General features: G+C 46.5%; 9 protein-coding genes and 2 long non-coding RNA genes across 17 annotated transcripts in view; 5 read left to right on the forward strand and 6 right to left on the reverse strand.

The window, feature by feature from the left end:
* The window catches only part of LOC118504233 (importin-9), a 4,225-nt gene extending 2,967 nt beyond the window's left edge, over positions 1-1,258 (reverse strand). The window contains exons 1-4 of one of the 2 annotated variants that reach the window (XM_036038452.1): positions 961-1,258; positions 634-881; positions 134-566; positions 1-41 (exon numbers count right to left, since the gene is read on the reverse strand). The exon at positions 1-41 is cut by the window's left edge and continues 761 nt beyond it. In XM_036038452.1, the coding sequence (XP_035894345.1) occupies positions 1-41; positions 134-566; positions 634-881; positions 961-1,084 (846 nt within the window). In that variant the 5' untranslated portion in view covers positions 1,085-1,258. The remainder of the gene's footprint in view (positions 42-133; positions 567-633; positions 882-960) is intronic. The other variant, XM_036038453.1, reaches the window with a different exon arrangement.
* Positions 1,259-1,493: 235 nt separating this feature from the next.
* LOC118507146 (RNA/RNP complex-1-interacting phosphatase-like) lies at positions 1,494-7,952 on the forward strand. Its single transcript, XM_036045182.1, has 5 exons — positions 1,494-1,617; positions 1,717-1,789; positions 6,513-6,706; positions 6,786-6,832; positions 6,911-7,952. The coding sequence occupies exons 1-5, from the start codon at positions 1,598-1,600 to the stop codon at positions 7,783-7,785; spliced, it is 1,209 nt and encodes a 402-aa protein (XP_035901075.1). The 5' UTR covers positions 1,494-1,597; the 3' UTR covers positions 7,786-7,952.
* On the forward strand, positions 1,796-4,548 carry LOC118507147. Its single transcript, XR_004905602.1, has 2 exons — positions 1,796-3,168; positions 3,304-4,548. It is a non-coding gene; the product is annotated as an uncharacterized LOC118507147 (long non-coding RNA).
* Positions 7,953-18,041: 10,089 nt separating the features above from the next.
* LOC118504269 lies at positions 18,042-20,559 on the reverse strand. Its single transcript, XR_004905282.1, has 2 exons — positions 19,583-20,559; positions 18,042-19,497 (listed from the first exon to the last, which is right to left on the reverse strand). It is a non-coding gene; the product is annotated as an uncharacterized LOC118504269 (long non-coding RNA).
* Positions 20,560-28,962: 8,403 nt separating this feature from the next.
* On the forward strand, positions 28,963-93,415 carry LOC118504267. 6 transcript variants are annotated; one of them, XM_036038498.1, is made up of 6 exons: positions 28,963-29,230; positions 31,962-32,953; positions 49,151-49,196; positions 51,331-51,457; positions 87,972-88,087; positions 88,150-93,415. In XM_036038498.1, coding segments are annotated over exons 2-6 (1,299 nt in total). In that variant the 5' UTR covers positions 28,963-29,230; positions 31,962-32,951; the 3' UTR covers positions 89,158-93,415. The 6 variants fall into 6 exon arrangements, with proteins under 6 accessions (XP_035894391.1, XP_035894390.1, XP_035894392.1 ...); XM_036038497.1 differs by having other exon boundaries at positions 32,047-32,953; XM_036038499.1 differs by having other exon boundaries at positions 32,053-32,953.
* A 4,941-nt stretch (positions 93,416-98,356) lies between these two features.
* Positions 98,357-103,750, reverse strand: LOC118504266 (1-phosphatidylinositol 4,5-bisphosphate phosphodiesterase gamma-1). Its single transcript, XM_036038495.1, has 10 exons — positions 103,269-103,750; positions 102,973-103,174; positions 102,360-102,901; positions 101,572-102,275; positions 101,109-101,499; positions 100,850-101,031; positions 100,598-100,781; positions 100,210-100,510; positions 99,373-100,140; positions 98,357-99,291 (listed from the first exon to the last, which is right to left on the reverse strand). Exons 1-10 carry the CDS (start codon positions 103,431-103,433, stop codon positions 99,035-99,037), a joined length of 3,696 nt encoding a protein of 1,231 aa, XP_035894388.1. The 5' UTR covers positions 103,434-103,750; the 3' UTR covers positions 98,357-99,034.
* A 725-nt stretch (positions 103,751-104,475) lies between these two features.
* On the forward strand, positions 104,476-105,820 carry LOC118504272 (grpE protein homolog, mitochondrial). The gene is made up of 4 exons (XM_036038506.1): positions 104,476-104,692; positions 104,814-105,033; positions 105,121-105,282; positions 105,398-105,820. The coding sequence occupies exons 1-4, from the start codon at positions 104,610-104,612 to the stop codon at positions 105,659-105,661; spliced, it is 729 nt and encodes a 242-aa protein (XP_035894399.1). The 5' UTR covers positions 104,476-104,609; the 3' UTR covers positions 105,662-105,820.
* Positions 105,821-105,871: 51 nt separating this feature from the next.
* On the reverse strand, positions 105,872-109,421 carry LOC118504270 (putative pre-mRNA-splicing factor ATP-dependent RNA helicase PRP1). Its single transcript, XM_036038502.1, has 7 exons — positions 108,924-109,421; positions 107,482-108,788; positions 107,150-107,413; positions 106,945-107,067; positions 106,615-106,805; positions 106,382-106,544; positions 105,872-106,291 (listed from the first exon to the last, which is right to left on the reverse strand). The coding sequence occupies exons 1-7, from the start codon at positions 108,971-108,973 to the stop codon at positions 106,164-106,166; spliced, it is 2,226 nt and encodes a 741-aa protein (XP_035894395.1). The 5' UTR covers positions 108,974-109,421; the 3' UTR covers positions 105,872-106,163.
* Positions 109,422-109,687: 266 nt separating this feature from the next.
* LOC118504273 (39S ribosomal protein L14, mitochondrial) lies at positions 109,688-110,264 on the forward strand. Its single transcript, XM_036038507.1, has one exon. The coding sequence runs from the start codon at positions 109,779-109,781 to the stop codon at positions 110,232-110,234; it is 456 nt and encodes a 151-aa protein (XP_035894400.1). The 5' UTR covers positions 109,688-109,778; the 3' UTR covers positions 110,235-110,264.
* LOC118504271 (probable ATP-dependent RNA helicase DDX56) lies at positions 110,209-112,468 on the reverse strand. The gene is made up of 5 exons (XM_036038505.1): positions 112,322-112,468; positions 111,495-112,243; positions 110,818-111,258; positions 110,605-110,746; positions 110,209-110,535 (listed from the first exon to the last, which is right to left on the reverse strand). Exons 1-5 carry the CDS (start codon positions 112,382-112,384, stop codon positions 110,278-110,280), a joined length of 1,653 nt encoding a protein of 550 aa, XP_035894398.1. The 5' UTR covers positions 112,385-112,468; the 3' UTR covers positions 110,209-110,277.
* Positions 112,469-113,666: 1,198 nt separating this feature from the next.
* LOC118504229 lies at positions 113,667-117,735 on the reverse strand. Its single transcript, XM_036038446.1, has 4 exons — positions 116,976-117,735; positions 115,108-115,261; positions 114,085-114,221; positions 113,667-114,020 (listed from the first exon to the last, which is right to left on the reverse strand). The coding sequence occupies exons 1-4, from the start codon at positions 116,984-116,986 to the stop codon at positions 113,837-113,839; spliced, it is 486 nt and encodes a 161-aa protein (XP_035894339.1). The 5' UTR covers positions 116,987-117,735; the 3' UTR covers positions 113,667-113,836.
* Between the last annotated feature and the right edge of the window lie 23,655 nt (positions 117,736-141,390).

The following is a 141,390-nucleotide window of genomic DNA, read 5'->3' on the forward strand; positions in this document are numbered from 1 at the left end:
TTGCACAAACTTGGACATGTCGGAAATCATGTACTTTAGAACTGTAATGGACAATCAATGGGCAGATGGGTTTAGAGAAGAGCCGGGGAAGGGATAATCAAGCGCCCCGGTTGCACGATCGGTGCAGGCTTACTTTTAATGATTTGTGTTTTCAGCGGAAAGCTGCTGTGTGGACCGTTCGGTGCGGTTAAACCCTCTATCAGCCGCTGCATAAAGTTGGGTAGCACCGGATTGAGGATGGCCGACTTTTCCTGGCGCGTTTCAATGTTGGTGTTGATGCTGCGCAGCAGCGAGTACAGAATTTCGACCGCATACTTCCGCGCCGTGACGTTGTACTGGTTGGCGGCGGTAAAAATGCGATACACCTCGGACAGGATGAGCGGTGCCACTTCGCCCACCTGGCGATCGAGCTCGAGCGTAAACTCGGCCAGCACCTTCATCGCACCGTCGACCGAGTTTTCCGTGCCGCTTAAACATTTGACAATCACGTCGAACAGCTCCTGCCAGTCGCCGGGCCAATCGTACAGTGCGATGTTGGCTATGCAGTAGGCGACGACCGATCGAATCTGGGGCCGGACGATGCAAAACATTAACAAATACCGCAAACGGTAATGGGCGTGCAAACATGCGTACCTTGCTATTTTCATCGTACAAACCTTCCGGCAGGATCTGTTTTATCCGGCGCTTGGCCTCATCGTTTACGAGCAGTGCCGGTGTGGCACCGGCCCCATCGCCCACAGCCACATCTCCGACCTCATCAACGTCACCTCCATCGGCCCAGCAATCGTTCACGTACTGTTTCAGCATTACCGAGGCCAGCTGCCGTATGCCGATGTGTATCTGCTGTGCGACAGTAAACTCGGCCAAAATCACTCCATACCCTAACGAGGAGTAACGTAGCACCGGCATCAGCAATCGCGCAGCCACCAGTCATCCCCGTCCCCTGTCTCCCATACATACATTCGGTAAACTTTAGCTGCCCCAACCGTGCTTCGGCCGATTTTCGCTGCTCCGAATCCGGGTGCAATACCTTCTGCAGCTCCTCAAACATCGCCTGCTTCACGGCGTCCGAGTTTTGTGCCATCGTAGCACGGCTGGATCCACGCACAAACAGAAAAGCAACAAGCACTATCGGGGACACGCAGGATAAGCCCTCCGGGAAAGCCTCGTGGTCGTTTCGGTTTCGGCTGTGGCAACTTAATCAAAACAAACTTTTCCCGGCTTTTCACTGCTCAAGCAGATGTCAAATGCATTTGATGCGTGCGGCATGCTGGCAAGGAAGGAGTGAAATGTCGAATATTTCAGCATGAAAATAGAAAACCCGTTCCAAAATTGATTACTGATTAAACAGAAAGCAAAACTAAAATTTAGATGTTCCCAAAAAAAAGCCATATTTGTGGAAGAAACGGAAAAAACCCGTGTCGACTCACACACCAGACCATGTATGAACCTTGGCATTGTGATAAAAGTGCCATAAACCTTGAAGTTTTATAGCAAAACAGCATGTTGTGCGATGGTCTGTCATTCGGTGCCAAGGCGCTGTCAGTTCGGTGTACTCCGTTGTTGATTTGCCAGCAGCAAATTTGCTTCCGAAAAAATGAGAACCGTACCGAAAGGGTAATGTTTTTGTTAATTTAGTTCCGGCTTTGCGCCAAAAATCGTGTAGCTTGTTTGCACCGCCACTTAATCGGTGTTTCCGTTCTCACCCCGTTACAGCTGGTACGGCTACACTCGCTATGGAGAGGTGGTGCTAGAGAGATTCATTCCCCTGAAGGTTCCACTGTCCCGGGTAGGTACACTTTGCATACGTACGGTTGGCGAGTTTCTTTCTTGTTGGGAAAAGCGTGCTACCCGCTACCCGGTGACAAATGTAATCGCTGCTATTGCTTCAATTGCCGTTGAGATGAGATAGAGAAGCGATCGCGAAATCTAGTTCCGCGGCACAAGCGGAAGTATATCGATGCGTCAATGTTGTTGTTATCCGGTACTTGAAGGTGCCGTATCACAAAACCGCATCTGTTAAATATGCTCCCAGTAGAGAACTGCTGTACGCACCTTCGTGCGGCTGACAGGCATCGTACAGCGTATGTTGTCTGAAAGAATGAGGTCAACAGTTTGCCTGCCGCTGTACCTCCTGTTGTGCCCCTTTTGCTACCTCCCGACCGGCCACAAACGGTTTGCGACCAGAAAGGATGGGAAAGAAACGCCATCGCTTTCCATATTGCACGGCTGTACGCGCACGCGATGATGCATCACCCGGCAGACTGATGATTGCCGGAGATAGTCCGGTTTCCGATTTGTGCCGGGATGGGTTTTGTGGTTTTTCTCTCCCCATTCAGCATCCGCCACCTCCACACTTCTCCCTACCCCTCGCCAAACACACGTGTCAGCGGTATGGCTGTCCCCTTTTTGGATGGTCTGCTCGCGCGAATCGCACGTTGTACACGCGCATTTGGACGTGCCCCGTGCGCTGGTTAGCGGGTTTATTTATGTGTCTACGGACCATGCGTGACACATCACGCATCTCTGCACTCTGGCGGTCTAGAAAAGGGTACAGAGCAATGCTGCCTGCTGCATTGCACATGATTGCCCCGCATGTGTTAATTCTGTTCGCGCCGGCGGTGATTCATCATTCCTATGCAAAAGACGCCGATCGTAAAATTCGCCGCGACGGGTCTGATGGAGAAGGGAAGCAGGCATTGCAGTGATGATGTCTCCGGGTCTCCTAGCCTTCTGTTTATGCCGGCGGGAAAAAAAAACCAACTTTGTCCGCCCCCTGGCTCGGGTTAACAACGGGGGATCAAATTCAACCGGGACAAACGGCACAACACTGATTGCATTATGATCTTCCTGGATCATCGACACATTTTCTCAAAGATAGAAATAGGCTACAAAATGTCCTTTAATGCTGGTGCTCTTACAAATGTAAGAATCTCACGAAAGAAAGGTACATTCATTCATACAACTTTTGAACTTCGTTGCCAGCGTATTGAGTATGAGGAAAACGAATCGTGACAGGATTCTAGACATCATCTACCCTGCAGCTATTATAAACGAAATTACGATGGTGCAGAAGAAACAGTTGCAAGCTATCACGAAGTCCGTGCGGCATTTATTGCAGCAGATGGCAGAGAAGCAGCTGCGGCATTCTTACATAGAACGCTTCTAGTATGTATAGTCAAGCTGAGCAGGCTTTCTAGAGCCTGCTCGAAGTTGGATGAAGAAGCTCTCCCGATTATTCCGAAATCGGTATCTTCCAGATCCGAGCATATACTCATAACTGATTTAAGGTTTTACGTTTAGGCCAAGACCACACGATGTACACCCGGCAGATAAACGACAGGTTGCAAGTCCCGTGGCAAACCCGTATAGCGTGTGGTAGAACAATCGAAGAGACACACCACAATGAGCGCTTCAGCAGCAGCTGTACGTCGACCTGATTTTCGAACGACTCGTATAAGACTCGTCAGCATCCGGCCACCGGGTGACGGGGGTGCAGAAGGCCAGAACAGGGAATGAAGCTTTTAGCTTCAGCTTTTACTACTAATTTTACGCTGTCCGTGGCTGCCAAATCGTAACTGATTCAACGATCAGTTGCACCCGCTGCAATTCCCATTTTTTTCTCACCCGGCCAGATTCGGTCTCTAATTATCGTTTAATTTTCCACATACGAGCTCATCAAGCTCAGGGCCCGCGATTCGATGAGCGTGAAACGAGATGGAAAGCTCGCCGATAAAAACAAAAAAAAAACCCAAGCTTTGTAGTTAGGTTGATTGTAGTTATTTTGCTGCGTGTAAATTGCACGTCGGACGGACACTTTTGCGTTGCGATATACTCGACCATCTGTGTGTGTGTGTGTGGGCCCTCGCCCGTTCTCGCTTGCTTTCTCCTTCTCTTTCACGCACTTAAACAAACAGCTTCCTTCGGTACCACCATTCCCTTTTTGGCGCAGCAACACCGCGCTGTCTGGTGGCTCCTTCCGTCGTCTCCTTCCTGGCATGTCCTGCTCTGCTTTTCCCACTTGCTTGCTTGGTGGGATTATTACAAAGTTTAACACATCCTTCATCGTACGCCACAGGATGCGTGTGCGGATAAAGCAGAAGAATGTCTTAATTGTGCAATTTATCTTTTTCCGCCTACCGCCCGTACCCGGGCTGGCGGACCCAGAGGAAGGACAGGCGTGGGACAAGTGTGGTGGGGTGGCCCTTTTACGGTAGTAGTAATAACAATAATAATAAAAAAAAAAACCGTGAACCATGATATTGTGATGATATCGGCGACGATCAACGACGATGGTGATCATCATCATCGATCCGGATCGATTCCCCTGTGTGCGCGCACATGTGCGTGTGGTAAGAGTAGCGAGTGGCATTGTCGTCGTTTCTCGCAGGCAATCTGCGCAGCGGCAGTGCGGCCATGGTCATCTCACCGTGGTGGTCGCATCCAAGCCGTTCGGAGGGAGGAACCGATGTAAACGGATCGATAACGGATCCGCGTGCGCTGCCCCGGCGTACATCGTCCTCCACCCGTTTGTAACGAGGGAAAAGCGGCCAGCAACAGAAAGGGACGGGTGTTGTCCATTAGTATTTGCGCACCCGTTTTACCCGTGACCGAGCGCGGAAGGTTCTGCGCGAGTTGGATGCGATTATATTTTGATAGCGCAAGATATGCACTTGTACGCCACACGGGTTGGGGGGGAAGGGGGGGGGGGGGGGGTTGGAAATACCATTTACTCATATTTGTGTGCGCAGACCGAGAGCGAGAGGCAGGGGTCCGCGTGCATGGTAAGGCTATTATTATGTAAAATGTAATATAACAAACATTCTCCGCGCCTTGGTGGACACCGGCACACAGCCCGTTTTCAAGTCGTTCTCTCTGTCTGTGCGGGGCAGTGCCGAGTGTCGTCCACTGGTATGTTTCAATTTGGCTGGTTCGGCAGTCCGAAGCAATCCATGGTGGCGTCGGCGAACGTCGGCTGTGTGCCTTGCCGCGCACGTTTGTATGTTTTGCGCATTCCAGCCGGAGTGATCTGTAACGATTCCCGATCACCATGGGTCTGGATGACAGTGGCCAGAATGTCCCCACATCAACATCATCATCATCATCATCTTCACAGCACATCCAACGTGATCGTGATCAAGCCGAACATCGTGCTCAATGTTCTGCGGGCCTATCGCTATCCAGAACTGACGACATATATCTATATATTCGTTGTCCGGGTCGTTTGCGCGCGTTCGACACGATTGAAGTCGATGTATTAATTAAAAACAGCAGCAGTAAAAAAAAACCTCGGAAAGCAGTACTAAGAGAGAGAGAGAGAGAGAGAGAGAGAGAGAGAGAGAGAGAGACCCGCAAGAGGGTAATACGATCGCACGAGCATGCGTGCGTGCGTGCATGCGCGTGCGTCCCTTACAGTCTCCCAGGCGATGCTTGCGATGGCTGGCTGGCAGGAGCGAATCTTGCTGAGGCGACTACGATCTTGATACGGGGAAACGGTTTAATGTATTATTATTGATAATTAATATTTTTTTGCTGCCTTCTGTGGTGGTGCCTTCGCCTGCCTGCTAGATGGGGCCACTGTTTGGTGTTGGGGTGCTCGTATAATTGAAAGTAGACCACCGGCGACGTTCGATCGCCAAATCGATCGATTCGTCACATTTCCGCCACCCCATCCAACATGTTGGTATGTGTGTGTGTGTGTGTGTGTGTGTGTGTGTGCGTGTGGGAAAACAAGAAGGATGTGTGTTGGGTCGACTGTGCGACACATTCCAGAGATTCTGGACTGTGTGTTTTCTTCCGGAAATTGATTCCACCAGGGGCACTACAGCCGCTTCCGTCCGCGCACAAAGGACATGGTTGGTGGTACAAAACGCGCTTGTAAAAGGAACGATTAGAGCTGATGAGTTTGCTCGAACCAATCATTTCGCTCCCGGGACGCTCCGGGTAAATGAAGTTTTGCACCAGTGATTAGAGCTTGATTAGATTGATCGTGTTCAGCAGAGAGCGGGACAGAATCGGAAGATCGGTGCGTTAATGAAGCACGGAAATTCGTGGTGGCGGTGGTGGTATGCAAGGGACATTCAATTAAAGGTGTATTGCGATATGTTTACTTAAGGCAGGCAATTAAAAGCGGATCAAGTGTAAGGGGGGGCAATCAGGACTGTGCCGGTGCTGTACGGCGCGTAAGCGTTTTTTTTTTACTTCTTCAGACGCGTTTTTAACACAACAGTAGCCTAGTGGCCTGATTCTGATGGTTCTAGGCAGCAGGTGAATGAATGAGAGCTCCCCGTATTCAGCTTTTGCTGGGCGTATGATGCTAGCCATTGCAATCTCAATTACGATGGCAAGACATTCGCTATTCATTTCGCTACATTTGATGCAATTCAAGCAGGTTGCAATCGCAATTGGAAGCTCCAGCCTCCAATCCAGCCTGTTCAATAAATCGTCTTACAATACATCAAATTGGTCGTGAAATGTTGTGCGTTGTTCTTTTCATTTCTTTCTTCCTGCAGGACAAAATCGGTGTAAAGCCAGAGGATCGTTTCACACCGCAGGATGTCATCCGACAGATGAGGCTAGGGTTGGTCATAGATCTAACAAACACGAGACGTTACTATAATCCGAGCGACTTTATCTCGGAAGGCATAGACCATGTGCAGGTGTCGATCCCTGGGAAGGTGGTCCCACAGGAGCATCTAGTACGACGGTAAGACGATGCACGATGGAACCTCGAACTGTAACTAAGTAACGGGCTGCTTTTGGGCATTGCATTCCAATCGGTGCAGGTTTATCGACGTAGTGAATACCTATCTGGACGATCCGACCACCGAGGGTAAGTGTGACCGATGTGATGTGTGCTCTAGCTAGCTGGTCGCCGTTCTGATACGATACCGCTGTTGTGCGTTGATAGGGAAACTGATAGGTGTGCACTGTACCCATGGCTTAAATCGCACCGGCTACCTCATCTGTGCCTATATGATCCAACAGCTGGGATATGAACCGAAGGAGGCGATAGAATTGTTTAACGCAAAGCGTGGCCACGAGATGGAGCGCAATAACTATCTGCAGAGCTTGCAACGTATGATGCCGGCCAAACGACGAGTGATGGCCGACGCACCGAGGATGTATGTTAAACCATCGTCCATCAATGAAATAGCACCCTGCCGGAGTCATGATGGGCCCGGTTGGCAGCAACACGGAGTACCGAGGGCACAAGATGGGGAAGGATGGCGTCAAGAGCGGGCACCGAGGGAACAGGATTCGGAGCGGTGGCGTCAAGAGCGTTCACCGAGGGAACAGGATTCGGAGCGGTGGCGTCAAGAGCGGGCACCGAGGGAACAGGATTCGGAGCGGTGGCGTCAAGAGCGGGCACCGAGGGAACAGGATTCGGAGCGGTGGCGTCAAGAGCGGGCACCGAGGGAACAGGATTCGGAGCGGCGGCGTCAGGAACGGGCACCGAGGGAACAGGATTCGGAGCGGTGGCGTCAAGAGCGGGCACCGAGGGCACAAGATTCGGAAAGATGGCGCTTGCCTACGCACGGCAGGAAACGGCTTTTGGAACCATCTGATAAGTACGACGATGTCGAGGCTAACAATGTGTATGCGCCAGCAAAAGAGTATGGCGATAACTACCACAACCGTTACACGTTGCATACAGCACCGGAACAAAGCCAGATGAGATGGGACCCCACAGTCAGGCGTATCGTACGGGATCACAATTTCAGGCTTCCATCGTACCGGAATGCGTTTGCAAAAGACGCAGGAGTACACACAAGGTTTGACTAGCTGGAGAGTTTCTATCGGGGACACCTACCATAAGTAACAATGTGTAACAATGACTGGAGCGGTAATAGCATTGAAAGTAAAAAGAAGAAGAAAAAAAAAAACAAGCAAATGTACAATTGGAAACAAAACTGCTAAAAAAAGAAAGAAGAAAGCAAAGGACAAAAAAACTAAAGTTGCAATGCTTTAATTATAGCAAAGAACACGCATACAGAAGAAAGAAAGCGAAGAAGGCAAAGAACGAAACGTGTGAACGAACGAACCGAACCGGGCGGATTTGATTTTTCAGCCACAAAACCGTCCAATTTTATTTTATTCTAAAATGGCGTTTGCAGAAGAAGACGCGCATGGCGAAGCTGTGGGGTGTTGTTGCCGATCGGCGGTTCGTGTCGTCGCATAAGCAAGACCGGTGCGCGACTAACGCGGCCCTTTACTTCATTGTATCACGCAAATGCTAATTGGTGAGGAGCAGATAATATTGGATGTTTATAAATCTTAAAAAGCATTTTTTTTTACTTCGAAATATAGGAAAAGCCGCGCATTCCTGACGAACGTTCAGCGTCGTTGCACAGGAGCGATACACGCGCAGTGAGTCTTCAGCCGTGCTCTAGCCGTTTTGATCAAGTTTACTGTCAAGTTGTGTGTGTGGGGGGGGGGGGGGGGTCGGTCACGCCCGGTCACACGGCAGGACCGGGGTTCAAATTCCCATTTGAATTTTCAGCCATTTCTGGCTTTCCGTGACTTGATTTTACCCGTAGTAAAGTAGTCTGCCCGTACGTACGGGGAAGGCGGTCTTGGATGGGATTTGAACCCCGGCCCTGCCGCTGTCACCTCTGCCACCGGACCGCCCCAAACTCTACCTTGCTATGGGTCAAAATCAAGTCACTGAAAGCCAGAAATTCGGCCCGCCATTGTGACCTCTCGTGAGTTGTGTAGTGTCAAGGAGAATTGTGAGATTGTTATCCAGTTTTTATTGAACAGGAAAACAGCGTTTGATCAGCTCTTTTATTGCTAGCTCGTTCCACTAGCACAGCACAGTTGCGTTTGGAAATTGGAAAGAAAGAGCCCGTCTTCGACGATCGTACACAAGACCCCCAAAACGACGAAATGTTAAGTGAACGATGTTCACTAGCGCGGGTAGTGGATCTATTGGTAACGGGGTTGGTGTTGCCGGAACAGGCACATGGGTGTGATTGTAAGCGATAAGAAAGCAATAGGGGGCTAATGAGGGAAGAGGTGACTTTGGAGGTTGGTGCGGTAGGGGGGGGGGGAGGGGGGAAGGGGGTGAAAAGAAAAGAAACAAAACAAACGGCTAGCATCTTTACCGCAACTGACTGACTGACTGTGGCACGCTGGCAAAGACAAAACACATCCAAGCGAGAGTGTGATTATGATATGAGTGGAGGCCGTCCGGGCGGCAAAGACCGATGGAGACGAAGGGAAGTGCGCACGCCCGTCCGCCCGTACATTACAATGAAAGGGCCACCCCGATAAAAAATAGTTTGCATTATTCATGAAACATACACGTCCGTCGCTCACAGGCGCACGGCACACAACAAAGGGGCCAGAAAACCCCTCTAGCCGGCCGAGCAAGACAGACAGACACAGGACAGCAAAGCAAAAGACCCCCGAGCGGCCAAATGGGGAAGAGGAACCGGCGGGGTGGTGGTAAAAGGAGGGGGGGGGGGGGTGGTGGAGCGTGGGGTAAAAGGGGTGTTTTTGGGCGCAAAAGTGAAAAACGTAAAATATACATATATCCGAGCACACACATACTACCCCCCCCCCCCTTTGCGGGAGGGTTTCCTCTACCCGCCATGCCCCACCGGTGGAGCCCTTGGAAGGCAAGCGCAAAGGGAAAAGTGCGTTGACAAAACGTTGATGAAATTGACGAAAGCAATGAGAAAATGCATACACATACATGTGTGTGCGGCAAGGGCCAAGGCAAACATCACTCAATCAGATAACGAGATAAATGGTTAATGAGTGTCGATCGTGGAGAAGCCCCGGTGGAATGGATGATGGAGATATGCTGCCCGGATCCCCGGGTAGCTGGCCAGACACAAGACAGTAGAAAGAAGCCCTTTCGCGACGGGGGCGTCAGACGCGCGTGTGTCTTGGAAATTGAAGTGCCATTTGCCAAGTGACGCCCTTGGCAATTTGGCATTTCACATTACAGCTTTCTTGCCGATGAAGATGCGATGGCGTTGTCCCGGCGAATGGCCGAATGTCCCGATGGAAAAGTGCCATTCGGTTTAAAGCGGTCTCCAGTGTTGCGGCGGGGACGGGCTTTGATTCCTGAACTATTTGCAGTTTGTCTTTCGTAAATTGGGCTCACTCGACTGTGAAGGTTAGGAGGCTGGCAGCTGGCATTAGCTCCCATTGTGCTATCCTTTGCATCTCCGGCCAGCGTATCACTGACAATAGGTAAGGAAATGGAAATGTTGTTTTCCCAGTTTTCTCTGGCTTGGGCGAACAGTAGAGACAACATTGGAACGTTACTCCGTGACAGCACATGGAAGAGATTTTCCCAACTTTGTTTTTTTTTTGGTTCCTTACAATTCGACAGGCCGATGAGATCCTGTCCCAGCTCTTGTTCTGCAGACTTGCCCCCCTTGCTACGGATTTCGTCGGAAGCTACCAAGCTGGGTTTGTTGGAGGCAAATCCACCACCGGCCAAATCTTTACTCTTCGGCAGATCCTCCAGAAGTGCCGAGAGCGCCAGATCCCTACGCACCTCCTCTTTATCGATTTCAAGGCGGCCTACGATACCATAGATAGGAATGGAACCTCTATGGAACATGATGCAGCAGCACCTGGAAAGTTGATCCAGTTGTTAAGGGCCACCATGAACGGGGTGCAGTGCAGAGTGAGAGTATAGAACATGCTGTCGGAGTCGTTCGAAACTCATAGGGGTCTGAGGCAAGGGGACGGACTCTCCTGTCTACTGTTCAATATAGCCTTGGAAGGTGTCATACGAGGCGCGGGGCTAGACAACGACTTCCGTGGCACGATGCTCTCTCGGTCTCTCCAATTTCTTGGCTTCGCGGACATCATAGACATCGTTGGCAAAACGACAGCGCAGGTGTGTGAGGCGTACACCCGACTGAAACGTGAAGCAGCAAGAGCTGGACTGATGATCAATGCGACGAAGACGAAATACCTGCATACAGGAGGCTCTGATCGTGATAGAGCCCGAGTGGGAAGCAGCGTGTTAGTCTATGGCGACATCCTCGAGGTGGTAGAGGAGTTCAGCTATCTTGGGACTGTCGTTACTTCGGATAACGATGTCAGCAGCGAAATCCGGAGACGCATTGTGCTGGGGAATCGTGCCTACTACGGCCTACACCGTCTGCTGAGATGCAGAAGACTTCGAGACCGCACAAAATGTGAGATCTATCGCACACTGATTCACCCGGTGGTCCTATATGGGGCACGAGTCTTGGACCATCCGAGCGGAGGATGCAGGATGAGTGTGGAGGAGAAGGATGAACCACGAGCTTGGTGAGCTATACGGACATCCTGACGGTGGCGTGTTATGAGGATGCTGGACTCATGCCCCGCCAAGAAGGTATTCGTCAGCGACCCTCAGTTCGGCACAGCGAATTCGTTGGCTGGATCAGGTGAAGGGAGACCTGTCGGAGATCGGGAGCCTACACGGATGGGAAGCTGCAGCTAGGGATCGAGCTTCCTGGAAATCTATTGTTCACCGAGCCCGATGTCACGACGACGTGCTCTTTAAAAGAGTAAGCCAACTTAACGATGATGATGATGAACAATTCGACGGGACGCAAGTACTGCCGCAAGCAGCAGTATCTTAGAGGTCGATTAACTTCTAGCATGGGTTATCGGTGGCGTTCACCGATCCTATCAGGAACCATAACCATGTTGAGGAGAAACCCCTAGACCAGCGGGTTAATGAGGACCGCACGTGGTGAAGCCTATCCTGTACAACAATCCGAGCCTGATTCGACGATCACTTGGAAGGAGCGGTTTGGCAAATTGTGGAAACGCGGAGAACCCCATCAAAATCAAGTGCCGTCTGATGATATTGAGCTACTTGTGGTAGTACGTATTGTTTGTTCCTTGCATGCATTACCTGCTTCACTGCTACCACATGCTCCCGTGCTGGTAATCTTTGCCCCATTGTAGTTTGGTGGTCTTTATCTGCTCCCTATTTATAGCGCCTGCCATTCATTCATCTTTGCAAATTCATTCATAAGCCTCCCGGGCTCATTCATCACGCTCGTTAGGCATGCTGGGCTGGGACTGAATTAAATATTTGCGTGTGCGCTTATCACACGCCACGCTGCCCTTCGCAATGCACTAATTGATACTGTGTAGATGTACAGTTGTCGTATGGGGGTTCTTTCCGTGAATGTAAAACATGTTCTTTGCCCCAGACTACTTTTACTCTTCATTGAAGGCGGTTTCGGTTTGGGTATGGTGTAGTGCCTACAAAATACCGCCCGTAGTTAGCGGCGGAGATGTAAGCGGAAAGCTCCAAAACCAAGAAACCGATGGGTACACATACACGCGACGTAAGTGTTTGCGTGCGCACTCATCGCAATAGTGAGCGTCATTTTCCCACAGTACACCCGACTCCCCTCCCGCAATCTTTGTCCCTTCCCCCCCCCCCCCCTGCCCCCGTTCAGCCCGTCCGAAGGGCTTAAGTAACGCGAGGAAAGCAGATGAAGGTTTTTTTTTCGGGTTTTGGGCCGTGGGGGTAAGACCCCTGCGTGTGAGGACCGCCTTGATTTAAGCAGACCAAACAGAGCAAACAAATGTGTGTGTGTGTGTGTGTGTCTCGAGGGGAATGGGAGACCCGTGGTGGCCCATACCACACCCATATGACCACGCGAGAGGACGCGAGGGATGAAGGTGGGTTTATCGAACCAATAGAACTTCCCACCAGTTGGTGGTTGTGGTGCTGGCACATTCGACTGATGAAACACACACACACACACACACACGCGGCCCTTCCAACTCTTCCAAGTGGCGGTGTGGATAAAAGTGTGCGCTGGTGTGCCTGGCGTGTTTAACAAAAAGGGACAAAACAATAATACACGCCATACGCACAATCGCGTCGCAGACCGTAAAACAACGGACCAGACCTACTGTACCCTTAAGTTCGATGACAGTTCGAAGCAGGAACACTCCCGGGGTTCGTACGCTGCGATGGGCCCTAACGTGCCCACACTATTCGAGCCGCTGTTTGACGATTTGATTTTGTAAAGCAAATATTTGCCCCGACGAAGCACCGCTACATAAAGCAGCGCAACGAGCCACATAAGAATTCCTCCCGGCGGGCTTACTCACATGCCACCACCAGCTCGGGGATGTGGCTATCGGTCGTCCAACAGGGTTTGGGGACTCATTCCGTCCTTGTGGTGAAGAATCCATAATGAAGAGTAAGAGAATGCTGTTCTCCAACAGGCCCCGGAGGAGAGGAAGAGATCATAGAAACAGGTTCTAAGGATGCCCATGAACACACTAACTAACGATCGATCAAAATTCTTACCGATCGACCAACATCTCGGCTATAATGAGCTTTATTGCTGCATTGATGGGATGTGATGAGAAGAGCAACTAGGATCGCAAACTATTCCTAGTGACTTCCTCTGCAGCAATCGATCGTGGCGCCAAGGGGTGGACGGATCAATGCATCCACTGCGTTCCACCCATTTGGGTCTAAGAGCTGTTGACCAACGGGAGATGCAGTTTTGACCAATTTCGATGACGTTTCCGTACATCACCTCTGCTGGCTGTACTAGCATCGGTTTTAGTTCTGAGGGCTCCAGAAACCAATAATCTGCCGTCCTGTACGATCTTCGTCAAGTAAAGAAGAAACATGCGAGCACGTGCACCGAGTGTCAGCACATCGGTCAACACAACCTCACTTTTTATCTGTCACCCGATGACAGTGGCGGCCGATTAGTGCATTTTATGGCAAAAAGTGAGCGTCATTTCCTTAACGATCGTACCACTAAACACCAGCGTCTGCTGCTAGTCGTTTGATATTTACCTGTTCGATCGATCGGTTGACATTATGGCTCGTTTGTGGAAATATCATTCCGTGGCCATATATTACAAGCCGTTCTTCGTACTTGTGGGATGTGGAATCGATAATTAGTGTGTGTGTGTGTGTGTGTTTTTTATTGTTCCGTGAGACTGCGGAATGGCAAGAATTGTTTGGTTTGGCAGGCAGGCTAAGTGCGAACAATTCTAAGCGGTTGGTATTCTGGGAAACAGATTGACCGGAATGCGCCATGTGTGCGGATCTGATTATACCGTGTAGGTAGACGAGCCATCAAACATGGTTCCTGGGCGCTAGTACGCTTCACTACTTGATGCTAATCGTGACGGATGCAGAAAACAAGCTATTTCTATTCTGTACGCACTGAACGCACACGGATGTTTGAGATTACACGATCGCGTCTCGATAGCTCGCGCGCTTTATCTCTCGCTCTCTCGCTGACATAATGTGCCAAACTGCCAAAACATAAAAAAAAACGCAATTTAACGATAACCGTTTCGCGCCTTTGCGGAGGGTTTGCTTTTGACTACCATGAACACAATTATCAACGCGCTTGTTAATGCTCACCTAACGACTCCTCTTAACACCCCATTAGTCGCACCTCTCGCACGCCACGTCGTAATGGACACGATTTAATGAAACAACCGATAAAATGTGCCATAAACTTCTAGCCAGCCTTGGTATAGAAATAGCACCAAAAAACAAACCCCCAAAACAGCAGAAGAAGCATAACAAAACACACACACACACTCACACAAACGCAGCCGTTTGGTCAGGTCATGAATGAAAATGTTCCCCCATTTTGAACGTTTATCCTCGTCTTCGTCCCCCCCCCACCCCCCCCGGTAGGCGCTATATTTGGGGGAGACCCTGGCGGAGCTGGTCGTAAAAATCTTATCAAAGATTGGCAATCGTACTGATCAGGAAAAGGTTCTTTTAGGCAGCGCAATCGAATGTTTCTTGTTGTTTGCCACCCCGCTCTCGCCTCACTCCCAATTCCCAATGGAATCCCTTTCGGGAGGTACCTTCACGGACTACAACACAACGCAACATCTTCCCTTATCCCACCAATAGACCAAACGACGTCTTACTTTTCCTGGATACGGTTGCTTCCGCCGGCTAGAAAGAGCCTTGGCCATTGCCCGCCACTTTTGTTTTGTGTTGAACACTAATCTCGGACGCTAAAAGTCTGTGGTGTAAATAGTCCAACTCAGCAGCCCAAGCAGGCCAGTCTGGCCAGACTCACCACCTCTTTTGGTTTGTGATTTTTGTCTCCTTCCTGGTCGGTGTATCGATCCCGTAGCTTAATGCTATCTTCGTCACTTTCTCGCTATTTCTTTGATTTACGATCGGCACTGGAAACCTCCAACCTGCCTCGGTCGGTGCGATATGCTATCTGCGCGTGCTACAGGATGTGAGTTGCTGTGGCGAGAAGCGGCAAGCGCTGGGGCCAAATAAAATGATTGATTAGGGTGATCCCTGGCACATGGCCGGACATAGGGGAAGACAACCGTTTTGGGGAAGAAACCAGCCATACAAAACACTATTGTTTCGCGCATCTTTTACCGCATTCCTGAGATCGGTGCCGGTGCCGCGATAAGGATGTCCGATTGCGAAAGGATGCCAAGAAGGTGGGCATGCAACAGGTGGATCGGATTATCGGACACGATTATCTAGAAGCACACACAAAAATGCGGTTGCGGACATTCCAATGCGCTGACAGGCGTCGATGGACAGATCTCGGATGCGTGTTGTGGATTGATCACTCTCGGTGACTCGCACCGTCCGCGAGTGCCGGTGAAAGATTGGATCCGGATTTAATGGGTGATTTATGGTACTTTTGTTGAGTGAGATACCATTCCACCACAGGCCCAACTGCTGATAACGCCATCTTTTTGAGGACTAGGTGCCAACAGTGGAAGATCATGTTAATCGATTGATATGCATCGAATTGAACTGCTACTCGGAATCGGAAGTCCTCAGTAATGCATTTTTGTAAGAAGTCTATAATTTCGCGTTCTCTTCCTTCTATTCGGACATCAAGACAGCTACCTCGATGATGACGAGAAGCAACATTTGTTTGGATGCCACAAAACACAGTCTCCTCGCCAGACGTTCTAGGACGAAGCGGAACGGGAGACGTACACACACAAAAACCAAACACCGACGATCGCCAGTTCCCAATCCTGAAAGGGGGAACCATGAAATTGAAATTTAATGGGCCACGCCTTTGGTTGCGTGCGCGATTATCTGTACAAGCGCAGTGTTCCTCTGCTTCCCCCCCTTAAAATGCATCACCCCGGTTGCTGATGCCCCAAGGGTATCGCCCAGCGAAGAAGAACCGGGAATGTTCACCACAAATTCGTCCCCGGTTCGGTGTGCAGAGGTGCGAGAAACATGCAAATCAACAGCGCTGCTTTGCAACAGTACAGTAAAGCCTCCGCACCACCGTAACATGGGTGTAGCGGACGTACTGCAAGCTTAATTCAATTATGCGATCATATGTTGATCGTATCCCTGCCGGTTGCATCTACCCTCCCGATGGTTTGTTTTAGCCTCCGGAAGCGTCAACTGATGTTACAGAAGCAAAAAAAAAACGTTGCATTCTGAATAAAAACGCATACGGTGGCTCTAATGAAGGTGCACCGGCGTGTAACAAGATAAAAACCCCTTTTGGCACCTGCTTAGGGGGTAAAAAGTGGGAAGGCAAAAACCAAAGAAAAAAAAAACCCCTGTTGTACATACATTGCTTGTAAGATTGATCGTGTACACGGTGCCGCCACCGTGCTGCTGATGCTGCTCGGTGCCCGTATTGAAATTGGCAACTTGTCGTACCCCTTTGAGCGGTGGCAGATTTGTGAAGCATAAAGTGCCGCAAGCTGTATATACTTTCGGTGCTCTGACGCTTTGCAGTGGAATTTATTGGCTCTCGTTTTTTATGCACGCTGCCTTCGACGTGGCAAGCATGTTTGGACAGCGGTACGGAGTAATAAAATTAAGCCAAGTTAGTTAAAATTAGTTCCATCACGCGTCCTGCGCTATTGGAGCGATCGTGCCTGAAATCTTGGAGCTCAGTGTCATAGGAAGCATGTCTCGCTCTGGGGAAAAATGGATGTTTAAGATTTTTCATTTGGATGTTCTTTGATGAGAATGGTCAAAAGATTGAGAAAAGGATGGGACACACACGTTCCAGCCACTGGTCGTTTAATCGTTTCGAGTTTTGTGACAGCTTCTCACTACTCGAGAATGTGAATCAATTCTAGTAGAGGACAGCTTTAGATCGACTGGTGGACTCAGAACATCCACAAGGGCAAACATCGGTTAAATCGCCCAGAATGAGTGACCGACGATGTTCATGTAGGATACTTTGAAGAAACTTTCAACACGAGCTCAATAGCGTTCCCTTTTATGTTACGGCAGTCGTAGCTAAGGTCCCAGCTAACTGATTTGCGACTGTGTTCACTATGCAGTGAACTAGACGAGCTGGTCATGTCATGAAAATGACACCGGACGACCCAAAGTCCCAACACTGCTAATGCCTATTTAATTAGGTCTTTCCACATGGACAGGGGCGAGTTGTGATGGACCCATGCTGGGCTGAACTGTTAGCATTGATACGTCCTTCTAAGATACCTCGATCGGTTAAAAGCCAAGCTATTTGTGAAGAATTTCAGTGTTCAAAAGAGTTGAGCTAATTGCATCGTGAAATGTCAACCCTTGCAATACTTTATCACCATCTGGTACGCCATGTTGTTTAATCCTACATTCTTACTGATTAACATCGTTGTCAAGAACTTGCAAAAAAAAAAAAAACACACAAAGCCACCTCCCACAGGGGGTCAGTCTTGAAACGAATCTAAATTCATTATTCCAGCTTTGTGACGCGTCTAATCATTATGACTTCGCATAAATTTTGCGATAAGAAACACGTTTTGCGGAAGCTGCAGCAACTGCTCTGCCTTCTTACCAAATGACCGGGATCGCGTTTTTTTGTTGTTGCTTTAGTGCCAATCTCCCGGCAGCAGCATCGGCTAACCATTTATGCCCCCGGGACTAGCGACTGGCAAATTTTGGTTTATTTTCGGTTGAGGACCTGCTGCTTGCACGAGCCAGATTAGCGAAGGCTTTTTAGTTATGCCGCACGGATAATGCTACTGATGCGATGGACAGCGATCGTACTTAATTGTTATTTGAGGAGCTCTGCATTAATCTAATGAAAGCGTTGGTGCGTTTTGTTTTTTTTTTTTTTTGGTTGTGGTTGCAGTTTCCCAGTTCAGCGACAGCGACTGACAGAGAGTAGCTAAGAGTGGTAGCCAGAAAACCGAAGTCCAAGGCATGTCAGTCAACTGTTGATTAAGGGCAGGGGTCGGTATGAGCTCCTTTGATCACTGTTGGCCACGCGTGCATTTATTTAGTTATAATTTTTTATTGCAATCCACACTTTTGCGAAAACGGGCCGGACGAATAAATTGGGATGCAGTAACGCATCCGTTTTGTCACATTAGCGTTCAGACAAATTTGTTCATTTGATAATTTAACAGAGATTTATTTAATGACTTTACGAGTGTGCCTCCATTTTGTTGCTTATTATTTCTGCCGTCGTGTTTCGGACGGACTCATTAGACCGTGCGCTAATCCGGGGCGTGCAGAACGAATGCGTAAGACCCCATTGCTTATTGCTGTGCCGATAAATCCGAGACTAGGGCATATAAATAAAACAAAGGCCAAAAAGATAGATACCACATCCAGACGTTGGAAGGCACGCAATCGTTACGTAGAAAAATGTAATCCTGATGGGGATAGATAAGATAGTGTACCCTCGTGTACGTTAAATCGTGTTCTTGCTGTTGAGCGACCCGGGTTCCGAAGGTAAGAACAGATGACAGGTGTTATGCTGAACACTATAGTTATGTAGGCAACCCCTTTAAAGGAAGTTTTTCACTCGTTGAAGCTGATGTGGAAGAATAAATTCCAGTGTTGTGAGCAGGACATACTGTATATCTTGTCCCATGCTCATCCTGGAGGATATGGGAATCATCTGGAGTCGCCCAGGTGTTCGGAGTTGCAAAAACGCCCCCAAACTGTCCGGAAAATGCTGGGCTCCGTTTTGCTGCAGTTCGTTGCCATGAAGCCTCATAAGTCGTTGATGACCATATAGTTAATTGGTTATCAAGCTGTCACATCGAAGCACTAAGACTTTGTATTAGACCTCTCAATAGACCTCTATGTCATCCAAACTCCCAAATCCTCTTGGACAACTTCAACATATGTAATGTAGCACCCCCGTCAAGGTGTCCACTACGGTCCAAAAAAGGGGGATAGGATTGCTTTATCTTCTGATCTATGAGTAATCTATCGCCTCTCCTAAATGTCACCTGTACTGTAGTGCCGATTGTTTGCTTTGTTTTGTTAAAATTCCATCGCCAAAAAAAAAAAAATGGTTTGTACATAAGTTGACCCAATCAATCTGGTGGATGACAAGAAGAAGCTTACCTGGGGACGCAAGATGGCACAGAACTACAAAACGAACTCCACAGACTGCAGGGATTTGGCTGTGCAAATGTTTACCCACAAGATTCCTTTCGCCTGCCGGTACCGAGAGTGGCCTTCGCCGTACAGTGGGTAACGCGTGTAGTAAGTGATGATATTTTCCGCTCACCCGTCCATGTTGTGCATTTGAGCTAGTAAACAGTGAGTGGTAAGGGTAAAGAAGCATGATCGTGCACAAAATTCTACTCGATGTCTATAAAAAGGTTTGTTACTTACCAGTTTTTACTCTCTTTCCCTGCTGCCATCCACTGTAAACTGAAGCAAGATCTGCAGATCAATCCTGACATTTCATCAGCCTCTTCCTTCAGTTGCCCAGGGTGACAGGCGCAAAGAGTGCTTTGGAAGTGGTTGGGCTTTACCGCCATCCTTCTCCTGGCGGTACCACCGGCGAGCACAGGTTCCTTTGACTGTTTGCTTTCGATGGTTGGACAGATTTGTCAACAGTGTCGCGAGAAAAGGAGCGAAAGCAGAATGGCGACGAAAAAAAAAATAAAACACCACGGTGAACCAACGGCGCAGATCGCGCTGGCCTGATCGGTGAACACTTTATTTTGCCATCCCAACATCGTTCACACCTTCGCCGCGTTGTCACACGTACCGTGTTGGTAAAGAACAATAAACAACACATCCTTCGACCACGAAACCATGCTGGCGCCACGGATATCGCAACTGACCGGTGTACACAGATCTACAGGTGTGTGATGGGGTACCGGCTGGAAAGGTGTTTTGAAGAAGAACAAAATGGCCCCCACCATTGGCGGGCCAGGGTGACGTGAAGAGAGGCAGCGAGTTCACATCGAAGGTTACTGGGTACGATAATGTTTTGACATTTCGTACTGGAAGCGTGTGTCAATGGATGCTTTGATGGGGAGGGAAAACCCACCGAACGAAACCCGTGCTAGCTACTTGCTGCTGGAGAGTTTAGTAGACACGACATGATAGCGCACCGAAAACTTTCACACATGGTTCCACATCCGGTGGCAGTCAATTGTGAAGAGTACCTTAATGCCATCCAAGAGACCCAAGTGAAAGAGAGAGAGAGAGAGAGAGGAGAGCGTGCAGATAATGTTGTTGTGGATAGTTTGCTTGTGCAGCATTAAAGGACACGTAGTAAACGGAGCACGTGGATCGAAACGTCGCCCGTCCGTTGTTGTTTGTTTAGGATTCCTTATCGTACGGCGAATTCTTCCACGGTCCGTTCCCGTGGGCGGACGATCTTCCGAAGCAATAACAAAACCGGAAGCCCCGGGACGGACCATTCTTTACCCGGCGGACGACGGAAACTGGGCAGCGTTTAGAAGCAAAATGGCCGTGGTTGGGTAAGTGTCGTGATGGTGACATTAGTACGTATCGATGGTGTTAGTGAAGCAAAACCTGTCGTCTAATAAGGTGCTTTCTTGTTTTCTCTTTTGCAAACAAAACCACAAACACTCGGGAGTGGCACAAAATGAGGTAAGTCAGTGGATTGTCTAGGACTAGTCTATGAAGTGATTTAAGTTAAGTTAACTCACAAAGGTATTGACTCTTGTTCTTGGATTTACTTCAACCTATTCTGTTGATGCTTGCCATTTCTGGCTTACTACACTTATTGATACCAAGTAGTCGTAGGATAGTCAGTTTTCACTACCGGGGGACGGTGTGGATGGGATTTGAACTCCGGTTCTGCCATGTGAAGACCAGCGCCTCTACCACCGTACCACCCCAGAAATAAGTTGTCTTTGGTGACCTAAATTTTGGGTTACAAGGAACCACAAACCGTATAAGGAGCATATCGCGAAGAAACAATGGTTCCTTGGAAATTCAACCCCAACAAAAATGGATGAAAAAAAAACCACACACACACACACACACCTCCCTCTAATCGCTTTTTCCCGCTAATCGCTGACAAAGACGTTGCACATGATAGGGAAAACCCCCTTTAAAGCGAACTTACAACGATTGCCACCCACCCCACAAACAACCGCCCCCTCCCCCCCCCCCCCTCCCCAATTTCGGCCAGCCAGGAAGACGCACTGACATTTACACTGTTTGGTATCTGAGCCCATGAGGTGGGTGGGCGTTCTATAGGACGCCTTCCCTTTCCTGCGTTTCCTGCGACCTACGGCTGTGGATGGGAGGGAAGGCTTGTACTTTTTTTTTTTTTTTGGCTAGTACGCACATACGCCGTCAAACTACCAAAGTCATCGGGTAGATTGTCGGCTGTGGCGCCGCTCGTATAACGCACCTTCTTGAGGGATTTTTTTTTTGGGAGGGGGAGACAAAGAAATGCCCTCAACCCCTTTGCCGCACTTCTAAGAAACGCTACGTCCTCACAACTTCAAAAGAGCGCACGGTTGTCAACCATTATTCGGTGTCTCCTCGTGCTGGATATCGTGCTGGTGTCGCCGCGCACAGTGTTGGTATCCCCGACACACCAATTATGATATCGGTGTCGGTGGTAAAGCGTACGCTGGGGTTGGAATCGATGGCGGTGCGATGTCGTGGTGTGTAATCAATAAACATTAGTTTCAAAATTTGACACCCACCACCATGCGTACGATTAATGTTTCACTTCCGCGGACTCCCTTCAACACTCTGTCACCGGCACAACAGTTCCCCGCAGCACATGGCGGTGGTGGTGGTGTGGAGAATTGGGTGCGTCCTGGACACAGCTACCCATTACCCCCGCTGCCAACTCCTTTACTTTCCAGTGAAGAATTCTCACCCCACCGGGAGAGTTGGGGTGTGAACGAAAAAAAAAAAACGATCTGACAGAAGGATGTCAGCAATACGCACGCATTTTCTTGGGGATGTCCTCTGCTCGCTAAAGACAGGTTTTCCGTTTTTTTTTTCTTCGGTTGTCCGGTACCGGTTCCATCGAGAAGACATAATCATACACATACACAAAAAACACCCAAAAACCACAATCGAAAGGAAAACGAAAAACAACCAAGATAACCGGGCTGGGACGATTTCGCGGAGCGTCGAGAAATTCGTCTTCACGAAAGGCGCCCACCACCCACCCGCACAGTATTTTTGTTGTTGTTGTTGTTTTTGCTATCGTTGAGTTAAAACCCCATTAACCGAACCGCGAGACCCTGCCTGCTAACTGCTTCTTCCGGGCCGTCCCCCGGACGTGGGGCACCACAAGCGCCATCATCGGTCGGTCGGACAACCGGTCAGCTCCCATCGATGGCGTTGATATAATTTAATCTTATCGGGGTACGCAAGTTGGCGGACCTCAGGGGTGTGGGGAAGCTACTGGGAAGGGGAGCGTGTGAGGGGCGTAAGATAAGGTTACGCGCAGTATGGGGCACACGCACACACACACACACACACAGGCGAAATTGGAATGTTTAAGGCCGAGAGGGCGCCAATAAAAAGGCAAGTTTGTTGTTGATTCGTTCCCTTTTTTTTCTGCTGCTGCTGATCGTTTGTTTGTTTGGTTACAGGTTGTGGCGATTGTGTTGGCGACCGAATAGAGTTGTCAAAAGTGACACTAAACACAGTGCGAAAACGGCGGGGGTTACACAGGATCATCCAGCCAACGTGGGGATGGTGATGATCATGCATGGGAACGTGTGATTGCTCAGAATCTCTGCAGGAGATCTCTCCGGTGAACATCACCTAGACATCAACGTAGAATTTGATGTAAGAGACCTGGCTATATTTAACGTTTTAACATGGACGTCCCCTTTACAGACGTATAGTAATTGTGATTGTGTTTTTTTTTTTTAATAGCCAAGCACTACAAGACTTGCATCATCATGGCTCGATACGAATTATTATTTCTTTGCAATTAATTTCCGCATTCCGCGCTTATCTTTTGCCCTGCATCTTTACTTGTTGCAGTACGCTCGCCCCATACCGCCGCTTCTCGGTTCCCCGGCCCTCGGTTCGCCCCGTCATTCGACAGAGAGCGAGAGAGAGAGAGAGCGCTTCAGACACTCCAGCGAACCACTGGCGCGATATCGATGATCGTCGGTACTCTTACGATGCACCCGATAATGACGGGTGGCGGTGTTGCACTTTTCCATATGAATCATGCCGCAAGCATCTGGCTGGGTTGCCCTCCGGTGACGGTTTACTCCCGAATAATCTATATCCACCCCCGGGAAGCTTTGGGACACCGCACTTCAAGGGTCAGGTGGAAGTTGTTTTATAATACACTGCTGGGCTGCTTTATGGTCGAGGCAATTTTGTCGGACAAATCAAGCAACTCAGGTTTCGGTGCGACCTAAAAGGGGTTTGTGCTGATTATCGCAGCAATTTGTGATCGTTTTGATTCGATTGGCCATTCAATCTAAGCGAGTGTCTCTGGAATCGATGGATTTCGTCGAATTTTGGGCCGGTTGGCAGGCCAGACTGATAGAGGAGGACTATAAAACGGAAGATTGGAGATTTATCTTTTTTGGAGCGAGAGACGGGTCTATATCGATCCACCGAAAAGCAGCTCTAATGCTCAGATTGCTTTCTCCACCGCCGGTACTGTGATTCACTTGCCCAATCTTAGAAACGTTCCCATTCGGTGAGTCCCCTACCGTTTTTGGAACCGATGTTACAGGTGGCAATTGTCACACAAAGATCCGCTGTTCGTGATAAAGCAGAATACATTCCTTGTCGAAAAATCACCTTCACCAACCCCCTTTTGGAGGGTAGAAATCGTAGCCCGGTACCGGTTGTCAGCTGTCAGTGGACAAGTGACATGTGCACTTCCGGGGGCAAACCGTTGTTTCTCTTACTACTCACTCCAATTACGAATCGTGGTATAAAAAGTGTGTCGCGTGTGGTTGGGTGTTGCTTAAGCAAATCACATTATGATAGGACCGTTGTTTTTTTTTGGGGAGATCCTATCCGCCGCGCTTAGTCAGAACGCTGAAGGCTTGTAAATCCTTACCCTTCGGTGGGAAATGTCTCACTTCAGGGCTATGGCCCCCCCACCCTTGGGCCAATTATCACGAAATCTGTTTCAAGAGGCGTATTGTGCCACCACCGCAACCCACCCACCCACCTCTCCCCCCCCCCCCATCCTTCTGGAGCTTCAATAACATTCCACAATGGTTGTTTGTTGTTGACCTCCGTAATGCTGCACAAGCGCTATTTGCACAAGCGCATCGATGCGAATGGATTGTTTTATTGTCTCGGCAGTCGCACTGTAGCAACAGTCTTGGCCGGCCAGCCGTTGGTGGGTGCTTAATGCAATAAATTACATTGTTGCACCGTCCCGCTGTCTCGGAGTGCATTGATTCCCGGGAGCAGATGGGCCGGTCAGCTTTGGAGCAATTTCTCGCTTTCGTTCGGCTTTGGTTGACACACCATCCTGATGTTGTAGGTCGAATTATGATTTATTTTGAGTAAAAGTCTCATTGCCACGGTAGCGAGTGATTTAAAAAAGGGTTTAAATATGCGCAACGAAGATGCGAATATTTATTATCCTTTTGTTTGCGATTTATTGAACGTTTAATGTGGCGAATGGCGTCGGGTGCTATGTTTCGTGCGTGCGACGAAGGACATTTGGCTCTCTGGATATAATGCGAACAGTCCAGAATCACCCGATCACTTGATGGTCGCTTGATCCGCGAGCAATGGACATACCAAGACAGCCAGGCCAAAATCTGTTGACTTGATTCGGTTGGATTCACCGTAAAACGCTTGCGTCCTTACTGAGTGACACCTAGTATTCAGATCTCCGCTAATAGTTGTCTTCCAACACCAGCAGTCCTCGGCAATCTAAACTCTCGAAGCTCCAGATGTCCGTCGCGATTGTGAGTGGTTACTCCAACAGAAGCGAGAATAGAAAACTTGGACTTGGACAGACAAAGCCACCAACTCCTCAGGGTTTTCACTGCATTTGAACTTCATTACTGCATGATTTCACTCATTCGGTGTTGCTCAGGATGCCGACTTTCGTTAGTGTCCATCGTCGTAGTCTAAGGCAACTTGTTGTCCAAGGCACTTCATTATCCAAAGGGGGATCCCTCCGTTTGAAGGGACATCTTCTCGCTCTTAGGACCTCTTTTTCTGTACCAGCCGAAACCATCGCATGAATAATCGAATCAGAAGCATTACAAAACCCTCCCTCCAAGAAGTTGCTTTTAACGGTAACATAAACCGGCTGCTGCATCTTCCCATACGCTCGTCACCTTCAGCTTCCAGGAGCCTCGGGCGGATGCTCGCAGAAAAGCATCCAGCGCACCAGCTCTCTAGTCTGCGAGTGGTGAAGTTCTTAAAGTAAAAAACATATTGACATGCACTTGAGCGTTACCACCCAGCAAACCCCGGATGGGAACGGTGTGCTTGTCCGTATTTGTCTTCCCGCTACATGCTTCAGTTCGTTTTACTCCCCTCCTCGCTCCTCCAGCAACCCCCTCCCCCTTCGGATTCCGCATGCAAGGACAGAAGAAAAACAACCCGAAACAAACCTTCTTCGAAGGGTAAATGGGGAACCAGCAGCAGAACTCACGCTACCGGGCCCTGCTAGCTCCTGGCTAGCAAATGTCGCAACAAAAAAAAAACATCGTCGCTTCAAAACGGGATCACGGAAAGCACGGCAAGCATCCGTTTCCGTGTGCACTGCCGCTTGCCATCGCTTGCTGTTTATTTGTTTATGATACTTGAACGGTTTTGCGGTGCTGCGTGTGGCGACGACAGCCAAACGGCAGAAGAAAAAAGAAAATCGCTCCGGACTCCAAAAAGTGCATTGTGCTCGGCGAGTCCTGGAAACCGGAATCGTTGGCCGGTATGACGCCAAAGTCCAAGTTGCTGCTGGACTGGTGGCAGTGGAGCTGGGGAGTTGAGCAGTTTCCGAGCTGGCTTTCTCCCACAGCTGCTGCCCGCGTGTGTTTTCTACTCCCCCACCAGCGCTTTGCATAATTTGATGGCGCATCATATTTCTTTGGAGCTTGGAGCGGCTCCCATCTTCTCGGTTCTCGTTTGCGAAAATAAACTCGGCAATAGAACTCGCTTTCCAACCCCCTCCTCCCCCTGTAGGCTTCCCCTCCAACCACCCTTCCCCCAACCGTCCAAGAGCAACAAAGTCACATCGACTTCGGTACGCTACCGAGTTGGGACCAAGGCTCCAAGAAGAAGTGGAAAAGTGTAAAAAAAGAAAACACCAAGCCAGACCCGTTTCACCAACAAATATTGGGGAGGTTCTAGTACAAATATATAAAAGTGAAGTGAAATAACAAGCCACCCGCACTATCGCAAACACACACACACACACACACACACACACACACCAGCCAGTGCTTATGATGTATGAGCGGTCTCTAATGCAATTCCATTCAATGAAATTCGCCCAAGAATGTCTCGCAAGGACCAGGCGGACAACGCGCCCGGCGAACGCGTACTTTGCCGTCCAGACTTTCTGGCGGACGCGACAAACCAGCCCGCCCCCTCCCCCCATCGCGCGTGGGACACGCTACGTACGTGGTTTTGTGGCCGAGGTTGAAATTTTATCGAGCATTTGTGCACCCGCGTTCCACCGTAACCGGAGATCCTCCACGACTGGTGCGACCTACTTGCGTGTTCCGCGTAAGGATATCACCACAAACACCCTGGGGCCCCTCCCCAGGAGTGTCAGTGGGGTTGTACATTTGGGAAAATTGAAACACTTCCCTCCCATCCCGGGATTGAACCACCCCACCGCCCCCCTACCCCCAACCGTGTGCAAAAGGGCAATAAACTATCTCGTAGAAGGATACATAAATAAACAAAACGACCGACGGACGACCGATCCTTGCATCGAGCGCGCCTTCGTTGGTGGCATCGAAGCGCTGGCTGGTGTGACGGTTGATGGCAAATAGATTAACTGTAAGTAATTCCACTTGAGTGCCGTCGATGCCGTCATGTCAATAATTTGTGAATGACCTCCCCAGTACGAATTGCGACGTGATTTCATTGATTTCGTGTTTCCGCGGAACGTTTTGCGGTCCGCCGGGGGGGAATGTCTTGCAAATGAGATCACTGCCACTCGCGGCGGCGGCGGCACTCAGGCTACCGTGGCGTGTATAATTATTTGCTGTTTATTGTGACTCATTATTGACCGATTCCATTATTTCTATATGATAATTTGTCCTGCCATGCATGCCGGGCGGCGCTTTGATGATTAGTAGTGCTTTTTTTTTGTCCTCCAGGGTGGTATGTTCGGCAAGTTGCATCATTATCAAAAAAGGCAACCGGTTGGTTTTTGCAATTGCAAATTAAATATTTAACATTTTTGTCAGGGGCGCGTGCAATCGGATCGTGGAAGGATGCTCTTTTTCCTACCAGCTTGTCATTTTGGGTCCTTTATGTTGTGCCCTGATTAGTGGGTTTTTATGCGAGAGCATGTGTTAATGTGTTGCATCGGTTTAATTCAATTTCGTTTCAGTCTGGCGATTTTTGCAACGTTTTTACGTTAAACATGCAATTCCTTTGCTTTTGAGTCGGAGGAAACAAAATAGATGCAATCAAAATGCGGTCAGTGGAAAAAAAAATCAAGACCTGAGCAGATTAGTTGAACTATCTGGAAAAATAATTAAATTACAAATGTGTAATAGCTTATCTGGACCTGTCCCCCTGTGGGCAGGACTTTTCAGATATTAGGGTAATTTAAGTCACGGACACCAGAAATGATAAGATCATCGCCAGGTTATAGCCAAGATTTGAAAGATTTATATCTCAAAATTTTTAGCTAAAGTAGAAATACTTATATTCTGTTTTATTACTATTCTCACGATAAGATTAATGACTAGTAGTGAAATCGAACACCCGTCTAGCTTTTAGTGCATATTTTAAAGCTAAATTCTAATTTCGAAATAGCTTAGTTACAATTGTCCCTTAAATAAGTAAACTTCAACTGTCCGATACTATCCTTCCCTGAGGCATTGCGATATTGCGTCTTTTTTGTACAACACTGTACACAAGGAGGTACGAAGCCGTTTTCGTACTGGCTTCGGTATCCCAGCAGAAAGAGCAGGAAGAGCGAACCGATGCAATATAGAGACGTCTCGCTTGCACTACAGCAGCTTCCAACCAACGGAGTGCGCGTACTCTTCACACCACCAGCAAATTTCGATCTCACACCTATGGGTTCAGGGTTGAGAAACTCTAGCCTAGGAAAAGCTAACGATTTATGCGCAAACAGACAAAAAACACAATTTTATGTGAAAACAATCCGTGAAACATAAGAGAAATTTAAGGAAACTAAATATTTGTGCGGAAACCCGTATTGTTAAAGTGTTTATCGCTCTCGCCTAAACTGCCTTGATCTTATAAAAGGCACAGAAAATATTATTATTTTTAGAGCCTTATCAAAAACTACCACAATTAATTTTAAACCTCGATACGTTTTCGTTTCTAATATTGTTTCTTATTTTCCCTTTGCACGGTGAGCAAAAGTTGCACATCTCTGCAGTCGGGCATCCGACGCTTTCCTTCACCGCTGCTCCGTCTCACTCACTCACTCTCACCATCCCTGTTTCCCTCTCGCATTAGCTCTCTTTCGGTCTCTCTCTCTCTTTCTCGCTCGCTCTCCTTCCATCCCACCACGGTCGCTTTGCGTTCGGGCTTGCGGCGTGCGCGTCCGAAGATGCAACCGAACATCAGACAAATCTCCGGGTGTGTGGCCAGGCCGTGTGTGCCGTGCGTTTTAAATCGCGTTCAAATCTTCCGACCGACGGTTTGCGTGCCAGTTGTTCGCCGCCCGCTTGGCCGTGTGTAGGGTAGCACCAGCAGCACAGTAGTGCAGTGTGTATTCTGTGCTTTTCGCGATCGCGCAATCATTTCGCACAGCAAAGGACGCATTTTCCGCGCAAAAGGCGATAAAGATAAAGGCGCGTGTTGCGTTCGCGACAGTTTTTGTTGTTGTTGTTCGCTGTGTTGTTGGTATCCACAGCGGAGGTTAGTCAATTGGCGGCGACTCGCCCTGCTCCTGGTGGAAAATTGATGTGTTTGTGTGTGTGGTTTTGGTGTGACAAATGTTGTAATTCTCTGTGTAAGAAATCCTTGGTGCTGCTGGTGGACGTTTGACTGATGAAAGCGTACCGTACGCGGAACAAGGAACAATCGAATTGTTTTTGATTGGTATCAAAGTGATAAAAGCAAAGAACCGTCTAGCAGCAGGTGTTGGGGGCACTGATTAGAGACCGGCCTATCGCCAGTGTTGGCCTCCAACGGAAAGGCATAAAGTTGGAAAGAAAATTGTGTTGCTCCAGTGATGCTGTGCGTTTGGAAAGTGTTTTAACAGCAATTCCTTCCCATCAACGCAATCCACCAATTTTGAAACTAGTGGCAACGAAAACGGCCTCCTTGGATAGTGGTGATGATAGGCACACGCGCGGTAGGATAAGTTGGAAGGATAACCCCGCACGCACTATTCTTCAAGAAGTGCCGACGCTCGCGTGAGGACAGACTGTGCCGACCCTTGCCAAAGGGGGAACATCCTTAAAACATGTGCGCGTACCTGTGTACAGTGTGCGTGTGTGTGCGAACTTCCTGAAACTGAATATCTGCTCTCCTTCACCAGGATGTGTGCGCGTAGTTAGAGGCCGCCCCAAACCGCTGATTCGGCAAAATTACCGAAATCAAAGCGAAAAATCCTTTGCCCAGCCATTTAGCGCGAGTGTCAGAGATAGGGAGCAGTGAAGTGATTAGATTGGCCACCCCTGGAGAGAAAGGAGATGTAGGAAAGTATTGAAGACACGAGTAAAACAAACACGCATGTGGTGTCGTACTTGCGTGTGTGTGTGCGTGTTTTGCGCGACTTTTTACCTGGAATTTCGCGGCATCGCGCGGCATCGTCGGTCGTGGTGGCACATATTTTTTTCGGTTATCCTCACTCCGCTAGTTTGTTGCTTTGCTACTTTTCTTATTGTTGGTTTGTTTGTTTAACTCTTCTTCTGCTGCTGCTGCCGTGCACCGTGAATGTTGCAGTTTTCGTGTGGGACACACTGAACGCGGCGAACCCAAAATCGATTTGCGCGAGCTGGTTCCATGCGTCCGGTGTTTTATGATGATTGGGTCTTGGAACGTTCCTCACGGGCGACCTATGGCACTGCACTGCGTTGATTGACCGTTGTTGATGGTGGTATTTAGCTTAATTGATTGGTGTGGATCCTTTTTTTTTGCTGTTTCCTGAGATCAGTGCTGTGTGCCTTCGTGTGATCTGTGGTGCAGTTTTGTGGAACGGAGGGTTTCTTCGTCTGAAGAATGCTCGTCTAAAGAAGGAATATTGCTTTTTTGTGATATAAAAAGCAAATGAGCATGAATGAGTTAATCTGTGAATCATGAATGAAACTGTGACTTGTGATCCTTAGCGCAATAAAACCCAAAGCAATGTGACAAAAACGCTAGACGGGGACAGATTTTACCCACCATGCTCAGAATGTCCTGTTTTCCATCCGTTCTATGACCCCTTTTTTCTCGCATCTCGCCATACAAAACAAGCAACGGATGCTGTGCTGGGAAGGATAACACACGGTTTGACGGGCGATGTTTAGGCGATGACAGTTCACGCACACACACACACAGGTGTGAGACAGAGGACGGTGCGGTCGCGTCGCTTTGCTACATAAGGGGGGGGATGTCCTCCGAGTTTAATGCGCCGTTCGGCTGCTGGGTTCAGCAAACCTGGCTTTAAGGTGGAAAACCAGAGAGTGAGGAAAAAAAAAACGGACAAACACACACACACACACACACACACTCAAACTACACATCCTGTGGAAGGTTCTCCGCGTGGCATGACCCCTTTTTACTGTTCGCGTGTGTGTATGTTAACAAAACCCCCATATGATTAGCCGCCCTTCTGTCTCGCTCTCTCTCTCTCTCGCCCGACCGATGCACCGATTGAGCGATAGGGGAAAATCAAAAGAGCAAAGATGTAAATTAAGGAGCGAGAGCGAGATGTATGCACCGCGTATCCTTGAACGTAGTGCGCGACTTGTTTTTGTACACACAACCAAACACGGCCAGAGCAGAAGGATTAATTGAAGCAAGTAAGAGGTGGCTGTGTGTGCGCGTGCTAGTGTCCTCCGCGATGGTTCTCTCGTTTATATAACCTGGTGTTGTGGAGTAATGTGTGTACTACTCGGCTTCTCCTAAGCAAGGACACGCTGTGTATATGTACGCCCAAAAGCCACGTGTGAAAGCTCCCATGCACACATGGGCATGTGTATGTGCTCTCTTCCCTTTTCGCATGTGTCAGTTTTGACGTACGTGTTTGTTTTGCCTGCCGTGTGCTCTAAATATTGGGAACGAAATTTTTAAACGGATTTTTTTTTGCACGGGTTTTCCGTGTGTCTGGTCCCGTGAAGGGGCAAATTCCAGACAGCGGACGGTTTGCTGCGGCACATCTCCCCTCACTCAACCGTCGCCGCTGCAGCCGCTCAGGTCCAACTGTCAGTTCTTTCCTGCCGCTGTGAACGCTATTATGCCAACACGGATTTTTTTTTTTTGGGGGGGTGAATTATACAACACAAAACAACTGCAATTGATTTATCGATTTGTGGTTTTTTCTATTATTAATTTCGAATTGCTCTATTGAGTTCTCGTCTACCAGATCCGTAGCGTTACGTCACGGTCGGGTTTGCCGGTTCGATAATTTAAAGCACACCTGTTTTTTTTTTTTTTTAAGTTCAACACACTTTTATCGGCCACCCCCGGTTCGAAAGGTGATGTAATTGTGGTTTAAAGTATGTTTTTTGTTTGTTTCTCGTAAGGAAAAGGCAATGCAAAAATTGCAGTGCGTGTATAAGTGAGTGTAACAAAAAAAAAAATTAAATCGTGTATAAACAACAGCCTCACTACAAGAAAATTGAAATAGCAGTAGTAGGCTGCGTGTAGTCTGCTTCGTGAAGTGTAACGACCTGATACAAAGTTTGGTGTTTAAAGCAATTAAAGTAAAACGGTGACAAAATTAGCCGATTTGCAGTGTGTTTTTTTTCGGTATCCTGTGGGATCAGGTGTGTAAGTGGAGAAAATCCTTGTGACCAACGGAATTAAATCGCGAGTGACCAAAACAAAGTGAGCAAGCAGGCAAGGTAGAACGGATCCTGCTTCCCGGGCAGTACGCACGGTACGCCTGTTGCTTGGAAACGAAAAAAGGCAATCGGTGCATTTAAAGCTAACCTGTGTGTTTGTGTGTGTCATTGTTTGCGTTTTGTGAGCATATGGTTTTGTATGCGTGAGTGTGGGTTTAACGAGAGGGGGTTTTCTGTTTGTTGGTGTCCAGTAATCTAGTAAGTTCCGCACGCGACAAACCCCGTCACAGATGCTGCAACATCACGCCACGTGCTAATGTAATCCTGTGAGTGTATTTGTGTGTGTGTGAGCGTGCGAGCGACGGGTTTGCGTATCGCCGCTCCGCGCCCGCCTCTCTCTGTGTGTGTGTGTGCTATCCGTGCAATGTGGTGCGGCAGGTGCACCAGCGCGATTTCCCAGCCGAACGAAGATCGCGGACGCATTCCGGCGTCACCAGTGGCTGCAACGTTGCATTCCTCGCCTGCGGTCCTATGCAACGGCCTGACGGATGCAACCTGCGCGCCCCACCATCCAGTATTGCACTATTGAAGAAACAAACACAAAACCCACAAGAAAAAAAGTACAATGAGGCCAAATAAATACGATGTAAGTATTGTGCAACGGGGCCGGGTGCCACCCATTGCGGTGGTACGGATTTGGATTGTACCGAAGATCCTCGAAATTTTCACTTCCACAGTCAGATAGCAAGACTCTGAAGAGCTTGGCTAACGTTTCCGGTGGTATCAAAATGTCTTCGGCCCTTTCATTCACTTTCTCCCATGCAAATGATGATGTCACTGCAGTGACCAGGTTGTGCCTTTGAAAACCAATGCTAAAAATGAATGCTACTGCTTCAGTTACCTGCTTCAAAATTTGTGAAGAAGTGTCCTTCTAGACCCGAGACCTCACAACATTTGCATTTCGTTTATCCTCCTTCGAAAGCAAATGTCGATCGTCATCGTCACCTTTTTGGTATTTTCCTCCCCACTTATGATATTGTGTAGCCTTGAGGTGGTGAAGGCTACATTTATTCGTCATGTGGTTTATTTCCATCCTGTGGCGTTATTTTTGGTTGCCAGTTTAAGAATAAATCGTTCGCCGGAGACATTTTTATTTCTGCCCGGCAGGGCGACATTTGCAAATTGCAAACCCGCACCGTTCGCCGGCCATTCGAACGAATTTGTGGTGGTGGTGGAGAGTTTCATACCACCCCAAATGGCATCAAATCTGTTTGGGGAGGAGGGACGGCGCTAATAAGTGGACTGGCAAACCTAGAAAGCCCTGATTGTTTTCCTCCCGTTCGGTGAGGCGAAGCTACTAGGCGAGAAAATGTCACCGATTATTATACCAACCAAATGGGGGGGGGGGGGGGGGGGGACCACGCAGACTGTGTAAGGGCCGCTGGGTGGCACAGAGCACACCCGGGGTGGTCTATTTGTCTATGACCACATCCACCTCGGTCTGCTAGTCCCTTTTTGGCATTTGCGTTATTCTTTGCCGATCGGTCCGGTACGGTCGGGTTGACGTGTAGGTTGCCCTTCATATTTATTGCATTCGGATTTTATTGGACAGATGCTTTTATTATTATTTGATGATGATCGTCATCATCACAAGGCTCTGGTTGATTCGATTTGCCTTCTGTTTTGTGTTTCTGCTGTTGTTGTCTTCGCTTGCCACCCAATGCGCGCACCAGATGGAAGGCAATGAGGGTGAAAAGAACATCAAATACAGACAAATTTATGCTTGCGTTGGGGGCTAGCAATCTCGTCGGTCTCCACGCATCCACGTCTCGTCCGCGGCGTGCCATACCGATTCCGCCCTTTTTCGCCGCGTTATTGGCGGCCGTCAGAGAATCACAGCCAACCATCGGCGGCGATTGATTGATTTGATTTATTCGAGACATTATAACCTCTTCCAGCACGATATCCACACTGAGGCTCGACCGTTGGATCGCGACCGCCAATCGATGGTCAAGGAGGTTGCAAAAAAAAAAAAAAATGAAAACGCAAGACTGAAAAAAGAAGCAGAGTCCTCTAACAGAAGGTCCGAAAAAGAAGGGAGTAGACTGTGTTTAACATTATTTACCACTTGATATAGTTCGACCCATGCACAATGTTCTCGATGTGTTTATGTCTGAAGGTTTCCGGTTTAGACGGCAATGGGTGGGGCGGGCAAATGGCCCCAGCTACCGGAAAGCGTAAATGTTTATGTCGTCGTTGAAGGTCTGCATGGGGTCAGCATACATTGGCTTGGTTCTAGGCTGTCATTTGACCTCTTTTTGCAGCGAATTGAGAGCAAGATTCCGTTTCTTTCACGAGCATCGGGAAGCATTCTATTTGTGTTTGAATGTTGAATGAATGTTACCAAGTGCTGTGTATCATGCTCCACTGAGTTCTGTTCCTCGAGCAAAACAAAAACGGCAGCGGAAGTCACTGGAAGGTAAGGAAATGTTGGGTCCATAAATGAGTTTCCGAATGATTTCAAATTATAAAACTCTGGTACATTGCATGTCCCTTGGTGAAGCTTTGCAATCATATAATGGAATCTTCAATTTTACCCACTGACAGCTAAAGAAAGCGTTTATGTCACTTAAAGTGCTAAATTTGCTTTAGCATTTGGTTAGTTTGGAAAGAGAGTAAAGAATTTTATAGAAGGTGCTCCGGTTTATAGATTATTGCGTTTTATCGTTGAATTCATTTCACTAATTCATCTGTAGTTCATTTGAAGTGTTTAGTTCATCTTGCTTGTCAGTTTGGTTTATACGTTAGGATTAGGTTTCTACTAGTTCTGTTAATTCATAACATTAAAGCTCTTCACGGGAAAACGCCAAGGCGCAACAATTCTCTACCACAGCCCACAATAACTTCAGTCGTTTGCCCCGTGTGTGGTTTCGTCTACCGTCGTTCCAAAGTGCGTAAAATGATTGGCACTAATAGATAATTGAACCTATGGCTCTCTTCCTTCTCCAACCATCCCTTCCGGGGCGTCTATTGAGCTGGGGGTGGTTCCGGTTGTAATTTTATTCTTTTACGCCTTTTTTATCGCCCTATCTCGTTCTCTCTCTCGCTCGCTCGCTCGCTCTCTCTATCTCTTGCCACCCGCGCTAGATAAGAAAATCTAAGCGAACAGCGCGAAAGTGCGTGAACCCTTGAAACAGCGGTGCGGCGAAGCGTTGAGTGGGCAGGATAGAGGGACAGGCTGTAAATGCTCGTGGCGCTAGTGTTGTGTCCCCACAAGAGCAGCACTAAAGCAGGGAACACCATCGGTCGAGTGGCGTGCGCTGGTTTTGCTGGATAAGAGCGGCCAGATAAGATCGGTCGTCGCTGTTAATGTGTGCAATGTGTTTTTTCGTTGATGCGACTAAATCGAACCGTTTTCGAGGGTTACCGTGTTTAATCGGATTTACTTCGCACAACACACTAGTTGGAAATTTTGAGATGCGTGCAAAAGTTTTTCTAACGCTTCGCTTGTTCCAGCCTTCGGGTCTCATGTCATTATCTGAAGTATAAGAATCAGAGTCAATATCCGTGTAAGGTTAAATTGTTCAAAGTGCTGGAGGTTCTTTTGGAGTCATTTCACCTCCAAATAGTCTATCATCACCATCGTCATCATCATCATCACCTTCACCCCAAACAACGGCTCCTGTTCAAATTGCACTCAGCCTCGGACAGAGTTTGCCCTTTTGCCCCTTTTTTAGTGTGTCTGCCCGTAAATCAACTTCCTCTTCCGGTGCAACGGCGACGGCTCGACCTCGTCACACAGCATAATGCTCGGCGCACACACACGAACGAGAGTGCAGTGTCCGGTTCGGATAGCTTTCCCCCCCCCCCCCCCCATCTCCCCTCTCCAGTGACTAGGATGAGACAAAACAATTGCAGCATTCTAGTTCTGCACTGTGAGTTGCGGGACAGCTTAGCTGCCTGTCTTTTTTGTTGTTGCTGCTACACTCAATCAGTGCGAGTCCGGGACAGTGCAACTGGCGCAATTGTTCAACCCCCCTGCAGCCTTCCTTTATCCGTCCTACACACCGTTCATTGTTCCTTAACCTTCTCAAAAAACGCACGGCGGCTGAAGCTCACGCGCGGCAAACATATTGATGGCAGCTTCGTTTGAAAGTTCGAACGATGGCCATAAATCAGAGGATGGTGAATTGAAGTCTGTTATGCGTTTGGAAGATGAAGTTACAACAGTTGGATACATTTCTAGACTCAACGCTCACTGCTTCCCATCAAAACCCTGGTCGAAAGACTCGCCAGAAGTTGGCTGTCCAATGCGAAGTCGACAAATGTAGTAATTCACAAGAGGACACAAAAAGGAACTCGGCCACTCCACGCGGAGTAACATGAGTCATCATCGAGTGAGTTTTGTGGCCTCCGGCCAGGAGCGATGCACACTGTTCGCGCGATGCATTGTTTAGATCGGGCCCCGTCCGTCCGTAGGGGAGGTGGCGATCGTGACGAACCGTTTTGCTGATGCAAAAGATCGGCTTGGATCGACAGGGCTCCCCGAAGGTTCCTTTCGCTTCGAACGCACCGGCACACGACGGTCCACGATGCGTAGTAGCTCCGGGACGATGTGGCTTGCTTTTTGCACTACTTCAGAAGCTAGTACCGTTTCGGCAAGTCAACCACAAACTGTGTGTGTGTGTGTGTGACTGTGTCGTGAGCCATTTTGCGGTTTAAGAGCATGATGCATTCATCCCGACACACCAGTCGATTCGCTGCAGTGCGAGGAGGATGTCCACGTCGGTTAATGTTGGTGGTGCTACTGCTGCTGCTGCTGCTGCTGCTGGTGCTGCTTTACTGCGATGGAGTTGCGGTTGTACGTAATACTAACGTCTAATCCTATCGATGGATCGATGGCACATTCGGTGACACGTTCGTCGATTTCTCGCAGGTATGTCATGGATTGGTGGCGCTTTTTGCAAGCTCCATTCATACACCGCCCAATCGTACTCTCCCTTTCACTTGTTGCCTTTTTTTGTCCCCCATCATCCGCGCCCAGGGGACCTCCGCGCCCAGGCGTGCGACCGTATTACGGCCGGAGGACGTGAGCAGAACGTAAACAACTGGGTGGCAACTCTCGGCGCTGACCCTCTTAATGAAGTCTTTTCTCGGCTGCGGTTTATTGGGGGCTTCGGGGAGGGGTGGGACGAGATGAGCGCACGCAATAAAAAAGCGTCGACGACGACAATGTTTTGTGGGACTCCGGAAACATGCAGTCTTGGCCCCAGTGGCTTTGGCCCTCGGTACGCTTTGTCGGCGCATCGATGATCGTGCGATTACACCACCTACAACGGTGCATCTTCCCGCCCAAGCGTTTGGCCCAGGATAATTTCCAGCCTCTCACCATAATAGCATTGGCGCAACATTTCAAAAGGCGCAAGGTCATGAGAAAGGGCACACAACGCGAGTAACGATTTACACAAACAGTCAAATGGCAAGTGAAGAGTTCTGTCGTCCCGGTGCCTGTACTCGGCGTTTTAAAGGCGTCGGTAGATTTCTTCCAACACACACACACGCACGCACGCACGAACGCTTGGAGTTCAAGACAAACCTGGTGCACCGGTTTCAGTGTGTCCCAATTTCGGGGGTCTCCGATAGGGGCCCGGGTGTTTTTATTTTTTATTTTTATCAGCCAAGCAAGCACACACTATATTCTTACGACAGAAAATATATGTGTGGTGTGTGTGTGTTTTTGTTGTGGAGTGTAGGGAGGTATATCTGTGGGGCCCTGATGGTGCAAGCCCGTAGTCCCCAAGAGTTGTCGTCGACTCTTATCGACACACGATTTGTCACAGCGGCGTGCGTGCAGGTGTTGGTGTGGGATTTGAGCGTTGTGTATTGATTGTTTTTACTTCACATCGTACTGCCCTGTCCCTTACAACGCTCAGCCAACCCCCCCCCCCCCCCTTTTTCCTCACCCCCGGGCTGGCGGTGAAGTGTGGCCCCGCCTGGCGATCCCGTCGAGATAAGGCGGGCGGGTGAACTAATTCGTCTCATTAGGGGGTAAGTTTGTAAAGCGAAAGCGGTTGCTCTACGAAAGGGTTCGTGTGTTAGATTCTTGCAACAGCTTAGCTGCGACAAGTCAAACAAAACACGCGTGTGAGCTATCGAGAAAGAAAAAAATATCTGAAACTAAAAATAACTATCAGAGGAGCTTTTCAGCGCGCGCACTCTTGGAGTTGGAGTTTGGGTTGGAGTTCGATAAGCTTGGGTTTTGAGGCTTGGTAAACTCTGTGTGTGTGTGTGCGGTCCGAGTTGTCAACTGGGACATCGAATTGATCTTTTTATGATCACATTCTTATTGGAGTATGGGCGGCAAGTATTGCTGAAATGCGTGCTGTGTGTCTTTTGTTGCCAAGAAGGAGCCGTTTCTTGGGTAAAAACTTCATAAGCTGAATTGCCACAGCGGAGAAGCGGCTTGTAGCTTTTTGTTTTGTACGTTCAAAAGTAGCTAATAATAACTCCCATTTTATTACTAACGGTAGAGAATCTGAGATTCGTTGTTTTAAGTCCTCGCAATCATGTGCTAAAATTATCAACCAGCCCAGCGTTCGTTTGTTGGCGTCGGGTGGCGTGGAATGTTAGGCAATAATAATTTTACTACTTCGAATCTGCCGTTCCGTTCGTTTGTTCTGTTGTGTGGTTCCCGTCTCGTTTCCCTTGTAATGTGCATAATGCAAGTGGCAGTAGCAAAGTGTGCTGGATGATGTCGCCCAACGAACCGGAACAATCGTTTTACGGAGATTCAAATGGTGAGCAACAGTGGGAAGCGTGGAGGGACACGGAACGGAAAAAAAGACGAAACTGATGCACACGCGGACAGTAACTATCCTCAGCTCGAGAGAGGCGCCTTGGTGTTAATTTATTGATATGTGAATAATTTACTAATACATTCCATTGCCTGGGGCGGCGACGGGCGACGGCGACCACGGCGGCGATGCTGCTGCTGCTGCTGCCACTGATGATGATGATGGACACTAAACGTCTCGAGCTCTTAAAAGCCCTGAGATATGTGCCTCCGCACACGGGAACGGGATTTCGTGATCGCTGATGGTTCTAGTAACTGGCGGGTTGACTCAGCGCGCCCAAGTCGGATGTGATTCTTGCATAGCCAGAGCCCGTCATCATGACGTCAGGGTGTTTTGGAAAGGAATGATTTTTTTTTCTTTTCTTTCAAGAATTATGTTGTGATTGATCATACAACACGTAATTCATTGATGAGTTTGAGTTGTCTTGAAGTACAAGAATTTTATTCAGAGCTTTTCTTCGTTTCGCTCGTTTCAGGAGCGTTCATCGCACTTAAATCTCTTGATGAGTTGTTGGAATTGCAACACTTCCTTGTTCCGTATAAAGTTTTGCAAACTGTTTTTTAAAGCAGGACAAACAATTTATATGATTGATTTTATTTTCTCTTTTAAGGTTCTTTATATTTTTTTATCTACATTTTCTAATGACAAGTGATTTTTTCCTGGGGCCGGTCTTCACACGGCAGGACCGGGGGACCTCCCGAGGTTGTAGTGCAAGGGAAGAAGATTTTTTTCCTTTTTAGAATTTAAATTTTAATGTAGAGAATGTTATCGAAACTTGATACAACTTCAAGTGTTTTATTTTTTATTTAAATTTATGTATTTTTTAAAAGAATTCCATTTGCATCAGATTTTCCTTCTACCTTAATAAAACCGTTTAGCTCAGTGTATAACAGTTATTTTTTACTGACCCTTATCCTATAAATACATACTTTCTGACATGAAAATAAGCAAATGTGTGCCTCAAATCAACACTCTCAAGTATCCCTCCACAAAGAGTGGACCGTGTACCGCCTGGCAGACTTTTTACACAGCACGATCAGCTCGACGAACTGAGTCGTTTTGTGGTAGCACAGTTATAACAGAATCTGTACGATAGTGTCCAGCTATACCGTAAAATGACTTTTAATGAATTTTGTAGAAGAAAATGACTAATGTGAAAACGAATTAATCTTTATAAATTAACGTACAACACTAACGAATGAATTTCGAAAATCCCTAACCTTCTCGACGCCAAATAGAACACATGAGGACTCGCCCCCGTAGACTCTTGCTAGCCGGGAACGATCGATTACCTTTAATTAAAGCCGCTCGTCGTGCCATTAAAGTTCCACTTAGATGCTACAAATCAATTGAAACTATTCTCGAATTTCACAACATTGCCATCTACAAGAACGTAAGCTGCCAGCGCCCGTGTTAGCAATCATCTAGCAAAAATAACACACATCATCAAATTTCTCCCTTGCGGGACACCGATCTTCCGCCGAAAGGAACTAGCTTCTCCCTTCCTTACAAAAGGAACACAACTGTCAGCATGTTAAAAGGCTTTCTGGTTACTGAAAAACACAGAAAAAAACAGCCAGTAAAAACGAGTCCTAAAATCATGAATATTCATCCTCGATGTGTGCTTATGAGAAATAATGCGGGCGATGATGATGGTAGGTTTGGTTTTGTTTGGTTGTTGATTGGTTTTTTGCCTGTTTGGTTGGTTTGTTGCTTCCAACTGAATTTTGTTTCATTTTCGCCACGGAGGTCGGCATTAGCAAACGCTGATCCCTAATCATCAGCACAGTTCATCAGGCGCGGATAATCAGTTTGTTTATAGGAGTGTTTTTGTATTCAACTTGACCTCACCCAACGGCTTGGGGCGAGGCCGTTTTTTTGTTGTTGGCTCGGTACAGAAAGGAAGTGATTTCCCACACCCTGTTATCAGATTATACGCTTCCCCTCCCCATCGTCCACCCCATCGGTTCCGAATGAGTGATGTTAATTGGTTTGCGAGGCTTCAGGTACCCGGGGATTAAGATCCAGAACCGGTGGAATATGGGCGTAAGCTTGGGGGAAAATGGAAAAGAGGCAAGCGGCGAATCTGTGTGTGTTGCGAAGAAATACAATCGGCGGAAGAGTTGTTTTACAAACATGCAAACTAGTGTGTTGTGAATGTTTACTGCACCGCGGCGTGTTAGGATGCTTGACACATGGTTTTGATCTTAAGCTAATGTGTTGGGCAATAAAAACGATTTCGATAGGTATTAGGGTACGATTGTCATCGTCGGGGTGCTTCATTAAGATATGGTAGGTTAAGGTCATGTCTTGATCCTAAAGCGACAACAGCAATTTGCAGTCTACACGTGCGTTTTACTGCTCCATTATGAATGGAAACGGATAGAAACGAACAATTTTGCATAATTCTGGGAATGAACTGGCGCTGGGTGGGAGCTGGCTCATACTATATAACACGAAGCCCGTCCCACCAAACGCACAGAGCATGGTCTCGGTATTAGGCTGTCGAGTATGGAGAAGTCTCGAATAATTTCTGGAGTTAGGACAGATATCTTTTAATCCTTCACTGTCAGCTACCATTTGGTACAACATTTTTTTTTCTGCTTACTTCAGTCGAAAGCATCGTTTTCCATTATCAGAGGCTTAATTTTGATAATGCATATGCAAAGCAAAATATAAAATAGATAAACAACGATTTATAGTCCGTTGCAGCTCGATCTCGTTGACAGCTGTAGAAGCTTTTAGTGCGCCGAAGCTTAGTCCTTGGAGCCATCTATCGGGAAACGACGGAAGCAATGCTGTATCCGGGACTATAGCTTCTGCAGTGTGTCCGTGCGGCAAAAAAGGTCTAAAATATTTTTGCACTAATACTGCCTGTTTGTCTTGTCTAAATGCCGTCACATTACACGCTCATTTGCGTACCGGCTAGTCTAAACAAACATATACAAAAATCCACCAAAAACCCCAAAGGGGTCCTGCCAATGATATACGACCGTGCCGCAAATTAGTGAGAAAAAGAAATATTTCCTAACCGCGCTCGCCCCGCGCTAAGCGGATAACAAGCGGTGCTAAGCGGATTGTTAGACTAAATTTATGATACCGAGACACGAGTTTGATTTGCTGACTGAGGTACGATTTATTTTGTTGCCGCCCGTTTGTTTCCGTGGAGTCGGTCACAAACCAATCAAATCGTTAAATAAGTGAGATGAACGCTAATGAGCGTTTAGCGCTATCGGTGTGATCGTGTGCAAATGTATCTGAAGGGAATGCTGAGGAACCGCAGAAGAAGTAGATTAATGATCGAAATTAAACCGAAAATGAAATACGAAAAGGAGAGAATCTGGTTAACCTTCAAGCAAGTGGGCAAGCGGTGGGTAATCTTCTTCAAGACAAAAAAAAGTTCGGTCCTTTGTCGAAGGAGTTCCGTTCTGTAAAAAAATAATTAAGCTTTGTATAAGGGTTGTTTCGTTTCAGGGTGCTACTCGTTCAAGTAGGCTGTGGACTGCTTTTTAATGATCATTTATTTTAGCTTTGTTGGTTAATTATTTTGAATAATAGAACACTAGATAATATTTTAATTGATTCCTCCATAATGAGGCAGCTGTTCGCAAACAGTGCATTAGCATATTTTTACATTAGCCTTAATGGACAATTTTTCTTTGTCATGCAGAGTTAAAAGAGATCCCCGGGGGCTTACATATGTTGCGGTAGCCAAAAAACCAAAACAACCGGGGCAGTAAACCAATCGGAGGGAGACGGAATTTGCCAGCAAAGTCTACTTCCTTCAGTCCGGCATTCGGAGACCAGCGTGTGGCAGATAAAGCACAAAAGACTCTAGCAAACAAACTGTGATTCGTAGAATCAACTTCACATCTGACAAATGTAAGCCCCGTGAACGGCGTCTTTTTTTTTGTTGCTGTTGCTCTCACATGGTGAAATATTTGCATACCACCCGCACGGCGAGAAACGCCACCGGCGTGAAGCTATTGGAATTTGATCATGTTGAGAGCGAAAGCAAAGCAAAGCAAAAAAAAAAGCGACGACGACGAGCCGGCTGGGTCCACGATCGAGTGGTAGCCCGCACCGAAGTGTTGTTAAGATCGACATTGAGACATTAGACCGAGAAGGTGACAGATAATCGCCAGAGGAGGTGGGAGCTTGTTGAGAGTGGGGTGTCCAGTGCTCTTCCGATCGTGCGTCGCGCACTCGCCAGTTGGCCAGCAGTAGTCCTCAGACCACCAACCGTGGCGTTGATTAGTCGGGTGGGTTTTAATGCACCGCAAGGCTTCTTCGACGCCACCCCGGTCCGGGAGTGTGCCGAGTACCGCAACCGAAATGTTTGTTTTGACAGGCTTTATGATTTGCCGAACATTTGCATCCCATGGCGGAAGGGAGCCGAGGTGATGATGGTGGCCTGTGGTGGTTGCCTGCCAGAAGCTGCGTGCTGCCTGTCGTCCAGGATCCCACGGTCCTTCCGAAACGATCGTCGTCGATGGTCAGCTTTTTATTGAAATGGTTTCTTAATGTTATGCCACTGCGTGCGCTGATGGCAGCGAATAGTGGGAGCATCTGTTATATCAGCTTCGGTTGCGTGCTGGGGGGAAGGGGGAGGGGGGGAGGGGTACAGGTATTGATTTCGATGCATGGTCGAGATTGCATAAATACACGGTGTTGTTTCGTTCCCGGTGCAAACTCCAAACTCCGGGAAAACTAATAAATGGTGTAGTCATTGATATTCGATCTGATAAAGTAGGTGGGTTTTTGACAGCATTCGCTGGGTGGCTGGTGTAATCTAAAATACAGTGGTTTACAGATAATTTCGCAACATTAACAATAGTTTAATGTTGGATAACAGCGCAACAGTAGGCTTTGGAATTTTAGATGACGACGGCAGATGGCATCCGTAACGTCAAGGAAGTCTAGACATTTTGTTAGTTTAACTGCCCGTGGTTGTCAAAGGCTGTTTAGGATAGTGTGTCGTTCGCCAGCTATAAAACAGCTATAAAGCTATCTCTTTTATGTCATGATATAAAGATCTTGCAAATATTGTCAGCAACATTGTAATCACGCTCACGAGGAGATGGGGATGTTTTAAGTACACTGTTTGAAGACCTTCTGAGCTAGTTGTTAAAAACTTTCTCACGGGTTTTATGGCATTTTAGATTAGAAGCATCGTTCCCTGTAAATTAACATAAACTTTTAGTGGATATTAGAGGAATCTGAATCTGTTTATCCAACTACGAGTAATACGGTAGTTAAGAAAGCTAGCAATGGCAGGTTTTCGTCTTAGCCTCTAGACGAACTCTTCTACTCTTCTTGGAGATGATATAGAAGATTCATTCCATTGAAGAACTCTCGGCTCTAAATAATACATTAAAGCAATATTGTAAGTGACACATTCCAAACCTATATCCACTTAAAAGCGACTTCACAGATTGTGGAGCCACAGTACCTTACGACGCTCTTTTTCCACCACTCGAGCTTATTTTTAAACTCGAGCTCTAGGATAAGCGGTGCAGCCTGCAGGTGTAGAGAAAAGATAAAACAAGCGCAGGCAATGTTCTACATTAAAGCGTTTAGTAGCGAAACGAAACGATGGAAATAGGATCATAATTCTCAACATTTCCGATACATTGATAAAATAGTGCTGATAAAACGTGTGCCCCCTGTGCCTGCTGTGCGCCAGAAAAAGAGAGACACACAAAATAAAGTCCACGCCAATCGTTCTCCCTCTCTCTCTCTCTGTCTTGTTGAGCGTTAGGTAGGAGGTAGTAGTAGTGTCCAGGGACCAGGCGGCTAGGTACTCCAGGGTCCCATGGTACGAGTTTGCAGGTTAACGCTCAACCACAGAACGCGCTGGTGGTTGCGTGCAAAATCCATTTCGGTCGCAGTACGATGGCTCGTGCGCCCGATGCCTGTGTGTACTTCACCGATAAGAAGGCTGGCTCCTTTGGTGAGGAAACGCATCGCGAATTGCTCGCCGTGGTGTAACGCGTGTGCAGCAGCAACCTTGCCCTAAAGGGGGTGGTGCTAAAGCAATTGCCTATCCACGGGTAAACACCATCAGATATTAATAATTGGAAGTTCCCTGCCCGATAGGTTCCCCGCCGATCAATCCTGACGCCTAGCTAGGGTTGGTGTGTGTGTGTGTGTGTGTGTCCTGGTGAGGGGTTCGAGCGCCACAGCAATTGAGGCACAGTAGTCCGGTAGCTCCATCAGAACCTCAATGATGATGGTGGTGATGATCACGCTGACGGACGAACTGACGATTGGGAGCTGATGCTGTGCGGCGGGGAATCGAAGCGACTTCAATCCGGACCGGCGCGGTACCTTTCCGTCGGAGAAGGTTTTTGCCCGTTGTCGACGGGTGGTCCTGCTCGTTTGGCGGAAATTAACTTGCTGCTTTTGAGCGGTAGCAAGGCACCAGCGAACAAGCAACACGAAATAAGTTGACTACCACAACACACGTACGGGTTCGGACGCGTTACTACTGCTGGGGGCCCGCTGCCGTTCACCTGCCGGGGCCCACATGGTGGCGCACATGGTGTGACTATGTGTGTACAGCGCACCTTCGACCACAACGGACGGTGCATCGGGTTGCCTCTCGACGGGGGTTTAATTAACGGCGGCAGTGCAAACGATAAGTGCACACTACGGGCAGCCCTCGCAGCCCTGTCTCATCGGCCAGCTCGGCCCCGTCTCCCCGGCTGGATGGCGAAAATGGATGGCGTGGACACAACAACACGACATTGTAAACTGACTTTTATCAGTAGTAAATTATTAATTTTCCAGCAAAACGATTGGGCACTCTACTACCACCACCACCACCGATTACACTATTAGTGGTGCGCGCACACTATCGCCTGACGCCGTGCTTAGCTCGCAAACAAACTGTGGTCAGCGCGAACAGTGGCGTAGCAAAAGGAGTAGTTGCCACAGTGCCCTACACCCGTCTGCATGGGTACGGCAGATTAGAAAGTTCTTGCCGTTGGTTATCGATAATGTTTTTTTATTTGTTGCTGTTATGAAATGCCTTCATTTCGTAGAATTGTAGCTTACTGTGTTTGAAAGCACTTGAAATCAATTTTGATGAGTCAATCCGATCGAGTTCTTTCGGAGCTCGGCGCTGGGTAACGCTTAGTAACGCTTCACTGATCGATCGATTTGACAGATCGGTCAAATTTCGAGTGTTAGCAGGTGCTATCATTTAAAACTTGTGGTTGAATACTTACCTCGATGTTATGGTAAAGAGTCGTGACGTTGTCGTTATAGACAGTTGATAATCAGTTTTAAAGATATAAGGTGGCAAGATCGTACTGATGTAAAAATTTCGAACAGATCTCAGTCTATATACGGTTTAAGCTCAGGAGTTGTAATTCTGATTAAGGAAGAAAACTGAAGTAAAATTAGTAAATACGAGCTAGTTGGGCCGCAAATGTTACTCGACCCGAGCCAACCGGTGGAAGTCCCCGTGCAATTGGTAATAGAACTATAAACTATCGCTTGTGCTTCGGTGCAAAAATCGCGTCCAGCACTGTAACCACGCTCCACTTGAACGATTGCGCCTGGTTTGAATCGGTTCGGTTTGGTTTGATTTAGCTGCTAGTGCAAACGGGTGTTCGGCGGTCGGCGGCGACTACCTGTTGTCTCCCTTTACGACGGCGACACACAGCTGCTGGTGGTGCCCCCTCGTAACTATACATACCGGATTGATTGGTCGCAACCGTCAACCGATCAACTTGACTTCCACCTTAAACCTGCACGCCGGTATCAACTTTTCAACTGACACCCGCATTCCCTGGCTTGTGGGGAAGGCAAGAACGAGCAGGAGGTGTTTGGGGGAAGGTCACCCCGACATTCTTGAGTGAGTCCGAGAGCAGGAATCGGGTTTTTGTCGCCGGTATGGCACACGGGTGAGCTCTGCGGTTTTTAACGACACGACGGTTTGGAGATGCGGATTTGTCACGGGATGGGACATTCTTCTGCGGATGCAAGGCACCAGCAGCAGCAGCAGCAGATGGGTCGCTTCTTATCTCTTCTCGGCCATTTGGTGGAGTGTGTGTGTGTGTTCCCCCGGTGCGGCATTAGGCGGTTATATCATCCTGAAAATGGGCATAAACCCATCGAACCGGGGAACTGCTGCCCCTCCTGCGGCTGCTGCTTGTCCGTTATCGCGTGCTAACCTTTTTCTTTTTTAACACTCCCCGGCATTTGCGGAAGGCCACCGGTCGGGCGCACAGTTCCACCAGGCTTTCGAGGCATGCTAATTTAATTAATCTTTTGCGCCGCAAACACATGGCGGCCAAGCTAGAGGGGCCTGGTGGTGCACGCGTTTCCCGGAGATGATGGTCCGGGAGACCCCGGGTCAATTGGCATCCCGCTGGCGTAGTTGCAGAGGTTTTTTTCCACTGTCCTGTGGTCGAAGGATACCCGGACAGTTCGTTTTGCCATTTCGACAGTGACAGTCGTTTGTCCACTACTACTGCTGCCCTTTTTCGGCAGTCAGCCACCACCAGCAGGAACTCGGTACGCCGCGCGTGATCACAATCTGCAATGATGATTGGCCTGCGGAAGAGATCGTATGCTCTCGCGCTCTTTCGCTCACCCGTTGCTCTCTGTGTGCAGCAGTAGGTTTTTTTTACAACTCAATTAATCCGCCTCGAAACCCCCCTGCACACCGCACCAGCTGCATACAGCAACAGCGGGTGAACTGATTTGCGTGTGCCCCGTGTGGTGGTGTTGCTGGCCTGCGAATTGATATTTTCATTTTCATATCTGTTACCGATTTTAATAAATGCAAACACGGCGAGGCGAGGTAATAAAGTGAAATTTTATAGCAGCAATATTGAATTTTATGGTAATTTTTAATTATACTTTTTCTGCTCGGTGCTGCACTCGAGCGTGCGCTCATTCAGCATCGGGACTCGTTCTCGTAGCTTATCGATTTGGCCCATCGCGCCAAAGAGAGGCTTATGGACGACATCCGCACGGTTATGGTAACGCGCAAACCGCATTTTGTACCGGAGATATGTGATATGGGAGAGGACACGCGACGCGATCTGTTGTTTTCAGGCCATGCGAACCCTTTTTGCCGAACCCGAAATGAAGCGACAGGACTGGATTATGAACGCGGTTGGGCGAGGGTGTGCTTGAGACTTCAAATTAATTATATCGTAACCGGTGCAATGTTGGCTTTGCTTTTGGGCAGTTTCTTTAGCATCCATTGGCCATATTCATTGTCTTGCTGGGGATTGTGAATATGACGGGTGGGCGTGACATAAGAAAATGCTAATTAGTTGTTGGTGCATGTTTTAACATTTTTAATCAAGTTCGGGAAACGAAAGCTTAAATTAAATTGTTGCTCGTTTTGTTTTAGACTTTTGGAGGCAGAGACATTCTCCGGGGCATTTTATTGATTTAAAAAAATGGGGTTGGGGGATTTCTGGTGAGTTCTTGAGGGTAATCACATTTATAGCGATGGCAGATCTGCTCGTGAGATATGGGACAAATGTGAAGCTCGCTGTGCTCAATAATTTTCACACGAGATGAGCTCGTCAAAGTCCAGCAAGACCACTGAGTGACTGTTGTCATAAATATTACAGGGTTTTCTAAATCAATTTTTGCTAACGTCGCGAAATCATTTGCAAAACCCCTGCAATTTGCCATTTGCTGAAGGAAAAACAATTTAGAAACTTTAATCAAGACACTTTAATGGTTGGTACAGATTTTTTTTTTGTTTGTTGCTTCTTCTTCGCCCTTGCTTTACCTTGCTCCAACATCGACGCTCTGGACGATGGACGTCGAACAATCATTTTCTCCCTTCACACTACAATGTCCTTCCCAGCAGAGGTGGCAATCGCAGAGGACATCTCATGAAAGGGCGACCTTTTTTTTTTTTAAGTGGTGTGACCGATTATAATGCCGATGGAAAAGTGAGCATCATTATACTAATTTCAGCTCTTGTGTGCCTCTCTCTCTCTACTCCACAGGGTATCACAGCTAACCGTCTATGCCAAGATTTTGTGCCTCCTGATGGTAAGTGTTACTAGCTAGCGTGTGGCGATGGCTCGAGTGGAAAACAGAAAATTAAAATACCTCTCTTCAAGCTGGCTGACGGACTGACTGACTGGCTGACGCCTGCTTGCTCCTTAATCGCTCGCTTATTGTGACACACATTAAGCAACACCGAAACGGACGTCCCCCCCACCTGTTTATGCCACTCCATCGTCCGAGTGAGAAAAGCCTTCCCGTCGACCTTTTCCAACCTTGGTGTGTTTTTTCTTCCTCTTGCTGTGGTTCAAGTGCTGTAAAGCTCCTGCATTAGTCCGCAATGGGGAGGCGGGTAGGGACCCCTGCAAAAAAAGGGCCTGCGCTCTGGAATGTGTATCGGAAACAATCTCACCAATCTGCCATAATAAGGCGTCGTCATCCTGTCGTCCATTTATCGCCCGAGATCCGCTGACAGTTTTGGAGGCCCGCATCACGGACAGCACAATGTGTCCCGGTTGACAGTGTGTTGTCACTCTCGGCCGTGCGACAAGTTTGCGACAGCTTTTTTGCTTCGCTGTAATTTTTTTTGGCGTAATTTGGCTGTGGCTGTGTGCATCTCGCATCTTGCCACACCAACACCACGCACGGGAAGTCAAACAATACACTCCTCCTACGCGTGTCCACCAATGTTGTTTTTTTTTTCTTTTCTCGTGTGTGGTCAATCGCCACTTCTGAACCTTCGCTTCGGCTGACTGATAACAACATTCACAATCAGAGCTTCAAAGCGCGTGCTACATTAGTGTAGCAATGGGTGGATCCGCAGGGGGGGTTGATTGGGGGCGAAAGGGGCGAGCGAGCTCTATCAGCCAACTCTCATCAGTCCCTTCCCTTTCGCCTCTCCCTCCACGCTCCACCGTTATTTACCTCCATATCATCCATCGGGGATTGATTGCTGATGTTGATCGAGCCCGTCTATCTATCGACCTAACCTAGCCTATTTCCTTTCCGGCTCACACTCGACTCAATTTACTGAAATAGATACCTTCGGCTACCAACAGACTCAGCTGCACATCTTACACCGTCGCCGTGGTTTTGTTGTTTGGTTTCCCAATTTTCCCCCAATGTCCTCCCTACTGGCTGAGCAGCGAGCGAGCAGCAGCACGGCATGAAACCAGCCCGAACCGATTATTGGTTGCAAAGTGTGACAGACTGTCAAGCGGGGAGAGAAACGAATGACATTGTGTGTAGTTAGGAGTTCGGTAGTTCGGTAGTTGTTGTGTTGAAGGTTTTGATTGTCGATGTTCCAGCTACCCCACCCCTGCTCTGCGGCTTTCATCATCATCATCATCCCTTCAACTATCGACCGTTTACTTGGGTTTCGATCAAACACTCGTTTCGAGACGCGTGTAGTGGCTCGGGCTCGTCCCATCCATCCCCCTCAATTTCTCCGAACATCGTGTCCCATCCGGACACAGGTGTGGATGACACGCAAGCCGTGACAGATAGTCAATTGTCATTGTACGGTAATTGATCGAAGGGCACACTGGCTGGTGTTATTTTCAATTCTTCTAAACCCGCTTGCCGCTTGTTGACCCTTTTTGATCGTTTCGAGCTCTCGTGTGCGAGTGTTTATTGGCTGTTAGCGTTTTTATCATAAGTAGTTACGCGACCGTGCTCGATATCGGGAGTTTAGAATTCCAGCTAGAGAATCGAGTTGCGGCGATATGGAGATTGGATGTGAGGTATTGCTTTAAGAAACTTCTCCAGCTTGCAACTTGGAACTTAAGGATATCGAGGCTCTGTGGCTTATTGGAATGGATCTCACCACTTAACATAACCTCACAAGACACACAGGTCCAGGAAATCGGTCAACGCCAACCGTCACAGTTAGTTGAAGAACACCTTAATTTGCTAAAGAGCCTAAATGCTGTTCCTCTCTGTCCGTACTACATTGATAAGCCCTGGGGAAAGCAATTAAGAAGTAATGTACCACGTTCAAAAGCTTGATGCAAGTTGACAGCCGTCCAGTCAGCCAATCAGTCAGCCAGCCAGCCATAGTCAGAGACTTCAACCCGGCCCGCCCATGCTGTCATACCTCTAATTATTGACATCTCTGCAGACGGCTACTAACACACATGTGCATTTGTTTTTTTTTTCGATCTACTTTACCCCTCCGCAGACATTATTCAGTGCAGGAGCAGCAACCAGGAACGACTACTCTCTGCAATCAGCGTGCAGTTTAAAGTTTCTACGTGCCAAAAACGGTACCGTGTTTGCCGACGACAACGTGGAGAATGGTCAACCACGTAAGTAGTTTCCTTTTTTTTTTTTGTTTAAATAATCGCTATACCGGAATTAAAATAACCCTCTTAACGCCATTGCGCCAAAGATGTGCCATAAACTGTGAAAAGTATATCACGGCGCGGATGAACTTTAATCGGCTCACAAATCTACGCCGTAAAACCCGTTTCCCTCCGTTGGTGTATTTTATTGGGCTGTAAAACCATGAAAATCGTCACGAATTGATCGCCAATTTAAATCCGACACGTTATTGTTGGACCTCGCCCCAATCAGCCCCCCAGCAGCGGAGAAGGAGCCAACAGTCCACAGCTGATTTCGTAAACCTTCACCAAAGTGCGGAGAGACCTTCGTTAGCTAGAGCGCAGTAGCTCGTAAAACTCGTGGCCGTGGTTCGCCGAGAAATTCCGGGGATTTCCAATTTAGCGTCGTCGCCATTGCCGCCGGTCGTGCTTTAGGAGCTGCTCAGTTCCTTTGAAGTCCTTCGGGGTGAAGTTGTTGCGCGTTGGATGCTTTTAATTATCCCTACGGCTGGCTCACTTCTGGCAGGGCGAAATAAGGGTGAAATGATAATCTCACGCGTCAGGATCATCAGGATCTCTCCGGCGGATCTCTCCCCGGCAAGCAAGCGGCTTGAAAGTGAAAGACACAGAAGCGAGCGGCGAAGAACCATTTAAAAATGTATTGTGGATAACCAGAAATAATACCAGCACGTCTGGGGCTCCTCGCGTGCGTGTATAGAGTAACCCCCCCCCCTTGGACCGTATGTTTGTTTGCCGGTGTGTGTGTGTGTGTCCGATTGCGCATTTTGGGTGGAACAATCAGCTGCAGGGCAGAAGGTTCCGTTCGACGAAAACCGCACGGATCAGGATCAGCTCGGCGAACCCTGGACCACTCGAGCCCGAGAGTGGTGCAGTTTTGTGCTATTATTATCGAAAATTGATTTCTGTTGAGCGTGGCCGGTAGATTATAGGCCTTTTTATTTGTGAGAGTTTTTTTTCTCGCTGTTGTTGCTGCTGTTGCTGCTTTCCTCTGTTATTCATCTCCGGAGGTCCACCAATTGACTACGGATACCGTTCCGAAAGCGGATAATCGATACTCTGGCAACTCCGTTTGCTATGCCACACGCGTTTAGAATCATTCCGCGTGGAATTTGTGTCGTCCAAGCTGGAGAAGAAAATCGTCCAATTTGATCCGTTTTTTTTTGTTGTTACTTGTGGCTTTTTTCCACTCGTGTGCGTGTGGATGCAGCCCAATATTGTCTGTTAGCGAGTGGTGTTGCACTCGGTTTGGGTAGGATCGAAGTAAAGCGATTAACACACCTTCCAATAGCCCGGTCCAGATGGATTCTCATCCTTCCGGAGCTCTGACGTTCGAACAAAAGCAATAGGATTTCCTATTCAAATGGTAATATCTGTGGCATTAGGGAAGGCTTTAAGTGAGCTTTTGTTCCGTTCCGGTGTGTGTTCACTTGATGATGGCACCCTTTTAAAAAAAAAAGGCTTGATGCTGATGATGATGTTGTTGGAAAAGCCTCTATTCCAACCCACACTAATCCACACGTGGCCACACAGGCACACGGGCATGTTGAGTTTGTCGCTAAGCTGTCCTTTATTGCCGTCATTTGGCGATTAGGGGAAGGATTTTTGTATGAGAAGATTAAAACGATTGTTGTGTTGACCACAAAGCGCGTGGGGTGGAAAGAGAGAGAGAGAGAGAGAGAGAGAGAGAGAGAGAGAGAGAGAGAGAGAGACAGGAAAGCATTAAATGCCTATTTGGACATCAGCTGGTGATGGTGAAGCGATTGGAGAAGCACTCACAAAGCGCTGAGATGATTCACAAATTATCCAAAGGTTTTTCTTTCATATTTGTAAATTAGTTAAGGATTGGTTGCTCTATAAATAGAATTTCAAAATTAGTTAAGTAGTTTTTTTTTATTAAAATTTTGTTTGATATGTTTTGGAAATTATAGAAGAACTGAAAACAATTGCTAAATCATAGAAAACATTAACAAAATTATTGAAAATGATACGGTTAAGGTAAAGAAAGGAAAGCAAAGCTTAGAAAAAGTTCCAAACAAATACTCAAGAATGCAAAAACAATACCCAACAGCATAGCGGCAACACATCATAAATACACAGGAAAACGATGCTCGCCCGTTTTAACACTAGCGAACAGTGAGTGTCTGGCGCGCGCGAAGTAATAAAAACAAGCAAAACGCCAAACAACAACAAAACAGAGAGAGAGGTGGAAAAGTTAATAGCAAAAACGGCACGTTCAATCAAAATAAAACCGATCCTGCTCGAGAACCGATGGAGGGGCAAAAGCAAGAAGGAAAGAAAAGCAACCCTCCGAGCAAGGGAATGTGTTAGCAAAACAGCGTGCTCGTGGCTAGAGCGAGAGACCTAAGAAAAAAGAAAACAGAGTCCAGAGAACGGAAAAGATTAAAAGAGCTAAACAGAAAGCAAAACTGAAAACAGACGCAGATAAGACAGGAAAACTAGCACAAAAAAAAAGGAAGAAAAGCCCCGAAGAGAAGCTTTTTACACCAAACAAAAGTGGAAAACATGTGCAAGTGCGCAAACCAAGTGACGAGAACCGCGTGTGTGTGTGTGTGTAAAAACAGCAACAACAAAAAAAGGAAAACACAAAAGAAGTGCAAAAGGAAGGTGCAATCGGGAGGAGAGCAAAAAAAAAGAACAAAAAAAAATGGCCAGGAACGGAAAGACCAACCCAGCCGCCAACTACTACGGTGTTAAAAAGAATTAAGTTATTTTCGGGCCCTCTTTTCCCGGGCCTCTCGGTTTTTTTTTTGCTTTTCTCTGTCTCTCTCTCTCTCTCTCTCTCTCTCTCTCTCTCTCTTTTAAAGTGAGGAAAATAACACCCATAAACATTTAACGATTCTTTTTTCGCCTTACAGAAGGGTCGAAGTTCTTCGGAGCTTTCCCTCCCAAGGAGTGCTGATCGAGGGTGGGATGGAAAAGGGGGGGGGGGGATGTGGAAGCTGAAGAAGCGTTTGCGCGCGGTGCCTTGTCTCGTGGAGTGGTGCATTGTTGCGTCCATTGTGCGGCCCCCTCTTGACATTGCCCGGGAAGGTAGTATCGGTTTGAAGAGGTCCCCTTTTCTGCTGAGCCCGCACCAGCCGAATTATCTGGACGCGCGCGGAGCTGGAACCTCAGGAACATCCCGGCTCGAGGCCGCTCGTTGCCGTGCAAGGATGTGTTGTTGCCCCGCGCTGCACGTGGATAATGGTCGGTGCTCTGGGACCGTTAATGCGTGGTGCGTGTACAAATGAAGGCAGTCCAAGGCGACCACACACACGCACCCGGACTGCACCGTTTTTGGGTGCATTTAATTAAACAACAAAAATCTGTAATGATAATAAACGTTCTTTGTGGTGTAGATTTTGCCACCCAAAAACACGCATGCACGCACGCAATGGCCTGCGCTCGCTGGATCCTTTGCCTTGGTTCCCTGTTTCCGGAAGGGTGGTCCTCGTTTCCCACGCGTGATGTAGGTTATCTTCTGCCTCGCCGTCTCCTCATTGACGCGTTGATTAGTTTTGGGCAATTTAGCAGCAGCAGCAGAAGAACGAAGAACCCACCTTTCTGTTCCCTGGCAGTCCGGTCGGTCTTCTGAAGATTGACGTAGGGGTGGCACAACTTGACGTCGAGCGGATGACTTTATTAGATGCATTCTCTTAAGTGTGCTTCAAACGCTGGATGGGGGTTTGCCTTTTGTGTTCCTGGTGGTGGCCACTTGGCCGGAGGTGCAGTTTACGATGCAATATCTTCCAGGAGGCGCTCGTTGCACCAGTGGGTCATCAAGCCGTTCTGAGGCTCTCGAGCGCCTCGCAGCAATTATAAAGCTTAAAGGAATGAATTAAATTCTTTGCACATTGTTCCTGCTGGATGGAGACTCTGAACAAGTTGTAGTGGTCAAATCTTAACCAAAGGAGAAGGAAAAAAATGCATAAGGGTGGAAGAATCACATATCTCGGCTCACACTTACTACAAGCGGTGCGTGAGAAAGGAGATGTGGTTTTTGTTAACGCTCTAACGCTTCTTGCACTATCCCTTCCGAAAAACTCCTCCAAAGCTTAAAAGGAATTTTCGGTGGTACATTATTGTACGCCCTTTTTGCTGGTTTTTCTGTTTCGAAGAGAGCCGCCGAAATCCCGGACGATTCCAAAAGCTGAGATGTGATCCCGAGTTTACGATCTTCTGGCGCCAAATGAAATACGAAACCCAATCATAAACTGCCGATCGAATATTGGATAACCGATCGATCGAATATTAACCGAAGCGTGGGAGAAAAGGAGATATAGAGAGAGAGAGAGAGAGAGAGAAAGAGAAGCTTTTCGTTTCGAGAATCGGTCAGGAAGGTAGATACATATTTTCGATCGAAGCGCACGATCATCAAGCACACCGGGGCCCTCAGATCGAAATGATATTTTATCACTGATCCATTTATCATGGGCGACCTTTTACATGTAATGCTATTAGTTATTCCACATTATTGTAGCAAATGGCGTTGAGAAGAACGACGAGAAGAAATCTTAAATTCAATTATTCTCGGAGGAGCTGTAGGAACATTTATGTTAACCGCCTCACTTGCCGGGATAGGGTACGATTGGACGTTGTTAACCTTTGTAGAGCTTAAAAGATAAAAAAAAAACTGTCAATGAACTTGTTGAGCTCATAACCGATGAAATCGCTTTTTAAAAGCCAGCAGTGATATTCATAAAAATAAAACCGATAAAAATACACCTACTAACAAGCGTTATCGAGAGGCTAAAAAAGCTAGTAAACAGTGACAGTTTATCTGTCACATCCAGATTTGACAGTTAATCGGTCAGTTTAAACGCTATTTGAAACGGTTAATAGGGATGTTTTATGTATGCTGCTATAACCCGGAACGAGCGCAAAATAAGACTTTGATGTCCTTGTGGTGCTTTAAGCGAATAATGATGATCTGATGATGGTCCTATCCGATTGCCTACCATTACCACACTTCTCGGAGGTACCATTGAAGTGCCTGCGAATTATGGCTCGTATATTAATATCAACTTCATCGAAGAAGCAACAAAAAAAACCAACCGAACCCGATTCAAGGCACGATTATTTGCTCATCGTGTGCTGTCGCTGTCAGACGTATTAAGGACGTATCAGATAACGCGTACGTCTGTCGGCATAATTGTGCGTGCCGGTCGGGGGCAGCAAAACCGTCCCGCGGGACAAGAAGCCGCCAGCATCAATGAATGATTGTGATGTTTCCATTTGTGTGCCAATTAGCTTAAGCTAATACTTACACCCCAACAGCTTCCCTGACACACTTGGGCGATTGCCGCTACTCACAATCTGCTGGACTTTTTTTTTTTTTGGTTGCTTGGTCCTCCTTCCAGTAGCTGCTGGGTCGACAAGCTTTGTCACGATGCCCCTTTGGTCAATGGTCAGGCCATCGGAGGTCTTCTTCCTCGGGGTGGGATGGTACTGTACGGATCGTTTTTGGCATTTGCGTCTGTTCAAATTAATTAATCGTGTCTTCAAGGAAAACGTTTACGAAAACAAAATATAAAAAAAAGTGACAACAACAAGACACAGAAGACACGCATACTTGATTGTCACTTCTTACGGAGCGACTGACGTTTCGGTTGGGACACGGTCGTACGTGCTTTGAATTGTAAATTTCATTTATTTTCGGCACTCTCAGGGTGGGGGCCAGCGTTTGAGGATGGCCGTGCGAAGGGAGGACAGCCCGATGTGTTTCGAGGCACTCGGTTGTCAACTCGTCATCATTTACGTTGTGCGGGTTCGTCACTTTGTGCGCTGGCGTTATTTGTTTCCCCCCCCCCCCCCCCCCCCCCTAAAAAAAGCTGGGATGTTTTCTTTGGCCTCCGGTTAGGAGTTGCATCCTTGCGCCACTCTGCAACTCCCACGTTCCCGGCCTGGTGCGGGATGAAAAATGGCGACGAAACTTGGTGTGTTGCTGTCATGTTAAACACATGTAGATGAGCAAGTCGCTAACACACACACACACGCGCATACAACATCGCGTAACGCGCGGTGGAGGACAGTTGGCTACCGAAAATTAAGAAACTACGAAACACAGCAATGCGAAACCAAAACAAAACCAAACCAAACCTTTACGTCAATTTGCTGGTGCGACTTTCCAGCCCGGCGGAGGGCAGCGGAGGGAAGAGAGCAAAAGCGATAAGTCAATATTTTACCTTGCGACGACTTGCTTTTATACCCGGACAGGCCTCTTTTTTCTTCCAGAGTTCCAAGGGCCCCTTGGGAGCCGGGAAGGAGCACAGGAGCACATGTCGCGGGATGCTTAAGCACACGGATCTTTGCGTTGTGCATTTCGCGGCTGCAAGAAGATAAACTGTTGATGGAGAGGGGGGAATCGAATTCCAGCCGAGACTCCCGGGGCTGGGGGATATCTTCCCGCAAAGTAAATCAAATTCTTGCCAAGGGGTTTCCGAAAAGCGTTGGAGTCACGAACATTTACGCGCTTTGTGATGTCACGGCGGCCTTTTTTTCCTGTCAAGAGAAACCTTTTTTTTTGTTGTTGTTAGACAAGGAATGCTGTGACAAGTGGCCGATCCTGTTGTGGATCGATGGTTTGAAGACGACGGGAGAACCCTGAAGAGGAGTCGCACCATCAAATGACGCGGGCACATCGATACATCAATTCTACAAATTCCGGTAGAACATTCTTGACCCACCGCGCGTTGCCGGGTCTTTGTCGCTTGACTTCATTCGTAAGCCATATGACAGCAGAGACCTGTGTCGCGCCGTCCCTCTCCCGGGCGAGTACTTTGCGATGCGAATCCTTGCCTGTAGCTGCCACAATATTTTCGGTGGATGATAAATAACGATTACAATCGATAGTGAATGCGCGTCAATTATCGTTCGGCTTGGAACGTTGGACATTCTTGGTGTGTTGTGGGTAGGTAGGTTAGGTATGTGGCACGCAACACAATGTTGGGTATTGCGTCAGTGAGAGATACCTCGAATGTGTGTACAAGGGTGGTCTAAGATTGGATGTTAGCCAGCTGGCGGCTCGGTAGATCATCATCATCTGCCTGTGGGCGCAGGAGGAACATTTCGCAAATCAAGCTGCGTTAAACAATACGACCGTTTGGCGTTGATTTACAGCTAGTTTGCCTTTCACAATCGTTACCATAATTTTGCCCTGTGACCTTCTCGCAGTTCTTTCTACTTTCACGCACGTGCGCCTCCCTATTGTATCGCCTGCCTGGGCGATGGTGACTCCAGATGACACTTTCCTTTATTGCTTTCTACACGTTGGGAAAATGTACCGCTGGCTGGGTAGGAACAGAAAGCTTTTTACCTCAGATCAGGGCGGGATGGACATTGATTGCGTCTCACCTGGTGAAGCCGTGCTGGGTCGGAACTTGAAAGCCAGTTAGCTCCGTTTGCCGTTAGGCCGTGGACGATGACGATGACGTCACCCAACAATGTGGAAATCAATCGTATCAGCGTGGCGAGAGCAGAAGAACATAAGCTGCTGAACGCATTCTAGAACAATAACGATCTCTGCTTCTGACAACGCAACCGGCTACCACCGGCAGGGGGTGTACCGTGTGGTTGTTTGTGGAGGGTCGGTCTGTGGAGAGGGGTTTGATGTCCGAGCAGAGCCGGAGAGCATAGACAAAGCACAGTTACGATCGAAGAATAATCGACAGCAAATGCCCACTCAGAACCGATCGGACGCAGGAACCTGACCCAACGATCAGCAGGAGACAATGTTCCATCCAATTCTACCAATTACCGAAGCTGATCGGGGCCTTTCCGGAGGTCCGCGCACACACTGTGCCATTGATCGATCTCACTCACGTGTGTGTGTGTGTCTCTGGACATGGATCGAGCCTGGATGCACATGCATTCCTGGTGTGCTTTCTTCTTTCCTCGGGCCTTTTTTTTTGTTCACTCTCTTCCGCACCTGCCGGCGGTACTCCCCTAGCAAACTCCCGGTACTCCCGGAGCCGGTGATACCGGAACGGATGGGAGAGGTGCGCCGGTTCGGTATGTGCGCCCGGAGAAAGTTGTCAACCGGGGCCCTAAGAAGATCAATGAGCGTGAAGGTGTTTTTTTCGGGGCCTGTGTCTTTTTGTTTTTTTGGTTAAAGCTTTACGAGTCAAACGACCCAAGGAAAAAGGTTCCCAGGTATATAGGTGGTGTGTGAGGTGGAACCGGCAGAGGGCGTTTATCCCAAAAAATCAATGTGTGGGCGAAAGAAGATGCAGATGCAAGGAGTGGGCTGTTTGGTTGGTCGGTCGGTTGGCAGGCAGCAGGGAAAGATGAGTGAAAGGAAAATGAGTAGGTGTGCACATTGTTTCATGCATTAGTGATTGTGTGTGTGTGTGTGAGTGTTTGTGTTTTAGCCAACACATCTCCCGAAGGGCAGTTCACAGATTACAAACGGTCGCAAGCGCAAGTCGCAAAACAGCTCAGAAACGCTGATCCCAAATGCACTCTCCCAAGGGGATTTCCGCACCGAAGCTGCGAGATAAACACCGAGATGTTTAGTGCTAGCGAAGGACACGGCTAGAAAGCTGCAGGCCGCCGACCGGGCCGTCCGAGAACCGCCGCGGCAAATGTCAAAGAAGATGTCAGCGTCATCGTCCGGAGAGCGTGGATAGGATGGGTTTTTGCGGAGATTAATGCCCGATGATAAATTGATGGCAAATTGACTTTCAAAGTCCTCGCGCAACGGGATCGCTACCCTACCTACCAGGTAATCCGACGTGTCGAAGGGCGCCCAGAAGTGTGCGGACTAAGAGAGCCGCGGCCAGCACGGCCAAAAAGGGAGGAAGCGATCCTTGCTGGGCTCTCGGGGAGGTAAATGGATTAAGATGCCGACTGCATGTAACGAGGGCGCTGTCGAGGGCGCGCTATCTTCTGCACAAGTGCCGCTGTCAGGTTTTATGTTGCTGTACAGATCGAGATATCACCGATGCCTGCCGCCGTGTAGGTGCCCATGAGCATGGACTTTAAGATCGTGGATATCGGACCGTTTGCTACCGGTGGCGGGCATGGACGATGTGAAGCTTCAAGTACGTCGCTATGCAGTGAGAGTTGTTTGCGGTGTAGAACTAGTTCTCTGATGAGTGGTTTTGATCGGGTTGAAATAGAATTGACACAATGTTTGCTATAAAACGGACTTCTGACGTACAGCAGATTACAGTAGGAATCTAGCAAATAATATTTAAAAAACGTAAAGAAGTCCTTCTGGACATTTCATACCCATACAAATTGTTGTTTCGCGAGGAACCGCTGAGGTCACCGAGTTGATCTACGTGATTTATGGAGATTGAAGTCTTGCAGAAAAGTGTATGAAAAATGATCGTACTTGAGGTTGACGTGAGTGAGTGGCTCAGGTCCTTCTCTCCGCAAATGTTAAATCTCTTCCCAATATATGCCTCATTCGACAAGTGATCGATCTTTTAGGCTGCCGGTCCACAAAATCCCCACCAGTATAACCTTGATCCTATCGTAACATCGGAGCAAATAGAGCATTATCTCGTCCTCTACCAGCAGGACACACCAACGGCCCTGTGGACATCCCATTAATTCTCCTAATGAGGCTCACCAGTTGGAAGCCAATTTGTTTTTGTACCAACCCATTTGCTTCTGCCGCCATTGATGGGATTCTGGTGTCCCGGGAAAAAAAAAGGGTCCTGGACAGTCGACAATTGTGTGTGTCCCCTCGGGATCTTCGGGATTCGGTGCTTATCGGCAGTGTAAAATTCCTCGAATCGCTGTGGAAAATACACAGCAAGAACAAAAGCATTTTCCTTCATTAGGGCCAAGCCATTAACACACACACATACACACGTATGATCCCTTCACTTTTGTGTTCCCCGTTGGGATATGGTTTTGGTACCTTTCCCTCTTTTTTCTTCCCCTCGTGCTCATCGGCCGGTGTCGTCAACACACTGCACTATCCTCAAGGCGGCACCCGTTGACGGAAGCCGGATTCAAACACGGATTTCACCTTCAACGCAGCTGCCGATGATTCTCTGGCTGTGTGTGTGGCTGTGTGTGGGGGGGAGACGATGACAATTGTACTGCAATTAGTACCAGGCGCACAAGGGGGAATGATGTATTGTTTTATTTATCAGGAAGTTCCACGAAACGCCGGTCTGCATCCATTCACACAATGCCCAAAATCGGCATTTTTCCGCCCGCAGTGTGGATAGGGGTTTGCGCCGGTTGCATCATTTCATTCCACCGTGGGCACCGGGGCGGTGGTAGGGTCAGCTTTTCAGGGCTCGGCAAGAGATTTATTTCCAGCAGTTGGTGTTGTTGATCAGCGATTGCGATACCGGGCGATCGGTGTTCGATTGGTGGCTTATAATTAAGTCAAGGATGTGATTAGGGGAAACATATGTTTGGTCACTAATAAATTAGCCATTGTTTTTTCCCCGAAAATGCTGAGCCAACGATAGGGAGAAGATTATTGAAGATAGTTGTGGAATTTGTGGCGTTGGATCGAAAGTACCAAGTCATCGTGAAGCACACTGACACATACCGAATGAAACGCTCTTGAGTAATGCAAAAGGTAGAGGGAATTCCCTATGATATTAAAGGAGCGCCAGAGGGATTCTATTAGCTAATTAGATATAAATATTAATATTAATTAAAATTTAAGCCCAACTTTTCTTCCCGCTCCAAGAAGGGGAAGAACCCTGTTTAAAGTTTCTTCGTGCAGCGATATCGTACCACGAGGACCATTGTTTAAATTCTAAAAGCAAACAGATGTTTTGCCTAGCTTCTGGCGTTTTTTCCCCCTACTATAAACATCCTTGTACATTGCGCAATTCAAGTGATGGAAATTTGGAAACCATCCCCCCAAAAAAAACCGCCCGATGCTTGTTTATCGCATGCAAATTGGATTTTAAACGTCACCCAAGCAGTTGCAGAACGACTCTCCTGCTCTAACCTCCCTCTAACTCGCCCTTCTCGCTGGTGAACGATTGGAAACATTGATGTCCACGGCTGACGAAAGGCATGTGTGGTGTTCCCATTCCTCAAAACTATTAGAAAACAGACGTGTGAGGCGCACAGAGTTGCTCCCCGCCCTCCGGTGCCGGCGGAAATTACGTTTCCCGTTCCGGGAAATGAGTGAAAATATTTCTCCCATCGCTCGTCTGCGCTCCATTTGCTGTTGTTGTTGTTGTTTGCTCAACGGATTTCGGGGAGGAATGGGGGAGTCTGTAAACAAGGGAATCTAGCGACACCAGCGTGTGCGCTTATCACGATGGTGGGCTTCCTGTGCCGATTTATGGATGGAACGGTCAGCGTCATTTTTCCGGTTTTCCCTTTTTTTGGCTCTCCCGGTGAAGGAAGTTCCGTCGGTCTGCGTGGACGAATGGGGAAAAAAAAAAAACAGGAACGATGGAGACAATTTCTGTATGAGTTAAATTGAAAAATAATCACCCACCGTACAACACTGTACCGCAGTCGATGGCATCTGTAGCTTTAAGCCGAAGCGTTACTGTCGTCCCGCCAAACGCGCCGTGTCAGTGATTTTAATTAACAGCTGCATGATGATGGGGGATGATGGTGGAAGTGAGGGAAAAAAATAAAATAAATAAATTTAATGCAACCTCCGGACAATCTGTGAAGTCGTTGGTATGTTTTTTTTTTTTTTTTTTTGCATTTGCCTGCTGCTGCAGCAAATTGTCCAGAGGAGAAAGTGAAATAAAGTAGCAAAACAGCCCGGTACAGCACCCCGGTGCCAGTGCAAGGGTCCGGAAACAACTGCTTTTGGACCCGCTAGGCGAAGGAAGCTAGTAGCGCCGTGAGTGGGTTAGATCCCGGCGGCTTGTTACACCCGGCCGAACTGTGCTCGTTTGTGGATGAGGTGCTAATGGTTAAATTGATCACTTATGGAGTGCGCCCAGAGGTGACATTTTGAAATGTGTCAAACTGGGGAAGGATTTCGAAAGATCAATCTGTCTTATTACTCTTTTTAGCGATTTTTAACGGAATCATCAGGCTTCGTTCCGGCAGGCCTAATTTAGACGTTGTGGTTTCGAATGGAGCACGTGTGCGCAATCGCTTCTGTTGACATTCCTGTGCAAAAAGTATGTCAAAATGTCATCCAAACATCGGGAATACTTCCGAGCTGTTTGCAATACGTCTGCTTCATTATGTCATGCAAGAATAAATGCTTGAAATACTTATCTCATCCCCTGGGGCGGGAGGCAGGCAGTGGTAGGTCCTCTTCTGTCACCGGCGTTTTCTTACTGCGCATCACTGAAGTTTCGAGTCGCGCCACAGTGTACCGATTCAATTTACACCCGCAAGAGGCTACCGTTTGCAATTAAAATGGCCTGGAGAGTGACGAGACTGTGACCGAAAAGGAAAAAAAAGAAGAAAATGGCACCGCATTCCGTCGCACTCCTGTTGCAGCGATTTGATCGCCGATCGAGCCCGAAACGGGCCTGGGGGGCAGGTGGGAGCCATTCGCTGTGCTGTGTGCTTGTGTGTTTGCACAGTATTTTGTGTCGATTTCATTGAAGAAAAATTGACACCACTTAAAATCGAAATGTGACCTCGCACGCCAAAGCAATCGAGAGAGGGAGAGAGAGAGGGAGAGCAGCAGCAGTAGTGGTGGGGAATTAAACTCCAATGACTTTCTAGTCGTGGTGTCGCCCATTACCGTGCAATGATAATCGAGCGGCCATAAACTACGTTCGAGTGTGTATGCGTTCAGCGTTTTTAGCCGTGTTGCGCACGACCAAGGAGCAAATGTCAAATTGCTATTGATCTTTTGGCATCTTCGCCACAAAACAAATGCCCTGCCGCGGCAGGTGCGCACAATGGGGCCGGGTTGTTGTGGCCGCGGGGCGAGTTTACGCGAGGTGAGCAGCAAGGGGAGAAAGAGTAAACTCACCTGGTTTGTGGCACACCGCACACCGGCGATGCCACATCCCCCTTTGATGACACTTTCCGGTGGACAGGAAGAAGAAGGCTGAAGCTTTCAGTGTATATGTGTGTGTGTGAGGAAAGTGTTTGCCAGTTTTCTTCGTGGCGGTACAAACAAACCCCGCCAAAGGTTCATCGAGTTGGCGGTTGGTTGGCAGAAGCTGGAAGATTTTCGCACTTCGCCTAGTCAGATAGCTGCAATTGTTCCTTTAAATCTAGGTTGTGTGAAGTTCTCGGTGAAGATCAACGCTGTTTAGTTGACCGGATTGGAGTCACGTTTGACATGTTGTCTCTTGGTCTATTAGTTTCAATTTTGTACCCTCTAAAGGACGATTCCTTCTTCTAAACGATCCTACACCGCGATCTTTGAACCCCGTTTGTCGGTCGCGCAACAATGTTTATAGCGCGTTAAATAATCAATCCTTCAACCTGCCAGTTTAAACCGTTTAAGTATATCGCCGGTATCCCCGCGACGCAATCACGACGATCACGATCACCATTGATCATTCAGCACACAGTTTCTAATGAGGTTCGAGGTGAGCACCGCACTATTTAGCAATGTCTAAATTTCAACCAACGTTTCACGCGTACGCGGTGACGAAAAATCAATTTCGTTTTACTTTTTAACTGGTGCCGTAAAGTCAGCGGAATCATTGGCCTCACTCGGGGGAGATATTATGATTGGGGTTGAGTTGTAAGGGTGAGCGACTAGCGCCGAGGTCTCGCCCGGTAATGTTTCGTTGGCTTGAGGGGTTTCGTTTGCTTCTTCTACCACTTTTCGAGTGACAAATGAGAATGGGTGTGACTGTTGACAGTAATTATTAATTTCATTAAATAGGCATAAAATTAACGATGGCGATATTTCTCTCCTGCCTTGCCGCGCGCGCACGGACAAGGTTTGCTCGTCGGTTTGTGTGTGTGTGTGAGTGAGTGTAGCTTTGCAGCTGGTCTGATGTACGTGTACTTCGGAGTAATTGCTTCAAACATTTTTAACATTTCATGGAAAAAAAACTAATTAAAATACGCTTAAAACTGCGAGTACTTGCACGGTTGTCGCCTGATGCCGGTTCAAAGTATCGAACGCTTCGAGGTCATAAGATATCATAACGCGTAAGACGTAAACAAGTGATGAAATGTAAGCCTGTGTGATTCAAAAGAAAGCTCAGTTTCTACCCAACAAGCTCCAGATAAAGAGGTAAAAAGGGTGCTGGGAGAGCGACATAAGAAAAAGGTGGACGCGCGTAACAAAACAAAAGAAGGAGAGGAATGAAATAGAAACGGCTTGGCTGTGTGTAGCAGCAGTAACCGGGACCGCATCATCATCGTCAGCAGCATAAAAGACGTTACAGCAGCAGCAGCAGCAACTGCACAAAGAATGTGAAATGTAAATAACACCATATCGCACACACAGCGCTAAGAAACGAACCACGGGGGATAAGGGACCCGGGAGAAAACGCGCCAACAATTTAGAGGCCCTGTGAACGGAGGGTATGTCGCTATTGGAGGGAACGATGTTGGGGGGGGGGGGGGTGGTTCGTCGGATGGTCGTCTATTGAACAGCCCTCCCTTTAGTCCACGTTCAAGATGTCCTTCTTCACCTTCACCGCGGCCCTTAGTTAGAGCTCGTCGTATGTCAGCATTTTTCGGACGGGCGACCGCGCTCTCCACTACCGTAACATGAGGAGGTACATCGGGGTAAAAGAGAGTCCAGACGAACCAGCCGCAGTGTGAGGGCCACAGAAAAGAAAGCAAAAAGCATGAGCATTCAACCAAGATTACGATCGGATCAGGTTCATGTTCCGAGCGATACTTCCTAGATATGATATCATAATGCGATGTTGTGTAACTCGTGCCGATAGGAGTTCTTGGTTCTTCGGACCAACAAACTAGATGTCCAAACTGCACTTGCTGCAATACCCCATCAGCCCATCCCGGACAACTTCACCGCGAGGCGAGAAAGAGAGAGAGAGAGAGAGAGAGACAGTGCCCTGCTGTTTCGACGACTTGCCTATTAACACTTGAACCCGCGCGCCGTTGGCGGCTTCATCATCTTGAACGCTGCGCATTTAATGGCAGCCAGCCTGACAGACAGTCAGCAGAAGCGACGCAAAAAAAAAAAAATCACACTCTCTCAGCACGGTGAACAGCAATTGAAGAAGAAGGCGCTTTCATGCCACCTAGTTATGTTTGCACGGCCAGGCTCTCGAAACCACAAACCACCCGGACTCTGGCTTCGGTTGCGGTGCAGCAGTGCAGCGCTCGCATCTCGAGCAATCGGAAAGTTTTTTGATGCCAGCACTCGGTGCCTCTGGAAGCCTGAAGCCTGTGTGGTTCAGGTGTTTGATTTTCTCTTTGTCTATTGGTGCGTTTCCAACCAACTCGAGGCCACCTCGTGTTGTGATGTGTTACCAGCTCCCTTTGCACAAGGGCTCAGCGCATTAAGGCTCGGTCTCTCTCGGTGTGTGTGTGTGTGTGTCCTTTAACCTTTTACAACCAATTTTCCCTGGAAGTCTGGTGGTTCCAGTTTGTGCGGCAGGAGTCAGTGCAGTTGTTGTGCCTAATTTGTTATCCCCTTGATGGTGGTGCACCATTTCGACAGGTTTTTCTTCGAACACGGACGGACGGCGACGGGAAAGTTCGGTGTTTTGCAAACTACCTTCCATTGCTCTACTCTGTGGTTCAGCAAATACCTCCGACCGGAGTGTGTCCTTGGCGTTTTGGGAAAAAAGAGCCACAATAAATATGGCCGGACATGTTTTTATATTTGCCCGCTTGAAGTGTACACACTGTATCACTTCTCGCTTGGTAGGCGTCTTCGTGTATTTTCTTTTGTGTTCTGCTCGAAGGTGAGTCTTGCATTTTAAACACTTGCCGGGACTCTGTTTGTGGCCCTTTTACCATGCCCTTGCTCTGCTGGCTTTAGAACAATCTAACCAAATTACGCCCGACGGTATCCGTGTGTTTCGGTAGTGTTTGCGAGGTGGTGGTCCCTAGTGTTCCGACAATGGTTCAGAGTGTGAAGCAACTAAATTCAGCGTCAAACCAGCGTGCCAAGTGTGTGTGTGTGTGCGTGCAAACAACCACAACACATTTGGCACTTGTCCGAAGAGCCTAGACAACGGCGTATTCCTGGGCGCAGCCCTCGATAATGATGTAGTTGCCGGTTGGGTTTTTGAGAAAGGACGGCCTCAGCCTCAGTTACGTCGTGTCACGGGGGTGTTCGTTCGTTAGGGGTCTTCCAAAGATAATATTTGCCCACGGTAAATGAGGATGATGGAATCACGTTGGCCCGGGGGTGTTCAGCATTCCAATGTTTGAGGGTGTTTTTATTTTTGGGTTTGGGTGTTTTGCGTCCTCAAAATCTCTCGTCCTCGAGCCTAGCTATTCCAGGAAGGAGTGCAAAAATCCTTACACGGTCTAGTGAGAAGTGTTATAAAACCAAAGCCTCCCGCCACCACTGGAGAAGGGCACTCTCTCACTGCAGCAGTCAATAAAACAAAAACTCCCCCAAAAAAAAGCAGCGTTGGTGTGGTGGTCGTCATCGTCTTCCGACCTGGCGTAACAAATAGGGCGGAAGATAAGGTCTGGTGTGTGTGTGTGTGGGTGTGTTTCACGTGCTCATTAGGACGCCGTTTTTTTTTTGTTGGCAAAAACCAAGAGAATACTCTTTGTTTTGTTTACTTCTGCACAATATGCTTTTATTTACCCTCAATTATGTGCCCGGGATAATACTGTTTGTCCAAGCATCGAGTGTGTCGAACGGTGTGTCTAATTTTGAGATGTTTAATGATGGCTAAATACGCAGATGGAGATATTAGCTTTAGACAGAGCTCTAAAACCTTATTGCGCCGGGTTATCAGCTCTGCTCGTTTTGAACTTGTAATCCGGCCATCACGCGTTAGGATATGATCAGAATCCCTTGAAATATCCTTTCTGGATGATAACAAAGTCGGACCAAGCATTAAAATATACTCACAATCCCGAATGCATCCCACCTAGAAGACATTCGCTTTAAGCTGCTCGAAATGAATTTCTTCCACACCGTTCTTCTGACATTCGCTTGCCACCACAATGCCACACACACCAGGCTCTTTAGCGCATCATCATACCGATTGGCGGCGGGCGTTCGAAAGCCCTAAACAGCAATTTGCGCCATGCGCGTCTCGCTGCACCCATACCCAGGGTATCATCATTCTCAACTTACCGCATCCCAAATCCCCCTCGTTGGACGATCCGGTAAGTCACAAAGGCGTCTGGAGAAGAAAGAAGAATAAGCTTGAAAGGCTCCTTAACTCCAATCGAAACCGAAAAAAACGGTGGGAATCTCGTCCACTCTCAACTGGGACCGATGGAGAACCCTTATGTGTGCCCCTATGCTTCGCCCTTTTTTTTCTCTCTCTCTCTCTCTCTCTCCCGCAGATTTGCGTCACGACATATGAATTTTTCCGCTGCTTGTAATCGAAATATGAATTTCCCAAACCCGTCCTCCCCATCTCAGAGACCCGACCAGAGCGAGAGAAGGAAGGGCCGCCCCGCCATCCGTAAAATACGAATGCGGATTATTACGATTGAATATGCCTTCCAGGTGTGTTAACGTATGCTAGTGATTTCGTGTGCCCGAGGTTTGGGAAGGTACACCGAAAAGGCTGCTGCGGGAGGGTTGAATAAAGCACGGGATCAATAACGGAACGCATTGGGGGTAGAGAGAATGGGTTCTGCTCGTAAAAAAAAGGCGGTAGGATCACGGTGGGGATGGTGAGGTCGCGTCAGTAGCATGTCAAGAGGCGCGAGATGTTTGACTGTTGGAGGAAGCCAGCCCGGTCGGCGGCGAGTATATTATTTCGCTGCCCTTTTTTATTATTATTAAGCTCCGTGTATTGCTCACTCCGCCGGTGCCCTTTACCCAGCGCTGGAGAAGAATTGTTGCTGCAGCCCTTCGCTAACCGGCAACCCCCCTTTTTGATAACGATCTCGTCTTTAAGCCGTGCTTGTCGGACTTCCGCCTACGATTTCTCACACTCTGCGTGGAGTGAGAGGGGAGCCTGAAGACGAGCGGTACAAGACGAGCGAGTTCTCACCTTTTCACGGTTCCTATCCGTAACCGAATCGTAGCTCCCCCTGTCCGTTTTACCCTTCTTAATGCGAGATGCTCCTCCAGGAGAACTGAATATTCCTTCCTTTACACCTTTATGGTCCCGGAATGCATGAGGGCACACAATCGCACCACTACCGTGTCAGTGTAGGGTTGCAGGTGCCAATCATTGGAAATTGAAAATTAAAGAAACAATCCGTTGTTGAAGCTCAAAATGTCGGGAAGCGTGCGCGCGCACGATCTCATCGGTCGTAGCACCACGCAAGATTGATCAGGATTTTCGTGTTACGGCGGGCGGGCGGGCTCGTTTGTGATCTTGTGTACCGTCATTGTTGAACAATTGTGTTGACGTATCAAAAATGAATAATGAGGGTTTGGATGTAGAGCTTAGCGGCTATATAACGCCCAATGTCTGATGCCTATTGTTGAATGTCTCATGTCCAACGTTTAGCTTCTAATGTCTGCAGGATTGGGACTAAGAATTTATTGAATACAAATGTATAATTATTAGCCATATGTTTTATTCATTAACAATTACGTCCAGTAATGATAGAGTAACGCTTCTGCACGATAATCTTCATCTGAATCATACAACTTATAGCTCTGTAAGCACAAGAATTCACTTAGTCGATAGAAATGGGTTTAAATTTTAATAATACCAATCAACCATTAATGCGCGCTCTCTCTCTCTCAAGCGGAAGAAAATGTTTTCCTCTTCTAATCACCAACGCATTGCATTCTGATTGAGCAATCTACAAAACTGGGTACAGCAAACATCCGATATGGTCATCGCTGGTTGCAACACAACACTCATACACACACACACGATGCAAGTGCGTTAAGTGTATCCGGATCTTAGCTGATAAGAGGGCGTATCGTGGCGCTCTCTTGCATGCACCCCTTGCACCCACCTCGGGGGCAGGTTTTGTGCCCCCTTCCGTTAAACGCCATCACCGCACGGTAGTGTGCGCAGACGATGCGAAGATTCCATCCGAAAAACCTTCGTCCACCGGTTGTGTATACGGTTAACGCCTATTCGGCGGTGCATCGTGAAGTGTTCGAACCTCCTCTTGTGGTGTGGTTCTCTATGGCTTCATGGGTCTGACACACCGCCGGTAACGTATGATTAATTTTGCCCCGGGTGGGTCCGGCGTCCAGTGGTCGCACGACACCTTTCCCGCGTCCAGGATTCCCTCATCCCCCCACCCGTGTGAGCGAGAGCAGCATTATTCGCCCTTCAGGCGGGGTTAGCCTGCCCGGGGGGGGGTGAAGTGGTAGTTTTGGGGTCGGCCGGGGTGGAAGGCAAAGAACTCTATCCGACTCGAATCTCCCGACCCCGAAAGTCCGGCGAGACGGTTATTGATCCAAAGGGGGCAGGGTGATGGTAACACCGGGGGTGGGGGAACAGGTCGGTGGCAGGGGCGGGCAGTGATCGGTCTTCAAGAGAAGAAGACCGGGTTTCCCGAATGCGGAATGCGTCGCTGTCCGACCCCACACCAGACACTTGTGAGGCGTTTCCTACCCCTTCCTCACGGCCACTCGCTCTCCTTAAGCGCGTATTACTGTTCTTTTTTCGTTGTTCGTTGTTGTTTCCCCCTTTTAGGCTTCCTCTGTTTGTTCTTCCAACACCGTGTTGGATGCGTGGAGTAGGGAACTGGCCAGCGGTTGAAGTAGATTTGGATATTGGTGGTCCTGAGGTGTGCGGTGAGGGGAGAGAGGGGTGAGTCGTACCTGTACGTGTTTGTGTGTGTGTGTGCGCCTGCGGGTCCTAAAGGGGTGTGAGGGTCGGTTCCACCCGGGGATGGGTGCCGGGAGCTCCATCCCAAACAGGTGATAATGAAATTACCACACAAACCTGAGCGCGCACACACTAATGCCTGCCCCCTTAAGAACGGGCGCTGCCGAGCGGACAAGCCGAGATCGTGGGCACAGAGATCGAGAGACGGATGGGGAGGGAAAACCCGGACGCCAGGCGCACACCGCCGATATTCGGGGCGTCGGTCGGTCACACGGTGTCCGGTCACACGTAAATACCATCGATTTATAAACACACACACGCACACACGGACCCGGGAACGGTGTGCATGTACATATGACCACATCAAACACCCGGCCACACATCAGATGCGCGACGCGCTACCAAACGAGCTGCAGGATCGGCCTGACATCGATTTTCGGAACGATCGGCATCGAAAAAAAAGAACCAGGGGACGGTGGACGGCTGCGGTCGTGGGGGGGGATCTTTGAAATTCCTGAAATATCTATGAAAATGAAATGGTCATCTTTCATACAGAGGGCGCGCGCGCGCGCCGACGAGCAACCTCTCACGGTGAGCGAGCAACAACTTACTTACTTATTTGCTTATTAGTAGAGAGACAGGAGAAAAAAGTGGAAGTGTTGAGATGGATGGCGTGGCGACTTTAGGCGACCCGGTCGCCGGTTCGGAGGGAACGGCACAAAAATCTAGGAGAACGCGGCAACCGCTTCTTGGCGAGAGCTATGGGCAATACGGAACCGAACGGACCGGTTTTATTACATTTCGATGCCTTCAACCTGTATGCAGCTGCATCATCTTACCCCGTACACCTTACCGGAGTCGTCCACCAGCATTTCATTTATCACACCTGTCCTGGCTCTCGCCGCACATATACGGCGTTTGACCGAGCTACTGGTAGAAGGAATAGCGCGATGGGGTGTGGGGTGGGGTACTACGATGATTCTTGGTCAAACAAAACCCTTTGGCTGGCTGATATCTGGAACGTTAGAACACGTCCCTCCGCCGTGTGTTGCCTCGCTTTCCGTTGAGTGTGATGCATAATGATGGAGGAAGTCAGTTAAACACACGCTGATCGTGATCGTGTCGTCCGTCCCGGATAATCGAGTCGCCGCTGTAACTACGTTCTTCAATAGACGAGCTTCACGCCCAACTTTGTCCAAAAAATCTTCGAAACCAGCTAGTTATGACTGTTTGTCGGCTGCCATAAAACACATTTTGGCAGTTTGTTTATTGGGGTTGCATCATCTACAGCCGTGCTGCAGCTGATGGGGTTACATTTGTCTTTAATTTAGCTGCCGTTGATTGTGTGCGTGTGTGTGTGTTGGGTCGTGTCCCTTAGAAGTTGTCATCGCCGAGGCTCTAAAAAATTAACAATGCAATTATCGGATTCGTTTTTCACTGCCCTCCAAAGGCAGTGCGCGACTAGATGATCCGATCGTACAAATTAGTCATAATCATCAGCTCATTTAGTAGCGTCCGGATGAGGATCGGGATGAAGTTCGCGGCATAGCCGGGGTGGGGTTTTGTTGTTTCTTCCCAGCCGTATAAAACAGAAATGTAGTGTGAAAATTCACAGACAATAAATGATTGACGAGAGGAGGGTTTTTTTATGACTATTATTGTATCTGCCCCTACTTATTAGACGCTTGGGAAGAAGATGTTCCCTCGCAGTGATCAAACTTAGATCGGAATTTTTGTACCATGCTGGGTGTGAAGTATGTTTAGCTATTTATGATCATTTAACCTGGTCCGTGGAACGAATCTGCATTCTGCGTACAATGTAGAGGCAGATATCTCCTTTGAAAAACACAAATAAGAATTAAGTATCCCTTCGAAAGCCTCACGTTCACGTGTGTTTGGAGTGTTTTGGGATCGTTAAACTTCGCAGAGGAATCTGTTGGGAAACCAGGATCTGTTGGGAAACGAACCTCTCCAAGAAGATGTTCACTACACCTCACACTCAATCACGTGCATCCGGAGACTTGCAAGGATTAAAGGACACCTTTCCCTTGCATGGCACAACATGGGCGTGTTCGATGGGTGTGACGGATGGATTAGCCTTCCTTTGTAAGGACGAAAGGTGTTAAGCCAGTTAAGCGCTAAACGTTTGTTTTGTTCTGTCGGCTTTCAGATTAAGGTGTCCTGCACACACACACACACACCCACACACTTTCACCGCAACAAAAACATGCCGGCAACTCGGTTTTATGTCCTTTTCGGGGTAAATATGTCCCTTCCGGGAGCGATAGGGACTTTTTTTTAAGGGGGAAAGTCCGGAAAAGGCCACCCCGGCGAGGCCAACTCCCGGGAGAGTAATTTGGACGGGATCATGACATTCGTGCATTCATTGGCTGAATGGGATTTATGTTTAATGCTTTCCATCCTTCCTAACAAAAACCATTTACAGGCGAGATCTCGAAGCAGAGGAGGAGGAGGATCATAAAAGTGTCATATACGACGCTACGACTTAATTTTTCCCTTATTTGCTGCACACACCCGCACCCCTAAAATCGCAGACACAAAAGACCTCTAAATCATCGCATTTGTGATTGTGAAACACAGCAGCAACAGACAGAGCACCAATAGAGAGAGAGTGCTCTATTGTGGGTTGAAAATCATCTCCAGAAATCCAGCGTTGGTGAGGTTCGGGAATATTTTGTTCCACTATTTATGGGTCCCCAGGATTCCCTTTGGGCACGTCCCGTCACAAACCGGCCGCCGAAGACCAGCCAGTGGTGCCAATGTTTATGGACAAATTTATGGAAGCAACAACAAAAAAAAAAAAAAATACAAAAAACCGGCACCATAGACGTAGACGGATTATTTGCCAGAAAAGCGGACACATAAATTCTTGCCCCATTCCGTCGACCTCGCAGGGTCTCGCGCTTCTGTTGTAATAATTTTTGCCTCACTTTTTAGAAGCTGTCAGGTTCATAATAGCGCTCCATTTGAATGAAAAATAGTAATAATAAACGGAAAAGCGACCGGGGACCTCCTCCTCCTTTCGCAATGGTCGCGACAGACGGGAAATGAAAGAATCACCGCTGGTGGTCACTTCGACAACCGTTGGTTGATTTATGCTGCAGTCACACTTTTCTCGCACTCGCAGAATTGGTGGCTGGGGAATTTGTTGGGGGGGGAGGAACCCGTGGGGGGGGGGGGGGTCCCATTTGCGTGCTATTGTTCTTGCGCAAGTGGTCAGACACAATTGGTGGTCCTCCAAGGGTCCTCCGGGGGTTTTTTTTTGTTCTCCCGGAACCCGATTATTTACAAACCATTGACCAGCGCTTCGTTCATGATTCATTTGCCCGTTCGGTGGTTCATCCAGTGATAGACGCCCATCTTCTGCTAGACAAGAGTTGGGGGAATATACTGACCAACGTCATTCTCCGTGAGGAGGAGGTTCTTGGCTCTCAAAGTACGCAATAAATAAATGCACACACACAACCCCCCACCAACGTGTGACCGGCCAGGAGGTTATTTAACTCCAGCTTTTTTTTTTTCAAAATGTCTCTCTGTGTGGCTAGAATTTGTCCTTCGAATGTCTGGGCGGCTGCAGCTCCAGTCCTTCAGCTCCTCGGGTCCCATCCATGCTGGCGCATAAATATGATCGAAGGTTTTTCCTCTAGGCTCTCTAGACAGCGCCGTTGTTCCGCACGCCGGCTCGGTGTTTCGGAAAGTTCGACCGTTCGAGGGCTAGGGATTAAGGGAAGCAAACATTTGCTCTGGTAATGGTTTCTGGTGTGGATTTGGCCGTTGAAGGACATTCCCTTCTAACTGTGTGCTCCCCGACGCATCTCGTGCGTTTTTTTTAAAGTATGTTTTCTCTTGTTCATCCATAAACATTTTTTGAAAGCATACATGAAATATGTATGATCCGTTGTTCCATCGCCGAGAACTGTTGCGAGGTGTGCCATTCAACTATGAACTCTTGGTACTCACCGAGAGCCGAGCGTATGCTGTGTGGTCTGGTCTTCCAGGCCTCGGTCTCGCTCGGTTCGGAAAACAATTTTCTTCGCCAATAAAAGTAGTTCGATCTTTTATGCATTGCTCCAGCAATTTCCCTCCGTGCAGAGGAACGGTTCTAGCGAGAACACTCCTCCCCGCCCCGTGCTCCAGCGCGCAGAGGTGAGCTGCAGCAAATTTGAAAGCAGTTTTTATGGATGTCCTATGGTGCCGCTTTTATCTCTCAATATACAGCTTCACCGAAGCGCACCGAATGCAGTTCCACCAGAGTGCGATCAGCGAACGATCGATGAATTGATCTCTCTCTCCTCCATGGGCGTTTTGCCAAGCTTTTGCGATGATGGTGCGCGGCGTGTGGCTCTTGGTTGGGGTTTAGCATTCGATTAAAAGTCCATTGGTTTCGCTAATTTGACATGCTGTTGCACAGTCACACTCCGGTGATGATCCCTCGCCAATTGGGGGTTAGGCTAAAGTCGCCCAAGCAAAGCTTCGGCGATAAACGATTCTGAAACGGTCCGGGAAAGTTACAGAACATTCCACTTTGCCCGATCGGTGCCAAATGAAATGAATGCAACACACACACACGCGCGCGGAGCCAGTCTCGAGTCGGCAGCCAGGCAGCAGGACAATGTGTGTGCGGCACACCATAAAGTAAAAGCAAATTATATTCTGCCTCATAAACGGGCATCAATTTTCCGACACGCCTTCGACATGTACTCCTTCCCGGCACACACATGCACGCACTGCGCTCCCAACAAATGCAATAAGCGACATGAATTATTATGTCGCAAAGTGTGCTGCTCTCTTCTGCTTGCTCTTTTTTTTTGTTTTGTTTTGTTGTTCCACTCTTTTTTGCTTATCCCTTTTTATTTTTATCGCTTTTTGTTGCTGTTGTGTTTTTGATTTGCTGTCGTGTTTCATTCCATGGTTTTTTTTTTCGTTCGCGATTTGCATTATTGGATTGCAAATCTTGTTGCTGCTTATGTATGTACTGTCGCTGTACTGTCATTTAACGTCCTTTGTACGGCACTTTTATGATCTTCCCCTTGGTTTTGCATTTTTGTAATCTGCTCAAGACATCTTCACAGCTAGCCACAGCTGCCAATAGGCGAGCTAGCAATAGCGAGAAAATGGAACGACTCAAAACGGCACCACATAAAGCAAGGATGTGGAGGGAATGCTTTCAGGACTCTTAAAAAATAATTAGATTGGTTGATTGTGCAATTTAACGGCACCACCATAATTACCGCTCCGGGTAATGTAATTCCGCCGGCTTAATCAATCTAAAGTGAGGCATGCAAGCTTCTTCAGGGTCAAGGCGCCAAAAAATGTGCGAAGAGAATTAGGCATGGCGCGCGTGAACACCGAACCATGAAAGGCATACCGGCAAACAACTTTTATAGCGGCCCATTTGGTAAATGAGCCAGATTTGGCAGTACCTTACCGTACCGTGGTCAGGTGGAAGAAACCGAAACCGGCCGCTATCTTACCAAAAAGCGGTGGAGCACCCTCACGAGATAGCAGTAGTTGCTGTGCTCGGGCGAAGCACCGTCCCGATTGAGATCGTCTTTTCGTGGAATCAGTGAACATGGGCTATCGCTCTGCCTCGCTGGATGAAGGTGGGACGGTTGGTTGGCTTAATTGGATAAAATCTTCAAACTATTCCCTCTCACCTAGCGGGTGAGTGTACCGTGGGTAGTGGTGGAGCATGGGGTTTTCCCGTGGCCTGAACCTGGTGCTGTACCCGGTTGTACTGAATGCGCGAGCAACAGATAAAACACCCCAGACAAAAACGGACGATTAATGTTGGCTTAAAGATCGCAAACGATCGATAATCCATGATCGGTCGGTCGGCCCCGAACAGACACCCTGGGAGTACGACCATCTCGTGCGAGATGGTGTGCGCTGGTGCACAAGCTTATTGCACGTCGTACTGCGGAGGAAAAAGAGGCACACAGAAACATTAGCAACAACTCACATATCGACGGGGCGAACACAACATTAACAAAACGGTGCACAACACTGCTTCGGTGCAGGAAGAACCTTATCATAACCCCGGTCCCGGAGTGGCGGGGAATGGGTGCGATGAAGGTAAAGGGGTCTGCGCTGGTCGGTTGTCGGCCCAGTTTTGTATCCCGCTCCTTTTGAGGTTGACTCTAGGCTGGAGCCCGCTGTAATCGTCTTGTTTAATGTGGTGTTCGGCTTTGCTAAATATGTGAGATATCGATAAGGGTGTGTTTAAACATGTTTAAACGGCCTAAACTTGGTTCATTATGGATTGCAGGAACCTGCTTTTTTGGATTTTGCTATAAAAATAGTTTGACGCGTGCGGTTCACCCAATCTACTAAACGGGTCGATCGGGACCTAATCGTGTTTATAGCAAGCAGATGACCCAATTAACAAAACATTTTATAGCACGTGCAGATTAGCTAAGTGTAAAACATGCTTAAAAATATTGAAATAATCCTGTTTAGGGAGCTTTGCCGCATGTAGCTCCCCATACTGGATGGATTGTAGCAGATGGATTAAAAATAGTTTGATTAAATTCTATCCTACATTCGATCAAAGCTTAGTAAGTGAAAAGGCACTGAATATCGTAAGGATCCTTCACATTCCGATTTGATATGTATCGGATGCGAAGACGTTGTGAATCGCTGCAAAGATGCGTATCCCACCCGTTCGTTGAATCTCAAACTGCATCGAGAGATGCATCTCCGTCGTTGTCCTGGATCGCTTCAACCAAAGCAAGATCAACCACCGATCGCCCAGGTATCGCTAGGGTGCCGTATCGGCGCATGGTTTCCACCCTACATTTCCACGAACGCGGTTCCGTCCGCGTACCAGACGGTCGGTGTCTCGGTTTTTAGATTTTCGTAATGAGATACGATCTCAAATCGGCAACGGTGGGGAACATCGGGACAACGCCGGTTCATGTTTTGTGCAGCCCGTGCCTTCCCATGTCGCTGCTTATTATGGAAATGGGATGGCGAAGCCAAGATAGCGAATCGATTTTGCTTTTTGGATTTTTAATAGCAGATTTTAGGTCCAAAAGGAGAGCGAGAGAGCGAGAGATAGGCTGAGCGATGAACGGGGCCGAACGGATGAACCAACTTGGCCGCGTGCGATGAATGCACCCGATGAACACTGCTTGATTTGTGGCGATCGCGATGGGCCATAGAGATAGATAGCGATCGTTGTAACGATCGCGCTAGAGCATATTAAATTTGTCATGGCTCATATCGCGAGCCATATCTAATAGACTTAAATGGTGAAAAGCCCTTTTTAAGTGTTTTGCTTTTGTTTGTATTAATAAAAAAACGCGTGCCATTAAGGCGAGAAGGGTAGTAAATTTGCATAATGATTATCCAATCGCTAGCTGTCATCTCTGTCGCTTGGTTGAGGTCTTTGATGACTTAAGCCAGCTTTTTGTTTTGGGGTTGCGTTTTGATGGTTGGAGGTTGAAATGGTATTCCAACACAAGTCAATATCTGGGCTCCGATTTGGGGATTTGAAGTTTTTTATAGCAAAAAATCGACTGTTTATATTGGAGACCTCTTCGACACGATACCGATGCTAGGTTTAAAGAGGGTTAGTTCATATTATCCGTCTAGTGGAGAGAAGTGGACAAACTTGGATCCTAACTAGTAGTTGTCACAACAAACCATCTCTCAGTAACTCTGTTGTGCAGTGTTTCGTAAGTTTGTGATTATTTTATTAAAATGTTTGGACCATCTCCGTTATCAACTTCTCCAGGATGCCTTTATCTGTTGTTCCTTTCCCTACTGTATAACTGCCCAACTGATTGCTTCAATATTTTAAAGATACCGGTTTTATATTTCCATTCTCTAAACGCGACAATAAACGATCAAAGTTTATTTATAGCACATATAAGCATTATTTATAGCAGACGCTTAGCGTTAAAACTTAACCGCTAAACGATTAGTTACCAGCAGCAGACGCTTAAAAATAACTCTATTACTGTCCAAAACTAATGTGGCGCCTTGTCTCCCCCCTGCCACAATCTACCGAGTTTGGCATGCAATTACTTATCCACAAATCGCGGCGTACGTCAATAATAATGTTAAATCGTCTGTCATAACATTTTACCACGCCAGTCGGACGACCACGGGACCGGGGCCGTGGGTGAAGGCGTCAAATAATGCGAGAGAAATCAATCAGGTGGGATGGCAGCGGGAGATTAAAATAAATTAAGTCCTTTTCTTGCACGGTTTGATTGGCAACGCCATTCGCCGTTGCTGCGACGACGGCGACGACGCCAACCATTAAGCTCCGGCATTTTACCAATCATTCAACGCCCGGTGGAATCACGCCGCGAGTCCGCTTATGGATGGATGGTGGTGCGTCTTCTTCTGCTGGTTGCTTTTCTGTTTTACGATTCCGCTCCCGGACAACAGAAAACACTGGATACTTTCTCATCTTTCATCACGTGTACACGTGAAGGTATAATAACATAATAACATGGCCACTGGCAGCGGAGTCCTTTCGGAAGCACCCGGTGCGGTGGCTTGGCTTTTTTTTTGCCTTTTCCGCTGTTAGTGAAGACATTGATGTTAAGTGATATGTCCGAGGTGTCTGAGGTCCGTTCCGTTTTATTGCCCGGTCCCACACTTCGGCGACACCACGGGCGGAAATAAAACTTAACCACGTGTGACAATGAATGGTTAGGATTGTTGAATTGTCGAGGGGGATGTTTTTTTTGTTGCGCCTGACCCTTGCCGTGGTTGTTCGCCGCCATCATTGACACTTGTTGCTCGGCGCTCGCCTCAAAGGACAGTGTGTCGGCAAAAAAACGCGCAGGGTTACGTAGGGTTTATTTTTGCGTGTGTGTGTGTGGAGCTAATGGACGGCGTACGGGGCGTAATGAGTAACCGAAACGTTTGAACGCGCTATGTCGCGGTACGGCAAATGGCAAACGCGGTCAACAGTCAATCCGCTTGATGCGCGCACGCGGCAGGAACGGTATCGTTTTACCATTTTGCCGAAGGAACGGGTAACAGGTGTGTGGAGTGTTGGCGGTTGGTTGGTTGGTTGCATCGTACGTGCAGTTTGCTGATTTGCCTCCACCTCCTACCCCCGGATCGCGCTCAGCCCTGCCCCCTCTGGCGGGCAGGTTCATGTTACAAAGGGGGCCCATTCACCCGTTCCGTTGCGAGCGCCGATAAATCTTTCACTTAGCACACATTACACCTCATCCCTCTAATTGTACGATATCGGATTGCAGGCGGCAGGCGGCAGGCGGTGCCGGCGACGGAAGACGATCGATTACAGTCTCTCCGCTCAAACGGTTGTTTTATTTCGTGTGTGTGTGTGTGCTTTATTTTGTAAAAATCGCCATTCTCGACAACTTTCCTTTCGACGACGGCGACGGGTGAACGGATTTTTGCGTGCGCTTGCACATACTTGCTCGGATTACTCGGCCGGGGCTTGGCGAAGGCAAGTAGCGACGGGGCCCCCGTCGGGAGTTAGGGAAACTCGGACGAGACCAGGGTTTTCGGTGTCCGCGTTCCCGATATACCTCCAGAGAGGGTAACATGCAACCGGGTGAAACTACTTGCCTCGAGAGAGAGTGTGTGTACGATCGGCATTAGCTTTCCTCACACCCGGCACGAGCGAAGAAGCAGGTGAGAAGAAAAAGAGGTGCAACAGAAAAAAGCTGCATCTTTCCATGCACTTTATGCTGCTGTTAGGCTTAGACGATCACCGAACGGCTCACACACACCACACGTCGATTTTAGTCCCTTCTACTGCTCGGAGGCACACAGGCCCGGGTTCGAGATTTATTGGCGAAAACTGTGTTACTGATGCAAGAACATTACTCGAATAACACTTCCTAACACGCATATTTCATTCGACCGATGCCTTAGTGGGAGCGCAAGTCAGAAGGAGGAAAAGGAGGAAGAAACTCCAAGGCCTCCCGATAAATGTTATTATGAAACATTATTTAAATCGGCTTAGGTCTGTGTGTGCTGCTGGTGCCTACACATAGCTTTCATTATGGTCATGAATAATTTGTTTCCCAGACTACAGATCGGCTAAACCGAACAGTTGTTGCCCGCCACCTAAAAGGCGCGTGGTGAATGGCCGAGTGAGCGAGTGAGTTATGGAAGCTAATTTAAAGTGAATTTGTTTCTTTTTATTACGCACCCGGGTGAAATATGTTATTTCGGTGGCAAAGTTCGCAAATGGGATCATAATTGATTGGAGGAAAAAAATGGATTTTCATTTGCGGGAAAAATGGGGAAGGGTGGAGCTTTATAGCTTTTTAAAAGGCTCGTAAACCTTTGATGGAACTTGTTCGCTGGTTAAGAGTTTCCAAGTGTTTTAGAGGATGTTTTTATTAGTTTTGGATGGAAATAAATATTTTATCATGAAATTATGTACTAAAAACTGTCTTGCTAGCGGTTTATTACCCAAAATTCCAACTTCCATTAGGTTTGTCTTAGATTTTTGAGTTAAAATTGATTTATTCTGAAATGCTGTGCGAAGAGCAGGATCTCTGCTGACTCTGTGAATGAGGTCTCAGAGATCCATAGCCTCTAAATCTCATCTAAACAGCTGGAGTCATAGTAGTCACCAATGATAAGAAAGAACTATTATAGCTTCATTAGTTACAAGTCCTGCAAAAGCCTGCTGTCGCTGAACTACCAACCACTCCTTCAGCCAATGAGTTTCATTAGAAAATGTTGCTTAAAAGCAGTGTGTTTGATAGCGTTTATCCTGAAACATGAAGAGCACACGATTGGCATTAATTGTACACCGCACAGCGATTGATTCTGAACTAGTTCGGCTCCTCACATCCGGCCAATTTAATCCCATCTGCATCTACCCGGGCACAGCAGCAAAGGAAAGATAACTCTCAACCAAGGGATTCTCCACATGCTTCACCAGCATTATTCACCAGCAATTAACTCTGTCCCAGCCTGGTGGAAGACTAATGGCGCCAAGCCGTTTCGCGCCCCCTCCCCTCCCGTTCGCCACGCCACAGTTTATCCGCGCGCGCCTTATGCGGCTGAGAAATGAGGTGACATTCGCTTCGGCGCAAGCTTCTTTGATCATTGGCGTGAGTTTGGTCTCCATCCCCCCCCATCCTAGTGGACTTACGCTCAACGATCTTGTAGACATGGGTGCAATCGGCACCTACTTAGCAGCTACCTCATTCTGCTGCCTTCCAGCCGGCAAAAGCTTGAAGCATCAAAACATCATATCGCTACGGCTAGGATCTACCGAATATTCCGTGGAAGAAGATATTCTCAGCCAGCCGAAGGCGGGTTGGAGCGAATCGATTCGATACGCGCCTCCCAAGGTTCCGGAACGGGTTTCAACTAATTGCTGCCACTATCTATTACATTTTTCATGCTGGTGGCCCCGATGGTTGGCCCCCTAGATGATGCCGCCCCGAGTCGTTTCGCGATCGTTCTGCTCTGCTTCTGTGCTTTTTCTTTTCTTTTCTTCCCCCGTTCAGCAAATGGAATCAAATGGCTGGAAATTATAGCAAAAGACTTATGCCCGGGTGCCGCTTTTGCGAGCGGCTACAGGATGTGATCTAGTATTTTGTCACATTACTTTAGCTTCTTCGATCGGCCGGTTTTCTTTTCTCTTTCCGCCGATTGAAATGAATTAATCACACCATAAACTAGCCGTTTTTTTCGCGAGCGATCAGTTAGCAAACGGGTTTGAGCGTGTTATGGAAGCGCCCAGAATTCATTGTGACCAGCTTAAAAAACGGGAGGATGAGGCTTCACAACGGTTCGATGGGCTGTTGTGTGTTCCTAGAAAGCGGCGAACATTGTTCCCCGTGGGTTAACGATAATCTAGACAGTTTTCGGGTGAAATTGTGACTATTTCGACCGAGCTCAGCGTGGGAGAACGCGTTAAAAAATTATCAAAATTGTTCCTACAGCCAAGACACACCGAACCAGCAAACCATTTTTTTTCTCACTTTCCATTTCATTCGTCGGAGTGTTCAATCTCAATTTTATGCGCCCTCAAAAAACCTGACGCAGACGCCCTATGTGGTCTACATCTGTCGCCATAAATTTAAAACCACCGGTCGCTTGTTATTTCTCTGTCAAATCCATTGTATTTGCCTTTCTTCCCAAGCTTGTGTGCGTATTATTGTAGTCCGGAGATATATTAAATTTATAACCCGAAATGGCATATTTTGCCGTGCCGCGATTATATCTCGCGTCGGTCCGATCCACGGGTATGGTTGGGTGATTTATTGGTGGCGGGCTGTGTTTTGTTTTTCCTTTTTTTTTCGGTCATTTTACGATGACATTTGGCCAAATGCAGCTCCAGTGATTCGGCGGGCCCCGGAGTGTACGCTGCGCGTGCTCATCACCATAGCGCGTGTGGTGCGTTGAAGGTGCAGAAGACGTCTGCTTATCTGCTGTGGCTGATCACTTCGTCGCGGTACCTGGTACAGACTCCCTCGAGATGCACGATGGTCCTACGGTTGGACAGCGGATTGAATATTTGCAGAAATCAGGAAGAGGATTTTTCTAAAAAAAGAAATTGAGCGTGTATTTAAATCTTGAAGAGGCCTTGATGTCCAAAAGATCACAATCGGAAGTGAATCTTGTTGTCCACAGGTCATCCCTCAAGGTTCAAAATATAATGCCATAAATTCTTCGGCACCAGCTACACTGTGTAAAGTTTAAATAGTTCAAGTGTCCGCTCACTGGCCCGATCTGGCCCACTGTGTGAGTCGTGGCGCTGCCATGGGAATTTAACTCCACGGCGGGATGTGTGTTGTTTGCACGTGTTGCTCTCTGTTTGATGTCCACAATCGAATCCTAACAATCGGTGGACAATGAAAACCCACCGAAAACGATCACCACCGACCGAGGCGCGGCCGTGTTCGATGCGGGAGATTCCAGAGAGAGAGAGAGAGAAACAGTCGAATTAATAAATTATCGCGCAAAATATGGCGCTCCGGTGCCGTGTGTTCCCAGCCGTTGATCGTGTTGTGGAATGTCGCCAGTCACCACGCAGCTGGGTATCTGGGGCGGCACTTTGGAACAACTGGGAGCAACAAAGACTTCGACGGTGCAGCTCAAGAAGTGCACCAGCTCGGGGTGCAGCTTTTGTGTGTGTGTGTGTTGCTTCGCTTACGATTCCTTGCGGGACCTTTTTTTCGGTTACACAACAGTCGATCGACCGATCGAATGGTTAACTGCGTGCTCCAAAAATTCTACCAAATATTTCCTCAACTTCAACATATAGGAGATCGTTTCGAATAGAAGCACTGCTAGCTCGGGCACGCACAAACGGGGGCGCCAAGATGCCATTTAGCGCGGTGCCACACAATTACACACGTGTCAATAGAATGCGCCATTTAATTGCACTTTCCGTTGCAGGCGCAATCTATCCCGAGGTACAGCGCCGAGAGCAATTTTCTACCATTTACTAATAACTAACTCGCACTTGCTGGAACGCAACGCCAAGCCGGGGCTCAACCAGTTCGCCTGCCTCAGTCCAGCCGTGTGACAGCTGGGGTGTAATAGAGTTGTGGCAGTGTGGATCGCGCGGTACTGAGCTAATGATACGATTTTGTGTACGGGTCACCGTTGATAAATGTCTTTCCGTTGGCGCTCTTTCGTGCTCGGGCTAATAGTCTTGCTGTTGTTTTGGCCGTTCGTTGTGGAGTTTTCTTGGCTCTGGCTACAGTTTGTGCGTGATTAATAGCAGCTGATCAAATATGTGGTTGAAGGGGGGGGGGGGGGATTTTTGTTATCTGAAACATTTAAATCACAGCTGAAACAAACGTGTTTCGGTGATAAAACGATCATCAGTAACAGTAGTCTGAATGACAGGCTGTGACTATTCCGTCCAATGTCCGAGGAGGCATTTAGAAATGGTTTGCGGCCTCTAGCAGAGACGTTAGACATGATCGGTGTTGTTAGTTTTGTTTTTAGCACACTATCATTAATAATGGCTGCTTGTTATCATGAGAGCAGAATGTTTAATTCTCGTATAGCAGAACCTTCAATGTCTTACAAAGGAGTTTGGAGTGATTTATCAGACTTCAGACGCGAAAGTGTTGTACTTCTAATTGATCCCATTCACGATATCCACGAAACGAAAGAATCCTTTCCGGCGCAAGGTCTCTAACTCATCCATTGATCATTGCTGTAGAGTTTCGTAGTAGGGTGTCGCGACATATTTGAAGAAGATTGAAGAAGTGATTGAGGCTGTAGGTGTTGGGTACGAGTCCTGTACATCTATAAACCCATATGTAAGGTCCAAAGCAATCCTCCAATATTTGACAGCCTTCTTAGTGTTGCACTATCCTGATCTTAACTTCCAGCCCTACAGACATCCATGTGACCACTCCAACGCGATCGTCCAGGTACGATGTTTGCTGCAATTTTTGACAACTCTCATTCCCCACCTTCCCCACGAATGACTTCATTGGCATCCACGCGTCCCGCCACAAAAGTGCTATCGGCCATATTAGCATCAATTTCATTCCGATTTAATTACACATCAGCATCATTTCCAACACCTTTCGGCCAATGATCATTAACTTCCGTCACATCCCGCTTCCAAGCATCCGTGCTGTCGTAAAGATGCAATATCGGCGAATAACATACGTTCTTTCCTTTACAATCCGATCGGTATCTTTCCTCAGTCTCTCATCTGCCGGTATCTTATCGCACATCATTCGTTGCTACTTTATGACACGCAGATAATGGGTCGACGAAACAATCTCATCTTTCGCCCATCATCGGTTGGCCAGAGTGGAGCGAAATCGTAGGCGAACGCTCCAAAACAGCAATCGCGTAGCGTTATCGTAGATTTGTTATCTGAAGTATCACCGGACTCCGCGTGTAGTGGCTAAATTAACCTATACATCCTTCATCAACCGGCGTCTCCATTCGCCGAAAACTCCATTGAATGTCGCCACCTTGATGCTCCACGATGATGATATGCTCTGTTGTGCGGTGTTTTGCGGTGTGCCCTGTTCATACTTCTCGGTTGCTTCTCGTTCCTAAGCGCGTTCCGTTGCGTAGAAGGGGTAGAAGGGGGTAGTTGAGGACGGACGCTTTTGATGGGAGTTTTTCTTCTCTCCATTAACTGCAAATCGATTTGTGGACATCAATTTCCAGCCAAATAGCCTCATGTACACACACACACCTTCTGACTCGTCCGACGTGCCATCGTCGGTAATCGCAATCGAACCGCGTCCCGGATCGGTTCTCGCGCACCGCCGTGTTTCAGTTCGGCAGGGAGACCGGCGTGATCTTTTCTACCTTAGCGTTGTTGTTGTTGTTGTGTTTCTTTCCTTTTTTTAAGTGATGTCGATTAGCTGCAATTAAAGTGGCTCCTTGCTGTCCGACCGCGCGACGAAATCGAACGCCGGGCGCGCACACACCGAGGCGTGGAATGGGGAATTACCTGAATTATTACCCCGTCCCACTCTAAGCGCCTGGGTCTCCTCCGGTCGGTCGCCGCGCACAACCTCCCCCGATCCGGGCGGGGTGCGTACGACAGCTGAAGGATTGTCGCATTGCGTAAACAATTGCGCAAACGAGAGAGGGCGAGAGAGAGAGAGAAAGAGAGAGAGAGAGCAGGAGACGCATACCACACCTCGCGCAAGGGGTTGCAATTCCGTCAAGATGCCGCGACCGAGTGTACTACCGAGTGGTGGGAGCTTTTGGGAGATGGAAAATCAAAGCTGTTAGATAATGGGCGCTCTGTGTATATTCGTCCGTCCAGCAGCAGCACCTTTTAGGCGGCGCTCTATGTTGTTCTGTTGTTAGTGGCTGTATGGCGCATGCCTTCGAGGTAATTCACCTGCACCTCCTGCAACTGCCTGCTGAGTGCTTTGAACACTCGCGGTTTACTACGAAATCGAAATGAGACAATGTTTAATGAAGGCGAGCTGTAGTGAGAGATATTCCATCCACCGGCGATTGACGCCTTGTGGGAGAATTATCTCACCGTACATCCGGTGCTAATTGAATTCCAAAGTGGCGGTTAAATAATTGCCTGACAGCATTGCGAGAAATTACTGCGTTCTATTACACCAACCGAGCCGGGCGGGTTATGCGCAACATTTTAATGACGTTCAATTGCATTAAATAATTACCCAGTGGTTAGAGGGCTCAACGGAGAAGAACAGGTCCTTTGACTGACTTTATGTACAGTATGAGGATCGCCCAAAAATGCTATCGGAAGAGTTTGGTGGTCCGTAAAGAGGAGGTCCGTTGGATAAGATATATTGGCACTTTGGACGTCAAGATTATGTCCTGGTGAAACACCACGTACTTCTTTTTGGAGTTCTGGACCTTGGAAAGGCAGACAGATTCCACGTTTGATTTGACTTCTTCGGAAGAGAACCGAAACTTGAAGTGGTATAGATGACCTCGACTTCAGTATTACGATATCCATCTTGATGGAGCTTCTTGAAGGACTTCAAGTTGTTACAAGATAAGGCCAGTTGATACTCGGCTGATGCCTCATGAGTTGCTGCTGCATATTGAGAAGGTCAAACCTTATCATCTCTCTCCAGAAGATGTTCTTAACTTCGAGTCGACTGAATCTCGTAGATCAGGAAAAGTATATGAGATACTGACATTTCTTTCAAGTGTTGGGCTCTTTAAGATTTAAGATTTAAATAAGTGTTTACGAATTATTTTTCATTAATTTATCAAAAATGATTTATCGATCTTTTCTTACTTTCTTTTACTTGCAGAGGTTTTCAGTCTCAATGCCACGAGAACACGCGACAATCGGGTTGCCATAACGATATACTCCAAAGAGACAGATTCGTATATCTGCTTCGACAAAAACTGGCGCACCAAGACCATGGTAAGTTGGGGATCAAACGTCTTCAAACACTTGCCCCTCACTATCGCGTTCTTCTATTCCAGCGCGGAAAAGCCAACATGTCCAAACGACGGTGCATGTTTTTCGAAAACATCGATGCAACGGGCGCTTTCCGCTACCAGTCGGTGGCCAACCAGAACCGATTCTTAGGCTTCCTCAAGAAGAACGGTAAGCCCGTCGGTGGATTGCGGGCCGGCGGAGGAGGAGGAGGAGGCCAAGCAGCCAAGGTGGTGGGTCCCGGTGGTGTTGTTGCCGGCCGGAAACGCCATATGGACGTGTGTTACAACTTTAGCCCAGTGACACCGGAAGCGTTTAACGACGTGCAGCAGCAACACGCTTACAGCCAACCGCAGCAAAGGCAGGAGGCTAAAGTGGCGCGTCCTCAGCAACAGTCCAACCAGCTGCAGCCACGACAGCGTCACCATCGGCAGCAGGCCCAACGGAAGGATGTGTCTGCCGGGGAAGGTAATGCGCTGCTAGCGTCCAGCTATGCCGGCGGTACGTCAGAACAGCGCCAGTCGTCACCGCCCCATCGGCACCGGCACAAACATGGCGCCGGCGGTCGGCAGGGCAAGTTGCAGCAAGGACACCCGAATCTCGATAGCGGTTTCACCGGAGCGACAGCATCGCCGGCCCTACCGCCAGCTACCCTGTCCTCCCTGTACGGCAGCGCGTACGGTAAGGGAACGCATCACCGGCGCACCCAGCTTAACTCTCCCGTATCCGGGGACGACGCTTCCATGCTACCCGCCGCACTGTCCGCCCTCGTCACGAAGCTGCCGCCAAAGTCCTCCGCTCATGCGGGTCATCTCGGTTCGGCGCTTGGGTTGCTGGACGGTGCTGCCGTCGGTGGTACGGTGCCCGGCACCATCTACCGGAAGGAACGTCCTGCCCTGGAACCAACGAATGGTGGTCGCGTTAGTAGTGGCCACGTTGGCGGTAATAGCAAGAAGAAGTCGCCCAACAGCAGCAACAACAACGGAACGAGCGGGAGAAATGCTTCCAGTAAAGTAAGCACGATGCGAGGGAGGGACAAACGGGCTTCGGGTTGACAGTCGACAGTCATCACCACCAATGTAACCACCACCACCACCACCAACCAACTCCACCCAACTCCAACCACCACCACCACCACCACCACTACCCTCTACTATCTATTTCTCAATTGTGTAGTTTACGCTCGCGCAGACAACAGGGGCTTATCGTTGAGGTTAAAGGTTGTTGTAACAGAGCCGAAGAAGCTTAAGCAGCACGGCAAGGCTATAGAGTGCATACGAATTTCTACGAACGACAGAGGACGAATGGACCGAAAAAAGGGCCGCATGTAAGTCAACGTGAGCGTTTCCGCCCGGGGGAAGTGTAAAGCGAGTGCGAGGTTAGCTTATTACTATATTATATTATATTATTAATATTATTATTATGATTATTAATATTATTATTATTATAACTCTTACGTCAAGTATGCTTAGGTATGATAATATATATATATATGAAAATCTGTATACATATACACATGCATGTAATATTATAGTTGTGACGTTCCGGGGTGTAAGCCTTCCTCCTTTAGTGTGTATGAGAGTGCGTGTGCGTGCACGCGTGCGCCTGTGTGTGTAAATGTATCATTTAGGACCCATTTTTTGTTTGTTTTTTGAAAGTGGTTTTTTCTTTATATGTAGAGCTGACGAGCGCAATGACAACAGTACTAGGAGGAAAAGGGAAACGAGCGAGCTGGAGTAAAGGGAAAAAAGGGGGGAAAAAAACACACATACTAAATCAACCACACACCACCACCCGTAATGTAGTAATGGTAGTAGGATCGACGGCAGCAACAACAGGAACCGCAAAAGCACACACGCAAAATGGGAAAAAGAAACAAAACAGGACAATAGTGAGCGTTCTACTAAGAGCAAACAGTATGCAAAGAAGTAAATAGCCGTTCGAACACATTTTGCGACACAGTTAAAAAAAATGAAATAGTAACGCCGTTCAGGACAGTGCGAAATGGCAAGACAAAATGAGGTTTAGCAACAGTAATTAATATGCGGTGGTAGTAGTGGTAGTAGTAGTAGTAGCAGTAGCAGTAGTAGTAGCAGCAGTAGTAGACAGCTACAACGCTGAAAAGCGGACGTGCGGGCGAGCGCGCTTAGACGAATTTGATTACAAGCGGACGTAACCAAGCAAACAAAGCAAACAAAAATCACAAACAAACAAACCAAGCACGCAAGAATGATAAGGAGTTCATGAAAAATAACAACAACAAAATTGTGCCTTTTCTTGGTCCTTTCCACGAGCCTTTCAATAAGCAGCAGCAGCAGCAGCAGCAGCCAATTTCAAGCAAAACGTTCTTACAAAAAACATACACTCAAAACTCAAATATTCATGATAATAATTAAAGCGAAAAGCGTACAGTAGTAGTGAGCACAGATGGCGCGATTTATTAGTGGAGGTGCGCATCGGAAACGCATATGATAGAGGCGCTTCTACCGCGACCGACGACACTCTGAGCTGACAGGCTGACTCTTACTCAGACTTTGTCCTGATCATGGCGATCGAGATCCTCAAAAGCCGTGCTTGTAGGCGTTCACATGTTTAAAACAATATCCCAAACACCCGTGGATAAGTTCCGAAGAAATAACCAACTTCCGGGATCTTTTGGCAGTAGCATTAGATTATTCCAAAATGCTTCTTTCTATTCTTGAGAATTATAGCACTATCACTATCACAGTAATGTCAGGCCACTATCAAGAGTTTGCTTGAGGTCTGCCATGACTGGTTTCCTTGACTTCGCATACCCGTGGCAAACAGCTCTTTTTGCTCAAATTCGGTGTTGAGACCTCGTACCGGATGATTGGGGTTCTAGACAAGCTCACCAAGTTGCTAGGACTCCCCAGACATGAGGAGCACTTTGATTGATTCTTGTAGCGAGATCTTAAATTGTTGGAATGTTGATAGGGAAATTGCTGTTTTGATCGTAGTATCCATAGCACGGGAATGTCTTTGAGTTGCCTACAGACAGTTAACAGCAGTTCGGTTGCTTGGATTCAAGGCGAATCAGTGACAACATCCGGTACAATTCCAACAACTCTCTAGCTTGCTAAGATTGATTTTGTTTTAAACATGTGGACAGTTGTTTCATTCACGGGAGATTGCCGAGGAGGGGAAAGGTAGTGAGAGAGTGTCACGCACAGCTAGAGTCGGTCAGACGCGCATATTCAGGCTCCAGTAGGTTAGGCGAGATTGTAATCGATTTGACGTGCGACCGTGATGTCTACAGTATATCAGTATTACCTTATAACCAGCATATATGTTACACACACACACATACACAAAGACACCCCAATACTTCACAACCTCAAACAGAGCTCTGGAGTGGATAGATCCGTCTTATACTTAGTGCCAGCCAATCCGACCGCCATTGCCGCCGGAAATCCGGGCCGCTAACCTTTCTTTTGCGTATTGTTTGCCCTCAAAATTTGCCCCCCACACACACACACACACAAACACACACAAACACTGGGAAAACTTTTAGTAGAGCCACTAAAACCCAACCTCACTCTCCGCAGTACTTTGCCGTGTGTCCTTAGCGAGTGTTGTCATTTCGAATATTACGCGCGTGTGTGTGTGTGTGTGTGTGTGTGTGTGTGTGAGTGCCTCTAGTTTCTTGTGGATTTTATTTGAAGTATTGTTAGTGGAGCCGCGCAGTCGAACGCAGTGTTTAGGTGTATGTGTAGCAATGAGGAAAAGGATAAGCACACACGCACACACACACACATCTCTACTGTAGATGTGTTGTGTGTTGTAACAACTCGCGTGTGTTTTGTGGCTGTGTGTATGTGTGCAGCACAGCAGCATCAGGAACCTGTTGTTTCCGAATCGCTTCCTGAGAGTAGAGCAGATTCAATGGAGATGCAAGGATGTACTACTACTTTATTAGTACCACACACCTACACACACACCCACACACACACACACTAGTACAGCAGGCAGCTGTAGGTAAAAGAAGCGGGGAAAATATGGAATGTCGAGAAATTGAACCTCTCCAGTATTTATGGTCAAGCTAGAACATGTAAGTTTAACGCGTTTCGCGCATTCGAAGATGGGAAGAACCGAAATAATATATATATATACATAGGGAGAGAAAAAAAAACCCAGAAAACCGGAATGTGGAAGCGTAACGATTCTCAAGCGAGATAGAATAAAAGCAAACAAGACAAACACAATAGAAAGGCAATAGAAATGGAAAAAAAGTAGGGAAAGGGAAAATGGAATGCAACAACTATACAAATCAATTGGCAAAAAGTAAACAACAAAACCAACACAAAACACAGGAAAACAAGACAAAAAAATGATGAAGAAAAAAGATAAAACAATTGAAGCATGTAGCAACATCTAGAATATTTGATTATACTTTGGTAAATTTGAAACAAAAAACGGTTAAATTATGTGGTTAAACAAGGCAACCTACAACCTATCTTTACACACCACACTTGCCACATCAACACACACCCACGTTATACACGATACACCGTAATACACCTACCTTTTACTCATGATACCCACCCACCCAAGAAATTAAGCAACAAAACTATATTAAAAAAAACAATACGGTAAACGGCCGTCTTTGCCGTGCCCGCGCATTATTTGCAAAAACCAGCAAAAAGCATTAAAAAACGAAACAAAGAGGAAGAAAATTGCTAGAAAAAAAAAACATGCAAAAGTATAATGGAAACCGATTTAAAGCTATTATAAAACAGAAACCACTCTATGTATTAGTAAACACTTACACAACAAAAGCAAAGCAAACCCATAAAAGCGATACACATTAAACACAAAACTATGCAAAGAAAGCAAAAGAAGAAGGAAAATCAATCTCATATGAAACAAGTGGCTAATCCCGACTTCAAACCACCATCACCAACACCACCAAAAACCAACTACAGGACAGGAAGAGGCGTTGGGCAAAGGATAGGCCAACGTGCACACGACGCTCATAGTCAACGTCAATATTAACGCAGGGTCGCTGTTCAAGAATCTCGAAATTAATGTAACCTTCCAGGAATATTAAGCAAAGCCGCCACGGAATGAAGCAAGTTAAGGTTCAAACTACGCCTAGGTAAAGCACTATTGCAATACTTAAAGTTTGGTGGTGTACGGGACAAACATGCGAACGAGAAGAAGAAAAAACAAATTACAAACACACACACACATACAAATTACAGCCATACCGAGACAGAACACTTGAGAAACGCTTACGCTATTAATTAAAGATGAAACAATAAAACGCCAACGTTAATGAACATTCCATTATAAGTAAGCGCGCGCCCGTGCGCTGGAGAGTGACCATATTTGGGCTATCTATCTGGAAAGAAAAAGAGTGGGGAAAAAAATGGGGCCGGATTTGCGATTACTATCACCGTCGTGCTGGGTACTCTTTCTGGTTGTCAACAGTCTCCATTTTGTTTTTTTTTTGGTCCGAATTCCCTCCAATGTTCTTGATGGACCTCTAGAAGGAGGGGTTGTTGGTTTTGGAATTTAGTTTTGGGAAGCTATCAGCAGCGGGCTTTTTTTGTGTGCTTCACGCTAGTTTTGTTGTTTTGACACGTGTTGTTGTGAGATTCGAATTTCAGGACGGGCGGGGGGTGGTGGTTCCATCGTCGGGACAAAGTTTTAATTAGCATCTGTCTCTGGGAACCTCCAAAGAAGAGTTGATAATCGAATCCACAAACTGGGATGGGTGATTAACAGTGTCCCGATCCGCTTTCGTCAGACCATCATGACATCTTCCAAATCCTAGTTCGGTGGATTGGTGGAATCGGTTCGCCCGAATTCTCTGCCAAGGATTAAAGGTTTGGGATGATGCTTCAAATTCTTGAGGCAGGGGTGGGTGTGATTGCGAAATACATTCTAGAACTAGGACTAGACACTACGAAACTATTGGAAGAAACGACCAGGTTCCTTCGCTTTCACAAAAAAAATGGCCAAAGAGTCCTCTGATTGAGAATTTGGTTCGGGAGATTGGGCAAGTGAGGCCTTTGACGAGGATGGGCTAAGTAGGCATCACAGTGAGCGAAGACGTAATAGGCTACCATGAGGAACGAAACCTAAGTAGCCATTGGTTCCAACTTCTCATAGCACGTATCAAAACCGGAATATTCTTCTAAACCCGCTTGCCGTTAGTAGTTCGTGATAGTTTCATATAAGTGTCCCTAAGTTACCATCAGTGTATAAGAAGTTCCTCACGTCCTTCAGGTTATGGACCTAGTATACGAGGTAAGTCCTAAGAGGTTGCATAAGCAGTCTTATAGCTCACTAGAAAATCCATCTTCAGGAAAATGATATGGATTAGCCTCTACTTTAGTAGGGGATATAGGGGTAAGTCGTTGGCAGTCACGGCAGTCAAGGCGGATGCACTTCTTCAAAGATTCTTGATCGCTTCAGCCTACACTCATTCTACAGTGAGACTTCTGTTTTTTCCTAACGTCCTGCTAGGCCATTCGGTTTCAATCGCCGTTAAAATCCATTATCTCGACCTTTTCCAAGGCCTACTATGATTCCTCCGTTCATGGGCACAGTCAAAATCAACCTAATCAGCCTTACAGGAACCTGGCGAGTTTAATCCAGCTCATGAACTTCATGGTCAAGCATCTTTGGATAGTCCTATCACTTTGGTCGCTGTTGCAGAATCTTGTCGCAGGACCTTTTTCCATAGCGCGAACGACTATTCTAACATACGGACCAAATATGGGGAGGGATAGCAGGCCGCCCCAATACTTCTCATCAGACTTTAGGATGGATGAACAAGCCCCTCATAATGTCTTCTATCCTTTCTTCAGAAGTCACAAGATTTTTCAAATATTTCCTTCTTTCCGTCAATTTGCTTTTGAGTGTCAAATCAAAATCGATCTAACACACCTCGTTAGCTAAAATACGTTAGTCATGGTTCTCACACACACAAAAAAAAAGCCTCGGCCAACAAGGGCTACAAATAGAATTGATATAGCTGCCAATTAGTCTAACTCCGTTCCGTAAAATTGTAAGCTGACTGGACGCGCGTAATCAAGAAGCGATAAGTGCATGCGCACTGTACGTGGCCCCGACAAAAACTTTCTCCCGGCGATAGTAGGACATACGCCACCAAAAAAAAAAAAAGGAAATGGGCACGTGTTGCAAATATTTATGTTTTATGGCCGGCTTTTTTTTGTTGGGTGTAATTGCGGCAAAACACATAACGATCAGTCACAAATCAAATGGTTCGATAAAGGAGTGATTGTATGGGGTCAGGTTTTTGTCCCATCAGGTTCCGAAGCTGATCGCAGGCAATGATTATGGTGCTGTTGAGCCCCATCTGAAGGACGAAATGAATGAACTGAATGTGTGTGTTTTTTTTTGAGGAAATTGAATGAAGGAAAAAACAATATGTTGATAATTTTTTGTCACAATAAATGATGCTTTGGGGCAATAAACTCCCTGTTGATCCGCTAGTACCTAGTTGGTGCCAACTTCCTTGCACGTTATCACGGTCATCTACATTGTTGACGGTGCTGACATTTGACTTGAGATTGGTGAAGTTTGGCATGGCTTCAAAGGAGCGATTACCGTGCAGATTAGTCATCACTCCTCTACCCAGCAGCGTTTTTCCGAAGTAGGGACTTTCGTGGTGGTCTACCAATAATTCGGAAGACCTGTAGATAGCTATAGCCATCTGCTGCACGATCCTTTGGGAGGTATCTGTGAGATACAGGAATTGTGTCCATGTTGAAAGGGTGTAAAGCACTTATCAGGATGTAGATTCGTGTTAATAGCCTGATAACTCTGTAGATTCCAGCTCCGTATCTGAAGTCTGAACTGAAGATATAGTTCAAGCTAGAGGTCCGACGAGAGGATGTCTATAATCGGGTCTCATAGTTTCCTCACAAGCCTGGTAATCTTATGCGAGTTGCCAACAGATGTATCTGAGTGCTAGGACTCTGACAGGAACCAGTTCAAGAACAAGACAGGATATGAGTTCCAATTCTACGGGAAAGCCTAAGACTCACAGAAAGGTTATAAACCAAAACCATTCGAACAACTGTGTAAACTCTTTATACCATCATCTGAAGCTTTGAACTCTATGAAGAGCAGTCAAGATTGGAGTTGTTATACTATCCCTTTTCTCTCTCCAAGACCCACCGCGCCATGGCGAAGTGATCCGATGATCAGTAGTCTATTTTGAAGTTCATGGGGGATGTCTGGACCACTTAAATTTTCCGTACCCAACAGCTTATTTCAATTATCTCTTCACATATTTGCCGGGTGGGTAAAAGACTCGAGAAGGCCCCCCCCCCCCATGACAAAATTTGTTAGGCACTATAGGATATACTCCTAAAGGTTTGCAATTCGCAGTACACGTTGCGAAAGCTTCACAGTGAGCTTTCAGTGTGCTTTCAGTGTGGTCAAAATTGGTTGAAGAAAGTCGAATAAAATATTGTTATTATTTGATTAAAACCCCCTCTCCGCTAACCCTACTATTCATTTTGGCTTACAGGGGCTTCATACTAATTTTCGGTCGCACTAGGGGTGAACAATCGGGCCTAAAACATGCACGGCGTTCTCGGACGGTAACGGAACAGTAATTCGATGAATACTTGTTACCTTGCATTGATATTCAGCAAAGAAGGAAACATAAGAATATCATAATCTCAAACCACTTGTTACAATGTATTGTATCAAGTTCTACTCGCTGTCTATTAACAGTATTAAGGAACAATGCACAATGTTTACATCAAATGGGTTTTGACCATACAGAAATCCCACTGTACAACAAAAATGACAGGCCACAGTGCTGCACACAAAAGATTCTGGGGGGGCCTTCTCAAGTCTTTTACCGCCGGGTGATATTGAAAACGCCACGAACTAAGCTTGACAGCATTAACGCACACATACTTACTTACTTATCAGGCGCTACAACTGCTTTGCGGTCTTGGTCTGCTGCAACAATCCTCGATACCGCTCACGGTTTAGAGCCGTCGTCTGCCAATCCATTATCCTGGCCGTTCTGGCGGACGCATCAACGCCATCACTCCATCTCAATTTGGGTCACCTACCACGTCTCCTCTGTCCGTGTGGAAGGCCTAAAAGGACTTTACGGGCTGGGTCGTTCTCCGGTGTCATTCTCATGACGTGACCAGCCCACCGGAGCCTGGCGAGTCTAATTCGCGGCTAAGAGGGCTTCGTCAGTTTTGGACTGAAGTATGACCGGTTGGCAGCCAGTTTCCTCAGGCTGTAATATGACCGGTTGGCAGCCAGCACCCTTGCGCGTAACTCAACATCAATGTTGTTGTCGGTGCTGACTTTTGACCCCAGATAGGTGAAGTTTTGAACGACTTCGAAGGTGCGGTCACCTATCTGTACATCACCCCTGCGTAAATCAGTGTTTGGTAGCAGGGCCGCTGATGGTGCCACCATCATTTTGGTGTTAATCTCCAACCCGAGGTTCTGTGCCGCACGCTCGATCCTTTGATAAGCTTCTGCTACACAGGAGAGCCTCAAACCAATGATGTCTATGTCATCAGCGTATGCCAGGATCTGGATTGACTTGTAGAAGATGGTCCCCGTAGTTTCCACTTCCAAGTCGCGGATGGCTCTCTCTAGCGCCAGATTGAAAAGGAGACAGGCGAGCCCATCTCCCTGGCTCAAGCTCTTGGTGGTAGCAAAGGGCCCTGAGAGTGTTCCATCCACCTTCACCTGGCATGTGATGTTGGCCACTGTCATTCGTACAAGCCTGGTAAGCTTGTCCGGGATTCCAAAAGAGCTCATTGCGTCGTACAGTTTTACCCTGGCTATGCTGTCATAGGCGGCTTTAAAATCAGTGAAGAGATGGTAGGAGTGGAGCTGCTGCTCCGCCATCTTCTCCAAGATTTGCCGCATCGTGAAGATCTCTGGTCAGTGGTTGATTCTTTTTTGCTTTTTCTGTAGTCGGTAGGTTACTTCAGGCAGGGTGACTGGCCCTGCGCCCTCAAGCCCCCAGGTACCTCTGAAGGGCCTCGTGGCAGTTCGATTCTGCCCACCCCCCTCCTGTTAAGCCTTGCTCCACCATCCGCCCAAGGGGTTAGGACAGGCCCGTGTACCCAAGCTTGGATATGTGGTGGGGTAAGTTACCACTCTGTACGACGAGGACGAGGACGGAATAGGGGTTGGGTAGGGGAGCCTGTGTAACCCCGAAAGGAGTCTCGGATCCTAACCCATTAACAGAGCAACACATAAACACTTCTATTTGTTATTGCACTGTTTGCACCAACCGAAAACCGATCATAATTTATTGCTTTCATTGTACATACCACACATACACATGTATAGTATAGTATAGACCCGTCGCGTCCCTTCCAGCACACTCTATGGCCCTCCCACCTCCCCCCGATTAATGCACTATAAGCTCACTGGTTTTTTTTTTTTTTTGTTCCTTTTGCAACCGACAACCCCGTGAAGATTGTGTGCAGGCTTCTGTGTTGTAGAGTCGTGTGTTAACCCTTGTGCGCTACCCGTTTTGTGTAGTTGCTACCCTATTTGTTCCTTCGTGGGTGTATTTAGGCGAACATTTTATGATCGTTTAACCTTCGTTTTTGTTTGTCCGTTTTGTATATAGGTTATATACCTTCCATAACACATGTGTGTATATACTTTAACCATGTATAATAATATATAGTAGAGGCACATTAGATTGTTACGCGCTTCGCGTGTATTGTACACATACGACGACACCTTGGTTTTTTGTTTTTCTTCTTGCTTCGTTCCCTATCGATTCCCATTCGCTCGCTCAATACTGTTACCGTGTTGGATTATAAAAAGTGGTTTCTTCACATCCGTTTACGCATAAGACACTTCTGGAAAGCGAAAAAGGAAAGTTAAAAGCAAAACAAAGAAAAGAGAGCGAAACGGCCGCCGCCCAATTCACTACTCCGCCTGCGCTGATCGAATTCTCGTGTGCACCAGCAGCGTGGCCAGCTCGAGCTCTTCGCTGTACTTGTTGCGCAGTACGATACTGCGATAGCCGGTCCGGATGGCACCGACCGGAAATACGGCCTGGCCGATAAAGTTCGGCTCCCCGAACATGTCCTCGTCCTGCACCTCGAACCGGATCATCGCGAGGTGCGGATTCCATATCCGAAATTCGCAGATTTCGTTCCAGATCGGGTTCAACCCGTTGTCCGCTAATTGGGGGAAAAGAGAGGGGATGGAGAAGCAACAGTCGGAGTTAATACGCGCAGACGGCATGTAAATCCACGCCTTACCTATGGCTCTGGTACGATGCTTGATGCCACCGTCAAACGGTGCGCCCAACACTTCCACCTCCACCAGCGGGCTGGTAATGTTGCGGCTCACCTTGCACAGATTCCGGCCACCGATGATGCGCACATTCACAACCATCTGGTTCACCCCCACGAGCGTGTTCGGATCGGTCGGGTCAAACTCGTCCCGGAACATAAACTCCGGCTTCAGCAGGTAGCCGCAGCCCCCATTGTCCCTAAATTTGGCCTGATTCAGCTGCATCGGTTTGTCCGGCGTTTGGAAGTTGAGCGCAATCATCTGCGACCCACAGTTCCACAGTGCCGTCGGATGGTAGTTGGACGAATCGAGCCGCTGACCCTTCGGATACACCCGGCTCAGATGGTTCCGGTGGTAGCGCACGAACAGTGGGCGCGTTTCCGGCTGCAGAAAGTATTTCTCCGCCTTCGTTTCCGGGAAGCTGGACATTTCGTAAAACACCCACGAGGCGGGATGATGCTTGAACGGTACGCTGCGACAGTAGATGATGAGATCGGACATTTCTTTCGCGACGCGCGAATTGCGCTCCATCTTGCGCCGTTCGTTCTCCATGGCGCTCGCATTTTGGGCCGCCTCCTTGATGGCACACATCCACTCGTACGCTAGCTCCTTCGTCTGTACGCCGACCTCGAACACGTTCTGCATGGTTGGGTTCTGGATGCGCAGGATGCGCTCGATGTCCGGATGGTTGCTGTACGCCATCTCGACCACCGCGCCGTGCACGTCTAAGGAACCTGCAGGGCAGAGAAAGAGAAAGAAGATGTATTACAGGCCATATGGACATTATTAAGGCGCTCCCTTACCTTTCTGCAAGCTTCCCAGCATCAACGGCTCATTAGCGCCTTCGTCCACCAGCGTGCCATCGTCCATGGCGCTCAGCTCCTGCACGTAGTTGGCCGGGAAGTAGTGTTGCCGTTTGCCACCGTAATCACCCAACCACCAGTCGTTGCCCTTCTTCGCCACGTTGGTAATGATTGCGTGCTTGCAGAACGACAGCTCATCGTCCCGCTGGGCTTTATAGTCGTACAGCGCTTTCACCGTTACGTTCTCGTTGATAACCGTTGCCGGGTCCATATAGCCGTACGCGCCACTTTCTTCTGGAACCTGCAAGGGAGATGTGCAAAGGCGGAGGATAAATACAACAGAGAGCAGAGAGAGAGAGAGAGAGCGAGAGATCGCCACCGTACTTACATCCATCGTGTTGATCCGCCGAATCATTTCCCGCGGGATCGGATACGTTAGCGTCACCTTCCGGTAGAGCGGATGTTTCGAGTAGAAATTGACCAGATCCACCAGACTTTCAAACTCCATCCCACCCATCTCGTACAGCCGGCCTTCCACCCGTATGCGGCAGTGTTTGAATTTGCCGTGCGCCCTAGCGGATGGAAATTCTCGCTTGAAATCGATTCATGCCTGCAGATCGCAATAAGCCAGCTTGCTTACCGGAAGGAAATGACGAACGCTTTCGGTCCCTTATCACTGGGCCGCACCAGGAAGGCACCGTCCTGCGGGATCTGGTTGAGCACAATCTCGGACTGTTCGCGGGTGGTCGTGTGGTGGTACCATTCCTTCGTTTCGTGCTTGTTCGGCTGCGGGACCGGTTCCTTCAGTGTGATGTAAAATTCCTGCAATTCGACAAGCCACACGAGGATATCAAAATTACCGACTTGGAAAGAGAACCATCAGCTTCCGATCGTCTTACCGCACTGCGAAGCGCATTCTGCCGGTAGTACATGATCAAGCTGTACAAACTCTCAAACAGCACGTTCTCCATCAGATAGTACTTCGTGACGCCCTTGTCCTGCTTGAGCTTTATCCGACAGTGGTTCGGTTTACCCTGGCGCCAGAAGGACAGGCAATAGTCCCCGACGAAGGTAACGCTTTCCCGCACCAGGAACGTACCGTCGCCCAGGTGGGAAAATTGTTGCAACAGCTTTTCGGCCTCCTCACGCCCCCCGGACAGCTTGCCGTGGAACCAATTCTCCCCGAAGTGAAGCTCATCGTTCGAAAGCACAGCACCATCGCGGGACGTACGGTTGGCGAAACCATTCTCCTCGCGCTCATCGTCTCTACCGTCATTGTCCCGATCGGGTCTAAAACAACGGGAACATTAGAGTAAAAACCTACACCGCGGTTCAGCAACACACACACACACGCACACTTACCGCTGACTGTCCGTGTAGAAGAGCTTGTGCTGCGTTAGCACGAAAAAGTGTGCATTCCAACCCTTGTCGACGGGATCCTCCAGATACAGGATACCGTTCTTGACGGTATTCCTGATGTCCAGCTCGCTCTCGTCGTTCGCACGCAGCAGGATGGCCGATTCCTTGCCCACCTCATCCACCACCAGCATCCCGTTTTCGGGCAGCTTCTTGTGTTTCAGTATAATTTTACGCTTCAACTGCTGGGGTGAGGGTAGCTGCGTTTCCGCCTTATCGATCGGTTGCGTTAGCAGCATCTCACCAAACACTTCCTGCATCGCCTGTGCCATCCGCCGTTGCTGGGTGAGCGAACAGTTCTGCTCGATCGACAGGATGAGCGGATACTCGGACGTGATGAAGGCGTGCTCCTTGATCGTACGTATAACGTCCATAAACTTGATGCGTGTCGTGAACGTGTGGCCATGGAAGATGAGCGGCATATTGTCCGGCCCGTCCCAGCAATCTAGCTCAATGCAGCGGCATCCCATGCGCAGCGCTCGGGCGTACGCTTCCACGGAAGATTCGCTCGAGAATTGATCGCCCGTCAGGTAGGTGTTGTGCGAAGACGAGATCCAATAGTGGGCGAGCGGGCGGGTCATGTCCTGGTACACCGTATCGCACCGCTTGTCCCAGATTTCGTTTTGGCGCGAAAACAAAAAATCGATAAACTGAAAGCAAAACGAGCGATTAGGTCGGTGAATCCGATATCGGTAAGCCCTCGGCAGATGGGGGGTGGGGGGGGGGTTCGTTACCTCGTGCAAACGCAGATAAGGTTCGCTCACGTCACGTGCCGGATCTTGGATGTAATCGTTGATGAATTTGGCTACCACCTCTTCGCTCTGTCCACCAGCACCACCGTCCCCGTTCCCACCACCGCTTCCTTCGCCCTCTTGCTGCACTTTGGCGAGAAACCGGCGGAACTCCTGCAGCGTAACCGTTTGCCCGTCCTGGCTGTACGTAGCCATGCGTATTCCATCGAAATAATCCGGCAGTGCCGTCGCGGGTAGTATCAGCCGCTGATAAAGCCGTGTAAAATCATCAAACCCAAGCTCGTTCCGGCGCCGGGTGTCCACCTCGTGGAAGATGTCGTTCAGCTTGGCGGTGGATATTTTACAGTTGATTTTCGGCAGAAACGATCGAATGTCCTTCAGGCTGGCCGTGCCGTTCGCTTCCATTAGGTAAAATTCGCGCCGAAGCCACCGCTCGATCTGCAACCAGTACGGTGAGGTTATGGTGTCTGAGATCAGATACTTCAGTCCTTTTAGCCACATGTCGGCCTCTTTTTCGGAAAATGCTGCAATCACCGGATGGAAAGATTATTCGATCGGTTGACAATCGGGACGGTGTACTGTAAGATTCGCTTACCGACGATCGAGACGGTTCGCAGCTTGAAATCGTTGCCGTGCAGTATGACGAAACATTTGCGCGGTTCACTCTTCTTTGCCTCTTCGGGCCACTTTTCAAAGTCTTTCGATTTCTTCCCCGGACGCACTTCCTTCACCTCGCGCAGCTCTAGCGATCCTTCGTAATTGCCGCGTCCGTTCGTTTGCACCGAGGACCAGATGATCTGAAAACAAGGAGGGGGGAAATGTGTGAAAATGTGTTCCAGCCTTATACCATATGGTAGCTGTCTCCCCCCCTGCGGACGTGTTCTCTCCTACCTGTCGCGTTTCGCGGCGCAGCATTAGCGTTTTCTTTTCCGGCCGTTTGCGGGGATAAAACTTCTGGATCAGTGTGCCCCGCTCGAGCTGGCAGATGATCTGTTCCATCTCGCCGAGCGCTGCCAGGCAGCTGGTGCCCGTGCCCGACCCGATACTGAAACTCATCCTGGCTGCAATTCACCAGCGCAGGCACACAATATTCCTGGCCACACGCAACCTGGTGGTAGCACAGCAACAAAAAGTGCACACACGCACGACAGAGTGGGCGCACGGTGTGGAACTATCTTACTATGCGGTGGAAACGGCGACTGTACGCCGTATCTTGGAAACCATCCCCGATTTCCCTGTTCCAGCAGCAGCGACAGCAAACTACCAAGAAGGCAACATAGGCAAAAAGAAAGTTTCGTACGGCAACGGAGTGTATCTGTTGGGGGGATAAGGAAAACTTGGACGAAAAAGAATAATAAACGTTGGTGGCGGAAGTGAACTGTCAACTGGCGATCGAGTTAGCATGCTGCGCACAGTGGGAAGGTACGTCGGTCATTCGATGGGGGTAAATGGAGCAAAAATTAATTTTAAATAAATTGTGTTGGTGTCCGTTTGCATAAACAGTCAAGCGGTTTGTTGTCTTTCAAATTAATAACCTAGATTTCAGCTCTTTCAACGGAGTTTCCTATGCACATCGGCAAATCAGTTTCAAGCCGACCAAAACAACACTCAGGGGCAAATCATCCATCATTCAGATGGGATTCCTACGATAACTCCCCGAAACTCTAATGGGGAGCAACAATTTCCAAGCTCTTCTGGCTCTCAGGCAGGACTGTCGTATCACTGTAAATAATGTTTTGTGAAACGCTGGCTCTTAAATCCGGAGCCGATCTCTCCAAATCCCGGACGAACAATCGACTACAACGTGAGGACCGTAGACAAGGATTGAGGATAAATGCAAAGAAGACAAAGTTCCTGTTTGGTGAAGACTTTTGAGCGTTATAGAGCCCCACTGGGAAGCGGAGTACTATTTGAAGGTGAAAATCTCGTAATGGTAGATGTCGAAAACAGACAATAAAAGTAGAAATACAGAAAACAAGCGCCAAACCAGAAAGGAAAGAATTCTTGTCAGCTCAGACCGAGATTCCTGAAATCATGGCCTGCTGATAACATTCGTGGTGTGTAAATGCACCCTCATCCACTTGACAGCTGTCAAACGAGCAGCAATTGACAGTGAACAATTGTACCGATAAATAAAAGAACCTGCAGCGAGATTTGCACATTGTTGTGTTATTTTCGTGCGTGAAACTATCGAATTTTTGGCGCGTCTCACTATTCAAACCCACTAGAAACATGCATCGTTCAAAAAGTGCACTGAGTTTGCTTCAGCAACTGACCAGATTAAGGGCCACGGCGAGCGGAACCACACTGGCAAGGTAAGCAGCTACCCGGTGAAATGCGACGGGATGATGTAACTCAGGCACCGTACACCGCAATAGGCTTGTACAATGCGCATCGGCTTATTAATCGAACTACGCTTTTCCTACCTTCCACCAGCCGTACGATGCAAACGATGAATGTAACACACGCTTCGGACACTCGATTACTTTGGTCCGTAAACCGTACGACACACGGCCTACAGCTGCGATCCTTTACCACAGAGAAAGACACAGCACGTGTTGAGGAACCGACCGAGAACGAGAAGAAGCTAACGCTGGAACTGGAAGAGACACGGAAAGAGGCGGCCGATCTCGCGGAGAAAGTTAAATCGTTGGATGTACGTATGATCCGTTCGGGGGGGGGACGAAGAGTTTTTTTGCATTGAATTAATATTTGTTTCATGGTAAAAACAATAACACAACAGGACAAATACAAGCGCGCCTTGGCGGAGAGTGAAAACATTCGACGACGGTTAACGAAACAGATTGACGACGCCAAACTGTTCGGAATCCAGGGTTTCTGTAAAGATCTGCTGGAGGTAGCGGATATTTTGGGCCACGCGACGGAAGCTGTCCCGAAGGATGAGGTAACCGCCGGCTTTCGCTCTCATTACGTGGGCCTCTCATGCTAACGCAATCTCTCTCTCTCTCTCTCTCTCTCTCTCTCTCTCTTTCTCTCTCGATCTGCACGCACACGTGTAGATTTCAGATAAGAATCCTCACTTGAAAAATCTGTTCGAGGGACTCTCCATGACGCGTCAGCAGCTCAACAGTGTATTTAAGCGACACGGGCTGGAACCGGTCAATCCGATGAATGAAAAGTTTAATCCCAATCTGCACGAAGCGCTGTTCCAGCAGGAGGTGGCCAATGTGGAACCGAACACGGTCGTGGTGGTGAGCAAAATCGGATACAAGCTGCATGACCGCTGCATACGTCCAGCGCTCGTAGGTGTGACGAAGGGTTAGGAGAGGGGTGGACAAATCCTGGGGACACATGAACAAAAAAAAAAAGAATATTGAAGGACAGACAGAGATGGTTATAGATTTATAATGTCCTTCGCACACATCGGAAGGACACGCGAATAATTCCACAAATAAACAAAGCTAGCGTGTGTTTCGACCAAATAACTCCCAAGCTTAGTTCTTTCTAATTTAAGCGCTGACACCAATTCGGGGTGGTTTTACGTATCTCTATTGCATTTATTGTTTGCCAGCCACGCGCGCACAAAGGCGGAGAAAAAAAGCTACCGAAAGCCATCTTTCCTTCCGGGCTTGATAGTTGGTGGTAAATGGATTGTTTGTGTCTGTGTGTGTGTGTGTTTATATTTTGTTGGGAGAGCGGGCGGAGAACAGGAAAAATGAACTTAAAAGCAGAACTTATACTTGCTCTTGGAAAGGAAAATAAGCACTCTCACACTCCGATCCTAATGATGCAAAGGTGCCTTAAAATGGGTGCCCTGTTCGCGCTTTAAAACCCTTGCTGGAACTGTTTCGAATCCATGCGTGCCAGTATAAGCTCGAGCTGACGCTTCGCCTCGCACAGTGGGAAATTGTTCATGTCGTAGTACTGTGGCGCAATCTGCAGTAACCATTCGGCTGAGGAAAAAAGAAGCCAAAAAAAAAAACGATTATTAGTCATTTTGATCCCTCTACTCCAGGAGCTTTTCGAATTGGGGAACCACTTACGCTTAACGTCCGTCACGGTTCGGATGTAGTTCTTGGTCGTCAGCACAAACTCGTTGTAAATCACCCATTCCGGTTTGTGATCGAGACAGGTGGACGGATGCAGCTGTACCACCTGGTTGTCCTTTATCGTCTGATAGTGCTTGGTTCGTTCCAAATGAGCAACCTGTCGACGAGAGGGTGGACATGTTAAATGCTTTTCGACTCAACTGAAAGCGGTCCTTTTTGAAACGTACCTGCATGAAGAAGCCCTGCACCAACGCTTTGCGAATGTTAAAATAGTACTCCCGCGACGTAAAGTCCGTACTCGTGCGCTGCAGCTGGAAGCGATCCATGATGCGGGCTAGCTGTTGTCTTACATTGTCGGCCGACTTCAACGACCGGTAGTTGATGAAGTTATCGTAACACCAGCCCTGATCTTCGTTATCTGAAAAGGCGGAAAAAAATGGAGGTTATGGGATAGAGAATCACCATCAGCATTGTTTTGCATACATTCAGGCGTTTGCAAGCAGCCTGTTCGAAATTATCACCAATGGCAACCGTTTGAATATTTCTACAATGCTTACTTTGTTTAAAAGCGTGGTACACGTTCAACAGCGTCAGATGGTCACCATCAACGTGCGCAAAGCGCATCTTGGCATCATCGGCCGCCTTTTTCATCTCGTTCGGCCGCACGAAGCACTGTGGAACTGTTGGAAAGCGGAAAGCGTGTTTAGTGATTGATATCGCTTACACAGAGGCAAAATCTCGTTTCGAAACGGGCCCACTTACCCGACAGCATAGCAGTAATGGACAGGATCTCGTTGGAGCAGTTGTGCTGACAGCTGGCAATCAACATTTTCGCCAGCTGCGGATCCAGTGGGAATTCAGCCATCACCGCACCGAGATCCGTCAGATTACCGTCATCGTCCAGTGCGGCCAGATAGTTGAGCAGCTCGAGCGCACGCATCAGCGTTTCGGGTGCGGGCGGATCCATGAAGTCAAAGTGTACCAAATCATCGATTCCGAGCTTTTTCAGCTGCAACACCACCGTGCCTGGAATGGGACAAGCGAGAGGAGTTTTGTGAAATAGGGAAACACTGATGGAATAAACCGTTTCTTACCCAAATTGGAACGCAAAATTTCCGGATACGTATTATCCTGCATCTCCGTCTTGTACGCCTTTTCGGTGTACAGCCGGAAACACTTTCCGGGTCTCGTTCGTCCGGCACGACCGGCTCGCTGCTGCGCGGACGCTTTGCTGATCGGCGACACGAGCAAACTTTCGACGCGAATGCGCGGATTGTACACCTTCTGTTTGCTAAATCCGGGATCAATCACAAACACAACACCGTCGATCGTGAGCGACGTTTCGGCAATGTTTGTCGATATGACCACCTTCCGGCCGATCGCACCGTTCGCACGTTTGGGTGGTGCTGGTTCGAAGATTTTCTGCTGCATATGGGGCGGAAGCGTCGAGTAGAGGGGAATACACTTCAGCTCACCCACATCCGGGCCTAGATTGTCGATTTCACGCTTCACACGCTTGCAAGCCTCCTCGATCTCCTCCTGACCGGTCAGGAACATCAGTATGTCACCCTCGATCTCTTCGCACATGTGAATCTGTATCACGGTACGGATTGCCGCTTCCAGATAGTCCCGTTCCGGTTCCGGTGTGTAGAAAATCTCTACCGGATGCGTACGCCCCGGCACGTTCATGAGCGGCGCATTGTCGAAGTACTGCTGGAACTTGCCCGCGTCCAGTGTGGCGGACATGACGACTAGCTTCAGGTCCTTCCGCTGTCGAATCACTTCCTTCAGCACACCCATCAACAAATCCGTGGCCAGTGTTCGTTCGTGAGCTTCGTCGAGCAGGATGACCTGATACGCTTCCAGCATCGGATCGCTCATGCCTTCCCGCAGCAACATACCGTCCGTCATGTACTTCAGCAGGGTGCGAGGGCTCGAGCAGTCCTCGAAACGAATGCTGTATCCCACCTCCTGTCCGAGCATTACGTCCATCTCTTCCGAAACACGCTGCGCCACCGACATGGCGGCCACCCTACGCGGCTGTGTGCAGGCAACACCCTTCGAGCTCGTCTGCAGCGCATACTCGACGCACCACTGAGGTATTTGGGTTGTTTTGCCGGAACCGGTTTCACCGACCAGCACGATACACTGGTGCTCCGCCAGCAGGCGCATAAAATCCGTCTTGTACTCAAACACCGGCAGCGTGATGCGCTTTTTGTACAGATTGTAGTAGTTCTGGGTGTAGGCAACACCGTTCAGCGGGTTCTTGCCTCCCGTTTCGGATGATCCGGCGGCTGCTCCGGCCGCTACCATCGCTTTCGATCCGGCACTGGAACTGGCGCCGGAGTCGTGCTTTGATGAGCCAGCACCGGATGAACCTTCGGCCGCAGCCTTCTCCTCTCTGCAAAGACAGCGAAAGAAGAATTTTGTTGAAACATGTTGACGCCATATTTTCCGCAAGCAGAACGTGTTCATAGGGCGAAACACACACACACACATACAGGCACACACAGGTACACATAAGGGGTTTGCTTACCTTCGCTTCTTGATGAATGGATCCATCACTTCGATACGCCGCTTAGACATTTTTAACGCGCTTTCTTTCGTCCGCAATCAAAAAACACACTTTAATCTCGCTTTCAACGCAAAGGACACTGCGCTCACGGCCCCAACCGGCTTAATTCTCGGGAACTTATTACGCTGTTTACACGACCGTCCACCGTCCGACAAGCGTGGGACACAGCCACAGTATGCCTTCCTTCCGTTTTCTTCTTCGCACTATTCTTCAGCGCTGTTTGATCCTGTGCGTGCGCTTTCTGCAAACGAACTTCCGCGAGGAAATCAGAGGAGTTTCCTGCCACGCGAAGCTCACCGAACGGATGACACACAGCGGCACATTGTTCTTTATCTTTTGGAGACGGAATTAAGCGATGAAACGGTGTGGAAACAGCAGCAGAACTAGGGAAAATTCGTGACCACACTATTGATCTCGGGTTGCATGCTTCTGCATGCCGAGAAAAATGGCGTTCAGAACTGTCAAACGCGCGTGCGGTGATATTCAGCATTTCAGCACACACAAGATTATTAGTGCGGATTCTCTCAATCAGCTGTGCGTTCTAAAATTCAAAATTTTATTTTTCTTGTGCTCGGAGGACTTATTAAATATGGAATTTGAACACAAATGAGCAATTTCAAAGCAGATTTTCACTAATTATTGTTCAAAATAAGCCTGCAAACTACGTGCTGTTTGCTTGTAATGGTACACCTTTGCTGTATAGACCTTGCCGCATGTGCTTCCCGGTTTGACAGTGCAGCTGCCAAAAGCAAAACAACGGGGCGCCTTCTTCTCGGCCGGTCGATTACGCAAAAAGACCACACTTTCCTGGGTAAAATGCTACGAAATTCGGCCACCGTCCTGTTTCAATCGGCAAACCTCGCGCGCACGATACACACCACAGCGGCGTGCAATGAAATTCGCAAACTGGCCCGACTCCGCGTAGTCGACAACAGTGAAATCGGCAAACGTGCCATGGCTGAGGGTAAACCGCCCAAGTGCATACATGTTTACAATAAACAAAGTGTCGGGCGGATCGGCGATAAGGTGCTGGTGGCGATCAAGGGACAGAAAAAGAAGGGAATTCTCGTCGGATGTAAGCAGTTCCAGAAACCGAAGATTCCCAAGTTCGACAGCAACAATCTGGTGCTGATCGATGACAATGGGACACCGCTGGGGACGCGCATTCACGTACCGATTCCGACAATCCTGCGCACGATCTTGAAGGAGAAAACACAGGCGAAAGGAGCGGACTACACGAAACTGCTCGGCATTGCAAGTAGATTTGTTTAATAAACCGAAAGGAAGTGTTGTATAGTAAAGAGAACAGTGTTGGTTACATGTTTATCTGTTTGTAATCGATCCCATTCACCATCAGTGGATCGTCCGCCTTCGTTCGCCGTTTCTTGGCAGTCGCATGTCTTTCCAGCATCTTCTGCTTCCGTTTCGCGTTCATAATGTCCACCATCGGTTTCAGAGCGGGCGGGACAAGATATTCCGGTATGTCACCCATGTGTTCCTGCACGTGCACCGTGTGAAGGGGTCGGTCGTGACGCAGTGTTTGGAAGTCACGTGGATTTTTCTCAAAGAACGACTACAAACGAAGGAAAGAAATTTACATTAAATTAGCCGTTCTGCCTTCATCTCAGCGCAGGCTATTTACCTTCAGCTTTTCGGAGTTGAACATTTCCATCTTCAATTCCTTTATCCGAGCCTCACGGATCGAAAACTTTGTAATCGCACGCCATGCGTCCTTGGACCGGTATCGGAATGCTTCCACTTCGTCCAGATTGAAGTTGAAATTGCTAGCAAGAGAAGAACAAACATTGAATCAGAATAGTTCTTGCGGGTTTCGTTCTCTCGAGAGAATACATACCTCATCGTGAATTCTGCATCACCCGCCAGTGTTTGTAGAAATTCTTCGACCCGCGTCTTCATTTCCTGCTCCTCGGCACTTACGAACGACAGAACGCTTCCATTGTTCTTGCCACGTGCCGTACGGCCAGCACGATGAATGTACGAATTGATGTCGGACGGGAAATCGAAGTTCACCACACACGACACACACTGGAAATCGATTCCTCGCGAGACGCTGGATTCCGCCTCCGTTTGCTGCAGCAATTCCTTGGCGGTTGGCTTTTTCGCATTTTTCTTCTTGACCAGCTTTGGGTTGTCGGTCATTTGTTCGTCCGAAGCGATGATCGTGTCATATACGCCCTGATTGAACTGGTTCACCGTGTGGCAACGAATTTTGATAGGCAGCTCCGAATTCAAAATGCACGAACGAATGCCAAACTGTTCCAGGAACAGCTTCAATCTGAAACGGATAAGAAGCATTCATTAAGACCATTGCACTTGAGGCATGGAACCATTTGTCTGCATCTGATTCTAAGCCATCAGAGAGAAGATTAGTCCAGCTTTCATATGACAGCCAATGAACGGTAGCGAAAGAATCACTTCCGTTCAATGCTGCCTCAAGATGGAAGATGCTTTCATCATCGGCAATGGTTGCAACGTTTTTCCATTCATTCGTCATTTTCCCATTCGGCTTACCTGTAACACCGATTCACAGATTTCACGAAAATGATGCACTTTCCCTGGATCAATTTCAGCTTCAGCGCCGTGTACAGTATCGCCGCCTTATCAGCTTCTTCCGCATTGATTTGATAGTGCTTCAACTGACTGCCGACCGCCAGATGTGGTTCCTCCAGCTTCAATATTACCGGGTTGTGAAGAATCAACTGCTTCAGCTTAAGGACATCCTCTTCCAGCGTGGCCGAACACAGTACCGACTGGTGCACCGGCGGGAAATGCTTCAACACTTCCTGCAAATCCTTCTCAAACCCGAACGTAAACATCAGATCCGCCTCGTCAATCGTCACGCAGCGAAGACTATCCCGCACGTTCAACGTTCCATCGGCGAGTACGGTGCGCAATCGGGCCGGTGTGGAAATAACGATATCCGGCCGCTCGGCAAGCAGATGCCGGTGTGTTCCTTTCTGTTCCTTCGAGGAAAGGTCCACGATCCGCAGGAAAGGCCCGAAGGAGTACGTCAGACTGGCAAACACTTTGGCAATCTGATGGCAAAGGTCCTGGCTAGGGGCCATCACAAGTACGGTCGTTGCACGTACCTCCGCCTCGCGCTTGTACCGGAGCACGTTCTGTATGATTGGGATAGCGAACGCGGCCGTCTTTCCCGAACCGGTACGGGCACGAATCAGCACATCCTTGCCTTCCATCAGGAACGGGATGGCTTTCTCCTGCACCAGGGTAGGAGAGGTCCATCCCAAACGGGCTATATCCTGGAGATAAAGACAGGTAAAAGTAATTAATACGTGCGCGTGCCTAACAGCTTCAGTATTGCCATCAGTTATATTTACCCTCAGCAGACGGTCGTCTAGTTCTAGCTCGTGAAAATTAAGCCCATTCTCCGGTTCGTCCATGTTGATTCGTACCTGTTGTGGGGTTGAATTTACGAAGCGCGTGTTTACGATGACAGTTCGAATGACAGCTCTTCACAACCAAGGTGCCTACAGAAGAAATGTTGCCATGGGGTTGTTTTCCAAATATGTGCAGCTACAGGAAAGTCTAAAGTTACGGCATTGATTACTAACCAAATTATGCCCAAATTGGAAATTTTGTATTTGTGTGTATCAAAGTTATCATGAGCTTCTCCTACGGCCGAAAGGCATCGGGGATCCCGTGGGAGCCCGGTGAGGTTTCGATGCTTTCGTGTGATACTACTACCACAGGGCTATAGAACGACCTATGACCATACATCAACTGATAATAAAATATTCAAAGAAGCTAATAATAGTGAGCACAGGGTTCCAGAAGTGCAAAACCATAACCAGGATTAACTAGTAATGGAAGCCCTATTCTACTACTTTTTTGTTCAATAGTAATGGCCTAGGAGTAAGCAATACGGCCAGGCCGTTCTTTATGAATAAAAAAAAAATGGCCTAGGAGTATTGTTTTAAGGGTATCCTTCACAGGGCTTTGTTCGCCAAAGGACCCCGTTGCGAATGCAACTTCAGCGTACAAGATCGATGTGTTAACCGATAGGTTTCGTCGTTCTAGGGACCACCTAGCCCTATGGGGTCACGTCTATTAAAAGTCCAGGGGCCTCGGCTTCCAAGCGACTCCATTTATCGGCTAAGGTTTCCCAAATCTCTCCGATCGCACCGGAGTTACTGTAGAAACCGGAGCTATTTTGTATGCGCCACTTTAATTTTTTTTAAAAGTACAATAATTTTTCAACTACGTTTGAAAGAATCAATTTGTTTCTGCTGACCATATAATGCATAGACAATGGAGCTAAAATGTTGAGAAATGCTGGCTGTTAATTATTGTTCTTTTCACTTTTTCTTACACCGTTTTCATCTGTTGGATATTCTTGCCGGTAATCCGATACTTTTTTACCCTGAATAGCCTGGAAAGCAGGATGATGAGCCAGCCTCGGAAGTGTTTTGACGCATTGTAGAACAAAAGACGATGCAAAGGGAAGATCTTTGTCGGAAGAAGCATAATATATGGGATAACGCGTATGTCAAAACATTGTGCTGATGTGTTGAAGGTAACGAGGTCAGGACTGAGATGAGTACCGTAGACGAATCATAAAAGCACGTGTTTGGCCTTGTTTCTGAGACAAAGCTAAAAAAGCTTGAAGCTAAAAGATGGGTGGATTCTTCCCACGTACGATTGGGAAACGAGAAAAAATCATGGTTTAGACACGGAATTTATAGTTTATTTAATTACAAATTGATTAGATTTCTCGTCACGGGGCCATTTTTTTCTGTTCTTAAACTATTTTTGTATTCTTTCTCGCAGACCAAGAAAAGCTCATTTTCTTAACGATTAATTATTTCTACTCGGTGTTATGAATGGGTCTAATCTCATTCGTTGCCAAACAAACTCATAAACCTTAGCATTGTGCGGGCAGAATACAGACAGAGCGGATAGCGACGGTAGCATTTCTTGTAGTTTTCTTTCGCCGACAGGTTGTCGTTGTACTTGAGCCCCAGCTCGAAGGATTCCTTCAGTGGCCGTGGAATGGTTTTGCTGTTCTCGACACTGAAACTGAAAGTTATTGAAGGGATATTAGTATACAAAATATAAGAGCTTCTAATACGGTCGAACTTACGCCACGAATTCATAAATTATCTTCGCCTGCACATCCTGCGGCTCAGCTCCGGCGGCTAATTGGCAGATGAGGGAAAATGCACACTTGAGCGGATCAGTTTGCAGAATTTTGTTCCAGTTGATTTTTGCTTCAAAATCCTAGGTTTGTTTTTGGGGTGGGAAAAGAATAGCAAGATATTTCAATTTTCAAGTCAAATAACTATTCAGCACGGAAAAAGGATATTGTTTGGTTATTGCAAAGTTGCAAGGTTCATGTCATCCGACGGAAATGTGCATCCGATGCATTGGTGTTGAAGTCGTTTTTTTTCAAACTCCGTTGCGTATTCCAATCCAAGTAGCACAGGGTAAATAGAAAATTCTACCTAGAATAGCTCCTCCTACTTTTCATCGCACAACTAGCACGCGCATGGCGAATATGCATTTGCACCCCAAAAAACCCGAAGTCAATGCTTGCCTCGGGAAAATTCGAATATGGTTGACTTTTGATGGCGCAGCGCAGCTTCCCTATTCCCGGTCGAGGGTTGTTTTCTCTCCCTCCGACTTGGGAGAATACATAGCACATAATAACCTAATGGCGGTTTACACGGGCTGTGTTTGTAAGCCATTATGTTCATCCCCACGTGGTTCACAACCCCCGGGAAAGGCTTTCTCCCCCGTGCATCATAGAGCAAAAACTGGTGCATTAACTGGATAACTATCCATGTTCTTATGTTGCAGATATTAGTTCGCATCCGCTGCTGGATGCAGTAATGGATGGTTGGATAGTCTTAAAAGGATTGCACAGTGCTTGATAGCTCGGTGCACTATAAAGCAATGGGTTTTTGTATTCCTTTTGTGCTCGGTTGCGCTTTTCTTCGCAGCGCAGGCATTTTCGATATGCAAACCGAGTGAACCAAGTGACCAAAGGCATTTTTCCGCCCTTGCCAACTATCCCGAGTTAGTACAAATGCATCGGTTTTCCGTTGCCCTTGCTGTTGGGGATGGAATGGATTTTCAGTGGAGTTTTTTTCCCAATTTCACTTACCAGCAGAGTGGCGGTTCGATTGAAGGATAACGATGGGCCCAGATCTCGTTTGCCGGATGCCATGAACAGTGGTTTCGATAGTTTCATGAAATCTTGCGCCAGGAGGTGTAACGTGTACAGCGATCCGAGCGTTACTATACCAAGTACAATTAATCTACACGGTGGGAGAGATAACAAACGAAACAGAAGTATGAAAAGAAAGCTTTTCAACGATGAGATGGGCCGTCGGTAATGGAAAATCTGGGTAATATGCAGGCTTTAGCTTGGATAGTTTTTAACAATGTACTTTTGTGCTGAAGAATTTAAATAGTAAGAGCTATGAATACGAAGAAAAATCTATAAAATTATCATCGTATAATTTCGTTCATTTTTTAAGTACTATTTTTTCTTATTGGGTTTTCATCTATATTTATCTCTTTTCGTTAGTTCCTACAAACTATATAATCATTTGATTATTGTTATCTTAACATAATTTTGTATTCGAGTAGTCTTATCTTCTGGTTCTCATTTATTTTAGTATTTAAATTATTCTTCTCGATTTTCACTTTGGATTATACTGATTTCATTTTTGTTTCTCATTTACGAGATTGATTTTTTGGTATATTTAACTCTTCTTCTTCTTCTTCGGAGGCAGTACAACCTCGAGAGGTCTCGGCATGCCATTTCTGGCTCTCTGTGAGTTAATTTTACTCGTAATAAAATAGTCAACCTTACGTACGGGAAGGCGGTCCGGATGGGATTTGAACCCCGGTTCTACCGTGTGAAGACCGGTGACACTGCCGGCTCTGCCACTGGAGTGCCCCGATATATTCCACTCTTAAACTAATTGGGCCTTGGAAAATATTTATATACCATAATAATAAGCCATAAATATGAAACATAGATTTTGTAATCGATATCTGACTATCTTGTCTTGATGCTTTAATTATCCTCATTTATTCTGTTTGGTTCCACTTTTTCGTTTTGTTTCCTACCTTTTTTATTTCTTTTCATAATATTTTTTTACCTTTTTTCTGTTTTAATTTTTCTTCCTGTTTATTAGTTTATCTTTCTAACATTGCCTCCTTTTTTATCTCTATTGACAGTTTTTTATGCCAACAGGTTGAAAGGCTTCGGTTTTATACCAATTTTTTATGTGATAAAAATGAGTTTAAGTTTTTATACTTTAAAGTTTAAAAAAACAGTTTTCAGAGTTATACAAAATGTTCACTAAATTAATGAACTGTTATTAATAGGGAAAGCCTTTTAAATCGTTATAGGATTATTTTTCCGATGTTTCAAAACGATGTTTCTTCAGTTTTATGACGTATGTGTTTCAGTTTGAATATTTTTATAACCTTTAAGAATGGCTCGGCTATATTAATTTTTGTTTAAAAAATTGAATACAAATCTCTACCAACAATTTTACTCTAATCTCAAAATCTGCTAATGCTACAAACAAAAAGCAGTCAAGGGAGAAATGTTTGGGATAAGACTTATCATTAGGATGAGATGCCTTCTAAAAATACATGTTAACATACTGTTGAGAGTCATAACGCTAACGCAGCGTGTCCGTAATCATGATTATAATTATAAAATTTATTCATTTTTATACCGTATAATAATCTCTTATCCTGAAGCCGCAAAATAAGCACAAGGCATTGCCTCCCTGGTGTCTTATCCTGGGCATGCTGGGCCAATCGTAAATAAATAAAGAAGATTAAAATAAATCACAACGTTGGTATCTCATTCCCCTATTAATTAATACTTTTACTTATTGCCTGTATTATTAACCTGTAAGCACATTATCAAACGTATCGTACAAAACTACTCCAGCTTCACACAAAAGTATTCTGTTTTAAACTTAGTTTTCACTTCAATACACCTACCTCCAACCCATCGTAACTGTATCGTGGTTCGTGATACTTTGCACATTCACTATTTACATAACCTTTCTGTAGCAACAACAACAACTAAACTTCTTATCACTAAACACCTGTACACTTTATAGTTGAAGTTTGATTTTCACCCGAAAAATACACTCACACACCGGCAAACCATTTCACTGCTTTCGATTCACTGCTTGCCGTTTTATTTTGTCTAATTGAAATTAGTTAAGAGATCTTCCAAGATGCGCGATCTCCGGTTTGCGGTTGCGTACCGTGCGCGCAATCCTCCATTCAGGCTGACTAGGGTTACGCGACTGGCGCACCCGGTCAGTGCGCGAGCAGGTCCGGGCTGGCAGTACTTTCTTCAATTGCGCCAAAACCGCACGAAAGGCTTCGGCTCGAACCGAAAACGAAAGTGGCGCAAGTTCGGTTTGCCTGGTCACCAGAGTTGCGCACGCACCCTACCATCCGTGGTGTACATGTTGGCACGAGAAGGTACTTGCTTCACTGCGGGTCCGAAGCCCGCCTCGAACATGACGTGGAGATCGCGTCCGCAAAAAAAACAGTCATATCTGTGCGTGTGTTCAAATCCAAGATCACAACCAACGGCCACGTGGTGGGAGACGGTGAGATTACGTTTCAATTGCAGCCCATTAGAAGTGCTGCTAGCGCCGGGTTCGAGAGCCAGCGAAAACCCGAAACCTGTGGCAAAAACCTCGTCTCAACGACTTTTTCCGGGTTTCAGGTGCGTATCGGACCGCTGTTTAGTTAAGGGAATTATGTACGTCTGTGGGTATGGGGTTTGTCTTCTTCTTGTGGTTTGCTGGCAGCGCTGCGAGCCGCCAGTAATCTCGTCTAGGTCTGAAGGCGTTTGTTGGGGCGTCGTCACGAACGTGGCCGATAAGTGTGCCTGGAGGAGTTTGACAATTTTGAAGTGTGGACCGGTGTGTGATAATTGTATCTTACAGCTAACTTAAGCTGCTTGTAGACATTACTCTCTACTTGATTGGGTAGAGAACCTAATCACAAATCCAGCTACGACTCCCCATACTGTGGCCGAGCGGATTGACTGGTTTTCACGAGATGCGCGTCCCAGATGCCATCATGCCGAAACGTGTTTACCGTCCCGCGCCGTACACAGCAGTCATGTTGACATTTCTTTCAACCATGCTCACCCTTTCCCGAATTCCTATCCCCAACCCCGGCCAGTATCTAACATTGCCGGAACGGACGGAGAAACGGAGAATACTTTCTCCCAAACGGTTCGTTCAGTGGGTCGGTGGTCGGTTTTGTCGGTCAGGCAACTCGTCTTACCAGCATGCGAGCGAGCGAGTACCATCTTTGGCTGCAGCACCTATTGCGCAATGGACATCCCCAGCATCATCGGCTGGCAACGAGTTAAACAATTGTCGAACAGTTTAACCCAACCAATGGCGGGGAAACCTTTTTCTCTTCGCTTTATCATCATTAGCCGGAATTTATCGACGAGCGTGACGATCTTCCAACCCGGTGCGTCGGCGGTTTGCTTTTGGTGGGCCGAGTGAGCTAAACGAAAGTAAAAACCAACTGTTTACCGTCGGGGTGTCTGTGTCATATGGGGTGTTTGGTAGGCTTTTCGTTACGAAATTGATGATGTTGCAGTTATGTATGGTTTTAAACCCCGAAAACGATACTGTCTTGCAAATGAGATGCAAGCTATTGGGGGGAAAAAATAATTTCTCAATCGAACAAAGGCAACTGATTAAAGGTCTTAAGGTACGATTTATTACGTACAAGTTTGAGTACTTCTGCTGGTGGTGTGCTGGTGGTGACACCTGTAATGGGGATTAAATAACTCAAAAAAATCTTTTTCCTTCCAAATATGGTCTTCAGGTCATAATTTTGATTTCTGACCAATAAAGAAGACTTACTTACAACATTCGTAATGTTATAATAATCTGTGGAGCAATGTTGCAATATTTTCGCTTTAATTGATGGGTAAGGCTTGTCGAAAATTTCCTTTGTTTAATCTCATCTAGAAGCTTCTAATAAGAGTTTCTATTCTTTTTGCAATAAAAATGGAATAAAAGTGTCAAGCCTTGAGATGTATTAGGTCCGGGATGGGTTTATTTTGACCAAAACTAGAGCTTATCAGAAGGAACTGCTTTTTTGCGTTCACCGCGAAGACGTTTCAGTCGCGATGCAGAAGTTCTCCGATGCCTTAGCATATCAGTAACGGACAAATACTTGTCCATGTATGTGAGTATCCATGTATTCGTATTCGTTCTAGTAATAATGTGAGGGACAAGACAAACGATGTAGACGATTAAAATTAGTGTAATACACGAAAAAACTTGCGTCGAATAATATAGAGATAATTTGGAATTGTGTATAGAAATAATACGCCTGAAGGTATGCAGTATATTGTTCAAAAGATCAAATTATGTCTTGATGATACAAATTGCATACTTTCAGGTGCTTTTCAATACACAATTGGCAAGGGAAAACCTCACAGTGCTTCTAGTAATAATGTGAGAGACAAAGCAAAGGATTTAGACAATTACAATTATTATAATAGAGGACAGGCTTGAAACGAATATTCTAGAGACAATTTTGAATTGCGTATAGAAAGAATACGCCTGAATGTATGCAATATATTGCTCAAAATATCAAATTACGTCTTGATGATACAAATTGCATACTTTAAGGCGCTTTGCAATACACGATTGGCATGGGAGTACCTCACAATCACAGGCATATTCTTTGATGAATAAGCAGCGCCCAAACGAGTGCAAACCTTTCGAATAACTTATTACAAGAACAGAAGACATGTGCATATTGTATCCTCAGACAGAATAGATAATTAAGTATTGCATGGATCAAACGTTTCTCAAGATGCTCCTTTAACCTCCCGGCATTGTCATCGTATCCACCCGAAAGAAAAGCCCGAGCCCTAGCCACATTTGCTGCTCTAATTCACAACGGTGTCAAAAGGCTTCATTGGGTTTCGAATTGAATAACGATCATTATGAGCGAGCTAGCATCACGTGTGCACAATCGAGGAATAGAATTATGGTACGTTTTATCACTGTCATCGGGAGGCTTCCACGGGTTTTCCCTCTCGCACACGGCCTTCCGAAAAGTGTTAACGACATCCGAAATGGGGCCGCACCTCAAAACCGGCGGATCTCATTTGCATCCGTTATCCGGTGAGTGATTTTGTGCACCCGGCATTCAATTATGCTGACGAATTGCTTTCCTGTGATCTTCCGGCTCGATTGAGATCGAAAGGTGTGGCCAACCTCTGGCCTGGGCCTAGCGGATCCTTGCTGGCAAAAAAAAAACTCAAGCAACCTCATTATAACCGTTAATGGTGCTTACCGCATTAGGTGGAATTTTCTGTTTTATCCCGCAGACCTTCCCTTCGCAGAGGTGCAGTGCAAAATGTGCCAAAACCGCACGGATAAGGACACGTTTGATAAGGAGGTAAAAAATACGCACCCTCAGCCCACCCGACCCACGGATTTGTGGAGGTCGATGTTGAATAATTTATGAAACGAGTGAACTGTACTCGCTTGGCCGCGGTGGGTCCCCACGGGACGATGGTTGTCCCACTATTGCACCATATTTTAGCACGCGCGCAGCTTTCAACATGGGTTGAAAAAAAAAAGAGTTGATAATCTTTTGCAGTGGATTGGGGATACACAGTTATGGGCAAATGATTGGCGGATGGAAAATTTTGAGGTCGATTCAACCTTAAATCGCCCTGATCGATAGACCAAAGATCAGGTCAGCTTAAGTGTTTGAAGCGAGAGATGATTTTCTGTGTGCTCTTTACTATCCATCTTCATAATCTTCGCAGATGATGTAGGCATTGTTGGACATTAATCTACCAAAACGAAGTACCCAATTAAGAATCAGAATATCAGAGCATTAGAGTGCATGTCAATGTTCTCTAGATGCTGGAGGAGTTTTACCAGGACATGATTATGAATCACAGATAGTAGTCGCTCTTACTGAGGACAACTATATTTCCACCATATTTGGTCAGTTTGAAGCTCGAGCTTCTAACACACTACATTTGATTCAGCTTTTGATTATGGCACCTGTAGAATAAGGACGAACTTCAATTCAGCTGAGGTAATACCTGGTCCTATTTTCCCTGAAAAGAGACGTGATTATTAAGGTAAGGAATAGGGACACTTCGATGACAAATATACGGCACGAGCGTCACTGCCCAAGGGACCTAGCCCGGCATGTAGCAGCAAACAAAAATCCAGATTAGAGAGACAATCAAGATGAAGTGGAGTAGATCCTCTCAAAGACAAAGAGCAGGTAGCATAGGATGGGGGTCATCATTCAATAAAAAGCTTGCTTGCTGCCTTTGAAAAGCTAGAGCAGTTCAAGTGTTTCCTAAAAATTGGAACAAATATTGACAAGGAAAATAGGGGCTAATCGTTTAATCTACGTTTAAAAAGGCTACAGAAATACACTACAAATCCTTAGACTCAATGATTGCCGAGAATAATCCTCATCTGTGGGGTCACTCTCATCATACCTTTTAGTATTTTTTTACCAGGCTTAGAACTAGAAAACCGTGTAATTATAAAGTCTTCTCTATCATTTGTCAAACATTTTTAGTAAACTTTAGCATAAAAATTAAATACTGCCTTTCCTCCACTTTTTTGACAATACCTGTTGAGGACTCCTGGTTGAGGACGATGGGGGTAAACACGCTGCACAACACACACACACACACACACACACACACACACACCTAGAACCTAGTCTGCTTGGTGTGCAAATTTTAAGGATTTTCTCCACTTCCTGCTAGTCCGAAGCCGAAGCTGCACTCGGGCTGGAGATAAGGTGGAAGGGAACGTCAGCTATTAAGCAGCCAGCCAGCATTCAAATCTTTCATGTTTTTCATACCTGCCGTACAAACGAGCCCGGATAACAATCGACGCACACGCTGCGAGCGGATTCGGGATGCTGTGGAATTTCCTATGAATATGGAGACACACTGCCAGCCATCCCGCCTCACTTCGTGTCCTTTGGGTTCCTCGCCCCCTCTCTGATGGAGGTGATGAGTAGAATAATAGCAGTACGACCGTCACCCACGGAGCTCTATTTACCGTGCGTTTCTCGGTATATATTCCCATTACCATCCGACAAGAATGATGAACAGGACCCGTGTGCGAGAGGAGTTTTTAAAAATGCCATAAAATTAATTACTGAATTTCACCATTAGAAGCAGCGCCGAGTCCTTGCACTACCACGATACCGAGTGGCGCGTTGTAGCGGAAAATTATGCACCCAAAAACCATCCCTCGCGCAAAAACAGTCCAGGAAAGCATTAATTCGAGCATCATCATTATTCCATTTGCGCTTGGACGCCTTCAGCATCAACTCCGGCAATGTGGGAGCGAACTGGGAACGTGTGACAAAAGAAAGCAAACAGAAGAAAAAAAAAACGCCGTAGACCAAATTGCCTCACACACGTGGTTCGGCTTTTACCCGGGCAAACCTTGTACGGGAAGGAAAGGAACGAGCTTTGTGTTGGTTGGTTGGTTGGTTGGCGCTCGCGGCGCAAAGAACACACAAAAAAAGGGGAGTATGAGCAGCGTGGTGGCGAGTGTTTAATTACGGGAAAGAAACTAAAAGTTATAATATCTCGAGCGGATACATCGTCGCTATTAGTGCGGTTGCTCATTTGCGGCTACCCTGGCAGGCTCATCCAATTAGAGCTCCCAGGCAGGAGTCGCAATGGGTGTTGATGAGGATGATGATGATGATGGCTGTGGGCTAGAGAACACATTTCTCGATGCATGCATAGTAAATGGGGGGGAGCATATTTTTTGTCGCCCGTGTAAATTGAGTAATGAGCGGTGCCATGTTTTTCTGATTTTTGTGTTGGTTTTTTTTCCTGTTAAAAATAATAACTCGGTTTTGTGCGATAATTTCACGATGGCTTAATTTTCATCCAAAAATCGTCGTGAAAGAATTGTTTTCAATGTATAAGAGAAGATTAAGCATTCTTCAATCTTCTACGAACTCTTAGGGTAAGCATACACTTTTGAATACGTCGTCCATTATCGATATAATATTCTGATAGAAGCCTTATTTCCAATTCGATTTCTTATTATAGTTCTTCAAAGTTGACATAACTTGTTTGCTATTATTTAGCTGGAACAGCGTTGGGTTAAAATTCCCGGCATGGGGCTCTTTCTTGAAAGGGTTGTAGCCAACGGGTCTAACTAAGCGAGTCAGCCTCATTTAACTCAACTTATGACACCCACTAGGAGTTTGAGGGCCTAGTAATTGTAGGATTTTGCCACTGGAATAATCTGGCATATAATTTCCTCTTTTCTTTATTAACTCAATTCATATGTATATAATTCTAAATTTCAGTTAGATGAGGTTGTGTAGTCTGAGCCTAAAAGAAGTCTGATATCCTTATTGCAGCTCTCTATGACTAAATCCTTGCCAAACGCATCCTTATCGAGAGGTCTCACAAAAAAATCCTGCTCTCACCACCGTTTTACAAAACACAAACCTTAAACTTAACGAAAAAGTTTGCGTCCATTGCGCGGCGAAAGCAAACTTTAGCTGGCACACAAGCAACTGCGCTTCAACTCGTTCTCAACAGATGGCGCTCGTTCGTTTACAGCGGTACGCTCTGTTGTTACAGCGGCGTACACCGAAAAACAGCGTGTGCTTTCCAAAGTTAATAAATAAATATATAAAAATAAAATAAATTATATTTCTGTAGGAAATTTAGGCAAACAGTTTATTTTATCCACTTTTTGGTGGGGTTTTAAGCAGTCATTATGATTTATAGAATAAATACTAACAAATGTTAAAGGCCATTTCCCGATAGGGATATTTAACTCTTCTTTTATTTTGGCTGGAGAAATCTATAGAAAGTATATTCCAAATTGCACAATAATAAAAATAATTTCTTTTTTTAAACATTGTTTTTAAAATTAAACTTAAAATTTGGGTGGTCTGGTGGCCGGGGTGACAACGGCACCGGACTTCAAACGGCAGTACACAGGGCTGAGTACCTTGCTACGGGTAAAATCAAGTCACACAAGTCAGGTTAAAACGTTAAAAAACTGGTCCACAACATTTAAAACAAAATTAAATTTTCCATTTGGCTAGTCTAATAAACAAAATCGTTCTAAACATAGTCAAATAATAGAAACGGATTAAAAAGGAATGAATTTTATGATTTACACCGAATTATTAATTCATGTTTAAGTTCTGCTAAAAATTTGAAACAAAATTTATCCTTAAAGCATTTACCACGGTAAATTTCTATTAAATTAAACGAAATATACGTCTATCAGCTATAAGCTATAAGCTTCACAAATTGACTGTAAAATAATTTGACAATTAATCTTAATCGACAGGCGACGGTGCAAATGTTCCCAGCTGAAACATAATCCGGGCTCCGGCAAACTGATTGCCACGGAAAGTGTTTTTAATTAATCGTCGTTTGATCGCTGGACGAAGAAAACTCTTCGCTCTCCTGCCTGTCGTATCGTATTTCATGCTTAGAGACTCATCTTTGTGAAGCTCTGTGGAAAAAGAGGGAAAATCTTTATAATTGTAAATTATTAGACAATTCTTTGAGAAGGATCCTAGTCCTACGGCAGACGGTAGTAAAGGACCTTAAAATCAACAAAAATAGAAGTAAAGCTAGTGCTCTAACATCACATGCACACACCAAATGAACACTCTTCAGGTCGTATGCACTCATGCAACAATTAAGCGGACATTTTGTTTGGCAAAAATGGAAAAAGTAAACTTCGCCTTCCTTAAAAACATTTAAAATTCAGAACATTCAATTGCACTGCACTTACTTTGATCTTGCACAGCCCCGGCATGCGATCAAAGGTCGCTTGGTCGTCGGTAAAGCGAAAAACGAATTACATTTTACTCCTTTTTTTGCATTGCACAGCGCAAAGCAGCGTTTGATGATGCTTCGGTGACACTTGTGTATTTAACCTTCTGTGATACGGTGCGGTGCTAGAGGTCGCTTGATGGAAATTATCGTTGTTGGGGACCGACGCTCGCGATAATTTGTCCACATCGATCGTTTATAAAGCTGATAACCTTTTTGATTTCCGTCGTAACGAAGCGTTATGCCGTTTGATAGCGATTTTAATTATTCGCATACATTTAGCAGCGGCCCTTTGATCGTGTTAAGGGTGGCTCGGTGGAGTTTGAACGGTGCTGGCTGATCGTCTTGTCGGTTAAACCAATGGGGCAAAGAGCCTTATGAAAGCATAATATCATTATCGTTCGCTGTTGAAGTGCTGTGGGATGTGGGATGGCCAAAGGACGCCATTACAGTTTAATGTTTATTCATCGAATATAAAATGCAATATCCGGCATCATTCTCGTTGATATGATGAGTGCTTTTGCTTATGGAAATAATCCATATAGTTAGTGATTGCATATTTCGCATTAAATCAATCATTGAATTTGAGCGGGTTTGGAAGGTATTATTTAACGTATTAAATTCTTCTACATAAATTTCAGAAATAAATTATGATATAATAATTCTCTGGGCTTATCCAGCTCACAAAATTTCACATAAAATTATGATTTAATTTGGGCGGTCCGGTGGCGAGAGGCGATAACGGCACAGGTCTTCTCACGGCAGATCAGAGCTTCAAATCCCAAGCAGACCGTCTCCCCGTACGCAAGACTTCGGATAAAATCCTGAACGAATAAAATCTTCCGGACCTTGCTTCGAATAAAATCAAGTCACAGAATGCCCGAAATGGCAAGCCGAGACCTTTCAAGAGTGTTAATAATGTTAACAATAAACCATTAAAATAATGTTTATTTATTGTAGGTTTAAGGCTGCTAACAAGTCTAATATTATTTTTGAAAGTCTGATAGTTAGACATTTTTATGGAAGTTTGAAACATAGTTCAAAATCAAGAAGATACTTATCGAAAAAAAAAATGTGAAAAGTGTGAAAAATATTCAAGTTTATTCCTAAGTTTAATTGCTTCATACTTGTACCGGAGATTTGTGTTACTCCTCCATAATTTTGTCCAGTTGTACTAAGGACTGTGTAATACTCAGTAATACTGTATAATTAAAGTTTTTTTTATGACGTTATTATTTCTAAGTAAACTTTCAGGCCTTCACAAAGAAAATATTTAAAATAAATAGAAAAAAATGCATTGCACGCTACTAAAAGATGGTTTATTATTAGCGCGACAGAGCGAAGGAAATAAAGCAACAGACAGCAATGCCTGCAAAGAAACGAAACCGAAAAATATTCACCTTTACAAACTGACGCTAAAATCTGGGGCAATATTCCGAACCATCAAACAATATTCACAATAATGGCGAATTTCATATAAAAACTGTCGCACTTTGATGTTTGCACAAACTTTTCGTTCGATCGTTCGATAGCATGCTAATGGCTGCTTTCATCCCACCGCATCGCAACGCGCAACACACAGCGTGAGTGAATCGAACTTTTAATGAATGGCCACCTTTCAATCACCTTTTGCCGGGCTCGCTCCCGGGGGGCTTTTCCGGCCAGAAGGGTATTCAAATTTCGTTCTTATAGCTCGCGTCACCGCACGTCAGAAGGCGTACAACTCCTTTGCCGTTCGGTCGGAGCCTTCCTCGTACCTTGTGTGTTTTATCGTTTTTTTTTTATTCAACCGTCCAACTTGATTCGTTAGGGCGCGAAAAATCCAAACCGACTGTGGAGTAGCAAAAAATCCCCCAGTTCAGGCGAAGGCAGTCAGTCAGCTTTGCACATTTGCACATCAATGACAAACTAATTTGCTGGTGGGGAACGAAAACCGCCTAGGAGCACGGCCGACGGTTCCAAGAAGTGGAACGATCTTTGGCTTTCGGGTATTCGCCGTGCCGGGAATCAGCACGGGATTTTTGATGAACGCGTAACGATTCGAAGACCGTTCGGTGCTCATTAGCGCACGCAACCGAAACGCGTTCGGTTTCGGCTACGTGCGCTGCCGATGGGGAGTTTTCCCGGGGAAAATGGTAATCCAAAACCTGCCGAACGACGTATGGCATCATGGTGTACGATGGAGCAACTTTTCGATTCTACTTATAGAAAAAAGTCTTATGAAATATACAATTTTTCCCATTGAATGATATTTAAATTCATAATAATTTTATTGAAACTGCTTCTTGTTATGGTATTAAAATAAAGCTTAATCTCTTAAATTATAACAAAATTACTTTACTAATGTTTCTGTTCGAAAGTTTCTCAAAAAATTTTAATTTACTAGCAATCAATGTTTGAAATAAATTTTGTTCTGACTTCATGGCTTCTTATAGCTTATATATCCATGTTTATCTATTAACATTCAAATACATTAAAAATGGAGACTTAATTGGACATTCATTTGAATATTTTCTTATTTTTATGATATTTAAGTTTGGGTTATTTTAAATGTTGTCTTATTTTAATTATTTTCAATTATTATTTAGGAGGTGTTTGATGTTTTTTATGAATTAAATTTTCGGGATTAAAATAAAAACTTTTAAAGCTATACGGCCAGGCCATTCCTCATTATAAAAAATAAATAAATAAAAGCTTATAAATATCTGTATAAAATATTGTCTTAAAGAGGCTTCAATAGTAGCTTTCAAGATAGAATAAAAATTCGAGCAAAGCTTTAATTATTTTTAGTATATTCTTATGTAAAGTTCTCCTTTACTAACACTAATACTGATGGTTTATAAATAGTTCCAAAAAAGCGAATAAAAGTATTTGATTGACTCTGTAGTCCGCTATGCATTCCAATTAACTTTTATTTACTTTTAAAATATGTTTCTTATCTAAAAAATATTAATCGATCAATGAAAGATGGCCCAAAGTGTTGTTGCTTTTACTGAAACTTGGTATTATGTTTACTCAAATTTTAATCATTAGCACGATCATTAACTTTACTGATATATTCCTATTTGCTTGGCGATGGTTTTTAATACTTTTTCAAAGACAACTTTCATGTTATTTCATACAGAAATTGTTAAGATTTTCATTATAATGATCAAAATTGTAGGAAAGTTTCACTATAGTTGATTTATACTTAACTCCTAATGTTTCTGTGTTAATTAAACCTTTGATTTGCCATTTTGATAATCATTAGTTCGTTGGCCAAATTTATTTCGTTTTTTTTTTTTTCATTTAAGAAAGTGTTCTCCGTTCAGCAGTCATTTCACAATACATCACAATAAAATCACAGATGTACCAACAGTACCACGGGCTTGTCCTCCACAACAATCTATCTCTACCGGTAATTCTCTACGTATCACAAAATCATTCAAACTCCATCTTTCTTTCCCTCCAGTTCCCTCGTTCCTTCTGCAGAATTTAACGCCTAAAAAAAGAATGAACGGAAATGGGAAAAAGAAGCATGGAAACTCCCGCCCTCCCCCCCTCCCTCCACACCATCTTCATTCATTATGGCGGGCAAAGTAGAACCCTCTCCCCCGAGGAATGGGAAATCAGTCGACAATAATAATAATAATACACACCACCCAATATCACAACCGTTTCACTGCCTTCGTTCGTTCGTTTCGCTGGAAATCATTATTCCATTGCTGCTTTTCCAACAAGGAATCATCCGCCACAGCAGCGCGAGCAGCATGAAGCACACTGATTGCATATTCCATCGCGATTTTTTTATTCCCATGATGGCTCCCGGCAAACTGCGCGTGTGTGTGTGTGTATGTGCTTCTAATGATTATTAAAAAACGGGCCATTAAGGTGGCAAAAGGGCGAGAAAGGCAAGAAAATAATAATAAACCGAATCAAAGCAACCCTCGGTTATAAGGAAGGGACGAAAGCAAAAAAAAGTCAGCCAATGGCGTCCTTCTCCATTGCTTTTTGCCGAATCGAATACATTAACGAACGATGGTTGTGGCAATGGCTTCTACGATCACGAGTTACTCCCCCCCGTTCATGTGGCGTGTGTGTGTATGTGACTTATGATGAAAATCCTTTTGCACACAGTTTCGGACACGGTTGTGTGGCGTATGTACTGCTTGCGTATCCCTTTTTTTCCTGCGCTTTCTTTGTTTGTGTCCTTCCCGAACGAAGGACGACGACGATGACGACTTGGCTGTGCTTTGTCCGAACGAATCGCTTCCCCCATTTGTGGAGCTGGTGATCCAATTTTCCATTAGACGGTTTTCTTTTTTCAACTCCCCACTGCCACTGGTTTTCCCTGTCTCTGAGGCCTTTATGAACCGAGTCCTTCCTTCGAATTCCGGTTCCTGGATGTACGCTTTTTTCCCGGTCTTTTCTCGCTCTCCTAAATGCGAGTTATGATTCGTCGTCCGTTCTGTGGTTTGGGCGGGTTCGAACACACATACACACACACTCATGTACACCACACGATCCGATTTTAATGTTGATTTTATGATTCTGCTCCTGTCCTCGGGTGCTCGGTTATATTCTTCGGCGCGGATATAATGCTCCATCCTTCGCTTTTTGGAGCGATTTTTTCTTGCCATCGTCCATGCCACTCATTTCTCGATTGGTCGTCCGGCTGCTGCCGTACGAAGGCTCCGCGTATGTACGGGGTGTACCGAGCACATAGGAAATCGACGGTGGGATGATATTTTTGCCGAGTCATCCTTAACGAGCAAAAATCTGGGCCAGAAGGGAATGGCGCAAGGTAAACGTGGGGAGGGCACGAGATCTCGCATCGGTGTCATTATCCATTTCCTTTCGCCGTGGTAAGGACCTTAGTGCGCGTAAGGACATGCAGAACCGCGCACGGAACCGAGAGCGATTATGATCTACTCATATCCGTTTAAATGGAACGATGCTTCCCATTTCATCAGCTCGGTGTTTTCGATTTTTTCTGCACGCTGCATATGCACAATGAACCTATCATCCGATGGGTGATTGATAAGTACGTGGAATGAAGTTGTCCGGCTAGGGTATTCTATAAAGTAGCATTTATTGGTACTTTTTAAGTAGTCGGAAACTTCCCCACTTGAAGCGGCTATTGTGATGGACGAAGCTGGGACTAAATCTCTAAGAAGAAACTGACGGTCGTCAGAAGGAGTTCGAGAGTATTTTAAGGGCAATCAAAGTGTCTTGCCACAGTGACGAGATCTTACAGATGTATTGATGCGTAGCTAATAAGACTGGAGCGCCATGCTCCGGTAGGCGGATCATGTCATGAGAATGGCACCAAACGATTACGCCCGTAGAATCATTGTTGATATCGAAGATTTTTTTAGTTGGCCAGGGCTGCGAAGCGCGAAGTAAGTAAGTATTTAGGAAATGATATTTAGCCAAGACTCAAACCCTAGTATAATCCTAGTATATTTCCAAATAAACAAGGCCCTCTTCAAGTAAAAGTAAGGGACATTTCTAGTGTATATTGTACCGATTCTTCAAAGTCAAAGTCTCTCTAAGCGAATATACCAACCTTCAACAAGCAGTAACAAAGCGTTAAGTAGTATTTTTTTAAAGTTTGTCTTTGTTCTGTTGAGGGTTCCGGATTTAAAATTTCAAAAAGGTAATAAATGAAATACTGAAAAGAAATCTAGGACTATTTTTTTAGTTTTAAATAATTTTGTAACAACATGAATAAGGTTTAGTTATAAACATAACTTCAAAAGTCTTTTCAAACCACAACCAAACTGCAATGCAGCGAAATTCCTTTTTCTATAGCCCATATCCCTCTCTCTTTCTCTATTCATCGACTCCTCCATCCATCCTACCACATGGATCATAATTATTATTCACATAAATCATTTCTGTCGCGAAGGCGGAAACGAACGTTGCGCTGCATCTGCACCACCGTGCAATAATGCATCTGCGCAAGACGACACCAAAGACGCCATAAGTGCATCCATAATGTGTATGCAAATGAACGTAACGAGGGATGGGAAATGATGATGGTTGCCTGCTCCATCCGTGGCAGGATGGCAGTTTCCGCGCATGAACTACTGATATGGCTGTTTAATGGTTTTTTTTTCGTTGCGAGTTTTAATGATACACGGTGAGGCTGTAGCTGGCTGCGGGATGGTTGCCGGTGCGGAAGCGCATGAGCTTAGTGGAAAGCTATCAATAAATACGAAAATCGTACATTGGAATAATGAGCATTGCATTGAATTGGTGATGAAATTGCTTTTTGTGAAGAGATTATTAAAAAGAAGTAATGTGACTTGGTAAGCACCCCATCCACACACACACGATTAGGATAATGATTGCAGTTGCAACTGATGACAATATACTTAAACTATTGCAATTTCTTTTCTTCAGCTAGTCATTGCAATTATAATCGTTTTAATAAGTTTCAACTGAATTTATCTTGGAGTAACTTAGCACGATTTTACTTTAAAATAGCCCCTGTGAAATATTTTCTGGCGATATTTCTCCAATGTTTCTTTAAAAACTTGAAGCAATCGCCAATATTTGAAATTGTTGGATAAGAGTGATACAAAGCATGGAGGTTCGTTGAATCTGATATTGATTTTAGAGGCTGGAATCCTTATTCCGCCTATCAGAGGCTTAAAATCAGCATCTGAGGTAACTAATAAGGTATTAGAACTGCGAGTCTCCAGTGGTTGGGCATGTCATGAGATGGACACCGAACGTTTTTCAGTCCGTAAAGTATTTCTAGTTAATGTATATGGTCAGATAGGCTCAAACAGAGAAATGTAGAGACATTGGATTGGTGAACGACGGCGCTATTCCTCAATTTCCGTAGTTTAAGCTTCCTTGTGTCCTTTTCAGCAATAAAATCTTATAAAAAGTGATGAATAATTTTTGAGCAGGAGCATCAATAACTTATGGGTTTGGATCGTCTGACTCTGAAAAGTTCTCCAAGGCTTCCAAAACCCCTGCGTTGATCTGTGGAATCATCCGCATTGGAGCAACCCTTATCATTTCTTAATTTGGTGATAAAAGAGTCAGGAGCTATCTGTAAGCTATGGATTTGCCGTAGATACCAGTCACAGATCGAGAACGAGCTAAAAACAACTACCAACTGATACTGATTTGATTACGGAGTAGAGAAAACATCTATCAGCACCCTTCTTCTTCTTCTTCTTTGGCACTACAACCTCGAGAGGTCTTGGCCTGCCATTTCTGGCTTTCTGTGACTTAATTTTTACCCGTAGAAAAGTAGTTAGCCTTACGTACGGGGAGGCGGTCTGGAAGGGATTTAAACCCCGGCCCTGCCGTGTGAAGACCGGCGCCGCTGTCGCCTCGGCCACCGGACCGCGCCACCCTAACAAGAACTAATTAGTTGTCTTCATGACTTTATTAAGCTTTAAAATCACAAGACTTCTAGCCTTTTTCTTCTTTGGCACTACAACCTCGAGAGGTTTGGGCCTGCCATTTATGGCTTTATGTGGCTTAATTTTACCCGTCGCTGAAGAGTCAGTCAGTCCTGCATGCGTGGAGACGTTCCGGATAAAATTTGATTCCGGTCCCGCCGTGTGAAGACTAGCGCTGTTACCTTCCAATCATATAAGTTCCGAGAGGAACTTCTAGCCTTTTTATACTTAAATCACCTGATAATTGATGGTCAAAAAGACCTATCGGTTATTTGAAATATTTTTTCAGGTTTGATTTTGTATTAGACCCGGTGTATGAGGACCAACGCCAATCAGCAACAATAACGACACCGTCGGGTGACTGCTGTACAATGGAAGTTATTAAGCTTCTATTTGGTAGTAATACTCTGATGAGTCCTTTAAGGACACAAGATTTATATCCCCACGGAACAAAAATCTTATGGCTATCTCGCACAAAATAAATCCATACTTTAGCCAAGAGTGGTTCATTACATTTCAGCGATAATGGTTCATTTCTCGCTCTCCGAGGAACCCACTCAAAAAACGAAAGAAAAATTAATGCTGATAAATGCTGATTGCTTTTCCGCATAATGATTGATCAGCAAAATTGATCCACCTTCCGGAAAAAGGGACTTCTGTCTCAAAAGAAACCCCAAACACAAGCATTTGCCGGGGAAAAACCATATTTTGTATGCTGAACTACTCTCAATTGAAAATTCCGAAGCATTTCCAAGCGTGGTTTGGGCGTGAAGGTTCCCCAAAGAAGGTCCCCGATAATGACAAATGATATAAACCCATAGCCTGATAACGATGCCGATAAACGATAACGAACTAACGATAGGATCCGTCGCTCTAACGATACTTTTTTCATTCATTTCGGTTGCTGCAAATAGCAAAAAAGGTGCGAATAGGGAAAAATGTGTCGCCCGCTCGTCACCGTCCGTTCCTGGGTATGGTTATGTTGATGATGAGAATGATGATGATCAAATCAGTTTTGCTTGTGATGAATAGCATGAATAGGTAAAAGGCGTATTTTCTCGTTTTTTTTTTTGGGAGCGAGGATTGGGAAAGTGGGCGCTCGCCGGTGCCGGCTTCAAGCGCCAAGCTTTTCTCTTCGCTATTAATGTGCAAATCTATGGAAAATTTTGCAATTTTCCCTGGGATAGGAAAGGCGAGTAAGTGAAGAGTGCTGGATAGAGCTCACCACTAAACAAACACCGGGTGAAAAGGGAATATTTCTTCAAATTTACAGCGGCATCATACAGAAAAGCAACCAAAAAGATGGAAGAAGGATAATTTACTGCTTTGAATGCTGATTCGGAGAAAAATCGACCACAACACTCATGGAGTGCGTAAATGGAGAGCGTATTTCCTCTATTTTCCAGCCGTTGGAAGGCAGTTTTTCCATTCCTACGGCTCGATGGCTTATGCTCGAGCTGGACGCTTCGATCGATCGGGCTGTCCCCGAATAGAAAAAAAACGCAACATAAAGGCCAGTAGCACAAACGAGGCCAGAGGTTTTTTTTCCAACCACAACCAGCAAACAACACTTGAATGAAGAAAGGAATAAAATATAAAAGCTTCCAACCGACGATGCAACCTTTCTTCGCTTTCAAGTGGCAAACGGGAGACAAAACAACGGCGGTTGTTCCTTCCTTCAAAAGGTATAAATATAAACAAGTGAGAATGTGGGTCTTGCTTGCTCGTTGCCGTTTTGTTGCCATTTAGAAATGCGTGTAACCTTCTTTCACCTTGTCACGGACGATAATAGGAAAATAAGATATCATCAGGCCCGGTAAACAACACCCAACACTGTGAAGAATTGTGAAAGGTGTCAAAAAATGGTGCAGCCTTTTTTTGGTGTGTGTGTGTGTGTCCTGTTTGCTCGAGTACTTTACACCAAACATTCGACCAAGGACCCTCACCGGGCCATCGGCTGATGGCGTTTGGGTGTGAATGTTTCGAACCCAAAGCCGTAATTATGATGACGTGCGGGTTTTGGTGCGACAAGATCTAGCGATTCGTCACAAATAATACCAAACGCCAACAACAGCCTTCGGCAAGGAGCACCAGAGCACCAATCACAAGCATGGCAGCTGGTTTGTGTCCCCTTTTTTTGTTGTTGCGTAAATCCAACCGATGGTTCTCCTACTAGCTACTGATGGTCCTTGAGTGGTACCGACCCTACTGTCGATGGCGGATGGTATAAAACCCGGCAGCCACGTTTAGGCTTTTTCACACCCCAATTTTCCCCTTAGCGAGCTGTCAAAATTGACATTGGAAAGGCATCGAAAATCTGCAACCAGCGGCGATCCTCCCGCGGGTTTGAAGGAGGAACCGGCGGAGGTGATGGTTTGTTTATTAGTGCTTCTGGTTTGGCGAACTGTAATAGAATAAACAGGGTAGGCCCTCTTCGTTTCCCAGTGCAGATGCCTCGAGTCCAGGACATCCCAATACAACGAACCAAAAAAAAAAAAATTACCCATCAAATTTTGAAGAGGTGGTTACACGCAGTAGGAAAAAGGGAAAAAAAGTCGGGGAAATGGTTCTGATGGGCTTTTGCATATTCCTCGCTCACAGCTAGGCGTGCCTGTTCTGTTCTGAAGTAGAAACAGTTTTTTTTTAATATTTTCCCGCTGCTGGCAATAGTTTGTAGTTTGCAGCAGGGAAAATGGTGACAATGACCGCTTGGCTTGGCGGGTAGTAATTGCTGCCGTTTTCTATTGAATAATTGAATAACTGGCGAGTGGCAAAGAGCATTATGGGGGTAATGAAAATGGTTGGCTTCTTATTGTGATTTGGTATGGAAGTAAGGGGGGTTAAAATATATTTTTGAATTAAATTTAGAGTATTAGACTTGGACCGAATCAGCGATACAACCTCCACAATAGACTCGAACAACCACACCGCAATCTCCAGAAACCTACAACCGAGCACGCCCGGGATGAGGCGAAATATCAGAGAGGAAATGCTTTGGGATTTTTTTGTGATTTTTTTGTGTTTTTTGGACCTTTGTACTTTGTACTTGTACATGCGGGCTTCAAGCTGTCATAATTTAAAATAAAAAAATAAATAAATAGATTTCGAGTATGTAGCTCTTTTAGCGTTGTTAACATAATTGGTTTTAGAGCTCATATTAGAATCGCTCATTTGCGTCATAGCTACATCAAAGTTGTATACCTACTAGTAAAAAAAGGAGGACTGGTTGGCATCAAATTGAGTGCTTCAGTAAGATCTGATGTCCTCCTGATTGGGAACGATGAGGTCCTACATGAGATTCTAGAGGAAGCACTAAACACTCTAGGTTAACGATTTCGATGACTCCCATCTCATTAATTGACTAGCAATTCTTGATGATCATTTTCTAGTCCATCAAACAAAGGTTACGACACCACTTTCAGTCTCTAAACTTAGTATAAAATAGTTTCTAAGCTTCTGGATAACCTTTTTTTCCCACTTCGAAACTCAACCTTACGCTGCTTTTTACCAAATGTTCAAAGAAAACCGAAATCAATATTTAAAGTAAACAAAACGATAAGGACGATCGAACGATTAAGGAAAAAAGAAGGAAAGGAAGGGAAGAGGGAAAAAGAAGAATTTAATCACAGCGGAGCCGGTCTTCACGCGGCAGAAGCGGGGTTCAAAACTCATCTGGGACGTTCCCCCATAGTGAGGACTGACTATCCAACTATGCGGTTTCAATAAGTCTAGTAAGTAAGAAGTGGCAGGCATGACCTAAGAGGTCGTTAGGCCAAGAAGAACAAGAATTTAATCACTTGCTTAAATTTGTATTAAATTACACATAGTACAGAAAAAGACGCTTTAAATTATTCATTTATCCTATCTTTTACACGGATCTTTCCTCATCTGGAAGTTGATAAATTTATTAAATAATTACACGTGGTTGAACCCGAAAAATAAATAAGAAAAACCATTTTTTAACTATTATAAAGGATGACGTCTCTCGACACTGTATTTACAGCACTTCCTGTGCTGATATTAATGAGAGCGCTGATCATAGAACTAAAAGGTTAAACCGTGGCCTTCTAGCCTGAAACAGGATTTGAATGAATTGCGATGGTCTTATGCACACTTGGATGTTCATATTTTTCTAAAATTCCGCTCAAAACCAATTCTCTCGAAAATATTTTTCACTAAAATTACAGGGAAAAAACACTTCACACATATAACAAATAAAACAAACCCCGTTTTTGACGAATGTAAAACGCAACCATGTAATGATCATCTTGCTCGTGCTGCAATTATACGTACGTACGTAGAAAGGCTTGATTCAAACTATCCCGAACCCGTAGTCGACATTTTGTTTGGACGTCTACATAGAGAGAGAGGGAAGGACGAGCCACCGACGATAATTATATTGCATTCAGCCTTTTCATCACATCCGAATCCAAATGGTCCATATGAAAAGAAGTCATTATAATATGCGGAAAAATGTGCGCCGAGAGGTTACTTCCGTTGCGAGTTAGAGCACAAGCCATTTCCGCCATTTACAAAAACATTCAGCGCGCGCGTGGGACATAAAATGGCATGGAACCGCTTTCAACCGTCGTTATTTGCCCCCCAACATTTCTATAGCTGCTTTTTGTGGATCCTCCGTGTGGACTCCATGGCTCTAGCTCACTCTCTCTCTCTCTCTCTCTCTCTCTCGCAACCCCCAGGGGAACGGATTGTTTGTCGCGATCGTAAGCCTATCCCCCGGTGGTTTCCGTGTGCAAATGTGTGGTGGTTGACAATGTTTTTGTTTGGGTGGATGGTGCTGAATGCTTTTGCGCTTTGTTTTGTCCTCTGGCACAAACATGAGCCATCTTGAAAAGAAAAAAAAAACAAAAAAGGGAGGCAGGGAAGCTATCCATTTCTATTCCCATTCGGCGGCAGCACAATGTATAATGGCTTGCGCTTGAGCAACTTCCTTTCCGGGGACGTTTCAGGGGACACCAGACTGACGGAAAAAGGGTTTTTTTTTGCGGTATCACGCGCGAAAACAATAAAACACCGGGCTCAGGCCCTGAAAGCAAAACCATCGCTGGATAATGTCAAAATATTTGAAAGCAACATTCGTCATTCGTCACAACAAACCAACCAACCTCTTCATTTACTCATTTACTTCGCTGATTTGTCCGCCGTTGAGTGGTGCCGGGATGAGAAAACAACAATTATAGTCCTCTTCTTCTAAGGTTTCCTTTTTTTCGTTCGGTTGTTGTTAGGACCTCCAGAAAGCAAAGAAAGAATTCCTGGGAGCATTTAATCACATCCCACCCGGGGGTGGAACCGGGTGGAGTTGGTGGAAAAATAATAATCAGTAATGTGAGCAGCACCATTTCAAAAGGGAACTCAACGTGTTTGGGGAAAGGAAAACACTGGTGGACAGGTACGTTGTACCGATCGTGCACAGTGGCACAGTGGTTCGAATCTGCGCGAATAGGTGGACTACTAAGATATTGGTTCAGTACAGTACTAATAGTTCTTAGTATTCCATTTGAAGTTTGACATCTAGATGGCGCCACTGTTGGTTGATTTTTTTATGGCGTCCCACATGCTAAAAAGGAACCTTGTGAATTCCGTTAACCGGCGGCCAATAAATGTGGAGAAATATTCAAATTTTTCCTTCACAAGTTGGCCAATACCATCAAAGCACATTTCCAGTAATGTCTATGTTTTTTGCTATTTTTGAAGTAGTGAGCGATCTGAAGTTGAGTTTAACATCAGTTTCGTTCAGCAAATGAAGACCTGTAGGACATTTTAAGGACTATGGTCATCCAGCTATGGCTATAATTATGTCAAAGATGCCAGTAAAGGACTTTTCAAGCTGTAGAAACAAAGCGGATGAAAACTTCCTGATCTTTGAGTTCAAAATCATGACTTGGATTTTAAGCAAGTTGTTAGCTGTTGCCATTTGTCGGCTTCCACGATAAAGTCATTCTGCGCTTCCACCTTAGCGAATGCATAATCTGTTGATAGGCTTAAAATCATTGGAAAGTTGGAGAAAAATGGTTTGACTTTTCTTAGCTTCATGCTTCTCACTGAACTCATTAGAATGCTCCTCAATTCTTCTTCTAATTAAAAAATTGATGTTTCAAGGAGATTTAAGTAGCACAAACATTTTAGTATCATTGTTTAGTATCATGATCAATATCCTTGATCATTCCTTTAGTTTACCTAAGTTTATTTTTTATGTTGAAGAATTATTTTGGAATGGAATCCAGTGATGTCTTTAATTTATTTCTGCATAACAGTCCTATTTTGAATAAATCGACTTGTTTTTCTAAACCTTGAGATATGACATTTACATCATAATGTCCACTACCTAGAACATTGTCCCAAAGTGGGGATCCTTGGAGGTATAAGTACTTCTTCAGAAGAATATATAGAATTCCACTTGCATTTGGCTTCCGTCGGTCCTTACCTATTTCTGCTAACGATCGTGTGTGTGTGTATGAGTTCATTACAATCTCCAATCTGAATCCGCTAGTCTCGTCTTTCGTCTCACCCCCATGAGCTTTGTACCCCCATGAGCCTTCAAAACCCACGAGAACCTTTTGAAAGCACTTTATTCGATTACTTACCGATCGAGATTCATTATATTTTTCTGAGCCATTTCCCATCCGTTCCGTTCCGTCGCACCGTACCCCAGTCACACCACATCCTGGTCACATCCTGGCCCCATCCAGGTGACAGGTTCGAGCTGCTTGATGCCTTCTTTTTACCTTCGATATCACTCTTTTTTCCTTCATTTCGCTTCTCGTCTAACCAATCAGCAGCATCATTCTCATCATTAGGAAATTTGATCATAGTGAGAAGAAGAAATGTTCCGTGCGCCTTACAAATTGGACGTAAACCGAACCGAGCAGCCACCGAGTGAAAGGCTAAAGCTGGTGATGAAGGACGGTGACGGTGACAAAAACCGCCTCACCATGCATTGTTACAGGAGTTTCTTAAAAAGCCCAACCAAACCAATCCATTCCACACCGTGCTGTCCGTTTGGTGGTTTGAATTGTTTATTGCTCTCAACAGAAGCAAACTTTTGATGTTTTTAGAAAAATTGGACTGTTGTGGTTGATGATAAAATGTTGTTTGTGTTTATTGCTTCCGGGTTTCCCGTTCAGGAGGCCGTTTTTTTCGCTCTCCTTTGCCAGAGAATTAAGCTGGTAATCCTATTACCGCGAGACGTAAACAGTTTTGAGGGAAACACGCAGATTATGCTCGTTATGCCTGTGGCTCTGCATGAATGACAAATGTCCCTGGCTGGCGAAGGTGAGGTGTAAAAGAAAAAGTATCCATTTCTCATAATGATGTGATGATTTGTGAAAGGGAAAAAAATGTTTTACCTACCCCATACGAGCGACCGTCCGAAGGCTTTGAAGTGTGTTTGAAGATGCTCAAGATGCTGGTAGCAAAATGATGAGAAAGATCGAAGGAAATGATAGTGAAAAAGGGGGAAACTCTAAATGAGATTTCTTTCGATAAGCTAAACACCACAAATGTGAATTAAATTGTTCACTTTATGCAAGAAATTAATTTACAAATCTTTCTTTCTTTTTTTTTTGACCATCTTCTTAGTTAAGTATGCATAGGAGAATCTGCTTCTTTCAGGCTTTCTGTTGAGTCTTTCCGGCAATAGTCAGGCCTGGCTATAAGAGACGATCAGGATAGGATTCATGTATTCAACCACATTCGAACATCAATCGTGAGTTTAAGATAACTTTTTACATAGAGTTAACAGCCGGATTGGAATAGTTGTAAAACAACACAAATGATAACCACATAGGTGTGATTTATTAGAATGATTTGGCAGCCAATATTGTCTATACAGTTCAAAGCATTTTTTTTAAAACGGAAGGGAAGTATTAGGTTATCTCTGTTTAATTTACAAACTATTTACTTAACAAAAACAGCAGAGTAAAATATTTAATTAAGATATTCTTTGAATTTATCGACTATATTCGGTGGAGGTTTGACTAGGCTACTTGGAGAACATTGCACGCAGAAATATTCATGTTCATACTGTCCAAATAACTGTGCTTGTATGTTTCAGTCCAGACCCACATCACACACTACAATAGTCAACCGGAGCGAACCAACCCCCATCGAAGCCATAGCCACAGCAATAGAACCGGACCAAAAAACCTACAACACATACACACACACACCCACACAATAGAAATGGACAGCAACCACCCATCTTCCCTGCACAACAGAGCATGCCCGGGATATGGCAAATAACTAGGAGGAAATGCCTAGTTAATTTTGTTAATTGTTTTTTTTTTTGCGTGAATATAATTCACAGTTACCACTTCACACGACAGGACTGGGGTTCAAATCTCATCCAGACAGCTTCCCCGTACGTAGAGGTGACTACTTTGCTGCGGGTAAATTTAAGTCACAGAAAGCCAGAAATGGCAGGCCGAGACCTCTCGAGAGAAGCAGATTCGGTGGAGGTTTGGCGATGGTTCAGCATTTACTTGCTCAGATTTTTATTCTAATATATATAAAAATACCTATAAAATGCTACATGAATGACAGTAACAGAAAATCACAGAGAGAATAAAAAAGCAGTAATGAATCCATCAGCAGAACAGAAAAATGTTAAAAACAAGTAATAAAAAGCCAGTAGAACAAACAGAAAAGACAAAAACCATAATAGAAGCTAAAAAAGGTATGAAATAGAGCAAAAGCTCTCTAAACAAAACTTAAATGCAACTGAAAAACATTGAAAATTCTTACTGCTATCAAATAATTGAAAATACTATCAAAAGCGAAATTTCTTTATTCATGAGAAATGGCCTGAAAATTCATGATTCTTTATTCATGAGAAATGCTTGTTGAAAGAGAGTTACAATTCTTAAATGAGTATTATTTCGTGCGAAACTCGACTTAACTATTGTGGCTAAAAATTGAATTATGAAAAATGTAACAAAATGAAAGTATTTAAATTTAACTGTTGAATAGCAATAGTCGTTACTTATTCATGCTCAATCTCTCATTTTTAGCATTTTTTCCACAGTGATTTATACGCAATTGAGATTTATTAACGTGATAAGTTCATTATTTTGTTAATTAGTAAGTAAACCAACGCGTTTCA

The sequence above is a fragment of the Anopheles stephensi genome, chromosome 2 (genome assembly GCF_013141755.1).
Source record: "Anopheles stephensi strain Indian chromosome 2, UCI_ANSTEP_V1.0, whole genome shotgun sequence".
NCBI lineage: Eukaryota > Metazoa > Arthropoda > Insecta > Diptera > Culicidae > Anopheles > Anopheles stephensi.

What these genes read in the sequence shown, in the direction of transcription:
- LOC118504229 (XM_036038446.1), bottom strand. An exon ending in ATCGAACCGCCACTCTGCTG is followed by an intron (nt 114,222 to 115,107) that starts GTAAGTGAAATT and finishes AAACAAACCTAG; the next exon opens with GATTTTGAAGCAAAAATCAA. An exon ending in ATAATTTATGAATTCGTGGC is followed by an intron (nt 114,021 to 114,084) that starts GTAAGTTCGACC and finishes AATAACTTTCAG; the next exon opens with TTTCAGTGTCGAGAACAGCA.
- LOC118504271 (XM_036038505.1), bottom strand. Translation starts at nt 112,384, where the DNA reads ATGGACGAACCGGAGAATGGGCTTAATTTTCACGAGCTAGAACTAGAC. An exon ending in TAGACGACCGTCTGCTGAGG is followed by an intron (nt 112,244 to 112,321) that starts GTAAATATAACT and finishes CTTTATCTCCAG; the next exon opens with GATATAGCCCGTTTGGGATG. An exon ending in TCAACTCCGAAAAGCTGAAG is followed by an intron (nt 110,536 to 110,604) that starts GTAAATAGCCTG and finishes CTTCGTTTGTAG; the next exon opens with TCGTTCTTTGAGAAAAATCC.
- LOC118504270 (XM_036038502.1), bottom strand. Translation starts at nt 108,973, where the DNA reads ATGTCTAAGCGGCGTATCGAAGTGATGGATCCATTCATCAAGAAGCGA. An exon ending in GTACCACGCTTTTAAACAAA is followed by an intron (nt 106,806 to 106,944) that starts GTAAGCATTGTA and finishes CCGCCTTTTCAG; the next exon opens with ATAACGAAGATCAGGGCTGG. An exon ending in AACCGTGACGGACGTTAAGC is followed by an intron (nt 106,292 to 106,381) that starts GTAAGTGGTTCC and finishes TTTTTTCCTCAG; the next exon opens with CCGAATGGTTACTGCAGATT.
- LOC118504272 (XM_036038506.1), top strand. Translation starts at nt 104,610, where the DNA reads ATGCATCGTTCAAAAAGTGCACTGAGTTTGCTTCAGCAACTGACCAGA. An exon ending in AGCGGAACCACACTGGCAAG is followed by an intron (nt 104,693 to 104,813) that starts GTAAGCAGCTAC and finishes ACCTTCCACCAG; the next exon opens with CCGTACGATGCAAACGATGA. An exon ending in AAGCTGTCCCGAAGGATGAG is followed by an intron (nt 105,283 to 105,397) that starts GTAACCGCCGGC and finishes GCACACGTGTAG; the next exon opens with ATTTCAGATAAGAATCCTCA.
- LOC118507146 (XM_036045182.1), top strand. Translation starts at nt 1,598, where the DNA reads ATGAGAACCGTACCGAAAGG. An exon ending in ATGAGAACCGTACCGAAAGG is followed by an intron (nt 1,618 to 1,716) that starts GTAATGTTTTTG and finishes ACCCCGTTACAG; the next exon opens with CTGGTACGGCTACACTCGCT. An exon ending in TGAAGGTTCCACTGTCCCGG is followed by an intron (nt 1,790 to 6,512) that starts GTAGGTACACTT and finishes TTCTTCCTGCAG; the next exon opens with GACAAAATCGGTGTAAAGCC.
- LOC118504273 (XM_036038507.1), top strand. Translation starts at nt 109,779, where the DNA reads ATGCTACGAAATTCGGCCACCGTCCTGTTTCAATCGGCAAACCTCGCG.
- LOC118504267 (XM_036038496.1), top strand. Translation starts at nt 37,155, where the DNA reads ATGGAGTTGCGGTTGTACGTAATACTAACGTCTAATCCTATCGATGGA. An exon ending in CGTTCGTCGATTTCTCGCAG is followed by an intron (nt 37,244 to 49,150) that starts GTATGTCATGGA and finishes TCTACTCCACAG; the next exon opens with GGTATCACAGCTAACCGTCT. An exon ending in AGATTTTGTGCCTCCTGATG is followed by an intron (nt 49,197 to 51,330) that starts GTAAGTGTTACT and finishes ACCCCTCCGCAG; the next exon opens with ACATTATTCAGTGCAGGAGC.
- LOC118504266 (XM_036038495.1), bottom strand. Translation starts at nt 103,433, where the DNA reads ATGAGTTTCAGTATCGGGTCGGGCACGGGCACCAGCTGCCTGGCAGCG. An exon ending in TTCTACACGGACAGTCAGCG is followed by an intron (nt 101,500 to 101,571) that starts GTAAGTGTGCGT and finishes CCGTTGTTTTAG; the next exon opens with ACCCGATCGGGACAATGACG. An exon ending in GCTGGGAAGCTTGCAGAAAG is followed by an intron (nt 100,141 to 100,209) that starts GTAAGGGAGCGC and finishes TCTGCCCTGCAG; the next exon opens with GTTCCTTAGACGTGCACGGC.